The sequence below is a fragment of the Pristiophorus japonicus genome, chromosome 30 (assembly GCF_044704955.1).
Source record: "Pristiophorus japonicus isolate sPriJap1 chromosome 30, sPriJap1.hap1, whole genome shotgun sequence".
NCBI lineage: Eukaryota > Metazoa > Chordata > Chondrichthyes > Pristiophoridae > Pristiophorus > Pristiophorus japonicus.
Genome location: NC_092006.1, coordinates 8,724,973 through 8,869,151, shown reverse-complemented (window position 1 = coordinate 8,869,151; position 144,179 = coordinate 8,724,973). Strand labels below are relative to the sequence as shown.

Below are 144,179 nucleotides of genomic sequence, written 5' to 3'. Positions count from 1 at the left end.
TCACTAAAACAGACGATCCGGGTCATTATCACATCGCTGTGTGTGGGAGCTTGCTGTGCGCAAATTGAGCTGCCGCGTTTCCCACATTGCAACAGTGGCCAAAAAGTCCAAAAAGTACTTCATTGGCTGTGAAGCGCTTTGGGACGTCCGGTGGTCGTGAAAGGCGCTATATAAACGCAAGTTCTTTCCAAGGCAAGTTAGCACAATGTACGGTTCGATCGCACTGACTCTGAGCCTCTCGTTTCCGGCACGTTCTCACCTTTGGTGTCGGGAACGTGAAGGGGAAGTGCCGAGTCGAACAGGAAAGGTCGGGGCTGTGATATAAGAACGTAAGAAATAGGAGCAGGAGTCGGCCATTCGGCCCCTCGAGCCTGCTCCGCCATTTAATACGATCATGGCTGATCCGATCATGGACTCAGCTCCACTTCCCCGCCCGCTCCCCATAACCCTTCACTCCCTTATCGCTCAAAAATCTGTCTATCTCCACCTTAAATTTATTCAATGTCCCGGCCTCCACAGCTCTCTGGGGCAGAGAATTCCACAGATTTACAACCCTCTGAGAGAAGAAATTCCTCCACATCTCAGTTTTAAATGGGCGGCCCCTTATTCTAAGACCATGCCCCCTAGTTCTAGTCTCCCCCATCAGTGGAAACATCCTCTCTGCATCCACCTTGTCAAGCCCCCTCATAATCTGATACGTTTTGATAAGATCACCTCTCAATCTTCTGAATTCCAATGAGTAGAGGCCCAACCTCCTCAACCTTTCCTCATAAGTCAACCCCCTCATCCCCGGAATCAACCGAGTGAACCTTCTCTGAACTGCCTCCAAAGCAAGTATATCCTTTCGTACATTTGGAAACCAAAACTGCACGCAGTACTCCAGGTGTGGCCTCACCAATACCCTGTACAACTGTAGCAAGACTTCCCTGCTTTTATACTCCATCCCCTTTGCAATAAAGGCCAAGATTCCATTGGCCTTCCTGATCACTTGCTGTACCTTCATACTTTTGAGTTTCATGCACAAGTAACCCCAGGTCCCTCTGTACTGTGGCTCTTTGCAATCTCTCTCCATTTAAATTATAATTTGCTTTTCTATTTGTACTGTATGAATAAAGAGTCTGACCGGATACTGTGAGCTCAAAATAAAGTGTGACCGTAGTCTTTTATTGCAGGTCTCCAGAGTGCCACTCCAGCCTGTGAGGGCTCCTTAAGTACCAGGTGCTCCCAAGGGATTGTGGGATCCCTTGGGACTCCAGGGGATGAGCCCCCTGGTGGTTCAACAAGGTATTTACAGGTTTACATATATAACGCTATTATTTCCGCCAAAGTGGATAACCTCACCTGTTCCCACCTTATATTCTGCCGACTTCACTAACAGAGACACTGCACACGCGATGGCTCTCAGCTGCCGTCATGTGACCTTTTTCACGTGACCCCTGTGCGCTATTTACATCAGTAGTTGCATTACGCCGGTTGTCCAGTTGGGGGAGCAGCGGCCCACTGGGGGGAGCGGGGAGCGGGGGATGGGGGTCTATTCCCGCAGCCTTGGCTCTCTGTAGACGAAGTCATTAAATACTAGCGAGTGACGAAGGTTGCTGGAGGGACATAAAAGCAGATGGGCATTAAATGTACCGGAGATGAATTTATCGCGGAGTTTTACTGTTCATGCTGGGCTCCGTGATTTATTTCAAGTTTTAGTTCAAAATCCCGAGCGGGGGTGGAGCGCTGATCTCTGCCGCATTACAGCAACTGAGCAGGGATGGGTCTTAAGAACGGCAGCTGCCTTTGAATTTCTGCGTTCATTTTTACACAGAACGGCATCGTACTTACAGCACGCAAACAGGCCATTCAGCCCCACCACTCTGTGCCGGTGTTTATGCTCCACTCCAGCCTCGTCCCACCCCTCTTCAGTGTCAGCCGTGCCTCACTGGGTAGCTCCCTCGCGCTCTCTCGCCTCTGAGTCAGAAGGTCCTGGGTTCGAGTCCCACTCCAGGGACTGGAGCACAAAGATCCAGGCCGACACTCCCAGGGCGGTGCTGAGGGAGCGCCGTACTGCGCTGTGGGAGGGGCAGTACTGAGGGAGCGCCGCACTGTCGGAGGGGCGGTGCTGAGGGAGTGCCGCACTGTCGGAGGGGCGGTGCTGAGGGAGCGCCGCACTGTCGGAGGGGCGGTACTGAGGGAGCGCCGTACTGCGCTGTGGGAGGGGCAGTACTGAGGGAGCGTCGCACTGTCGGAGGGGCAGTACTGAGGGAGCGTCGCACTGTCGGAGGGGCAGTACTGAGGGAGTGCCGCACTGTCGGAGGGGCGGTGCTGAGGGAGCGCCACACTGTCGGAGGGGCAGTACTGAGGGAGCGCCGCACTGCGCTGTGGGAGGGGCAGTACTGAGGGAGCGCCGTACTGCGCTGTCTGGGGGGCGGTACTGAGGGAGCGCCGCACTGCGCTGTGGGAGGGGCGGTACTGAGGGAGCGCCGCACTGCGCTGTCGGAGGGGCAGTACTGAGGGAGCGCCGCACTGCGCTGTCGGAGGGGCAGTACTGGCGTCAAATGAAGTACTTTTGGAGTGCGGTCACTGTTGTATTGTGGGAAACGCGGCAGCTCAATTAGCGCACAGCAAGCTCCCACACACAGCGATGTGATAATGACCCGGATCATCTGTTTTAGTGATGTTGGTTGTGGGATAAATATTGGCCCCAGGACACCGGGGAGAACTCCCCCTGCTCTTCTTCCAATAGTGGCCCCGGGATCTTTTACATCCACCCGAGGGGGCAGGCGGGGCCTCGGTTTAACATCTCATCCGAAAGACGGCACCTCCGATAGTGCGGCGCTCCCTCAGTACCGCCCCTCCGACAGTGCGGCGCTCCCTCAGTACTGCCCCTCCGACAGTGTGGCGCTCCCTCAGTACTGCCCCTCCGACAGTGCGGGGCTCCCTCAGTACTGCCCCTCCGACAGCGCAGTACGGCGCTCCCTCAGTACTGCCACTCCGACAGCGCAGTACGGCGTTCCCTCAGTACTGCCACTCCGACAGTGCAGTATGGCACTCCCTCAGTACCGCCCCTCCGACAGCGCAGTACGGCACTCCCTCAGTACCGCCCCTCCGACAGTGCGGCGCTCCCTCAGCACCGCACTGGGAGTGTCAGCCTAGATTTATTTGTGCTCAAGTCCCTGGAGTGGGACTCGAGCCCACAACCTTCTGACTCGGAGGCGAGAGTGCTGCCCACTGAGCCATGGCTAACAGTTTCCTTCCCGTTCACTCAGACTCGCAAACCTGTCACGTGCATACAGAGTACACAGGTGTACGCACGCACATATTGCCTGCTCGGTAAGTATGCACAGGTATACGTGCAGGGGCGGAGTCGGGCGATGTCACGGAGGTGGCAGTAAGCGGTCACGCTACTGGGGTGCATATGTCTCCGGAGGAATTTCTCGGGTGAAATCCGACACGAAGGTGATAAACTCTCCGGTTCAGCCTCAGGCGGTTGCCAAGGAGAGCAATTAATATAAAACAACTTAAATAAAAGGATGTCGCGGCCTTAGAGAGGGTGGGGGGGAAGATTGACCAGAATGGTCCCGGGGGATGAGGGCCTTCAGTGACGGGGAGAGACTGGAGAAGTCGGGGTTGTTCTCCCTCGGAGCAGAGAAGGTTAAGGGGGAGATTTAATCGAGGGGTTCACTATCACGAGGGTTTTTGAGGAGTAAATCAGGAGCGACTGTTCCCGGGGGCAGGAGGGTGGGTAACCAGGGGGTCACAGATTGACGATAATCGGCGATGGAACCAGAGGGGGAGATGGGGAGAATGTGTTTTTGACGCAGCGAGTTGTTGTGATCGGGAACGCGCTGCCTGAAAGGGCGGTGGGAGCAGATTCAATCGGGACTTTCAAACGGGGGAATTGGGTAAACACTGGAAGGGGGGAAATGTGCCGGGCTGTGGGGAAAGAGCAGGGGGGGAGTGGGACTGATTGGATCGCTCTGTCACAGAGCCGGCACAGCACGGGCTCCATGGGCCCAATGGGATCCTCCTGTGCGACGAGATTTTATGATTCGAAATACATAGCTGTACACTGAACAAAAACACAGCCACTGTCCTTTTGCGCCTAATTAATAGTCACATAGATATCCTTTCGAAATTCTGTCTATATTTAACGGGAGCAATAATTAATATAATTAAAAGCCCAATCAAATTTTGATTTATTAAAAATATTTAACACTCTATTGAATGAAAGATTCTTCTAAATGATGTACGACGTCTCTTGCTGACTGTTCTATCTCTGCATTCTATCTCAGCAAAACCTGTGTGTTCAACTCTCACTCCAGGGACTGAGGGAGCGTCGCACGGTCGGAGGGGCAGTACTGAGGGAACGCCGTATTGCGCTGTCGGAGGGGCAGTACTGAGGGAGCACCGCACTGTCGGAGGGGCAGTACTGAGGGAGCGCCGCACTATCGGAGGGGAGTACTGAGGGAGCACCGCACTGTGGGAGGGGCAGTACTGAGGGAGCGCTGCACTGTCAGAGGGGCGGTACTGAGGGAGTGCCGCACTGTCTCGGAGGGGGCGGTAGTGAGGAAGTGCCGCACTGTCGGAGGGACAGTACTGAGGGAGTGCCGCACTGTCTCGGAGGGGGCGGTACTGAGGAAGTGCCGCACTGTCGGAGGGGCAGTACTGAGGGAGCGCCGCACTGTCGGAGGGGCAGTACTGAGGGAGCGCCGCACTGTCAGAGGGGCAGTACTGAGGGAGCGCCGCACTGTCGGAGGGGCAGTACTGAGGGAGTGCCGCACTGTAGGAGGGGCAGTACTGAGGGAGTGCCGCACTGTAGGAGGGGCGGTACTGAGGGAGCGCTGCACTGTCAGAGGGGCGATACTGAGGGAGTGCCGCACTGTCGGAGGGGCAGTACTGAGGGAGCGCCGCACTGTCGGAGGGGCAGTACTGAGGGAGCGCCGCACTGTCAGAGGGGCAGTACTGAGGGAGCGCTGCACTGTCGGAGGGGCAGTACTGAGGGAGTGCCGCACTGTAGGAGGGGCAGTACTGAGGGAGTGCCGCACTGTCGGAGGGGCAGTACTGAGGGAGCGCTGCACTGTCAGAGGGGCAGTACTGAGGGAGTGCCGCACTGTCAGAGGGGCAGTACTGAGGGAGCACCGCACTGTAGGAGGGGCAGTACTGAGGGAGCGCTGCACTGTCAGAGGGGCAGTACTGAGGGAGTGCCGCACTGTCGGAGGGGCAGTACTGAGGGAGTGCCGCACTGTCGGAGGGGCGGTACTGAGGGAGCACCGCAATGTCAGAAGGGCAGTACTGAGGGAGTGCACCACTGTCGGAGGGGCGGTACTGAGGGAGCACCGCATTGTCGGAGGGGCAGTACTGAGGGAGCGCCACACTGTCGGAGGGGCGGTACTGAGGGAGCGCCACACTGTTGGAGGGGCAGTACTGAGGGAGCGCCACACTGTCGGAGGGGCAGTACTGAGGGAGCGCCACACTGTCGGAGGGGCGGTACTGAGGGAGCGGCGCACTGTCGGAGGGTCAATACTGAGGGAGCGCCACACTGTCGGAGGGGCGGTACTGAGGGAGCGGCGCACTGTCGGAGGGGCAGTACTGAGGGAGTGCCGCACTGTCAGAGGGGCAGTACTGAGGGAGCGCCCCACTGTCGGAGGGGCGGTACTGAGGAAGCACCGCACTGTCGGAGGGGCGGTACTGAGGGAGCACCACACTGTCGGAGGGGCGGTACTGAGGGAGCACCGCACTGTCGGAGGGGCAGTACTGAGGGAGCGCCGCACTGTCGGAGGGGCGGTACTGAGGGAGCACCACACTGTCGGAGGGGCGGTACTGAGGGAGCACCACACTGTCGGAGGGGCGGTACTGAGGGAGCACCACACTGTCGGAGGGGCGGTACTGAGGGAGCACCGCAATGCTCCTAATTCTTTGGTACAGTTTTGGTCTCCTTTTCCCCAGCATATCTTAAAATAATTGAAGTTGCAAATTGACCTGCCTTATACAGAAGCGTTTGTGACATTTGTGTAGCGTTGAGGTTCAATGTTAATGTTCAGTTTTAGCCAGGTTAACCCAGATTGGAGTTGGTTCCACTGTCCCCAGTAGGAAGGCAAATGGAATGGAATGTTGGCCTTTATTGCAAAGAGGGATGGAGTATAAATGTAGGGAGGTTTTGCTACAACTGTGGAGGACGTGTGGGTGAAATCACACCTGGGGTAACTTCTTCACTCAGAGGGTGGTGAATCTTTGGGATTCTCTGCCCCAGAGGGCTGTGGAGGGCTCAGTCGTTGAGTATATCCAAGGCTGGGATCGATAGATTTTTGGATATTAAGGGAATCGAGGGATCGGGCGGGGAAGTGGAGTTGAGGTCGAAGATCAGCCGTGATCGTATTGAATGGCGGAGCAGGCTCGAGGGGCCGAATGGCCGACTCCTGCTCCTGATTCTTACATACAGTTTTGGTCTCCTGATTTAAGGAGGGATATAGTTGCTTTGGAGGCAGTTCAGAGAAGGTTCACCCGGTTGATTCCGGGGATGAGGGGGTTGACTTATGAGGCAAGGTTGAGCAGGTTAGGTCTGTACTCGCTGGGGTTCAGAAGAATGAGAGGTGATCTGATCGAAACGTATAAGATAATGAGGGGGCTCGACAAGGTGGATGCAGAGAGGATGTTTCCATTCGTGAAAGGAAAAACGTTGAGAGTCATGGAAGTGGAGAATGAATCAAACACGCTCAGGGGAACAAGTGGAAAGATTTAGCAAGAGACTATAATGGAAAATAACGTGGAGAAGTGTGAGGTTATCCACTTTGGTGGGAAAGATAGAAGAGCAGAGTACTTTATAAATGGTGAGAGATCAGGAAATGTCACTGTTCAGAGGGACCTGGGGGTCCTTGTACACGAAGCACTGAAAGTTAACTGCAGGTACAGCAAGCAGTTAGGAAAGCAAATGGTATGTTGGCCTTTATTACAGGAGGATTTGAGTATAAGAGTAAAGACATCTTACTGCAACTATATCGGGTCCTGGTGAGACCACACCTGGAGTATTGTGCACAGTTTGGGTCTCCTTACCTAAGGAAGGATATACTTGCCACAGAGGGAGTGCAGCGAAGGTTCACCAGACTGATTCCTGGGAGGGGTGTTTGCTAGTGCTGTTGGGGAGGAGTTAAACTAATATGGCAGGGGGATGGGAACCAATGCAGGGAGACAGAGGGAAACCAAATGGAGACAGAAGCAAAAGACAGAAAGGAGATGAGTAAAAGTGGAGGGCAGAGAAACCCAAGGCAAAAACCAAAAAGGGCCACTTTGCAGCAAAATTCTAAAGGAGCAAGGTGTGTTAAAAAGGCAAGCCTGAAGGCTCTGTGCCTCAATGCGAGGAGTATTCGGAATAAGGTGGATGAATTAACTGCGCAGATAGCAGTTAACGGATATGATGTAATTGGCATCATGGAGACATGGCTCCAGGGTGACCAAGGCTGAGAACTCAACATCCAGGGGTATTCAACATTTAGGAAGGATAGACAGAGAGGAAAAGGAGGCGGGGTGGCGTTGCTGGTTAAAGAGGTAATTAATGCAATAATAAGGAAAGACATTGGCTTGGATGATGTGGAATCGGTGTGGGTGGAGCTACGGAATACCAAGGGGCAGAAAACGCTAGTGGGAGTTGTGTACAGACCACCAAACAGTAGTAGTGAGGTTGGGGAGGGCATCAAACAGGAAATTAGGGGTGCATGCAATAAAGGTACAGCAGTTATCATGGGTGACTTTAATATACACATAGATTGGGCTAACCAAACTGGAAGCAATACGGTGGAGGAGGATTTCCTGGAGTGCATAAGGGATGGTTTTCTAGACCAATATGTCGAGGAACCAACTAGGGGGGAGGCCATCTTAGACTGGGTGTTGTGTAATGAGAGAGGATTAATTAGCAATCTCGTTGTGTGAGGCCCCTTGGGGAAGAGTGACCATAATATGGTGGAATTCTACATTAGGATGGAGAATGAAACAGTTAATTCAGAGACCATGGTCCAGAACTTAAAGATGGGTGACTTTGAAGGTATGAGGCGTGAATTGGCTAGGATAGATTGGCGAATGATACTTAAGGGGTTGACAGTGGATGGGCAATGGCAGACATTTAGAGACCGCATGGATGAACTACAACAATTGTACATCCCTGACTGGCATAAAAATAAAAAAGGGAAGTTGGCTCAACCGTGGCTATCAAGGGAAATCAGGGATAGTATTAAAGCCAAGGAAGTGGCATACAAATTGGCCAGAAATAGCAGCGAACCTGGGGCCTGGGAGAAATTTAGAACTCAGCAAAGGAGGACAAAGGGTTTGATTAGGGCAGGGAAAATAGAGTACGAGAAGAAGCTTGCAGGGAACATTAAAATGGACTGCAAAAGCTTCCATAGATATGTAAAGAGAAAAAGGTTAGTAAAGACAAACGTAGGTCCCCTGCAGTCAGAATCAGGGGAAGTCATAACGGGGAACAAAGAAATGGCTGACCAATTGAACAAGTACTTTGGTTCGGTATTCACTAAGGAGGACACAAACAACCTTCCGGATATAAAAGGGGTCAGAGGGTCTAGTAAGAAGGAGGAACTGAGGGAAATCCTTATTGGTCGGGAAATTGATGGGATTGAAGGCCGATAAATCCCCAGGGCCTGATGGTCTGCATCCCAGAGTACTTAAGGAGGTGGCCTTGGAAATAGCGGATGCATTGACAGTCATTTTCCAACATTCTGGATCAGTTCCTATGGAGTGGAGGGTAGCCAATGTAACCCCACTTTTTAAAAAAGGAGGGAGAGAGAAAACAGGGAATTATAGACCGGTCAGCCTGACATCGGTAGTGGGTAAAATGATGGAATCAATTATTAAGGATGTCATAGCACGCATTTGGAAAGAGGTGACATGATAGGTCCAAGTCAGCATGGATTTGTGAAAGGGAAATCATAATTGACAAATCTTCTGGAATTTTTTGAGGATGTTTCCAGTAGAGTGGACAAGGGAGAACCAGTTGATGTGGTGTATTTGGATTTTCAGAAGGCTTTCGACAAGGTCCCACACAAGAGATTAGTGTGCAAAGTTAAAGCACATGGGATTGGGGGTAGTGTGCTGACATGGATTGAGAACTGGTTGTCAGACAGGAAGCAAAGAGTAGGAGTAAATGGGTACTTTTCAGAATGGCAGGCAGTGACTAGTGGGGTACTGCAAGGTTCTGTGCTGAAGTTGCATGTTCAGCCATGAACTCATTGAATGGTGGTGCAGGCTCGAAGGGCCGAATGGCCTACTCCTGCACCTATTTTCTATGTTTCTATGTTTCGATGGCAGGACTGTCCTATGAGGAGAGATTGAGCAGACTAGGCCGATATTCTCTTGAGTTTAGAAGAATGAGAGGTGATCTCATTGAAACATACACAATTCTCACAGGGCTCGACAGGGTAGATGCAGGGAGGGTGTTTCCCCCCGGGCTGGGGAGTCTAGAACCAGGGGGTCACACAGTCTCAGGATAAGGGGTCGGCCGTTTAGGACTGAGATGAGGAGGAATTTCTTCACTCAGAGGGTGGTGAATCTTTGGGATTCTCTGCCCCAGAGGGCTGTGGAGGCTCAGTCGCTGAGTATATTCAAGGCTGAGAGCGATAGATTTTTGGATATTAAGAGAATCAAGGGATATGGGGACAGTGCAGGAAAGTGGAGTTGCGGTCAAAGATCAGCCATGATCTCATTGAATGGCGGAGCAGGCTCAAGGGGCTCACTCCCGCGTATCTGTTATTCTATATATAAACCCCCCAAACCCCTCGATTAGATTCCAGCCTGTAACTCACTCCCGGGTATCTGTTATTCTATATATAAACCCCCCGAACCCCTCGATTAGATTCCAGCCTGTCACTCACTCCCGGGTATCTGTTATTCTATATATAAACCCCCCAAACCCCTTGATTAGATTCCAGCCTGCAACTCACTCCCAGGTATCTGTTATTCTATATATAAACCCCCCGAACCCCTCGATTAGATTCCAGCCTGTAACTCACTCCCAGGTATCCGTTATTCTATATATAAACCCCCCGAACCCCTCGATTAGATTCCAGCCTGTAACTCACTCCCAGGTATCCGTTATTCTATATATAAACCCCCCCTGAACCCCTCGATTAGATTCCAGCCAGTAACTCACTCCCAGGTATCCGTTATTCTATATATAAACCCCCCGAACCCCTCGATTAGATTCCAGCCTGTAACTCACTCCCGCGTATCTGTTATTCTATATATAAACCCCCCGAATCCCTCGATTAGATTCCAGCCTGTAACTCACTCCCGGGTATCTGTTATTCTATATATAAACCCCCCCTGATCCCCTCGATTAGATTCCAGCCTGTAACTCACTCCCGGGTATCTGTTATTCTATATATAAACCCCCCAAACCCCTTGATTAGATTCCAGCCTGTAACTCACTCCCAGGTATCCGTTATTCTATATATAAACCCCCCGAACCCCTCGATTAGATTCCAGCCTGTAACTCACTCCCAGGTATCCGTTATTCTATATATAAACCCCCCCTGAACCCCTCGATTAGATTCCAGCCTGTAACTCACTCCCAGGTATCCGTTATTCTATATATAAACCCCCCGAAACCCTCGATTAGATTCCAGCCTGTAACTCACTCCCAGGTATCCGTTATTCTATATATAAACCCCCCCTGAACCCCTCGATTAGATTCCAGCCTGTAACTCACTCCCGGGTATCTGTTATTCTATATATAAACCCCCGGAAACCCTCGATTAGATTCCAGCCTGTAACTCACTCCCGGGTATCTGTTATTCTATATATAAACCCCCCCGAACCCCTCAATCAGATTCCAGCCTGTAACTCACTCCCGGGTATCTGTTATTCTATATATAAACCTCCCGAACCCCTCGATTAGATTCCAGCCTGTAACTCACTCCCGGGTATCTGTTATTCTATATATAAACCCCCCGAACCCCTCGATTAGATTCCAGCCTGTAACTCACTCCCGGGAGCTGGTTATTTTCCACGTGGGTTAGAGGTAATGTCAACTGAGGTTGTAGTTTATGGGGATTGTGGATGTGAGGAGCAGTGATTAAAATGGCATCTTTAATAACCGTTATTGATCGCGAAGTGGTTAAGCTGGTTGTGTACAGCCTTCAGCTTGATGATTCAATCGTCCAGAATGGGATGGAAACTTGGAATCGAATGCCGGCCAGACTGATCTGGAGCAAAGCTTCTTCCGTCTCCGACAATACTATTCTTTCAAAACGGTCGAATCCATTTCGATAACACCATTCACGGCCACCGGACGTTCCAAAGCACTTAACAGCCAATGAGGTACTGTATTGGAGTGCAGTCACTGTTGTAATGTGAGAAACACGGCAGCCAATTTGCGCACAGCAAGCTCCCACACACAGCAATGTGATAATGACCCGGATCATCTGTTTTAGTGATGTTGGTCGAGGGATAAATATTGGCCCCAGGACACCGGGGAGAACTCCCCCTGCTCTTCTTCCAATAGTGGCCCCGGGATCTTTTCCATCCACCCGAGGGGGCAGACGGGGCCTCGGTTTAACGTCTCATCCGAAAGACGGCACCTCCGACAGTGCGGCGCTCCCTCAGTACCGCCCCTCCGACAGTGCGGCGCTCCCTCAGCACCGCCCCTCCGACAGTGCGGCGCTCCCTCAGTACCGCCCCTCCGACAGTGCGGCGCTCCCTCAGTACCGCCCCTCCGACAGTGCGGCGCTCCCTCAGTACCGCCCCTCCGACAGTGCGGCGCTCCCTCAGCACCGCCCCTCCGACAGTGCGGCGCTCCCTCAGCACCGCCCCTCCGACAGTGCGGCGCTCCCTCAGCACCGCCCCTCCGACAGTGCGGCGCTCCCTCAGCACCGCCCCTCCGACAGTGCGGCGCTCCCTCAGCACCGCCCCTCCGACAGTGCGGCGCTCCCTCAGCACCGCCCCTCCGACAGTGCGGCGCTCCCTCAGCACCGCCCCTCCGACAGTGCGGCGCTCCCTCAGCACCGCCCCTCCGACAGTGCGGCGCTCCCTCAGCGCCGCCCCTCCGACAGTGCGGCGCTCCCTCAGCGCCGCCCCTCCGACAGTGCGGCGCTCCCTCAGCGCCGCCCCTCCGACAGTGCGGCGCTCCCTCAGCACCGCCCCTCCGACAGTGCGGCGCTCCCTCAGCACCGCCCCTCCGACAGTGCGGCGCTCCCTCAGCACCGCCCCTCCGACAGTGCGGCGCTCCCTCAGTACCGCCCCTCCGACAGTGCGGCGCTCCCTCAGTACTGCCCCTCCGACAGTGCGGCGCTCCCTCAGCACCGCCCCTCCGACAGTGCGGCGCTCCCTCAGTACCGCCCCTCCGACAGTGCGGCGCTCCCTCAGTACCGCCCCTCCGACAGTGCGGCGCTCCCTCAGTACTGCCCCTCCGACAGTGCGGCGCTCCCTCAGCACCGCCCCTCCGACAGTGCTGCGCTCCCTCAGCACCGCCCCTCCGACAGTGCGGCGCTCCCTCAGTACCGCCCCTCCGACAGTGCGGCGCTCCCTCAGTACCGCCCCTCCGACAGTGCGGCGCTCCCTCAGTACTGCCCCTCCGACAGTGCGGCGCTCCCTCAATACCGCCCCTCCGACAGCGCAGTGCGGCGCTCCCTCGGCACTGACAGGCAATATCCCACGGCACCGGCAATATCCCGTGCGAGGTGTGTCTAACGGCTGTGCTGACATTGTTAGTCAGTTATTCCAGCAGTCTCAACCTCACCAGCCTTGTCATTATCAGCCCTCTAATCGAATCAGCAGTGTCTTTCCAGTCTAATTCCTAAATTTACACCCTGTTATGCAGTGTCGAGATAACCGAATTTGAAATCATCTTCTGGCACAGTCTATCCTAAATGGTTTAGTGAGGCACCACTTGCACGCTTCCAATGGACCCTGCTCCAGCCTCCTCTCACCGAGTGATCAATCGAAACGTGATTAACCTGGCAGGAGTGCCAGTCCGACTCCATAATGAGGTGTGGAGGTGCAATGAGCAATCCGATTAAAGCGCTGCTTTAAGTGCATTAATATCATATTCTCAACGGGTAATATTTCGCTCCTCTCGTGCCTGAGAGTGCTCAACAACCCCGCAACAGATTCATCACATCACTTCCCCGCTCACATCGCTTCCTGATGAATACCTTCCAGTCAGTGTCAATTCAGCTTCCGCCTTTTACAGTATTTGACACGTCATTCATTGAAAGAGCTTGACTCTACCCTGTCGAATCCCGTGCTGTACCTGCCCTGGGTGTGTTTGATGGGACAGTGTAGAGGGAGCTTTACTCTGTATCTAACCCCGTGCTGTACCTGCCCTGGGAGTGTTTGATGGGACAGTGTAGTGGGAGCTTTACTCTGTATCTAACCCCGTGCTGTACCTGCCCTGGGAGTGTTTGATGGGACAGTGTAGAGGGAGCTTTACTCTGTATCTAACCCCCTGTACCTGCCCTGGGAGTGTTTGATGGGACAGTGTAGAGGGAGCTTTACTCTGTATCTAACCCCGTGCTGTACCTGCCCTGGGAGTGTTTGATGGGACAGTGTAGAGGGAGCTTTACTCTGTATCTAACCCCCTGTACCTGCCCTGGGAGTGTTTGATGGGACAGTGTAGAGGGAGCTTTACTCTGTATCTAACCCCGTGTACCTGCCCTGGGAGTGTTTGATGGGACAGTGTAGAGGGAGCTTTACTCTGTATCTAACCCCCTGTACCTGCCCTGGGAGTGTTTGATGGGACAGTGTAGAGGGAGCTTTACTCTGTATCTAACCCCGTGCTGTACCTGCCCTGGGAGTGTTTGATGGGACAGTGTAGAGGGAGCTTTACTCTGTATCTAACCCCGTGCTGTACCTGCCCTGGGAGTGTTTGATGGGACAGTGTAGAGGGAGCTTTACTCTGTATCTAACCCCGTGCTGTACCTGCCCTGGGAGTGTTTGATGGGACAGTGTAGAGGGAGCTTTACTCTGTATCTAACCCCCTGTACCTGCCCTGGGAGTGTTTGATGGGACAGTGTAGAGGGAGCTTTATCTTGTCTCCCTGACAGAACCAAGATGGGTAAATGGAGTTAAGATACAGATCTGATTCTGCCATGATCTAGCTGAATGGCAGTGCATGCTTGAGGGGACTGAATGGCCTCCTCCAGTTCCTACACTGCACCAGCATCCTGTCCCTGGGCAGTGTTGAGTCTGTGTTTTGCGATCTTACTGATTCTGTACTGCAGGAGCCCAAACGTCATATCTCTGGTGTAATGAAGCTCAGCAGTGCTCTCTTCGTAGAACGTTCGCTCGCTGTCCCAGGTCTATATACCGCTGATGTATTATTGATGACACTTGGCATAGTTCCTGGTCAAGGGCATTGATCGTCTGGCCAGTGCCGTTTAATGTGCCAAGGTTGCTGTGCGATTAATTGCCAATCGGGTGGTGCCCCTCTTTGCCAAGGCGGTGCCCCGCAGGGGGAGGGGGGAGTGGGTTTGTAAGAGGTGAATATTTCTGCGGTCTGGAGGAGTCCGTGTTTCACGTGTGTGTTCGGTGTGAGAGGGTTGCAGCCCCTCTTCCAATATTTGAAGGGGCTGCCCCCTCAAATTCTGGCTGCGCTTCAGTCCCACGCTCCTGATCTTTGGGCACCCTGTGCGGAGGGGAGCAGGCAGGTCCGAGGGCCTCCTCGTGGGCCTGCTCCTGGGCCTGGCCAAGGGGGCCATCAGCCGGTCCAGGCAGCGGGAGGTCGAGGGGAGTCGTTCAGCCCGACTGCCTGCCTCTCTTCCGCGGTTACATCCGAGCCAGGGTGTCCCTGGAGACGGAGCACACGCGGTGTCCACCGGTACGCTCGCGGCCTTCCGCGAGAGGTGGGCGCCGGAGGGACTGGGGTGCATCATCACCCCCGGCAACCAAATTTTAATTTGATCCATTTACTGCTAATAGTTTAATTTGTTTAATCTGTCGGTTTTAGTGCCCCTTTAGTCAAGGGGCACTTGACTATTGTTTCAACAACAAAATAGTTGTAGAGCTGTTGATTTCAGCTTTATCTGTTAACCAAAGTAGTTGTAAGAGGTGGGTAATGGTTGCTATAATGTATTTGCTTCATGGGGTCTTTGCTTAAGAATTCATAGCAACACATTGCAATTAAGAACTAGTTGGTTTATTAGCAAAAGGTTTAACAATCACACGACACATTACCGGTTCATCCACCAGGCTCACAACTGCATACCTCATCGTGTATGACCTGGACCCAACTGGCCGGGGTTTTATTGAGTCTTGCGAACATTACGTGACTGGCTAAGCCACTCTCACTCAACAGCTCCACAACTATTTTGGTAGAACATAAAATCAAGTGGCCCCTTTTGGCAAATTCACAAAGAAAACTTTTAACGGAAACTTTAAACAGTGAAGTTAGAATTTGGTTGCCGGGGGTGATGGTGTACTCCAGTCCCTCCGGCGCCCACCTCTCACGGAAGGCCGCGAGCGTACCGGTGGACACCGCTTGCTCCATCTCTAGGGACACCCCGGCTCGGATGTAACCGCAGAAGGGAGTCAGGCAGTCAGGCTGAACGACCCCCTCGACCGGGGGTTAATGGCCCCCTTGGCCAGGTCCAGGAGCGGTCCTACGAGGAGGCCTTCTGACCTGCCCGCTCCCCTCCGCACAGGGTGCCCAAAGATCGGGAGCGTGGGACTGAAGCGCAGCCAGAAATTGAGGAGCAGCCCCTTCGAATAGTGGAACAGCGCCACAAGCCTGTGAGCATGCGCGCAGGTGCAAACATTACAGTTGCCCCCGGTGGTTGCTGCGGGTTACAGTTGTCGGGGGCGACGGCAGAAGATTAACTATGATGTTCCCGCACCCCCTGTAGCGGAGGGAAGGGTTCTATTGCCACCTTCGATGTGGGTGAATCACTCCTTAAGCTCAATGCAACGGACATGACAACACTGTTAATTATCGCTCGCCCGTCTCCAAGTGAGCAACAGAAAGAGATGTGCGTCATCTTCAGCGGGAATTTGGATGAAATTATTTATCGCCTTTTCCTGTTGCAGCTCAGCACTGGAACTCAGCCGATTTCTGCCTGCCCTTGCTTCACTCCGTCCCCATTTCTCACTCTCGCCATCCCTCGGTCCCTCCTCGAGGTGTCGATTGTGGCTCAGCGGGTAGCTCTCTCTCTCTTGCCTCTGAGTCACAGCGCCATGATTTCCAGTCCCCACTCCAGGGAGTTGAGCACGTAATCCAGGCCGGCGCTCCCAGTGCCAGTGCTGAGGGAACGCCGCACCATCGGAGGGGGCGTACTGAGGGAGCGCCGTACTGTGCTGTCGGAGGGGCGGTACTGAGGGAGCGCCACACTGCGCTGGCGGAGGGGCGGTACTGAGGGAGCGCCGCACTGCGCTGTCGGAGGGGCGGTACTGAGGGAGACCCGTACTGCGCTGTCGGAGGGGCAGTACTGAGGGAGCGCCGCACTGTGCTGTCGGAGGGGCGGTACTGAGGGAGCGCCGCACTGCGCTGTCGGAGGGACAGTACTGAGGGAGACCCGTACTGTGCTGTCGGAGGAGCAGTACTGAGGGAGTGCCGCACTGCGCTGTCGGAGGGGGCGGTACTGAGGGAGCACCGCACTGCGCTGTCGGAGGGGCAGTACTGAGGGAGCGCCGCACTGTGCTGTCGGAGGGGCAGTACTGAGGGAGACCCGTAATGAGCTGTCGGAGGGGCAGTACTGAGGGAGACCCGTAATGAGCTGTCGGAGGGGCAGTACTGAGGGAGTGCTGCACTGTCGGAGATGCCATCTTTCAGATGAGACATTAAACCGAGGCCCCGTCTGCCCTCTTGGGTGGATGTAAAAGATCCCATGGTCACTACTGGAAGAAGAGCAGGGGGAGTTCTCCCCAGTGTCCTGGGCTAATATTTATCCCTCAACCAACATCACTAAAACAGATGATCATATTGCTGTTTGTGGGAGCTTGCTGTGCGCAAATTGGCTGCTGCGTTTTCCAGATTACAACAGTGACCGCACTTTAAAAGTATTTAACTGGCTTTGGAAAGTCATCAGTGAGAATATATAAACAGGGGCTGCTATTCTCTATAATATACACAGGGGCTGCTTTTCTCTATAATATACACAGTCTGCTATTCTCTATAATATACACATGGACTGCTGTTCTCTATAATATACACAGGGACTGCTATTCTCTATAATATACACAGGGACTGCTATTCTCTATAATATACACAGGGACTGCTATTCTCTATAATATACACAGGGACTGCTATTCTCTATAATATAAACAGGGGCTGCTATTCTCTATAATATACACAGGGACTGCTATTCTCTATAATATAAACAGGAACTGCTATTCTCTATAATATACACAGGGGCTGCTATTCTCTATAATATACACAGGGACTGCTATTCTCTATAATATACACAGGGGCTGCTATTCTCTATAATATACACAGGGACTGCTATTCTCTATAATATACACAGGGACTGCTATTCTCTATAATATACACAGGGACTGCTATTCTCTATAATATACACAGGGACTGCTATTCTCTATAATATAAACAGGGGCTGCTATTCGCTATAATATACACAGGGGCTGCTATTCTCTATAATATACACAGGGGCTGCTATTCGCTATAATATACACAGGGACTGCTATTCTCTATAATATACACAGGGACTGCTATTCTCTATAATATACACAGGGACTGCTATTCTCTATAATATACACAGGGGCTGCTATTCTCTATAATATACACAGGGACTGCTATTCTCTATAATATACACAGGGGCTGCTATTCTCTATAATATACACAGGGGCTGCTATTCTCTATAATATACACAGGGGCTGTTATTCTCTATAATATACACAGGGACTGCTATTCTCTATAATATACACAGGGGCTGCTATTCTCTATAATATACACAGGGGCTGCTATTCTCTATAATATACACAGGGGCTGCTATTCTCTATAATATACACAGGGGCTGCTATTCGCTATAATATACACAGGGACTGCTATTCTCTATAATATACACAGGGACTGCTATTCTCTACAATATACACAGGGGCTGCTATTCTCTATAATATACACGGGGTGCTATTCACTTTAATATACACAGGCTGTTATTCTCTATAACATACACAGGGGTTGCTATTCTCTATAATATACACAGGGACTGCTATTCTCTATAATATACACAGGGACTGCTATTCTCTATAATATACACAGAGGCTGCTACTCTCTATAATATACACAAGGGCTGCTATTCTCTATAATATACAATGAGGCTGCAATTATCTATAATATACACAGGCTGCTATTCTCTATAATATACACAGGGTCTGCTATTCTTTATAATATACACAGCGACTGCTATTCTTTATAATATACACAGTGGCTGCTATTCTCTAAAATATACACAGGGGCTGCTATTCTCCATAATATACACAGGGACTGCTACTCTCTATAATATACACAGAGGCTGCTATTCTCTATAATATACACAGGGGCAGCTACTCTCTGTAATATACAAAGGGGCTGCTATTCTCTATAACATACACAATCTGCTATTCTCCATAATATACACAGGGACTGTTATTCTCTATACTATACACAGGTGCTGCTATTCTCTACAATATACACAGGGGCTGCTATTCTCTATAATATACACAGGGGCTGCTATTCTCTATAATATACACAGGGACTGCTTTTCTCTATAATATACACAGGGGCTGCTATTCTCTATAATATACACAGAGGCTGCTATTCTCTCTAATATACACAGGCTATTCTCTATAATATACACAGGGACTGCTATTCTCTATAATATACACAGGGGCTGCTATTCTCTATAATATACACAGGGGCTGTTATTATCAATAATATACACACGGGCTGCTATTCTCTATAATATACACAGGGGCTGCTAATCTCTATAATATACACAGGGGCTGCTATTCTCTATTATATACACAGGGACTGCTATTCTCAATAATATTCAAGGGGACTGCTATTCTTTATAATATACACAGGGGCTGCTATTCTCTAAAATATACACAGGGGCTGCTATTCTCCACAATATATAAGGGGCTGCTATTCTCTACAATATACACAGGGGCTGTTATTATCAATAATATACACAGGGACTACTATTCTCTATAATATACACAAGGACTGCTATTCTCTATAATATGCAATGAGGTTGCAATTCTCTATAATATACACGGGCTGCTATTCTCTATAATATACACAGGGGCTGCTATTCTCTATAATATACACAGGGGCTGCTATTCTCTATAATATACACGGGCTGCTATTCACTATAATATACACAGGCTGCTATTCTCTATAATACACACAGGGACTGCTATTCTCTATAATATACACAGGGACTGCTATTCTCTTTAATAAACACAGGGGCTGCTATGCTCTATCGTATACACAGGGGCTGCTATTCTCTATAATATACAGAGGGATTGCTATTCTCTATAAAATACATAGGGACTGCCATTCTCTATAATATACACAGGGACTGCTATTCTCTATAATATACAATGAGGCTGCAATTATCTATAATATACACAGGCTGATATTCTCTGTAATATACACAGGGGTTGCTAATCTTTATAATATACACAGCGACTGCTATTCTTTATAATATACACAGTGGCTGCTATTCCCTAAAATATACACAGGGGCTGCAATTATCTACAATATACACAGGCTGCTATTCTCTACAATATACACAGGCTGATATTCTCTGTAATATACACAGGGTCTGCTATTCTCTATAATATACACAGTCTGCTATTCTCTATAATATACATAGGGACTGCCATTCTCTATAATATACACAGGGACTGCTATTCTCTATAATATACACAGTGGCTGCTATTCTCTATAATATAAACAGCGGCTGCTATTCTCTATAATATACAAAGGGGCTGCTATTCTCTATAATATAAACAGCGGCTGCTATTCTCTATAATATACAAAGGGGCTGCTATTCTCTATAATATACACAGTCTGCTATTCTCTATAATATACATAGGGACTGCTATTCGCTATAATATACACAGGGGCTGCTATTCTCTATAATATAAACAGGGACTAATATTCTCTATAATATACACAGGGACTGCTATTCTCTATAATATACAATGAGGCTGCAATTCTCGATACTATACACGGGCTGCTATTCACTATAATATACACAGGCTGCTATTCTCTATAATATACACAGGGACTGCTATTCTCTATAATGTAAACAGGGACTGCTATTCTCTATAATATACACAGGGACTGCTATTCTCTATAATATACAGAGGGATTGCTATTCTCTATAAAATACATAGGGACTGCCATTCTCTATAATATACACAGGGACTGCTATTCTCTATAATATACAATGAGGCTGCAATTATCTATAATATACACAGGCTGATATTCTCTGAAATATACACAGGGGTTGCTATTCTTTTTAATATACACAGCGACTGCTATTCTTTATAATATACACAGTGGCTGCTATTCTCTAAAATATACACAGGGGCTGCAATTATCTACAATATACACAGGCTGCTATTCTCTACAATATACACAGGCTGATATTCTCTGTAATATACACAGGGTCTGCTATTCTCTATAATATACACAGCGACTGCTATTCTTTATAATATATACAGTGGCTGCTATTCTCTATAATATACACAGTGACTGCTATTCTCTCTAATACACAAGGGGCTGCTATTCTCTATAATATATAGAGAGTGCTTTTTTCTATCATATACACAGTGGCTGCTATCCTCTATAATATAAACAGCGGCTACTATTCTCTATAATATACAAAGGGGCTGCTATTCTCTATAATATACACAGTCTGCTATTCTCTATAATATACATAGGGACTGCTATTCGCTATAATATACACAGGGGCTGCTATTTTCTATAACATACACAGGTGCTGCTATTCTCTATAATATACATAGGGACTGCTATTCTCTATAATATACACAGGGGCTGCTATTGTCTATAATATACAATGAGACTGTAATTCTCTATAATATATACGGGCTGCTATTTACTAGAATATACACAGGCTGCTATTCTCTATAATAAACATAGGGACTGCTATTCGCTATAATATACACAGGGGCTGCTATTTTCTATAACATACACAGGTGCTGCTATTCTCTATAATATACACAGGGGCTGCTATTCTCTATAATATACACAGGGACTGCTATTCTCTATAATATACACAGGGACTGCTATTCTATAATATACACAGGGACTGCTATTCTCTTTAATAAACACAGGGGCTGCTATGCTCTATCGTATAAACAGGGGCTGCTATTCTCTATAATATACAGAGGGATTGCTATTCTCTATAAAATACATAGGGACTGCCATTCTCTATAATATACACAGGGACTGCTATTCTCTATAATATACACAGGGGCTGCTATTCTCTATAATATACATAGGGACTACAATTCTCGAAAATATACACGAGGACTGCTATTCTTTATAATATACACAGGGACCAATATTCGCTATAATATACACAGTGACTGCTATTCTCTATAATATACACAGGGGCTGCTATTCTCGATAATATGCACAGGGGTTGCTATTCTCTAAAATATACACATGGACTGCTATTCTCTATGACATACACAGGGACTGCTATTCTCTATAATATACACAGGGTGCCATTCTCTATAATATACAAAGGGACTGCTATTCTCTATAATATACAATGAGGCTGCACATATCTATAACATACACAGGCTGCTATTCTCTATAATATACACAGGCTGCTATTCTCTATAATATACACAGGCTGATATTCTCTGTAATATACACAGGGTCTGCTATTCTCTATAATAATACACAGCGAGGGCTATTCTTTATAATATACTCAGTGGCTGCTGTGCTTTAAAATATACACAGGGACTGCCATTCTCCACAATATACAAGGGGCTGCTATTCTCTATAATATACAGAGGGTGCTTTTCTCTATAATATACACAGGGGCTACTACTCTATAATATATACAGGGGCTCCTATTCCCTATAATATACACAGGGACTGCTATTTTCTATAATATACACGGGGATGCTATTCTCTATAATATATACAGGGACTGCTATTCTCTATAATATACACAGAGGCTGCTACTCTCTATAATATACACAGGGCGCTATTCTCTATAATATACATAGGGACTGCTATTCTCTATAATATACACAGGGGCTGCTATTCTCTATAATATAGAATGAGGCTGCAATTCTCTATAATATATACGGGCTGCTATTCACTATAATATATACATGCTGCTATTCTCTATAATATACACAGGGGCAGCTACTCTCTATAATATACAAAGGGACTGCTATTCTCTATAATATACACAGGGACTGCTACTCTCTATAATATACACAGAGGCTGCTATTCTCTATAATATAAACAGGGGCTGCTATTCTCTATAATATACACAGGGGCTGCTATTCTCTATAACATACTCAGGTGCTGCTATGCTCTACAATATACACAGGGGCTGCTATTCTCTATAATGTACACAGTGACTGCTATTCTCTATAATATACACAGGGACTGCTATTCTCTATAATATACACAGGGGCTGCTATTCTCTATAATATACATAGGGACTACAATTCTCGAAAATATACACGAGGACTGCTATTCTTTATAATATACACAGGGACCAATATTCGCTATAATATACACAGTGACTGCTATTCTCTATAATATACACAGGGGCTGCTATTCTCGATAATATGCACAGGGGTTGCTATTCTCTAAAATATACACATGGACTGCTATTCTTTATGACATACACAGGGACTGCTATTCTCTATAATATACACAGGGTGCCATTCTCTATAATATACAAAGGGACTGCTATTCTCTATAATATACAATGAGGCTGCACATATCTATAACATACACAGGCTGCTATTCTCTATAATATACACAGGCTGCTATTCTCTATAATATACACAGGCTGATATTCTCTGTAATATACACAGGGTCTGCTATTCTCTATAATAATACACAGCGAGGGCTATTCTTTATAATATACTCAGTGGCTGCTGTGCTTTAAAATATACACAGGGACTGCCATTCTCCACAATATACAAGGGGCTGCTATTCTCTATAATATACAGAGGGTGCTTTTCTCTATAATATACACAGGGGCTACTACTCTATAATATATACAGGGGCTCCTATTCCCTATAATATACACAGGGACTGCTATTTTCTATAATATACACGGGGATGCTATTCTCTATAATATATACAGGGACTGCTATTCTCTATAATATACACAGAGGCTGCTACTCTCTATAATATACACAGGGCGCTATTCTCTATAATATACATAGGGACTGCTATTCTCTATAATATACACAGGGGCTGCTATTCTCTATAATATAGAATGAGGCTACAATTCTCTATAATATATACGGGCTGCTATTCACTATAATATATACATGCTGCTATTCTCTATAATATACACAGGGGCAGCTACTCTCTATAATATACAAAGGGACTGCTATTCTCTATAATATACACAGGGACTGCTACTCTCTATAATATACACAGAGGCTACTATTCTCTATAATATAAACAGGGGCTGCTATTCTCTATAATATACACAGGGGCTGCTATTCTCTATAACATACTCAGGTGCTGCTATGCTCTACAATATACACAGGGGCTGCTATTCTCTATAATGTACACAGTGACTGCTATTCTCTATAATATACACAGGGACTGCTATTCTCTATAATATACACAGGGGCTGCTATTCTCTATAATATACATAGGGACTACAATTCTCGAAAATATACACGAGGACTGCTATTCTTTATAATATACACAGGGACCAATATTCGCTATAATATACACAGTGACTGCTATTCTCTATAATATACACAGGGGCTGCTATTCTCGATAATATGCACAGGGGTTGCTATTCTCTAAAATATACACATGGACTGCTATTCTCTATGACATACACAGGGACTGCTATTCTCTATAATATACACAGGGTGCCATTCTCTATAATATACAAAGGGACTGCTATTCTCTATAATATACAATGAGGCTGCACATATCTATAACATACACAGGCTGCTATTCTCTATAATATACACAGGCTGCTATTCTCTATAATATACACAGGCTGATATTCTCTGTAATATACACAGGGTCTGCTATTCTCTATAATAATACACAGCGAGGGCTATTCTTTATAATATACTCAGTGGCTGCTGTGCTTTAAAATATACACAGGGACTGCCATTCTCCACAATATACAAGGGGCTGCTATTCTCTATAATATACAGAGGGTGCTTTTCTCTATAATATACACAGGGGCTACTACTCTATAATATATACAGGGGCTCCTATTCCCTATAATATACACAGGGACTGCTATTTTCTATAATATACACGGGGATGCTATTCTCTATAATATATACAGGGACTGCTATTCTCTATAATATACACAGAGGCTGCTACTCTCTATAATATACACAGGGCGCTATTCTCTATAATATACATAGGGACTGCTATTCTCTATAATATACACAGGGGCTGCTATTCTCTATAATATAGAATGAGGCTGCAATTCTCTATAATATATACGGGCTGCTATTCACTATAATATATACATGCTGCTATTCTCTATAATATACACAGGGGCAGCTACTCTCTATAATATACAAAGGGACTGCTATTCTCTATAATATACACAGGGACTGCTACTCTCTATAATATACACAGAGGCTGCTATTCTCTATAATATAAACAGGGGCTGCTATTCTCTATAATATACACAGGGGCTGCTATTCTCTATAACATACTCAGGTGCTGCTATGCTCTACAATATACACAGGGGCTGCTATTCTCTATAATGTACACAGTGACTGCTATTCTCTATAATATACACAGGGACTGCTATTCTCTATAATATACACAGGGGCTGCTATTCTCTATAATATACATAGGGACTACAATTCTCGAAAATATACACGAGGACTGCTATTCTTTATAATATACACAGGGACCAATATTCGCTATAATATACACAGTGACTGCTATTCTCTATAATATACACAGGGGCTGCTATTCTCGATAATATGCACAGGGGTTGCTATTCTCTAAAATATACACATGGACTGCTATTCTTTATGACATACACAGGGACTGCTATTCTCTATAATATACACAGGGTGCCATTCTCTATAATATACAAAGGGACTGCTATTCTCTATAATATACAATGAGGCTGCACATATCTATAACATACACAGGCTGCTATTCTCTATAATATACACAGGCTGCTATTCTCTATAATATACACAGGCTGATATTCTCTGTAATATACACAGGGTCTGCTATTCTCTATAATAATACACAGCGAGGGCTATTCTTTATAATATACTCAGTGGCTGCTGTGCTTTAAAATATACACAGGGACTGCCATTCTCCACAATATACAAGGGGCTGCTATTCTCTATAATATACAGAGGGTGCTTTTCTCTATAATATACACAGGGGCTACTACTCTATAATATATACAGGGGCTCCTATTCCCTATAATATACACAGGGACTGCTATTTTCTATAATATACACGGGGATGCTATTCTCTACAATATAGACAGGGACTGCTATTCTCTATAATATACACAGGGGCTGCTACTCCCTACAATATACACAGGGTGCTATTATCTATAATATACAGAGGGACTGCAATTCTGTATAATATACACAGGGGCTGCTATTCTCTATAATATACACAGTGGCTGCTATTCTTGCTAATATACACAGGGGCTGCTACTCTCTATAATATACACAGGAGCTGCTATTCTCTATAATATACACAGGGGCTGCTATTCTCTATAATATACACAGGGGCTGCTATTCTCTACAACATACTCAGGTGCTGCTATTCTCTACAATATACACAGGGATTGCTATTCTCTATAATATACACAGGGGCTGCTATTCTCTATAATATACATCGGGACTACAATTCTCGAATATATACACGGGGACTGCTATTCTTTATAATATACACAGGGACTAATATTCTCTATAATATACACATGGACTGCTATTCTCTATAATATACAATGAGGCTGCAATTCTCTATAATATACACGGGCTGCTATTCACTTATAATATACACAGGCTGCTATTCTCTATAATATACATAGGGACTGCTATTCTATAATATACACAGGGACTGCTATTCTCTTTAATGAACACAGGGGCTGCTATGCTCCATCGTATACACAGGGGCTGCTATTCTCTATAATATACAATGAGGCTGCAATTATCTATAATATACACAGGCTGATATTCTCTGTAATATACACAGGGGTTGCTATTCTTTTTAATATACACAGCGACTGCTATTCTTTATAATATACACAGTGGCTGCTATTCTCTAAAATATACACAGGGGCTGCAATTATCTACAATATACACAGGCTGCTATTCTCTACAATATACACAGGCTGCTATTCTCTACAATATACACAGGGCTGATATTCTCTGTAATATACACAGGGTCTGCTATTCTCTATAATATACACAGCGACTGCTATTCTCTCTAATACACAAGGTGCTGCTATTCTCTATAATATACAGAGGGTGCTTTTTTCTATAATATACACAGTGGCTGCTATCCTCTATAATATAAACAGCGTCTACTATTCTCTATAATATACAAAGGGGCTGCTATTCTCTATAATATACACAGTCTGCTATTCTCTATAATATACATAGGGACTGCTATTCGCTATAATATACACAGGGGCTGCTATTTTCTATAACATACACAGGTGCTGCTATTCTCTATAATATACATAGGGACTGCTATTCTCTATAATATACACAGGGGCTGCTATTGTCTATAATATACAATGAGACTGCAATTCTCTATAATATACACGGGCTGCTATTTACTAGAATATACACAGGCTGCTATTCTCTATAATATACATAGGGACTGCTATTCGCTATAATATACACAGGGGCTGCTATTTTCTATAACATACACAGGTGCTGCTATTCTCTATAATATACACAGGGGCTGCTATTCTCTATAATATACACAGGGACTGCTATTCTCTATAATATACACAGGGACTGCTATTCTATAATATACACAGGGACTGCTATTCTCTTTAATAAACACAGGGGCTACTATGCTCTATCGTATAAACAGGGGCTGCTATTCTCTATAATATACAGAGGGATTGCTATTCTCTATAAAATACATAGGGACTGCCATTCTCTATAATATACACAGGGACTGCTATTCTCTATAATATACACAGGGGCTGCTATTCTCTATAATATACATAGGGACTACAATTCTCGAAAATATACACGAGGACTGCTATTCTTTATAATATACACAGGGACCAATATTCGCTATAATATACACAGTGACTGCTATTCTCTATAATATACACAGGGGCTGCTATTCTCGATAATATGCACAGGGGTTGCTATTCTCTAAAATATACACATGGACTGCTATTCTCTATGACATACACAGGGACTGCTATTCTCTATAATATACACAGGGTGCCATTCTCTATAATATACAAAGGGACTGCTATTCTCTATAATATACAATGAGGCTGCACATATCTATAACATACACAGGCTGCTATTCTCTATAATATACACAGGCTGCTATTCTCTATAATATACACAGGCTGATATTCTCTGTAATATACACAGGGTCTGCTATTCTCTATAATAATACACAGCGAGGGCTATTCTTTATAATATACTCAGTGGCTGCTGTGCTTTAAAATATACACAGGGACTGCCATTCTCCACAATATACAAGGGGCTGCTATTCTCTATAATATACAGAGGGTGCTTTTCTCTATAATATACACAGGGGCTACTACTCTATAATATATACAGGGGCTCCTATTCCCTATAATATACACAGGGACTGCTATTTTCTATAATATACACGGGGATGCTATTCTCTACAATATACACAGGGACTGCTATTCTCTATAATATACACAGGGGCTGCTACTCCCTACAATATACACAGGGTGCTATTATCTATAATATACAGAGGGACTGCAATTCTGTATAATATACACAGGGGCTGCTATTCTCTATAATATACACAGGGGCTGCTATTCTCTATAATATACACAGGGGCTGCTATTCTCGCTAATATACACAGGGGCTGCTACTCTCTATAATATACACAGGAGCTGCTATTCTCTATAATATACACAGGGGCTGCTATTCTCTATAATATACACAGGGGCTGCTATTCTCTACAACATACTCAGGTGCTGCTATTCTCTACAATATACACAGGGACTGCTATTCTCTATAATATACACAGGGGCTGCTATTCTCTATAATATACATCGGGACTACAATTCTCGAATATATACACGGGGACTGCTATTCTTTATAATATACACAGGGACTAATATTCTCTATAATATACACATGGACTGCTATTCTCTATAATATACAATGAGGCTGCAATTCTCTATAATATACACGGGCTGCTATTCACTTATAATATACACAGGCTGCTATTCTCTATAATATACATAGGGACTGCTATTCTATAATATACACAGGGACTGCTATTCTCTTTAATGAACACAGGGGCTGCTATGCTCTATCGTATACACAGGGGCTGCTATTCTCTATAATATACAATGAGGCTGCAATTATCTATAATATACACAGGCTGATATTCTCTGTAATATACACAGGGGTTGCTATTCTTTTTAATATACACAGCGACTGCTATTCTTTATAATATACACAGTGGCTGCTATTCTCTAAAATATACACAGCGGCTACTATTCTCTATCATATACAAAGGGGCTGCTATTCTCTATAATATACATAGGGACTGCTATTCGCTATAATATACACAGGGGCTGCTATTTTCTATAACATACACAGGTGCTGCTATTCTCTATAATATACATAGGGACTGCTATTCTGTATAATATACACAGGGGCTGCTATTCTCTATAATATACAATGAGACTGCAATTCTCTATAATATACACGGGCTGCTATTTACTAGAATATACACAGGCTGCTATTCTCTATAATATACACAGGGGCTGCTATTCTCTATAATATACACAGGGACTGCTATTCTCTATAATATACACAGGGACTGCTATTCTCTATAATATACACAGAGGCTGCTACTCTCTATAATATGCACAGGGCGCTATTCTCTATAATATACATAGGGACTGCTATTCTCTATAATATACACAGGGGCTGCTATTCTCTATAATATACAATGAGGCTGCAATTCTCTATAATATACACGGGCTGCTATTCACTATAATATATACAGGCTGCTATTCTCTATAATATACACAGGGGCAGCTACTCTCTATAATATACAAAGGGGCTGCTATTCTCTATAATATACACAGGGGCTGCTATTCTCTACAATATACACAGGCTATTCTCTATAATATACACAGGGGCTGCTGTTCTCTATAATAAACACAGGTGCTGCTGTGCTCTATCGTATACACAGGGGCTGCTATTCTCTATAATATACAGAGGGATTGCCATTCTCTATAATATACATAGGGATTGCTATTCTCTATAATATACACAGGGGCTGCTATTCTCTAAAATATACATAGCGGCTGCTGTTCTCTATAATATGCATCGGGGGTTGCTATTCTCTAAAATATACACAGGGTGCCATTCTCTATAATATACACAGGGACTGCTATTCTCTATAATATACAATGAGGCTGCAATTATCTATAATATACACAGGCTGCTATTCCCTATAATATACACAGGCTGATATTCTCTGTAATATACACAGTGTCTGATATTCTCTATAATATACACAGGGACTGCTATTCTCTTTAATATACACAGAGGCTGCTACTCTCTATAATATACACAGGGGCTGCTATTCTCTATAATATACACAGGCTATTCTCTATAATATACACAGGGGCTGCTATTCTGTATTATATACACAGGGACTGCTATTCTCTATAATATACACAGAGGCTGCTACTCTCTATAATATACACAGGGGCTGCTATTCTCTATAATATACACAGGGGCTGCTGTTCTCTATAATATACATAGGGACTACAATTCTCGAAAATATACAAGGGGACTGCTATTCTTTATAATATACACAGGGGCTGCTATTCTCCAAAATATACACAGGGGCTGCTATTCTCCACAATATACAAGGGGCTGCTATTCTCTATAATATACACAGGGGCTGCTATTCTCTATAATATGCATAGGGGTTGCTATTCTCTATAATATACACAGGGGCTGCTATTCTCTATAATATACACAGGGGCTGCTATTCCTTATAACATACTCAGGTGCTGCTATTCTCGACAATATACACAGGGGCTGCTATTCTCTATAATGTACACAGTGACTGCTATTCTCTATAATATACACAGGGACTGCTATTCTCTATAATATACACAGGGGCTGCTATTCTCTATAATATACATAGGGACTACAATTCTTGAAAATATACACGGGGACTGCTATTCTTTATAATATACACAGGGACTAATATTCTCTATAATATACACGGGGACTGCTATTCTCTATAATATACAATGAGGCTGCAATTCTCGATAATATACACGGGCTGCTATTCACTATAATATACACAGGCTGCTATTCTCTATAATATACGCAGTGACTGCTATTCTTTATAATATACACAGTGGCTGCTATTCTCTAAAATATACACAGGGGCTGCTATTCTCCACAATATACAAGGGGCTGCAATTATCTATAATATACACAGGCTGCTATTCTCTACAATATACACAGGCTGATATTCTCTGTAATATACACAGTGACTGCTGTTCTCTATAATATACACAGAGGCTGCTATTCTCTATAATATACAATGAGGCTGCAATTCTCTATAATATACACGGGCTGCTATTCACTATAATATATACAGGCTGCTATTCTCTATAATATACATAGGGATTGCTATTCTCTATAATATACACAGGGGCTGTTATTCTCTAAAATATACACAGGGGCTGCTATTCCCTATAATATACACAGGGTGCCATTCTCTATAATATACACAGGGACTGCTATTCTCTATAATATACAATGAGGCTGCAATTATCTATAATATACACAGGCTGCTATTCCGTATAATATACACAGGCTGATATTCTCTGTAATATACACAGGGTCTGATATTCTCTATAATATACACAGCGACTGCTATTTTTATAATATACACAGTGGCTGCTATTCTCTAAAATATACACAGGGACTGCTATTCTCCACAATATACACGGGGCTGCTATTCTCTATAATATACAGAGGGTGCTTTTTTCTATAATATACACAGGGCACTATCCTCTATAATATAAACAGCGGCTGCTACTCTCTATAATATACAAAGGGGCTGCTATTCTCTATAATATACACAGGGGCTGCTATTCTCTATAATATACACAGGGTGCCATTCTCTATAATATACACAGGGACTGCTATTCTCTATAATATACAATGAGGCTGCAATTATCTATAATGTACACAGGCTGCTATTCCCTATAATATACACAGGCTGATATTCTCTGTAATATACACAGGGTCTGTTATTATCAATAATATACACAGGGACTGCTTTTCTCTATAATATACACAGGGCGCTATCCTCTATAATATAAACAGGGGCTGCTACTCTCTATATTATACAAAGGGGCTGTTTTCTCTATAATATACACAGTCTGCTATTCTCTATAATATACATAGGGACTGCTATTCTGTATAATATAAACAGGGGCTGCTATTCTCTATAATATACACAGGGGCTACTATTCCCTATAATATATACAGGGGCTCCTATTCCCTATAATATACACAGGGTCTGCTATTCTCTAAAATATGCACAGGGACTGCTATTCTCTAAAATATACACAGGGGCTGCTATTCTCCACAATATACAAGGGGCTGCTATTCTCTATAATATGCACAGGGGCTGTTATTATCAATAATATACACAGGGGCTGCTATTCTATATAATATACAGAGGGTGCTTTTCTCTATAATATACACAGGGCGTTATTCTCTATAATACAGGGGCTGCTATTCTCTAAAATATACACAGGGGCTGCTAGTCTCTAAAATATACACAGGGACTGCTATTCTCCACAATATACAAGGGCTGCTACTCTCTATAATATACACAGGGACTGCTATTCTCTATAATATACACAGGTGCCGCTATTCTCTACAATATACACAGGGGCTGCTATTCTCTATAACATATACAGGGACTGCTATTCTCTATAATATACACAGAGGCTGCTACTCTCTATAATATACACAATGGCTGCTACTCTCTATAATATACACAGGCTATTCTCTATAATATACACAGGGTCTGCTGTTCTCTAGAATAAACACAGGGGCTGCTATGCTCTATCGTATACACAGGGGCTGCTATTCTCTATAATATACAGAGCGACTGCTATTCTCTATAATAGACACAGGTTGCTTTTCTCGATAATATACACAGGGGCTGCTCTTCTCTATAATATACATAGGGACTGCTATTCTCTATAATATACAATGAGGCTGCAATTCTCTATAATATACACGGGCGGCTATTCACTGTAATATACACAGGGGCTGCTATTCTCGATAATATACACAGGGGCTGCTCTTCTCTATAATATACACGAGGCTGCTATTCTCTATAATATACAGAGAGACTGCTATTCTCCATGATATACACAGGGTGTTAATCTCTATAATATACACAGGGGCTGCTATTCTCTCTAATATACATAGGGACTACTATTTTCTATAATATACACAGGGACTTCTATTCTTTATAATATACACAGGGACTGCTATTCTCTATAATATTCACAGGGGCTGCTACTCCCTATAATATACACAGGATGCTATTATCTATAATATACAGAGGGACTGCTATTCTGTATAATATACAAGGGGCTGCTATTCTCTATAATATACACAGGGGCTGCTATTCTTCATAATATACATCGGTACCGCTAATCTCTATAATATACACAGGAGCTGCGATTCTCTATAATATACACAGGACGGTAATCTCTATAATATACACAGGCTGCTATTCTCTGCAATATACACAGGGACTGCTATTCTCTATCATGTACACAGGTGGCTGCTATTCTCTATAATATACACAGGGGCTGCTATTCTCTCTAATATACATATGGACTACTATTTTCTATAATATACACAGGGACTGCTATTCTTTAAAATATACACAGGGACTGCTCATCTCTATAATATACACAGAGGCTGCTATTCTCTATAATATACACGAGGCTGCTATTCTCTATAATATACAGAGGGACTGCTATTCTCCATGATATACACAGGGTGTTAATCTCTATAATATACACAGGGGCTGCTATTCTCTCTAATATACATTGGGACTACTATTTTCTATAATATACACAGGGTCTTCTATTCTTTATAATATACACAGGGACTGCTATTCTCTATAATATTCACAGGGGCTGCTACTCCCTACAATATACACAGGGTGCTATTATCTATAATATACAGAGGGACTGCAATTCTGTATAATATACAAGGGGCTGCTATTCTCTATAATATACACAGGGGCTGCTATTCTTCATAATATACATAGGTACCGCTAATCTCTATAATATACACAGGAGCTGCTATTCTCTATAATATACACAGGGGCTGCTATTCTCTATAATCTACACATTCTGCTATTCTCTATAATATACACAGGGGCTGCTATTCTCTACAATATACACAGGGACTGCTATTCTCTATAATGTACACAGGTGGCTGCTATTCTCTATAATATACACAGGGGCTGCTATTCTCTCTAATATACATATGGACTACTATTTTCTATAATATACACAGGGACTGCTATTATTTATAATATACACAGGGACTGCTATTCTTTATAATATACACAGGGACTGCTCATCTCTATAATATACAAGGGGCTGCTATTCTCTATAATATACACAGGGGCTGCTATTCTCCATAATATACACAGGGACTGCTATTCCCCATAATACAGACAGGGTCTGCTATTCTCCAAAATATTCACAGGGACTGCTATTCTCTATAATATGCACAGGATCTGCTACACCCGATAATATACACAGGGTGCTATTCTCTATAATATACAGAGGGACTGCTATTCTCTATAATATGCACAGGATCTGCTACTCCCAATAATATACACAGGGTGCTCTTCTCTATAATATACAGAGGGACTGCTATTCTGTATAATATATATAGGGACTGCTATTCTCTATAATATACACAGGTGCTGCTATTCTTCACAATATACACAGGGGCTGCTATTCCCCATAATATACAGAGGGACTGCTATTCAGTATAATATACATAGGGACTGCTATTCCCTATAATATACACAGGGGCTACTCTTCTCTATAATGTACATAGGGACTACAATTCTCGAAAATATACACGGGGTCTGCTATTCCTTATAATATACACAGGGGCTGCTATTCTCTATAATATACACAGGGGTTGCTATTCTCCATAATATACACAGGGACTGCTATTCCCCACAATACACACAGGGGCTGCTATTCTCTACAATATGCACAGGGGCTGCTATTCTCTATAATATTCACAGGGGCTGCTCGTCTGTATAATATACACAGGGGCTGCTAGTCTCTATAATATACACAGTCTGCTTTTCTTGATAATAGACACAAGGGCTGCTATTCTCTATAATATACACAGGGGCTGCTATTCTTCATAATATACATAGGTACCGCTAATCTCTATAATATACACAGGAGCTGCGATTCTCTATAATATACACAGGGTGGTAATCTCTATAATATGCACAGGCTGCTATTCGCTACAATATGCACAGGGACTGCTATTCTCTATAATGTACACCGGTGGCTGCTATTCTCTATAATATACACAGGGGCTGCTATTCTCTCTCATATACATATGGACTACTATTTTTTATAATATACACAGGGACTGCTCATCTCTATAATATACACAGGGGCTGCTATTCTTTATAATATACACGAGGCTGCTATTCTCTATAATATACAGAGGGACTGCTATTCTACACAATATACAAGGGGCTGCTATTCTCTATAATATACACAGGGGCTGCTATTCCCCATAATACAGACAGGGGCTGCTATTCTCTAAAATATACACAGGGACTGCTATTCTCTATAATATGCACAGGATCTGCTACTCCCGATAATATACACAGGGTGCTATTCTCTATAATATACAGAGGGACTGCTATTCTCTATAATATGCACAGGATCTGCTACTCCCGATAATATACACAGGGTGCTATTCTCTATAATATACAGAGGGACTGCTATTCTCTATAATATACACAGGTGCTGCTATTCTCTGTAATATACACGGGCTGCTATTCACTATAATATATACAGGCTGCTATTCTCTATAATATACACAGGGGCAGCTACTCTCTATAATATACAAAGGGGCTGCTATTCTCTATAATATACACAGGGGCTGCTATTCTCTACAATATACACAGGCTATTCTCTATAATATACACAGGGGCTGCTGTTCTCTATAATAAACACAGGTGCTGCTGTGCTCTATTGTATACACAGGGGCTGCTATTCTCTATAATATACAGAGGGATTGCCATTCTCTATAATATACATAGGGATTGCTATTCTCTATAATATACACAGGGGCTGCTATTCTCTAAAATATACATAGCGGCTGCTGTTCTCTATAATATGCATCGGGGGTTGCTATTCTCTAAAATATACACAGGGTGCCATTCTCTATAATATACACAGGGACTGTTATTCTCTATAATATACAATGAGGCTGCAATTATCTATAATATACACAGGCTGCTATTCCCTATAATATACACAGGCTGATATTCTCTCTAATATACACAGGGTCTGATATTCTCTATAATATACACAGGGACTGCTATTCTCTATAATATACACAGGGACTGCTATTCTCTTTAATATACACAGAGGCTGCTACTCTCTATAATATACACAGGGGCTGCTATTCTCTATAATATACACAGGCTATTCTCTATAATATACACAGGGGCTGCTATTCTGTATTATATACACAGGGACTGCTATTCTCTATAATATACACAGAGGCTGCTACTCTCTATAATATACACAGGGGCTGCTATTCTCTATAATATACACAGGGGCTGCTGTTCTCTATAATATACATAGGGACTACAATTCTCGAAAATATACAAGGGGACTGCTATTCTTTATAATATACACAGGAGCTGCTATTCTCCAAAATATACACAGGGGCTGCTATTCTCCAAAATATACACAGGGGCTGCTATTCTCCACAATATACAAGGGGCTGCTATTCTCTATAATATACACAGGGGCTGCTATTCTCTATAATATGCACAGGGGTTGCTATTCTCTAAAATATACACAGGGGCTGCTACTCTCTATAATATGCACAGGGGCTGCTATTCTCTATAATATACACAGGGGCTGCTATTCTCTATAATATACACAGGGGCTGCTATTCCTTATAACATACTCAGGTGCTGCTATTCTCGACAATATACACAGGGGCTGCTATTCTCTATAATGTACACAGTGACTGCTATTCTCTATAATATACACAGGGACTGCTATTCTCTATAATATACACAGGGGCTGCTATTCTCTATAATATACATAGGGACTACAATTCTTGAAAATATACACGGGGACTGCTATTCTTTATAATATACACAGGGACTAATATTCTCTATAATATACACGGGGACTGCTATTCTCTATAATATACAATGAGGCTGCAATTCTCGATAATATACACGGGCTGCTATTCACTATAATATACACAGGCTGCTATTCTCTATAATATACGCAGTGACTGCTATTCTTTATAATATACACAGGGGCTGCTATTCTCTAAAATATACACAGGGGCTGCTATTCTCCACAATATACAAGGGGCTGCTATTCTCTATAATATACACAGGGGTTGCTATTCTCCATAATATACACAGGGACTGCTATTCCCCACAATACACACAGGGGCTGCTATTCTCTACAATATGCACAGGGGCTGCTATTCTCTATAATATTCACAGGGGCTGCTCGTCTGTATAATATACACAGGGGCTGCTAGTCTCTATAATATACACAGTCTGCTTTTCTTGATAATAGACACAAGGGCTGCTATTCTCTATAATATACACAGGGGCTGCTATTCTTCATAATATACATAGGTACCGCTAATCTCTATAATATACACAGGAGCTGCGATTCTCTATAATATACACAGGGTGGTAATCTCTATAATATGCACAGGCTGCTATTCGCTACAATATGCACAGGGACTGCTATTCTCTATAATGTACACCGGTGGCTGCTATTCTCTATAATATATACAGGGGCTGCTATTCTCTCTCATATACATATGGACTACTATTTTTTATAATATACACAGGGACTGCTCATCTCTATAATATACACAGGGGCTGCTATTCTTTATAATATACACGAGGCTGCTATTCTCTATAATATACAGAGGGACTGCTATTCTACACAATATACAAGGGGCTGCTATTCTCTATAATATATACAGGGGCTGCTATTCCCCATAATACAGACAGGGGCTGCTATTCTCTAAAATATACACAGGGACTGCTATTCTCTATAATATGCACAGGATCTGCTACTCCCGATAATATACACAGGGTGCTATTCTCTATAATATACAGAGGGACTGCTATTCTCTATAATATGCACAGGATCTGCTACTCCCGATAATATACACAGGGTGCTATTCTCTATAATATACAGAGGGACTGCTATTCTGTATAATATACACAGGTGCTGCTATTCTTCACAATATACACAGGGGCTGCTATTCTCTATAATATACACAGGTGCTGCTATTCTCTATAATATACACAGGGGCTGCTATTCCCCATAATATACAGAGGGACTGCTATTCTGTATAATATACACAGGGGTTGCTATTCTCTATAATATCCACAGGGGCTGCTATTCTCTATAATATACACAGGTGCTGCTATTCTTCACAATATACACAGGGACTGCTATTCCCTATAATATACACAGGGGCTGCTATTCTCTATAATGTACATAGGGACTACAATTCTCGAAAATATACACGGGGACTGCTATTCTTTATAATATACACAGGGATTGCTATTCTTTATAATATACACAGGGGCTGCTATTCTCTAAAATATACACAGGAGATGCTATTCTCCACAATATACAAGGGGCTGCTATTCTCTATAATATACACAGGGGTTGCTATTCTCCATAATATACACAGGGACTGCTATTCCCGATAATACACACAGGGCTGCTATTCTCTATAATATACACAGGGGCTGCTATTCTCTAAAATATAAACAGGAGCTGCTATTCTCCATAATATACACAGGGACTGCTATTCCCCACAATACACACAGGGGCTGCTATTCTCTATAATATACACAGGGACTGCTATTCTCTATAATATACACAGGGGAAGCTATTCTCTATAGTCTACACAGGGCACCATTCTCTACAATATACACAGGGCCTCCTATTCCCTATAATATATACAGGGGCTCCTATTCCCTATAATATACAGGGGCTGCTATTCTCTATAATATACACAGGCTGCTATTCTCTATAATATACACAGGGCGCTAATCTGTATAATATACACAGGGGCTGCTAGTCTCTATAATATACACAGGGGCTGCTAGTCTCTATAATATACACAGTCTGCTTTTCTCGATAATAGACACAAGGGCTGCTATTCTCTATAATATAGACAGGATCCGCTATTCTCTATAAAATACACAGGGACAGCTATTCTCTATAATATACACAGGGGCTGCTACTCTCTATAATATACGCAGGGGCTGCTATTTTCTATAATATACACAGTCTGCTCTTCTCTATTCTATACAAAGTTCCTGCTATTCTCTATAATATACACAGGGGCTGCGATTCTCTATAATATACGCAGGGGCTGCTATTCTCTATAATATACACAGGGGCTGCTATTCTCTATAGTATACACATGCTCTATTCTCTGTAATATACACAGGCTGCTATTCTCTATGATATACACACGGACTGCTATTCTCTATAATATACACAGGTGCTATTCTCTGTAATATACACAGGCTGCTATTCTCTACAATATACAGAGGGACTGCTATTCTCTAAAATATACACAGGGGCTGCTATTCTCTATAATATACACAGGGGCTGCCATTCTCTCTAAAATACACAGGGGCAGCTATTCTCTATAATATACACAGGGGCTGCTATTCTCTAAAATATACACAGGGGCTGCTATTCTCTATAATATACACAGGCTGCTATTCTCTATAATATACACAGGGGCCGTTATTCTCTAGCATATACACAGGTATTGATGTTGTCTAGCATATATACACAGGCTGCTATTCTCTATAATATACACAAGGACTGCTATTCTCTATAATATACACAGGGGCTGCTATTCTCGAAAATATACACAGGGGCTGCGATTCTTTATAATATACACAGTCTGCTATTCTCTATAATATACACAGGGACAGCTATTCTCTATAATATATGCAGAGGCTGCTGTTCTCTATAATATACACAGAGGCTGCAATTCTCTGTAATATAAACAGGACTGCTATTCTCTATAATATACACAAGACGTTATTCTCTATAATATACACAGGGGCTGCTTTTTCTATAATATACACAGTCTGCTCTTCTCTATTCTATACAAAGTTCCTGCTATTGTCTATAATATACACAGGGGCTGCGATTCTCTATAATATACGCAGGGGCTGCTATTCTCTATAATATACACAGGGGCTGCTATTCTCTATAGTATACACATGCTCTATTCTCTGTAATATACACAGGCTGTTATTCTCTATGATATACACAGGGACTGCTATTCTCTATAATATACACAGGTGCTATTCTCTGTAATATACACCGGCTGCTATTCTCTACAATATACAGAGGGACTGCTATTCTCTATAAGATACACTGGCTGCTATTCTCTATAATATACACAGGGACTGCTATTCTCTATAATATACACAAGGACTGCTATTCTCTACAGTATACACATGCGCTATTCTCTGTAATATACACAGGCTGCTTTTCTCTATGATATACAGAGGGACTGCTGCTGCTATTCTCTATAATATACAGACGGGCTGCTATTCTCTATAATATACACAGGCTGCTATTCTCTGTGATATACAGAGAGAATGCTATTCTCTATAATATACACAGGTGCTATTCTCTGTAATATACACAGGCTGCTATTCACTATAATTTCCACAGGCTGCTATTCTCTAAAATATACACAGGGGCTGCTATTCTCTATAATATACACGGGGGCTGCTATTCTCGATAATATACACGGGGCTACTAGTCTCTATAATATACAGAGGAGTTGCTATTCTCAAAAATGTACACAGGGGCTGCTATTCTGTATAATATACACAGGGTCTGCTATTCTCTACAATATACACAGTCTGCTATTCTCTAAAATATAAACAGGGAGTGCTATTCCCTATAACATACACAGGGCTCTATTCTCTATAATACACACATGGACTGCTATTCTCTAAAGTATACACAGGGGCTGATATTCTCTATAATATACACAGGAGCTGCCATTCTCTCTAAAATACACAGGGGCAGCTATTCTCTATAATATACACAGGGGCTGCTATTCTCTAAAATATACACAGGGGCTGCTATTCTCTATAATATACACAGGCTGCTATTCTCTATAATATACACAGGGGCCGTTATTCTCTAGCATATACACAGGTATTGATGTTGTCTATCATATATACACAAACTGCTATTCTCTATAATATACACAAGGACTGCTATTCTCTATAATATACACAGGGGCTGCTATTCTCTATAATACACACAGGGGCTGTTATTCTCTATAATATACACAGTCTGCTATTCTCTATAATATACACAGGGACTGCTATTCTCTATGTTATACACAGGGACTGCTATTCTCTATTATATACACAGGGACTGCTATTCTCTATAATATACACAGGGACTGCTATTCTCTATAATATACACAGGGACTGCTATTCTCTATGTTATACACAGGGACTACTATTCTCTATAATATACACAGGGACTGTTATTCTCTATAATATACACAGGGGCTGCTATTCTCTATAATATACGCAGGGGCTGCTATTCTCTATAATATACACAGGGACTGCTATTCTCTATAATATACACAGGGACTGCTATTCTCTGTAATATACACAGTCTGCTATTCTCTATAATATACACAGGGGCTGCTATTCTCTATAATATACACAGGGGCTGCTATTCTCTATAATATACACAGGGACTGCTATTCTGTATGTTATACACAGGGACTGCTATTCTCTATAATATACACGGGGACTGCTATTCTCTATAATATACACAGGGGCTGCTATTCTCTATAATATACACAGGGGCTGCTATTCTCTATAATATACACAGGGACTGCTATTCTCTATAATATACACAGGGACTGCTATTCTCTGTAATATACACAGTCTGCTATTCTCTATAATATACACAGGGACTGCTATTCTCTATAATATACACAGGGGCTGCTATTCTCTATAATATACACAGGGACTGCTATTCTCTATAATATACACAGGGACTGCTATTCTCTATAATATACACAGGGACTGCTATTCTCTATAATATACACAGGGGTTGCTATTCTCTGTAATATACACAGTCTGCTATTCTCTATAATATACACAGGGACTGCTATTCTCTATAATATACACAGGGGCTGCTATTCTCTATAATATACACAGGGACTGCTATTCTCTATAATATACACAGGGACTGCTATTCTCTATAATATACACAGGGACTGCTATTCTCTATAATATACACAGGGGTTGCTATTCTCTATAATATACACAGTGGCTGCTATTCTCTATAATATACACAGGGGCTGCTATTCTCTATAATATACACAGGGACTGCTATTCTCTATAATATACACAGGGACTGCTATTCTCTATAATATACACAGGGACTGCTATTCTCTATAACTTCCACAGTGGCTGCTATTCTCTATAATATACACAGGGGTTGCTATTCTCCATAATATACACAGGGACTGCTATTCTCTATAATATTCACAGGGACTGCTATTCTCTATAATATACACAGGGACTGCTATTCTCTATAACTTCCACAGGGGCTGCTATTCTCTATAATATACACAGGGGCTGCTATTCTCTATAATATACACAGGGGCTGCTATTCTCTATAATATGCACAGGGGCTGCTATTCTCTATAATATACACAGGGGCTGCTATTCTCTATAATATACACAGGGGCATATTATATCCTGTGTGTTGTAGAGAATTGCAGACTCCGCGTCCACACAGTGCGTAGGCTAACAGAAAAAATATGGTCTCCCGAGAAGATATTGAGAGGCCGTACAGCACCAACAGACCCGCAGAGCCCAGCATGGGTCAACATTGTTCAGGCTTGTGAGGAGGAGAAAATCGGTGGAATAAGAAAAGGCAAAGGCAGTCTAAAAAGCAAAAAAGACTTGCATTTCTATAGTGCTTTCCATGTCCATTGGACGTCCCAAAGCGCTTTGAAGTACTTTTGGAGTGCGGTCACTGTTGTAATGTGGGAAACGCGGCAGCTAATTTGCGCACAGCAAGCTCCCACACACAGCGATGTGATAATGACCCGGATCATCTGTTTTAGTGATGTTGGTTGAGGGATAAATATTGGCCCCAGGACACCGGGGAGAACTCCCCCTGCTCTTCTTCCAATAGTGGCCCCGGGATCTTTTACATCCACCCGAGAGGGCAGACGGGGCCTCGGTTTATGGTTTCATCTGAAGCACTGCCCCTCCGACAGTGCGGCGCTCCCTCAGTACTGCCCCTCCGACAGTGCGGCACTCCCTCAGTACTGCCCCTCCGACAGTGCGGCGCTCCCTCAGTACTGCCCGTGACAGTGCGGCGCTCCCTCAGTACCGCCCCTCCGACAGTGCGGGGCTCCCTCAGTACTGGCACTGGGAGCATCGGGCTGGAATCTGGGGCTCAAGTCTCTGGATTGGGGCTTTGAACCCACGACCTTCTGATTCAGAGGCACTGCTGACATCTTATAAAAGCCTGTGTTTTTAAAGCAGCAAACGTTTAGATTTTTGAAATATATTCCCGAATTGCGGTAGCAGTTATGCACTGAGGGTATTAAGCGGGTTTGTCTGAACGAGAGGCATTGTCGCCCCAGTGACAGAGGAGGAACATCTGGCCTTGTCCCTCTCTCTCATTGTCACTGTCCCCTTTAACACGACCCTAATCACTCACTGGCCGAGGTGGCTATGTACTCCCACTGACCTTCAATCAGACAGTGGAACAATAGGCGCTCCAGAGCCCCCCCCGGCACTGAATAGACCGAGCTGACATATTGAGCTTACCAGCACGTGTCATCCGTGCCTCAGGAGGCAGCACTCTCGCCTCTGAGACAGAAGGTCGCGGGTTCGAGTCCCACTCCAGGGACTTGAGCACAAAAATCTCGGCTGACACTCCCAGTGCCAGTGCTGAGGGAGTGTCGCGCTGTCGGAGGGGCAGTGCTGAGGGAGCACTGCACTGCGCTGTCGGAGGGGCGGTACAGAGGGAGCGCCGCACTGTCGGAGGGGCAGTACTGAGGGAGCGCCGCACTGTCGGAGGGGCAGTACTGAGGGAGCGCCGCACTGTCGGAGGTGCTCTCTTTAGGATGAGACGTTAAACCCAGGCCCCGTCTGCCCTCTCGGGTGGATGTAAAAGATCCCGGGGCCACTATTGGAAGAAGAGCAGGGGGAGTTCTCCCCGGTGTCCTGGGGCCAATATTTATCCCTCAATCAACATCACTAAAACAGATTATCTGGGTCATTATCACATCGCTGTGTGTGGGAGCTTGCTGTGCGCAAATTGGCTGCCCCGTTTCCCACAATACAACAGTGACCGCACTCCAAAAGTACTTCATTGGCTGTAAAGTGCTTTGGGACATCCGGTGTTCGGGAAAGGCGCTATATAAATGCAACTCATTCTAAAAGGGTTAAATCCCAAGGGCAGGTCGCACAGACTGGACTTGTGTTCCCTCGAGTGTAGAAGATTGAGGGACGATCTGATCGAGGGTGTTTAAGATGATTGAAGGATTCGATCGAGTGGATAGAGAGAGGAACTGTTTCCTCTGGTGGGGGGAGTCCAGAACAAGGGGGCCTCACCTTAAAATTAGAGCCAGGCCGTTCAGGGGGGTGATGTCAGGGAGCACTTCTTCACACAAAGGGCGGTGGGAATCTGGAACTCGCTTCCCCCAGAAAGCTGTCGAGGCCGGGGATCAATTGGAGCTTTCAAAACTGGGATTGATAGATTTTTGCTGAATGGGCCTCCTCCTGTTCCTGTGTAACAGGCTCGAGGGGCTGAATGACCCTCCTCCTGTTCCTGTGTAACAGGCTCGAGGGGCTGAATGGGCCTCCTCCTGTTCCTGTGTAACAGGCTCGAGGGGCTGAATGGGCCTCCTCCTGTTCCTGTGTAACAGGCTCGAGGGGCTGAATGGGCCTCCTCCTGTTCCTGTGTAACAGGCTCGAGGGGCCGAATGGGCCTCCTCCTGTTCCTGTGTAACAGGCTCGAGGGGCCGAATGGGCCTCCTCCTGTTCCTGTGTAACAGGCTCGAGGGGCTGAATGGGCCTCCTCCTGTTCCTGTGTAACAGGCTCGAGGGGCTGAATGGGCCTCCTCCTGTTCCTGTGTAACAGGCTCGAGGGGCCGAATGGGTCTCCTCCTGTTCCTGTGTAACAGGCTCGAGGGGCTGAATGGCCTCCTCCTGTTCCTGTGTAACAGGCTCGAGGGGCTGAATGGGCCTCCTCCTGTTCCTGTGTAACAGGCTCGAGGGGCTGAATGGGCCTCCTCCTGTTCCTGTGTAACAGGCTCGAGGGGCCGAATGGGCCTCCTCCTGTTCCTGTGTAACAGGCTCGAGGGGCTGAATGGCCTCCTCCTGTTCCTGTGTAACAGGCTCGAGGGGCTGAATGGGCCTCCTCCTGTTCCTGTGTAACAGGCTCGAGGGGCTGAATGGGCCTCCTCCTGTTCCTGTGTAACAGGCTCGAGGGGCTGAATGGGCCTCCTCCTGTTCCTGTGTAACAGGCTCGAGGGGCCGAATGGGCCTCCTCCTGCTCCTGTGTAACAGGATCGAGGGGATGAATGGACCTCCTCCTGTTCCTGTGTAACAGGCCCGAGGGGCTGAATGGGCCTCCTCCTGTTCCTGTGTAACAGGCTCGAGGGGCTGAATGGGCCTCCTCCTGTTCCTGTGTAACAGGCTCGAGGGGCTGAATGGGCCTCCTCCTGTTCCTGTGTAACAGGCTCGAGGGGCCGAATGGGTCTCCTCCTGTTCCTGTGTAACAGGCTCGAGGGGCTGAATGGGCCTCCTCCTGTTCCTGTGTAACAGGCTCGAGGGGCTGAATGGGCCTCCTCCTGTTCCTGTGTAACAGGCTCGAGGGGCTGAATGGGCCTCCTCCTGTTCCTGTGTAACAGGCTCGAGGGGCTGAATGGGCCTCCTCCTGTTCCTGTGTAACAGGCTCGAGGGGCTGAATGGGCCTCCTCCTGTTCCTGTGTAACAGGCTCGAGGGGCTGAATGGGCCTCCTCCTGTTCCTGTGTAACAGGCTCTAGGGGCTGAATGACCCTCCTCCTGTTCCTGTGTAACAGACTCGAGGGGCTGAATGACCCTCCTCCTGTTCCTGTGTAACAGGCTCGAGGGGCTGAATGGGCCTCCTCCTGTTCCTGTGTAACAGGCTCAAGGGGCTGAATGACCCTCCTCCTGTTCCTGTGTAACAGGCTCGAGGGGCTGAATGGGCCTCCTCCTGTTCCTGTGTAACAGGCTCGAGGGGCTGAATGGGCCTCCTCCTGTTCCTGTGTAACAGGCTCGAGGGGCTGAATGGGCCTCCTCCTGTTCCTGTGTAACAGGCTCGAGGGGCCGAATGGGCCTCCTCCTGTTCCTGTGTAACAGGCTCGAGGGGCTGAATGGACCTCCTCCTGTTCCTGTGTAACAGGCTCGAGGGGCTGAATGGGCCTCCTCCTGTTCCTGTGTAACAGGCTCGAGGGGCTGAATGGGCCTCCTCCTGTTCCTGTGTAACAGGCTCGAGGGGCCGAATGGGCCTCCTCCTGTTCCTGTGTAACAGGCTCGAGGGGCTGAATGGGCCTCTTCGTGTACCTGTGTAACAGGCTCGAGGGGCTGAATGGGCCTCCTCCTGTACCTGTGTAACAGGCTGGAGGGGCTGAATGGCCTCCTCCTGTTCCTGTCTGATACTCCAGGAGAGTAGGATGTTGGAGGGATTTGGACAGTGGTGGGACTGTACCCCAGGAAGAGTTACATCTTCCAGCAGAATTGTGGGACTCGAAAAACTGGGTATAATTAGCTATGAGGAAAGATTGGATAGGCTGGGTTTGTTTTCTTTGGAACAGAGGAGGCTGAGGGGAGACCTGATTGAGGTGTATAAAATGATGAGGGGCCTGGATAGAGTGGATAGGACAGACCTGTTTCCCTTGGCAGAGGGGTCAACAACCAGGGGGCACAGATTTAAAGTCATTGGAGGGAGGTTTAGAGGGGATTTGAGGGGAAATGTCTTCACCCAGAGGGTGGTGGGGGTCTGGGGTGGAACTCACGGCCTGAAAGGGTGGTAGAGGCAGAACCCCTCACCACATTTAAAAAGTACCTGGATGTGCACTTGAAGTGCCGTAACCTACAGGGCTACGGACCGAGAGCGGGAAAGTGGGATTAGGCTGGGTGGCTCTTTGTCGGCCGGCGCGGACACGATAGGCCGAATGGCCTCCTTCCGTGCTGTAAACTTCTGTGATGAAGATACAGGAAAAGGCACTGACATTTTTTTAAAAGCATTGAACCCACTGCACAGGGAGAAATGGACCTGGCATATTACGTAGGATTACATTGGATATACGGCACAGAAACAGACCGTTCGGTCCAACCAATCCATGCCGGCGTTTATTCTCCACTTGAGCGTCCTCCTGTCTTTCCCCATCTAAATCTATCGGCGTTACCCTCTATTCCCTTCTCCCTCATATGCTTGCCTGTGTGAGGTTATCCACTTTGGCAGAAAAAAATAGAAAAGCAAATTATAATTTAAATGGAGAGAGATTGCAAAGTGCCGCAGTACAGCAGGACCTGGGGGTACTTGTGCATGAAACACAAAAGGATAGTATGCAGGTACAGCAAGTGATCAGGAAGGCCAATGGTATCTTGGCCTTTATTGCAAAGGGGATGGAGTATAAAAGCAGGGAAGTCTTGCTACAGCTATACAGGGTATCGGTGAGGCCACACCTGGAGTACTGCGTGCAGTTTTGGTTTCCATATTTACGAAAGGATATACTTGCTTTGGAGGCTGTTCAGAGAAGGTTCACTCGGTTGATTCCGGAGATGAGGGGGTTGACTTATGAGGAAAGGTTGAGTAGGTTGGGACTCTACACATTGGAGTTCAGAAGAATGAGAGGTGATCTTATCGAAACTTATAAGATAATGAGGGGGCTCGACAAGGTGGATGCAGAGAGGATGTCTCCACTCATAGGGGAAACTAAAACTAGGGGGCACATAGTCTCAGAATAAGGGGCCGCCCATTTAAAACTGAGATGAGGAGGAATTTCTTCTCTCAGAGGGTTGTAAATCTGTGGAATTCTCTGCCCCAGAGAGCTGTGGGGGCTGGGACATTGAATATATTTAAGGTGGAGATCGCCAGATTTTTGAACGATAAGGGAGTGAAGGGGCAGGCGGGGAAGTGGAGCTGAGTCCATGATCGGATCAGCCATGATCTTACTGAATGGCGGAGCAGGCTCGAGGGGCTGAATGGCCGATTCCTGCTCCTATTTCTTATGTTCTTATGTTCTCCCCTTAAATGCATCGATACTATTCACCTCAACCATTCCCTGTGGCAGTGAGTTCCATATTCTCACCGCTCTCTGGGTAAAGAAATTTCTCCTGAATTCCCCATTGGATTTCTTAGTAACATATTGATGATCTCTAGTTAGGCTCTTCCCCAAGAAATCTGAATATTGTCTGAATGGCGGCAGATTAGGAAAAGGGGAGGTGCAACAAGACCTGGGTGTCATGGTACATCAGTCATTGAAAGTTGGCATGCAGGTACAGCAGGCGGTGAAGAAGGCAAATGGTATGTTGGCCTTCATAGCGAGAAGATTTGAGTATAGGAGCAGGGAGGTCTTGCTGCAGTTGTACAGGGCCTTGGTGAGGCCTCACCTGTAATATTGTGTTCAGTTTTGGTCTCCTAATCTGAGGAAGCACGTTCTTGCTATTGAGGGAGTGCAGCGAAGGTTCACCAGACTGATTCCCGGGATGGCAGGACTGACATATGAAGAAAGATTGGATTGACTAGGCTTATATCCACTGGAATTTAGAAGAATGAGAGGGGATCTCATAGAAACATATAAAATTCTGACGGGACTGGACAGGTTAGATGCAGGAAGAATGTTCCCGATGTTGGGGAAGTCCAGAACCAGGGGTCACAGTCTAAGGATAAGGGGTAAGCCATTTAGGACTGAGATGAGGAGAAACTTCTTCACTCAGAGAATTGTGAACCTGTGGAATTCTCTACCACAGAAAGTTGTTGAGGCCAGTTCGTTAGATATATTCAAAAGGGAGTTAGATCCACAATTTGATTTAATTTTTCTTGTACAGCTGTCACTAAAGTAAATATCATCACCTTATGGCTAAAGGGATCAAGGGGTATGGAGAGAAAGCAGGAATGGGGTACTGAAGTTGCATGATCAGCCATGATCCTATTGAATGGTGGTGCAGGCTCGAAGGGCCGAATGGCCTGCTCCTGCACCTATTTTCTATGTTTCTAAGTTTCTATGAAACATTCTCTCTGTATCCACTCTGTCGAAACATTTCATCATTCTAAAGACCTCTATTAGGTCACCCCTCAAGAGAAAAGATTCCCGGCCTGTTGATCCTTTCCTGATATGTATACCCTCGCGTTTCTGGTATCGTCTTTGTCAATCTCTGCACCCTCTCCAGTGCCTCCACATCCTTTGCATAATATGGCAACCAGAGCTGTACGCAACGCTCCAAGTGTGGTCAAACCAAGGTTTGATACAGGTTTAGCATAGCTTCCCTACCAAGTCTACCATTAATGACTTGTCATTTTATCATTTGAAGTACTGGCCGAACTCTTTTCCCTCCAACCCCCCAGACGATGTATCCTTGGTAATGGGTCTGGGGGCTTGTGAGCAAATAATTCATACCCACCGCCACACCGAGTGTGTGGCCACAAACCAGGAAGATTACTGGAAATCCCTTCCTCCCCGACCGGGGAATACTAAAGGCACGCTCCCACAGCATCGGGACTGGAGGCATCGATTGTAATCGATTGCAAGCTGGACGAACGCAGGTCGAAACATATATATTTCTGGGCTGCATGCTCGAAGCAGCAACTGTAACGAGAATATCAGCCTGCAAATGCTGCTTTTTGGGAGAAAAAAGCCATTGGTGTTTAATTCTCAAGTTGGAGGGTGGCAATGGAATTAATTTATTGCTAGACATTTAAACTCACATTGCATCCCAAACTCTCTGGCATGTTTGATTTAGTAAAACACTGAAATAGCTCTCGTATTGCAATAGAAACCCATTATTGATACATTCGCCTTGATTCAGAGGTATTTCTAGCTGTGCAAGAATTCATTTGCAGTCTAATGAACCCCTCCCCAATGGTGAAATTGCGACAATATTTTTTAAGGGGGGGAGGGGGGTGAGGGGGTGTTAGGGGTGGTTTGAAGAACAGAAATGTGCTCCCCCTGAATTTCTCTGGTCAGTATCAGTTTCTGGGATTCCCCGCGCGGGATGTCAGTTTCAATGTTGGGTGGGATGAGCGGGGGGTTGTTGAGATTGACCGTCCAGTCACTTTTCCATCCTTGCTCAGGAAACCCCCAAAGACCAACAATTTAAAAAAAAAACATTTAAAGCAAATAAATTGTCAGCAGTTGCATTCTCAATGTCTGCAATTCTTGAGCACAAGGCGCGAGGGGGCAGATTTGTGAATCGAAATATGTTCTAATCCTAGAAATGGCGAGAACAACGAATTTTCGTATACTTACATAAAACACAAAATCTTTTTTTACAGTTTGATATGATGCATTGGAATTTGAAACGATTTGGTGTGATTTAATTGTGTGTGTGTATATATATATATATGTGTGTGTGTGTGTGTGTGTTATAGACACGTTCATATAATATATATATATATGTATGTTATAGATATTGTTTCATATATGTGTGTGTGTATATATATATATTATATATTTGTGTATATGTATATATATATGTGTGTGTGTGTTATAGACACTTTCATATAATATATATATATATGTATGTTATAGATATTGTTTCATATATGTGTGTGTGTGTGTATATATATATTATATATTTGTGTATATGTATATATATGTGTGTGTGTGTGTGTGTGTGTTATAGACACTTTCATATAATATATATATATGTATGTTATAGATATTGTTTCATATATGTGTGTGTGTGTATATATATATATATATAATATATTTGTGTATATGTATACAAATATATGTGTGTGTGTGTATATATATATATATATATTATATATTTGTGTATATGTATATATATATGTGTGTGTGTGTGTGTGCGGGTTATAGATATTGTTTCATACATAAAATATATATATATATGTATGTTTAAGATATTGTTTCATATATATGTGTGTTTATATATATATATATATATGTGTGTATATATATATATGTGTGTGTATGTTATAGATATCGTTTCATATATAATATATTCATTGTATTATAGAGTGCTGTGTATATATAGTTTGTTTGTAGGTAGTTTGTATACATATTTGTAAAAGGGAGACTTGCATTTCTATAGTGCCTTTCACGGCCACCAGACGTACCCAAAGTGCTTTACAGCGAATTACGAACTTAATTTGGGAGTGTAGTCACTGTTGTAATGTGGGAAACACGGCAGCTCAATTTGCGCACAGCAAGCTCCCACACACAGCAATGTGATAATGACCCAGATCATCTGTTTTAGTGATGTTGGTTGTAGGATAAATATTGGCCCCAGGACACCGGGGAGAACTCCCCCTGCTCTTCTTCCAATAGTGGCCCCGGGATCTTTTACATCCACCTGAGAGGGCAGACGGGGCCTCGGTTTAACGTCTCATCCGAAAGACAGCCCTTCCGACAGTGCGGTGCTCCCTCAGTACTGCCCCTCCGACAGTGCGGCGCTCCCTCAGTACCGCCCCTCCGACAGTGCGGCGCTCCCTCAGTACCGCCCCTCCGACAGTGCGGCACTCCCTCAGTACCGCCCCTCCGACAGTGCGGCACTCCCTCAGTACTGCCCCTCCGACAGTGCGGCGCTCCCTCAGTACTGTTCCTCCGACAGTACGGCGCTCCCTCAGTACTGCCCCTCCGAAAGTGCGGCACTCGCTCAGTACTGCCCCTCCGACAGTGCGTCGCTCCCTCAGTACTGCCCCTCCGACAGTGCGGCACTCCCTCAGTACTGCCCCTCCGACAGTGCGGTGCTCCCTCAGTACTGCCCCTCCGACAGTGCGTCGCTCCCTCAGTACTGCCCCTCCGACAGTGCGGCGCTCCCTCAGTACTGCCCCTCCGACAGTGCGGCGCTCCCTCAGTACTGCCCCTCCGACAGTCCGGTGCTCCCTCAGTACTGCCCCTCCGACAGTGCGGCATTCCCCAGCACTGCACTGAGAGTGTCGGCTTGGATATGGGCTCAAATCTCGGGAGTGGGACTCGAACCCACGAGCTTCTAACTGAGCCACGGCTGAATATATATATATACACATGTGTCATATATAGTGTTTTATATATAATATATTTATATATATAGTCTTTAAATAAATAATTGTGTATTTGTTGCTTTTGCATATCGTATACATGTATTGTTTTATATATAATATATGCATTGTTGTATGTTATTTTATATATATTATATCATACATCCAAATAGCCAAATAATTATCTCTCAAGTTTTGTTTTAGTTCTAAGAATTCCTCATTATTTTTTAATTTTCTTGCTTTGAATTAATTTTTTTTTGAAAACTTTATAAAATGTTTTAAAGACATCAAAATGCCCTTTCTGCAGCCTTTGTCGTTCTGTCTCTACATATCTTGTGCTCCTGGAAGAGTCAACCCCGTGGCTGTGTGTGGGGCCCGAGGACACACCGTGCCTGGTCTGTCCTCTTATTCTGTGGCTTTAACCCCGAGAGGGTGGGCTGGGGGTGCTGACACACGTAGACATCAGCTCCTCCCGGGGACCGCACAATGGGAGCGAGAGGGAGGGAGGGAGACAGAGGGAGGGAGACAGAGGGAGGGAGAGACAGAGGGAGGGAGGGAGAGGGAGGGAGACAGAGAGAGAGAGAGAGAGGGTGACAGAGAGAGAGAGAGGGGCAGAGAGAGAGGGAGAGAGAGAGGCAGAGAGAGAGACAGAGAGAGAGAGAGAGAGTGGATAATGGAGAACAATCTGGATTTGTTGACATTCAGCTGTGACTTGCAGTTTGCAAAACGGGAGGATCAAATAATTACATCAACTTTACTCTCAGCGGCAGTGGTGAAGGTTAACATTACTGACCCTCATCTTCTTTTAAAATCACTTCACCGCCTCGCCCCTCCCTATCTCTGTAACCTCCTCCAGCCCCTACACCCCTCCCTATCTCTGTAACCTCCTCCAGCCCCTACACCCCTCCCTATCTCTGTAACCTCCTCCAGCCCCTACACCCCTCCCTATCTCTGTAACCTCCTCCAGCCCCTACACCCCTCCCTATCTCTGTAACCTCCTCCAGCCCCTACACCCCTCCCCATCTCTGTAACCTCCTCCAGCCCCTACACCCCTCCCTATCTCTGTAACCTCCTCCAGTCCCTACACCCCTCCCTATCTCTGTAACCCCCTCCAGCCCCTACACCCCTCCCTATCTCTGTAACCTCATCCAGCCCCTACACCCCTCCCCATCTCTGTAACCTCCTCCAGTCCCTACACCCCTCCCTATCACTAACCTCCTCCAGCCCCTACACCCCTCCCTATCTCTGTAACCTCCTCCAGCCCCTACACCCCTCCCTATCTCTGTAACCTCCTCCAGCCCCTACACCCCTCCCTATCTCTGTAACCTCCTACAGCCCCTATACCCCTCCCTATCTCTGTAACCTCCTCCAGCCCCTATACCCCTCCCTATCTCTGTAACCTCCTCCAGCCCCTATACCCCTCCCTATCTCTGTAACCTCCTCCAGCCCCACAACCCACACAGAGATCTCTGCGCTCCTCCAATTCTCGTCTCTTGAGCATCTCCTGATTTCCATCGCTCCACCATCGGCGGCCGTGCTTTCAGCTGCCTGGGCCCCAAGCTCTGGAATTCCCTCCCTATTTACAGGGAGTCCCCGATAGTGTGTCAATATTTACAAGGGGTCCCCAGGAGTTCGTCAGTGTTTACAAGGGGTCCCCGGGAGTGTGTCAATATTTACAAGGGGTCCCCGGGAGTGTGTCAGTATTTACAGGGGGTCCCCGGGAATGTGTCAGAATTTACAGGGGGTCCCCGGAAGTGTGTCCGTATTTACAGGGAGTACCCGGGAGTGTGTCAGTATTTACAGGGAGTACCCGGGAGTGTGTCAGTATTTACAGGGGGTCCCCGGGAGTGTGTCAGTATTTACAAGGGGTCCCCGGGAATGTGTCAGAATTTACAGGGGGTCCCCGGAAGTGTGTCCGTATTTACAGGGGGTCCCCGGGAGTGTTTCAGTATTTACAGGGGGTCCCCAGGAGTGCGTCAGTGTTTACAGGGAGTACCCGGGAGTGTGTCAGTATTTACAGGGGGTCCCCGGGAGTGTGTCAGTATTTACAGGGGATCCCCGGAAGTGTGTCCGTATTTATAGGGGGTCCCCGGAAGTGTGTCCGTATTTACACGCGGTCCCCGGGAGTGTGTCAGTATTTACAGGGGGTCCCCGGGAGTGTGTCAGTATTTACAGGGGGTCCCCGGAAGTGTGTCCGTATTTACACGGGGTCCCCGGGAGTGTGTCAGTATTTACAGGGGGTCCCCGGGAGTGTGTCAGTATTTACAGGGGGTCCCAGGGAGTGTGTCAGTATTTACAGGGGGTCCCAGGGAGTGTGTCAGTATTTACAGGGGGTCCCCGGGAGTGTGTCAGTATGCACAGGGGGTCCCCGGGAGTGTGTCAGTATTTACAGGGGGTCCCCGGGAGTGTGTCAGTATGCACAGGGGGTCCCCGGGAGTATGTCAGTAAGCACAGGGAGATCACACAGTTAAGTATTAAGGTTACGAAGGAAAGTAGTATTTTTTTTTCGCTACGTGGACTGTTGGAGTTCTGATGACTGTGTGGAGGGAGGCTGCCTTGAGGAAATAAACCAGAATTGTCTCCTGAATGGTCAGATCTGCCACCTTATTTATCGCCATCCTCCTGCTATGTGTGACGGAAGGGTTAACGTACAGAGCGACACGTGGGGAATTAGTTCCAGTGGCCTAGCAGAGAAAATGAAGGTTAGATCGACTAGATAATTAAGAAGAAGCAGAGGTCACTGATTATTGGGAGGAGTTTTTCAGCCGCATTGTCCAGATGCTGGCTATTGTCCAGTGACTACTCTGATCGACTCTCTCTCTCGCTCACACACACTCTCCTCTCTCGCTCACACACACTCTCTCGCTCACACACATTCTCTCTCATTCACACACACTCTCTCTCGCTCACACACTCTCTCTCTCTCGCTCACACACACACACTCTCTCTCTCACACACACACACACTCTCTCGCTCACACACAGTCTCTCGCTCACACACATCTCTCTCGCTCACACACTCTCCTCTCTCGCTCACACACACACACACTCTCTCTCTCACATACACACACTCTCTCTCGCTCACACACTCTCTCTCGCTCACACACACACACTCTCTCACACACACACACTCTCTCACACACACACACTCTCTCGCTCACACACATTCTCTCTCGCTCACACACTCCTCTCTCGCTCACACACACACACACACACTCTCTCTCACATACACACACTCTCTCTCGCTCACACACTCTCTCTCGCTCACACACACACACTCTCTCGCTCACACACAGTCTCTCGCTCACACACATTCTCTCTCGCTCACACACTCTCCTCTCTCGCTCACACACACACACTCTCTCTCTCTCGCTCACACACACTCTCTCACACACACACACACTCTCACACACACTCTCGCTCGCTCACACACACTCTCTCTCTCGCTCACACACACTCTCTCTCGCTCACACACACACTCTCTCACACACTCTCTCTCATACACACACACACTCACACACACTCTCGCTCGCTCACACACACTCTCTCTCACACACACACACACACACTCACACACACTCACTCCCGCACACTCACGCTCACACATACATGCTCACACATACCCTCTCTCTCTCATACACACATCTCTCTCTCGCTCACACTCACTCACTCTCACTCTCATACTCTCACTTTCACACTTTCACTCTCACTCACTCTCACACACTCACTCTCACACACTCACTCACTCTCACACACTCACTCTCACACACACTCTCATACACACTCTCATACACACATCTCTCTCTCTCATACAAACACTCACACTCTCACACTTTCACTCTCACTCACTCTCACACACTCACTCACTCACTCTCACACACTCACTCACTCTCACATTCTCACTCTCACACATTCACTCTCACACACACTCTCATACACACATCTCTCTCTCTCATACAAACACTCACACTCTCACACTCCCTCTCTTTTTCTCTCACACACAACAATAACTTGCATTTATATAGCACCTTTAACATCGTAAAATGTCCCAAGGTGCTTCACAGGAGTGTTAGCAGACAAAATTCAACACCAAGCCCATAGGGGTACTGGAACAGGTGACCAAAAGCTGGGTCAAAGAGGTCGGTTTTAAGGAGCATCTTAAAGGAGGTGGAGAGGTTTAGGGAGGGAGTTCCAGAGCTTGGGGCCCAGGCAGCTGAAGGCATGGCCACCGATGGTGGAGCGATGGAAATCAGGGGATGGGCGAGAGGCCAGAATTGGAGGAGCGCAGAAATCTCGAGGGGTTGTGAGGCTGGAGGAGGTTACAGACATAGGGAGAGGTGCAGGGCTGGAGGAGGTTACAGAGATAGGGAGGGGTGTAGGGGCTGGAGGAGGTTACAGAGATAGGGAGGGGTGTAGGGGCTGGAGGAGGTTACAGAGATAGGGAGGGGTGTAGGGGCTGGAGGAGGTTACAGAGATAGGGAGGGGTGTGGGGCTGGAGGAGGTTACAGAGATAGGAAGGGGTGTATGGGCTGGAGGAGGTTACAGAGATAGGGAGGGATGTAGGGGCTGGAGGAGGTTACAGAGATAGGGAGAGGGGTGAGGCTGTGGAGGGAATTGAACATGAGAAATTTTAAATCGACCGGGGGCTAATTTAGGTCAGCGAGTACAGAGGGGTGATGGTTGAGTGGGACTCGGTGCGAGTTAGGACATGGGGGCAGTGAGCACAGGGGGTGATGGGTGAGCGGGACTCGGTGCGAGTTAGGACACGGGGGCAGTCGTGTTTTGGATGAGCGCAAGTTTAGGGAGGGTAGCCAGGAGTGCATTGGAATCGTCTCTCTCTCACACACGCACACTTGCACCATATACAGGCCTGTGCTAATGCACAGCTTGTTCCACCACTTCCACCCTTCCTACTGTGAACATATATAGACAGAGTGTCACAGATAGATGTCACTATAGACATCAACGGTCAGCCGTGGCTCAGTGGGTAGCACTCTCTTGCCTTTGAGCCAGAAGGTCGTGGGTTCAAGTCCCATTTCAGAGACTTGAGCACCAAATCCAGGCTGATTCTCACACTGTCGGAGGGGTGGTACTGAGGGATAGCCTTCTGTCGGAGGGGTGGTACTGAGGGAGTGCCACACTGTCGGAGGGTGGTACTGAGGGAGTGCCGCACTGTCGGACGGGCAGTACTGAGGGAGCGCCGCACTGTTGGAGGGGCAGTACTGAGGGAGCGCCGCACTGTGGAAGGGGCAGTACTGAGGGAGCGCCGCACTGTTGGAGGGGCAGTACTGAGGGAGCGCCGCACTGTCAGAGGGGCGGTACTGAGAGAGCGCCGTACTGCTTTGCAGCCAATGAAGTACATTTTTTGAAGTGTAGTCGCTGCCCTGGCAGCCAATTTGCGCACAGCAAGCTCCCACACACAGCGATGTGATAATGACCCAGATCATCTGTTTTAGTGATGTTGGTTGAGGGATAAATATTGGCCCCGGACACCGGGGAGAACTCCCCCTGCTCTTCTTCCAATAGTGGCCCCGGGATCTTTTACATCCACCTGAGGGGACAGACGGGGCCTCGGTTTAACGTCTCATCTGCTCTCTATCACTCTCTCCCCCTCTCCCTTTATCTATCTATCTATCTATCTGTCTGTCTGTCTGTCTGTCTGTCTATCTATCTATCTATCTATCTACCTACCTACCCCACATGTACCCAATATTATCTTTAAGTATTTAACAGTACTATAATGATATTTCTACTTTGGAACCCAGAGCCTGCAGTTCAATGTTGTCAAAGCCTCGCACTTCCATTGATCTCGACTCCTGCAATAGACAGGTTTCAGGATGAAACACACACACACACTGAACATTTAGCATATGGAGACAGAGCAGGGATGGGTCAGAGTTCTCTGTAGTCGGACATACACTCACAACCCTTGTCCAGTGAGATGCATACAACGTTATATTCCTGGCGCACTATGTGTTTTAAAAAAAAATAGGCATTGGAGAGAAATAGTCTTTCCAGTTTAAGTATCTATATATACATAAAAAGACCCATTCTCTCCATACCGAGCCTATCTAATTGTGTACTTGCTGGACAATATCTTCATTGTGTGAATATATGTGTGATTTTACATGCACAGAGATGGGGGGCATTCTATATAGTGTGATTATATATATATATGTGTGTGTGTATATATATGTATATATATGTGTATGTATGTATGTACATGTATATATATGTGTGTGTGTATGTGGATGTGTATGTGTGTGTATGCATATTTATATGTGTGTGTGTATGTGTGTATATGTATATATGTATATATATGTGTGTGTGTGTGTATGTATATGCATGTGTATATATGTGTGTATATATATATGTGTGTATGCATATGTACATGTGTATATGTATGTATATGTATGTATGTATATGCATGTGTATATGTATGTATATGTGTGTGTGTATATATATATATATATATGTGTGTGTGTGTGTATATGTATAGATGTATATATGGGTCTCTGTGAATATATATCTCCATTACAGAGGGGACCATCTCAACATAAAAAACGCACTGTGAATACTGATATAGAGAGATTGATATTATTCTTATTCTGTGGATATATATTTGAGTGCGGTTCTACAGTATGTGCGACACCGTATATTGTGAATTATGTATCTCTATACAAGTCTCTGTAAGTACATTCCTCATCTACAAGACACAAGTCAGGAGTGTGATGGAACACTCTCCACTTGCCTGGATGAGTTGCAGCTCCAAAAACACTCGAGAAGCTCGACACCATCCCGGACAAAGCAGCCCCGCTCGATCAGCATGCTACCCACCACCTTCAACACTCACTCCCTCCACCACCGGCGCACCGTGGCTGCAGTGTGCACCGTCTACAAGATGCACCGCGGCAACTCGCCAAGGCTTCTTCGGCAGCACCTCCCAAACCCGCGACCTCTACCGCCTAGAAGGACAAGGGCAGCAGGCGCATGGGAACACCACCCCCTCCACGTTCCCCTCCCAGTCACACACCATCCCGACTTGGAAATATATCGGCCGTTCCTTCATCGTCGCTGGGTCACAATCCTGGAACTCCCTCCCGAACAGCACTGTGGGAGCACCTTCACCACCCGGACTGCAGCGGTTCAAGAAGGCGGCTCACCACCACCTTCTCGAGGGGCAATTAGGGATGGGCAATAAATGCCGGGCCTTACCAGCGATGCCCACATCACGGGAAGGAATAAAAAATAAATGTATTATGAGTCTCATCATTATAAAATATTATCATCAATGTATGTGTACGATTTGTGCAGTTGTGTCTGTTAGCGTATAGGTGTGTGTCTGTATGTGTGTGTGTATTTATCTATCAATTTTTGTTTCTCTGTCTTTGTATGTGTCTGTCCCTGTATGCATATATTTATGTATCCGTGCTTGTGTGTGTGTCTGTAGGTATATGCATGTGTCTGTGTATATACCTGCCTCAGCTCATCCACTGCTGAAACCTCCATCCAGTCCTTTGTTACAATAGACTTGACTATTCCAATGCACACATGGCCGGCCTCCCACCTTCTACCCGACGTAAATTTCAGCTCATCCAAAACTCGGCTGCCCCCGTGTCCTAACTCGCACCGAGTCCCGCTCACCCATCACCCCCTGTGCTCGCTGCCCCCGTGTCCTAACTCGCACCGAGTCCCGCTCACCCATCACCCCCTGTGCTCGCTGTCCCCGTGCCCTAATTCGCACCGTGTCCCGCTCACCCATCACCCCCTGTGCTCGCTGCCCCCGTGCCCTAATTCGCACCGTGTCCCGCTCACCCATCACCCCCTGTGCTCGCTGCCCCCGTGTCCTAATTCGCACCGAGACCCGCTCACCCATCACCCCCTGTGCTCGCTGCCCCCGTGTCCTAATTCGCACCCAGTCCCGCTCACCCATCACCCACTGTGCTCGCTGACCCCGTGTCCTAACTCGCACCCAGTCCCGCTCACCCATCGACCCCTGTGCTCGCTGCCCCCGTGTCCTAACTCGCACCGAGTCCCGCTCACCCATCACCCCCTGTGCTTGCTGCCCCCGTGTCCTAACTCGCACCGAGTCCCGCTCACCCATCGCACTCTGTGCTCGCTGACCCGTGTCCTAACTCGCACCGAGTCCCGCTCACCCATCACCCCCTGTGCTCACTGCCCCGCGTCCTAACTCGCACCGAGTCCCGCTCACCCATCACCCCCTGTGCTCGCTGACCTACATTGGCTCCCAGTTAAGCCATGCCTCAATTTCAAAATTCTCATCCTTGTTTACAAATCCCTCCATGGCCCTCGCACCCTCCCTATCTCTGTAACCTCCTCCAGCCCCTACACCCCTCCCTATCTCTGTAACCTCCTCCAGCCCCTACACCCCTCCCTATCTCTGTAACCTCCTCCAGCCCCTACACCCCTCCCTATCTCTGTAACCTCCTCCAGCCCCTACACCCCTCCCTATCTCTGTAACCTCCTCCAGCCCATACACCCCTCCCTATCTCTATAACCTCCTGCAGCCCCACAACCCCCTAAGATCTCTGCGCTCCTCCAACTCTGACTTCTTGAGCATCCCTGATTATAATCGCTCCACCATCGGTGGCCGTGCCTTCAGCTGCCTGGGCCCCAAGCTCTAGAACTCTCTTCCTAAACCTCTCTCCTCCTTTAAGATGCTCCTCAAAACCTAGCTCTTTGACCCAAGCTTTTGGTCGCCTGTCCCAATTCTCCTTATGTGGCTCGGTGTTAAACTTGATTGATAATGCTAGGGACATTTTACTATATTAAAGATGCTAAATTAATGCAAGTTTGTTGTGTGTGTGTGTGTGTGTGTGTGTGTGTATATATGCATGTCTGTGTGTGTGTATGTAGGTCTGTATATGTGTGTGCCTCTGTGTGTGTATGTGTGTGTATGCAGTAGGTATATATGTGTGCCTCTGTGTGTGTGTGTGTATGCAGTAGTTATATATGTGTGCCTCTGTGTGTGTGTGTGTGTGTATGCAGGTCTGTATATGTGTGTGCCTGTGTGTATATGTGTGTATGTAGGTAGGTATATGTGTGTGTGTGTGCAGGTCTGTATATGTGTCTGTGTGTTTAGGCATAGGAGAGGCACACATTCTGTCGGTGCAACCCGCAGGGACAATTGAATGAAAGAGGGAGTCAGAGAGAGAGAGACTGATCTATGTGCACTGTCTGCCGGGGAGATATTATCGATCCGCATAATATTACATGCAATCTCCCGAATAAAACGCGCTGGAAGGGGAGGGAGGGAGAGGGGGCGCGGGTTAGATTCGGCATCAGTCCCACTGCTCAGTTCTTGGACCTAAATTCTACAAAGTGCAGAGAGGTGTGGAGATGTATTTATTTGGGGGAGAGGGGGATCTCCTATTTCATTTAAACATGAAATATGAAGTTGTTGTGCGTTACAGAGCTGTAGTGTGTGTGCGTGTGTGTGAGGCGTGTGGGCTGAATGGTGCGCATTAAGTGAATGGGTGCATATATTCCTGTGTGTGTGTGTAGGGTGCATATATTCCTGTGTGTGTGTGGGGTGCATATATTTCTGTGTGTGTGTGGGGTGCATACATTGCTGTATGTGTATGTAGGGTGCATATATTCCTGTGTGTGTGTGTGTGTAGGGTGCATATATTCCTGTGTGTGTGTGTTTAGGGTGCATATATTTCTGTGTGTGGGTGTGTAGGGTGCATATATTCCTGTGTGTGTGTGTGTGTAGGGTGCATATATTCCTGTGTGTGTGTGTGTGTGTAGGGTGCATATATTCCTGTGTGTGTGTAGGGTGCATATATTCCTGTGTGTGTGTAGGGTGCATATATTTCTGTGTGTGTGTGTAGGGTGCATATATTTCTGTGTGTGTGTGTAGGGTGCATATATTTCTGTGTGTAGGGTGCATATATTTCTGTGTGTGTGTAGGGTGCATATATTCCTGTGTGTGTGTGTGTAGGGTGCATATATTCCTGTGTGTGTGTAGGGTGCATATATTCCTGTGTGTGTGTGTGTGTAGGGTGCATATATTCCTGTGTGTGTGTAGGGTGCATATATTCCTGTGTGTGTGTGTGTGTGTGTGTGTGTAAGGTGCATATATTCCTTTGTGTATGTGTGTGTGTAGGGTGCATATATTCCTCTGTGTGTGTGTGTGTGTGTAAGGTGCATATATTCCTCTGTGTGTGTGTGTGAGGTGTGTGGACTGAATGTTGCGCATTAAGTGATGGGGGTGCATATATTTCCTGTGTGTGTGTGTGTGTATAGGGTGCATATATTCCTCTGTGTATGTGTGTGTGTGTGTGTGTGTGTGTAAGGTGCATGTATTTCTGTGTGTGTGTAAGGTGCATATATTCCTCTGTGTGTGTGTGTGTGTGTGAGGTGTGTTGGACTGAATGGTGCGCATTAAGTGATGGGGGTGCATATATTTCCTGTGTGTGTGTGTGTGTGTGTGTGTGTTAATCGGCTGAATATCCCACCTTCCTGTTGCCTGATGTCCAGATCGGTCAGGATTTTGGGGGCAGGCAGTGGAAACCCGGAAGTTAACCTACAAGCTGTGGAGGAATCGATACAAGTGTCTCAGACAACTGCGCAGTCTCCAGCAAGAGAGGGAGAAAGAGTCTGGAGAGAGAAGAGAGCGAAAGAGAGAGAGAGAGACAGAGAGACACACACACACACACTCATCACACGCGTAGGGACCATGAGGGACGCATCTGCTGGAGTATAGTAACTGAGGATTCTCCTTGTCCAGGATGCTGACGTCCACCTAGAATCCAGATGAACTCGCAGTTGGGGATGGAGTGCATCGAGGAGCTGGCGAACCAGGAGTTGATGAACAGCCAGGGTCGACTGCCTAGCTTTCACCGCCAGTCCTTGGTCTCGGGCGGTATGGCTTCGGTGCTGGACGCCTGTGACTACCGCCCGGTCGAGCTGTCCATGCTGCCTATGGGTTGCGAGTCACCCAGTGCCACCTATGCCACCCTGACCCCTCTGCAGCCCCTCAACGACAAGTTCCACCACCACCAGCGCCTGGCCCCGGGCAACGTGATCGGCAGCTTCGCCTTCATGAGAGACGACCGGGGTCTGTCGCCCCTCAACAGCTTCTACAACCCTTACCACAAGGAGCTGCCGGTGGGTCCCAGCCTGCCAGCCATGCCTGGCCAGAACCTGCCCCTCCACGGGGGCCAGACCGCCCTGGCCCCCTATGGCCACTGCTCCGGCCACTTGGCCACCGACAAGATGCTGTCTCCCGGCTCCTTCGAGGGGCCGCCGCCCATGTTCGTCCGCGGCGAGGCCCACCTGCCCCCACCCTCGCTCAATGGCCTCCGCCCAGCCCTCCACCGGGACCCCCCGTTGCCCTGCGGCCGCCCGCAACCTTCCCTGGCGGCGCTAGCAACGCCGCCGGCGCCGGCGCCGCCCCACGGCCAGCTGGAGGAGATCAACACCAAGGAGGTGGCCCAGCGCATCATGACCGAGTTGAAAAGGTACAGCATCCCCCAGGCCATCTTCGCCCAGCGGGTCCTGTGCAGATCCCAGGGCACCTTGTCCGACCTCTTGCGGAACCCCAAACCCTGGGCCAAACTGAAATCCGGGCGGGAGACCTTCCGGAGAATGTGGAAGTGGCTGCAAGAACCGGAATTTCAAAGAATGTCGTCGCTCAGGTTAGAAGGTGGGATTCCGGATTTCAGGGTGCACGCATTATTCCTTAAACCGCAAGGCCGCTGTGGCGGGTCCTTCCAATTTCCGTGTGTCGGTTACATGTCGGTTACTCTGCTTAAACTACCTCCCCGTGTGTGTGTGTGTGTGTGTGGGGGGGGGGTGCTATGTGGGACCCCCCCCCCCCATCCCTTCCCAGAACAAATCTGGACCTCCGCCATCGCCCCAGCATCTGTAGAATTAGATGGGCTGAACGGCATCCTTTCTGTGTCTTGATTTTCCGGCAAACTGGTCCACGCTCCACAGCCAGCTCAGTGGGTAGTTCTCTCTCTCTCTCTCTCCCTCCCTCGCCTCTGAGTCAGAAGCTTTCTGGGTTCGAGTCCCCACTCCAGAGACTTGAACACCAAAGCTCCCAGGCTGACACTCCCAAGGGCAGTGCCCAGGGAGCGCCGCACTGTCGGAGGTGCCGTCTTTCGAAGTTTCGAAAAAGGGTGGGTTGAGTTATTCCCCGGTGTCCAGTATTTATACCTCGGCCAACATCACTGAAACGGGTGATCTGGGTCATTGCCACATTGCTGTGTGTGGGAGCTTGCTGTGCACAATTTGGGCTTCCTACATTACAACAGCGAACACCCCCCCACAAAAAAAAGTACTTAATTGGTTGTGAAGCCTGAGGTTGTGCCAGTCTCTATGTAAACGCAAGTACCTCTTTATCTAACTCTACCAGTCTAACCTTCATGGCTTAAATGATGGGGGCTTCCAGGGGGGTTATAAGCATATTCTCAATCGCTGCTTGGTTCAAGGAACGACTTACAAGGGACTTTATCACACCCCAAATCCCTTTCACATGATTTATGGAAGTTATTTGAGGAAAACAAAAATCTTTCCTGTTTTAAAAAAAAATGTAATCTTGCAAATTCGCGCTATGGTTAAGTGTGGTGGTGTGGTTACAAGGCTTGATCCAGGGGGTCTGTGGAGGGGGGAAACACCGCCGAGAGTCTGGGGAAGGCAGAGATTGCAAAGGCATCTTGGCAAAATGGACACAGGTTACACAGAGACTAGCGGGGGCAGGTTTAAGGACATTGAAATGGCATTGTATTTTCATTATTGGGGTATAATGTGTCTCAGAATGATTGATCAGGAATACGGCAGCTCACAATAATCTCCATTCCTTATTCGGAATATTACCCCCCTCTTTTTTTTAAAGAAAACTTTGCTGAAATCCAGGGGAATCACTCGCCTTTCAATCTTTACTCTCCCCGCAGCTCCTACGGCGCCTTGGCTGTGGAGAGAGAGAGAGAGAGAAAGAGATTTCTTAATTCGTACAATCTCACAGACCAGCAGGAGGCCATTCAGCCCATCGTTCTTGTGCCTGCACAGTGAGAGAGCAGATCCCATCAGTCCCACCACCCCCCCCCCCCCCTTGCTCTTTTCCCCACAGCCCCTGCACATTTTAAAATCGAGATCCAATTGCCTATTTGAAAGTTAATATTGAATCTGCTACCAACGCCCTTTGAGGCAGCGCCTTTCCGATCACAACAACTCGCTGTGTTTTTTTTTAAATCGCACCTCCTCCCCCTCGCTCCGGTTCTTTTGCCAATTTTCTTAATTCTGGGATGTTCCGGAGAAGTTTTTTTTTAATTGCTTAAAGAAAAGCAAAGCACCCTTGTAGTGTGGGGTGTTTTATACACACACACACACATTCAGAGTGAAGAGAGTGTTCAGTAATCATGTCTGGCTATCCAACGGATTGCTAAATCAACGCTACAGATAGCCTGTATATGTGAGTGTGGGGTCTGTGGGAGTGTGTCCCTGTGTGTGTGCGTCTGTGTGTGATCCGTGTGTCTGTATGTGTGTATGTGTGTCTGTCTGTGTGTGCGTGCGTGTGTGTGTGTATGTCTGTATATGTGAGTGTGAGGTCTGTGGGATTGTGTTTGGAGTGTGTCCCTGTGTGTGTGTGTGTGTGTGTGTGTATGTGTGTCTGTATGTGTGTGTCTGTATGTTTCTGTATGATTGTGTGCGTGTGTGTGTCTGTATGAGTGTGTGTGTCTATATGTGCATGTGTGTGTCTGTATGTCTCTGTATGATTCTGTGCGTGTGTGTCTGTAGCTATGTCTCTGCATGAGTCTGTGTGTGTGTGTCTGTATGTGCATGTGTGTGTGCGTCTGTCTGTTTGTGTGTGTGTGTCTGTATGTTTCTGTATGATTGTGTGTGTGTGAGTGTATGTGTCAATATGTGCATGTGTGTGTCTGTATGTTTCTGTATGAGTCTGTGTGTTTGTGTGTCTGTATGTTTCTGTATGAGTCTGTGTGTGTGTGTGTGTCTGTATGAGTCTGTGTATGTGGCTGTATGTCTGTATGAGTCTGTCTGTGTGTGTGTATGTCTGTATGTTTCTGTATGAGTCTGTGTGTGTGTGTCTGTAAGTCTGTCTCTGTGTGTATCTGTATGTATGTGTCTCTCCTATTTTAAATGCTGCAATTTGACTGTTAGCTATTTATTACATAATGCAATTGTTATCTATTTACTAAAATGATACAATTGCAATTCCCCTTCCCTATTAGATATCATTTTTACTCGTTTTTTTCTATTGATAGAATTTCGTCCGTCTATCAATTATAAAATTAAAATGGGTACATCTAATGGGTATGTCTTTATGTCTGCGTGTGTGTGTGTCTGCGTGTGTGTCTGTGTGTCTGTATTTCTATGTCTGTGTGTGTATATGTCTCTGTCTGTGTGTGTGTGTCTGTGTATGTGTGTCTGTATTTCTATGTCTGTGTGTGTGTGTGTCTGTCTGTGTGTGCCTGTATTTCTATGTCTGTGTGCGTATGTGTGTGTGTGTGTATTTCTATGTCTGTGTGTGTGTATGTCTCTGTCTGTGTGTGTGTCTGTATTTCTATGTCTGTGTGTGTGTGTATGTCTCTGTCTGTGTGTGCGTATTTCTATGTCTGTATGTGTGTGTATGTCTCTATCTGTGTGTGTGTGTGTATTTCTATGTCTGTGTGTGTGTATGTCTCTCTATGTGTGTGTGTGCGTGTGTGTGTATTTCTATGTCTGTGTGTGTATAGGAGATAAGCGGCGGTGAGAGACCCGCACACCAAACATCTAAATACAGAATTGAGAGATAAGTCTGGGGTTCAAACGCCATTTATCAGGATGCAGTTCAGTGCTTCGGCAGTGAGTTCCACGCAGTTCAATTGACAAGATGGGAACTGTTGGAATTAACTTTTTAATACCTAGTACTTCTATGCATGTCATTTATTCTTCAACAGAGAATACTGTCCACCTTACAATTGCTTGTCTTGTCTACTGCAAGTCTTAAATATTGCTTTAGAGTCCCTTCAAATATTTGCCAGGAATTATTTATTTTAAAAGCATCTATTTTTTTTAAATAAACAATGCAATTTGTCACACTCCCCACCCAACCCCGAATATATTTTATTCCCTAAATAGGAAGGGGTGATGCATTCGATAAATGAATGTGTGCATTTGCTTTCCATAATCGGACAGTCGAAACCTTTTAATGTGCCCTGCTCTATCCGAATCGCAAGCAGAAATGGGGCCAGAATATATTTAGGATTTAGCAGTAAAAAATTTTGAACCATAATCGTGAAAGAACTCTTTAAATTTACACGAAAGGTACACAACAGATTAAACATAACAAATATATTTTCCTTCACATTTGTACAGCAGCAGTAATCCCGAATAGTCTTAGACCATGTTCATTTTAATTTTTATAATTGATAAATGAAGGAAAGTGTTTAATTTCATCAATGGAAACAATGTAACGCATATTATATTTAATAAGGAGGGGTAATTACAATTGTACAATTTTAGTAAATAGATAACAATTGTATTATGTCATAAATAGCTGACTGTAAAATTGCACCATTCAAAGTGCAATTATTTAATTGAATAATCGAAATGAGATTGTATTGAATACATGGGAGAATTTTAGTGTGTCATTTTAGTAAATTATATCTTAAGCAAAGGCCTGTTTCTGCGCTGTACATTCTATGTGATCACATCTGTAAAATAAAATTGTATTTTTTAAATTCACAATTATGCCATTTCAAGAGAAACTGATCAAATGGTATCATTTTAATAACCAGGGACAATTACAATTGTATTTTAATAAATAGGATTAATGAAACGTGTACTCCTATAATAGGAACCATTCAGTTTATATCATTTTAATAACTAGAAATAATCCAAACTGTATCATTTTAATAACTAGACAATTCAAACTATCATTTTAATAACTAGAAATAATTGAAATTGTATAATTTTAATACAATTCAAATTGTATCATTTCAATAACCAGACACAATTCAAACTGTATCATTTTAATAACTAGAAGTCATCCAAATTGTATCATTTTATAACTAGACAATTCAAACTATCATTTTAATAACTAGAAATAATTTAAATTGTATCATTTCTAATAACTAGACAATTGAAACTGTATCATTTTAATAACTAGACACAATTTAAACTGTATCATTTTAATAACTAGACACAATTTAAATTGTATCATTTTAATAACTAGAAATAATTCAAATTGTATAATTTTTAATAACTAGACAATTCAAACTGTATCATTTTAATAACTAGAAATAATTTAAATTATATAATTTTTAATACAATTCAAATTGTATCATTTCAATAACCAGACATAATTTAAATTGTATCATTTTAATAACTAGAAGTAATCCAAATTGTATCATTTTTAATAACTAGACAATTCATAGTGTATCCTTTTCATAACTGGACACAATTCAAATTGTAACATTTTCATAACTAGACACAATTCAAATTGTATTATTTTCATCACTGGGCACAATTCTCATTTTATTCAAAATACTGTACGTGAAAATCATTGCATTATATCCCCCTTAAAATAGCCTCGCAGCTGACAGTTAAGGTCTGAGAGTCTAAAACTTTCATTCGGATCTGCATTTCTGTCCTTGTAAATTGGTATTTGATGCGTCCTTTTTACTTGTCGAGGGCCAGTTATCGACCAAGTGGACTCATTGGAGAGTTCCCCTTAGTGTCTCGGGAAACCATTTTAGCCGCGTGTTTTTTTGTTGTTGAAGTTGAACAGGAGGAAAAAATAAACAATTCTGTGGAAATTTTCAACATTTTTAAAACAGCCAGACTCTCAGAGTACTTGTGGGAAATAAGCCTTGGGTACTTGAAATCATTATTGTTTGTTTCTGTCCTTTCTAAGAATTTAATGAAAGCACAATATTTATCTATTTGTCGCCTATTTAAAGAGTCCGTTTTATCATTATTTCTGTGTTTCACTGCATACTTAAATCCCCATAAATGCACACCTCCTTAGTGTCCTTCCTCAAACTTCCCAGAATTGCTGATTCTAAATAATGATTATTCGTCAGACCAGTTTGCAATCTGACACAGCTCCAACTATGCATTGGGGGGGGAAAAAAGCCCAAATGCATTCTTCTGAGCTAGAAATACAGGGATGTAATTTTATTTATAAACACGCATTTTAAAAATGTGCAGGTGATCTCGCAAAAAACAAATAGTTAAGCGTCCCATTGCAGAGGTAACCTGTGATCACATAGCTCGCCACTGTGCAGTTTTGAAACGATTAGAGGCTGTGCAAATTTTCGTTTTAGCAAGTGAGGCTGAATGAGATTCAATAATGGTAGGGAATTCGATCTTATGCTGCGAGGAATTCGTTTGCAACACACGGTATGGCATTTATTTTCGGCTTTTGGCGTGAAATAATCTTTTGAAAATTAAACCAAAACGCTCATTTACAGTTGCAGACTTGAAGAATTTTTTTTTGCTCTAAATCTGGATTTATTTCCACTGAGGTGCCCCACATCTCGCTTTTTTTTAAACGTAGAAACATGAAAATAGGTGCAGGAGTAGGCCATTCGGCCCTTCGAGCCTGCACCCACCATTCAATATGATCATGGCTGATCATGCAACTTCAGTACCCCATTCCTGCTTTCTCTCCATTGATCCCTTTAGCCATAATTGTGAGATGGTCGTCCTTAACGAGCTCGTCTCAAATGGTAAACTTCTCAATAACTGTTTGGGCGAACTGGGAAGTGGAGGGATACTTGGAACAGGAAATAATTTGTTGGGCTGTGGGGAAACAGCGAAAGGGGAGGAGAGTGGGGCGAAATGGATCATTCTTCAAAAGAGCTGGCACAGATTCGATGGGCCGAATGGGCCTCTTCCTCCTGTGCTACCAAGTTCTGAGTGAGGGGGCTCGAATGAAACATAGAAACATAGAAAATAGGTGCAGGAGTAGGCCATTCGGCCCTTCGAGCCTGCACCGCCATTCAATATGATCATGGCTGATCATGCAACTTCAGTACCCCATTCCTGCTTTCTCTCCATACCCCTTGATCCCTTTAGCCGTAAGGGCCACATCTAACTCCCTTTTGAATATATCCAACGAACTGGCCTCAACAACTTTCTGTGGTAGAGAATTCCACAGGTTCACAATTCTCTGAGTGAAGAAGTTTCTCCTCATCTCGGTCCTAAATGGCTTACCCCTTATCTTTAGACTGTGACCCCTGGTTCTGGACTTCCCCAACATCGGGAACATTCTTCCTGCATCTAACCTGTCCAATCCCGTCAGAATTTTATATGTTTCTATGAGATCCCCTCACATTCTTCTAAATTCCAGTGAATATAAGCCTAGTCGAGCCAGTCTTTCTTCATATGTCGGTCCTGCCATCCCGGGAATCAGTCTGGTGAACCTTCGCTGCACTCCCTCAATAGCAAGAACGCCCTTCCTCAGATTAGGAGACCAAAACTGAACACAATATTCCAGATGTTCTGTACAACTGCAGCAAGACCTCCCTCCTCCTATACTCAAATCCTCTCACTATGAAGGCTAAAGGGATCAAAGGGTATGGAAAGAAAGCAGGAATGGGGTACTGAAGTTGCATGATCAGCCATGATCATATTGAATGGTGGTGCAGGCTCGAAGGGCTGAATGGCCTACTCCTGCAACTATTTTCGATGTTTCGATGTAACATACCATTTGCCTTCTTCATCGCCTGCTGTACCTGCATACCAACTTACAATGACTGAACGTCGACTCAAGTGTACACAGAGGGGCCCCAGAATTCTGTTTGTAAATGGATAAAGGAGAGCGCCCTCTCGAAATTAATTCTCTTATCTGCTTGTTTAACTTATTAATGCCAGTTTTGGGCTTTTTGCACACTTGCAGATCGAGAAGTAGAGAATTAATTTTTGCTTTTAATCTGGATTTATTTCTGCTGAGGTGCCGACGTTTTTAAATTGTGTGTGCCTGGAGTGAGAAGGCTGCAGCCCCAACAGAGTTGTACCGTTACTTGAAGGGTTTAGTTGGGATTGGCATGTGTGTACACAGCGTGCAATGGTACAGGCTCTCTTTTTGTTTAACCATTTACGAGCCAGTGTCAGTTTTATGTTTGCACTCTGGCCGCTGTGTGTGGCAGACACCAAGTTCAGTGTTGGCATGGATTTGAGAATGTCGCCTTATAGCGCCTCTTCCAACAGGGGAGATGGAAAGATCATTTAATGTTGAATCCCCCTTGCATGTTGCCTTCTCAACCCCCCGACGCATCTCACGCAAAGAGCTACTGCGGATAAAACCCAATGCCCCAGATAATGGTGCAATGTGTTCAATACTTGCCATGTTCGGTTGATTTTTGCAACACTGAAAGCACCGAGGGAGCCAGCTGGGGCGTTTGGCAATAAAGTTTCAGAGCGCGGGCCACAGTTAGATTGCAGTGCGCGGGCTTGCCGATCGGGATGGGCGGGAGCGACGCCTCCTGCAGTCGAATAGCCGCCCCCCCCTGGGGCACGCCAGTGGGGGGGGGGGACTTGGGGCTGAAGCTGGAGGAGGCAGCGGCTGAGGTGGTGGGGTTGGATCCCCAAGCTCGAGTCAGCATCCTCAGGGGAGGGGGAGGGAAAGCCAGTAATGGTGGTGGATAAGATCCACTTTAGTCCTCTTGAGTGTCAGTTTGGCTCAGCTGCTGGTGCTCAGGCTGCGGGTTCACGTCCTGCTCCAGGTTCCTTCCAACACACGATTTCAGTTGCCATTATCAGTGCAGCATTGAGGGAGTGCAGTACTGTTGGAGGGACTGGTTTTCTGCCGAGATCTTAAATCAAGGTTTTATTCAAATGAATGTAAAAGATCCCACGGCACTACTCAAAAAGATGCATAGAATACAAGAGCAGGGAGGTTATGCTTGAACTGTATAAAACACTGGTTAGGCCACAGCTGGAGTACTGCGTGCAGTTCTGGTCACCACATTACAGGAAATATGTGATTGCACTAGAGAGGGTGCATGGGAGATTTACCAGGATGTTGCACTAGAGAGGGTACAGAGGAGATTTATCAGGATGTTGCACTGGAGAGGGTACAGAGGAGATTTATCAGGATGTTGCACTGGAGAGGGTGCAGAGGAGATTTACCAGGATGTTGCACTAGAGAGGGTACAGAGGAGATTTACCAGGATGTTGCATTGGAGGGGGTACAGAGGAGATTTACCAGGATGTTGCACTAGGGAGGGTACAGAGGAGATTTACCAGGATGTTGCACTAGAGAGGGTACAGAGGAGATTTACCAGGATGTTGCACTGGAGAGGGTACAGAGGAGATTTACCAGGATGTTGCACTAGAGAGGGTACAGAGGAGATTTACCAGGATGTTGCACTGGAGAGGGTACAGAGGAGATTTACCAGGATGTTGCACTAGAGAGGGTACAGAGGAGATTTACCAGGATGTTGCCAGGACTGGAGAATTTTAGCTAGGAGGTAAGATTGGATAGACTGGGGTTGTTTTCTTTGGAACAGAGGAGGCTGAGGGGAGACCTTTTTGAGGTGTATAAAATTATGAGGGGCCTGGATAGAGTGGATAGGACGGACCTGTTTCCCTTGGCAGAGGGGTCAATAACCAGGGGGCAGAGATTTAAAGTAATTGGGTGGAGGTTTAGAGGGGATTTGAGGGGAAATGTCTTCACCCAGAGGGCGGTGGGGGTCTGGGGTGGAACTCACTGCCTGAAAGGGTGGTAGAGGCAGAAACCCTCACCACATTTAAAAAGTACTTGGATGTGCGCTTGAAGTGCCGTAACCTACAGGGCTACGGACCGAGAGCGGGAAAGTGGGATTAGGCCGGGTGGCTCTTTGTCGGCCGGCGCAGGACACGATGGGCTGAATGGCCTCCTTCCGCGCTGTAAATTTCTATGATTCTGTGATGTGTGTACATGTACATGTGCCTATGCGATGTGTGTATGTGTGTTTGTATAAAACAAAGCTGAGGGAAGATCGCTGAAGGGCTTCGGCGACAGTCCAAATTCGCCTAGATTTGAGACGGGTTGTATAGATTGTTCAAGTCAGCCTGGGTCGGCATGTCTTTGCTGGCCTAGCGGTTGTATTCTCTGGAGTCTGCGTATTCGCGGCATAGGTGAGGCGGTGCCAGGTTTGCAAACACAGGGCAGCGAAGGTGTTGGTGTTGATAAAAGCATATCGGTGATAATTCTCAAAGGAGAATTCGGCTGGACATCCACGGATTTGACACACGCACTCGATAGCCATGCCGGAGAGCAGTACTCCGCTGCAGAGTACACCAGGGCGAGTGCTGCCGTACGTAGGGTTTGAAGGTCTGCTCCCCATGTGGATCTGGCCAGTTTCAGGATCACGTTGACCAGATTCTTTCGTTTCTTCCCAAGGTTCTGGAGACATTGACTGCATGACAGGGTGCGATCGAGCGTGACTCCTAAATAGGGTTTTTTTTTGGCATGTTACCGAGGACAGGTTCGGTGAGTGGGCAAATGCATGGCAGATGCAGCATAATGTGGATAAATGTGAGGTTATCCACTTTGGTGGCAAAAACAGGAAGGCAGAATATTATTTGAATGGCGGCAGATTAGGAAAAGGGGAGGTGCAACGAGACCTGGGTGTCATGGTACATCAGTCATTGAAAGTTGGCATGCAGGTACAGCAGGCGGTGAAGAAGGCAAATGGTATGTTGGCCTTCATAGCGAGAGGATTTGAGTATAGGAGCAGGGAGGTCTTACTGCAGTTGTACAGGGCCTTGGTGAGGCCACACCTTGAATATTGTGCTCAATTTTGGTCTCCTAATCTGAGGAAGGACGTTCTTGCTATTGAGGGAGTGCAGCGAAGGTTCATCAGACTGATTCCCGGGATGGCTGGACTGACATATGAGGAGAGACTGGATCGACTGGGCCTGTATTCACTGGAGTTTAGAAGAATGAGAGGGGATTTCATAGAAACATATAAAATTCTGACGGGACGGGACAGGTTAGATGCAGGAAGAATGTTCCCGATGTTGGGGGAGTCCAGTGATATGTCTTTACTATACAGTATAAATGCACACAAGGCCCATACTTGAGAGAAGGTCACTCTGTGACCTGTCCTTTATTACCAACACCTCAAGTGATGAAGGTGGGTGTAGCTTCCCCTTTTATACCTGAAAGTCCAGGTTAGGAGTGTCTCCCACAAGTTCACCCCTTGTGGTCAATGTTCTCGAGGTGTACAACTTAGGTCAGCTTATACATGGGTTACAATGATAGTTGAATACATGACATCACCTCCCCCCCAAAGTCTTATTGGGATCACAGGTTGAGTCTCTCTGGTCATTTACGCTCCCTTGTGGAGCGCCTGAGTTGGGGCTCCGGTTGTTGGGCGCTGGCCTGAGTGTCTGCTGTTTGCGGTGCCTCAGGCCTGTCCGGACTGCCCACAGTGACTGGACTCTCCTCCACTTGGTTCTGGTGTTCGGTCACCTGTGGTGGAGTAAACTCTTCATCGTGTTCTTCCTCTGCTTCTTCTATGGGGTTGCTGAACCTCCTTTTAGTTTGATCCACGTGTTTGCGGCAGATTTGTCCATTGATAAGTTTAACTACAAAAACCCTATTTCCCTCTTTAGCAATCACAGTGCCTGCGAGCCATTTGGGCCCTGCAGCGTAATTAAAGATAAAAACAGGATCATTGACATCAATACATCGCGCCCTCGCATTCCTGTCATGGTAGTCACATTGTGACTGATGCCTGCTCTCAACAATTTCTTTCATAGTGGGGTGTATAAGGGATAACCTGGTTTTGAGCGTCCTTTTCATTAGCAGCTCTGCGGGTGGAACCCCTGTGAGTGAGTGTGATCGGGATCTATTGGCCAACAGGAGGCGTGATAAGGGGCTTTGCAGGGAACCCCCTTGGAATCTGAGCATCCCCTGTTTGATTATCTGCACTGCTCGTTCTGCCTGGCCGTTTGAGGCCGGCTTGAACGGTACCGTTCTGACATGGTTGATTCCATTGCCTGCCATGAAGTCCTGGAATTCAGTGCTTGTGAAGCACGGGCCATTGTCGCTGACCAAGACATCCGGCAGACCATGGGCGGCGAACATTGCCCGTAGACTTTCTACTGTGGCAGAAGATGTGCTTGAATTTAAAATGGCACACTCAATCCATTTGGAGTAGGCGTCTACTACAACCAAAAACATTTTTCCCATGAAAGGACCTGCGTAGTCCACATGGATGCGTGACCAAGGCTTGGCGGGCCAGGATCAGGGGCTAAGGGGGGCTTCCCTGGGCGCATTGCCCAGCTGGGCACACGTGTTGCACCTGCGAACACAAAGTTCCAGATCTGCGTCTATCCCTGGCCACCAAACGTGTGATCTGGCAATTGCTTTCATCATGACAATGCCCGGGTGCCCATTGTGGAGTTCTCTGATGAACACCTCTCTGCCCATCTGGGGCATGACTACTCGGTTTCCCCACAGTAGGCAATCGGCCTGAATCGAGAGTTCATCCATGCGCCTATGAAATGGTTTAAATTCCTCAGGGCATGCCCCGTACGTGGCTGCCCAGTCCCCATTCAGGACACATTTCTTAACTAAAGACAGTAGCGGGTCTCTATTTGTCCAGACTTTAATCTGACGGGCGGTCACAGGTGAGCCTTCGCTTTCGAAAGCTTCAACAGCCATGACCATCTCAGCACCATGCTCGGTAGCCCCCTCAGTGGTGGCTAGTGGGAGCCTGCTGAGTGCATCGGCGCAGTTTTCGGTGCCCGGTCTGTGCCGAATTGTGTAGTAATAGGCAGCTAACGTAAGTGCCCACCTCTGTATTCGGGCCGATGCATTCGCATTTATGGTTAAAAGGGACGTTAGGAGTTTGTGACCTGTCTCCAGCTCAAATTTCCTGCCAAACAGGTACTGGTGCATTTTTTTTACTGCATATACACATGCGAGCGCTTCCTTTTCTACCATCCCGTAGCCCCTTTCTGCCTGGGACAGACTTCTGGAGGCATAAGCTACCGGCTGTAACTGACCCTTGGCATTGACATGCTGCAACACACACCCGACACCATAGGACGACGCATCGCACGTTAAAACAAGTTTCTTACACGGGTCATATAACATTAACAGTTTGTTGGAGCATAACAAATTGCGTGCTCTATCAAAAGCCCTTTCCTGGCTGTTCCCCCAAACCCAATCGCGACCTTTGCGTAGGAGCACGTGTAGCGGCTCTAGCAGCGTGCTCAATTTGGGAAGAACGTTACCAAAATGGTTCAGGAGCCCCAGGAACGAACGCAGCTCCGTCGTGTTACAGGGTCTGGGTGCTCTCTGGATCGCTTCCATTTTGGACGCAGTGTGTCTGATCCCTTCTGCTGCTACCCTCCTCCCCAGGAATTCTACCTCCGGAGCTAAGAAGACGCACTTCGCCTTTTTCAGTCGCAGCCCTACACGGTCCAGTCTGCGTAGCACCTCCTCCAGGTTGTGGAGGTGTTCTTCAGTATCGCGACCCGTGATGAGGATGTCGTCTTGAAAAACCACATGTCCTTACTATACAGTATAAATGCACACAAGGCCCATACTTGAGAGAAGGTCACTCTGTGACCAGTTACCTTTATTACCAAGACCTCAAGTGATGAAGGTGGGTGGAGCTTCCCCTTTTATACCGGAAAGTCCAGGTTAGGAGTGTCTCCCACAAGTTCGCCCCCTGTGGTCAATGTTCTCAAGGTGTACAACTTAGGTCAGTTTATACATGGGTTACAATAGTTGAATACAGGACATCCAGAACCAGGGGTCACAGTCTAAGGATAAGGGGTAAGCCATTTAGGACCGAGATGAGGAGAAACTTCTTCACTCAGATAGTTGTGAACCTGTGGAATTCTCTTCCGCAGAGAGTTGTTGAGGCCAGTTCGTTAGATATATTCAAAAGAGTTAGATGTGGCCCTTATGGCTAAAAGGATCAAGGGGTATGGAGAGAAAGCAGGAAATGAAGCAGGTGAATGATCAGCCATGATCATATTGAATGTTGGTGCAGGCTCGAAGGGCCGAATGGCCTACTCCTGCACCTATTTTCTATGTTTCTATGTAACCAGTTTAATAGCAGTAACATAAACTTGCATTAATATAGCGCCTTTAACATAGTAAAACCTCCCACAGGAGTGATTATAAAACACAATTTGACACCGAACCACATAAGGAGATATTGGGGACAGGTGACCAAAAGCTGGGTCAAAGAGGTCGGTTTGAAGGAGCGTCTTGAAGGAGGAGAGAGAGGCGGAGAGGTTTAGGGAGGGAGTTCCAGAGCTTGGGGCCCAGGCAGCTGAAGGCACGGCCACCGATGGTGGAGCGATGGAAATCAGGGATGCTCAGGAGGGCAGAATTGGAGGAGCGCAGAGATCTCGGGAGGGTTGTGGGGCTGGAGGAGGTTACAGAGATAGGGAGGGATTTGAGAAAAAAAGAAAAACTTGCATTTATATAGCGCCTTTCTCGACCACCAGACGTCCCATACAGCTTCAAAGCCAATGAAGTACTTTTGGAGTGTGGTCACTGATGTAATGTGGGAAACGCGGCAGCTCAATTTGCGCACAGCAAGCTCCCACACACAGCGATGTGATAATGAGCCAGATCATCTGTTTTAGTGATGTTGGTCGAGGGATAAATATCGTCCCCAGGTCACCGGGAAGAACTCCCCCTGCTCTTCTTCCAATAGTGGCCCCGGGATCTTTTACATCCACCCGAGGGGGCAGACGGGGCCTCGGTTTAACGTCTCATCCAAAAGACGGCACCTGCGACAGTGCGGCGCTCCCTCAGTACTGCCCCTCCGACAGTGCGGCATCCCTCAGTACTGCCCCTCTGACAGTGCAGAGCTCCCTCAGTACTGCCCCTCCGATAGTGCGGCGCTCCCTCAGTACTGCCACTCCGACAGTGCGGCACTCCCTCAGTACAACCCCTCCCTCCGGCAGTGCGGCGCTCCCTCAGTACTGCCCCTCCGACAGTGCGGCGCTCCCTCAGTACTGCCCCTCCGACAGTGCGGCGCTCCCTCAGTACTGCCCCTCCGACAGTTCGGCGCTCCCTCAGTACCGCCCCTCCGACAGTGCGGCGCTCCCTCAGTACTGCCCCTCCGACAGTGCGGCGCTCCCTCAGTACTGCCCCTCCGACAGTTCGGCGCTCCCTCAGTACTGCCCCTCCGACAGTGTGGCGTTCCCTCAGTACTGCCCCTCCGACATTGCAGCGCTCCCTCAGTACTGCCCCTCCGACAGTGCGGCGCTCCCTCAGTACTGCCCCTCCGACAGTGCGGCGCTCCCTCAGTACTGCCCCTCCGACAGTGCGGCGCTCCCTCAGTACTGCCCCTCCGACAGTGCGGCGCTCCCTCAGTACTACTCCCTCAGTGGGCGTGTTGGCCTGGACAATGGACTGAAGTCTCTGGAGCGGGGCTCGAACCCATGACCTTCTGACTCAGAGGTTAAGGGTGCTACCAACTGAAACACTAGCTGAAAACAAGAGTGGGAATTTTGAAATCGAGGCGTTGCTTAACCGGGAGCCAATGTAGGTCAGTGAGCATAGGGGGTGATGGGTGAGCGGGACTTGGTGGGAGTTAGGACACGGGGTCAGCGAGCACAGGGGGTGATGGGTGAGCAGGACTTGGTGGGAGTTAGGACACGGGGCAGTGAGCACAGGGGGTGATGGGTGAGCGGGACTTGGTGGGAGTTAGGACACAGGGCAGCGAGCACAGGGGGTGATGGGTGAGCAGGACTTGGTGGGAGTTAGGACACGGGGCAGTGAGCACAGGGGGTGATGAGTGAGCGGGACTCGGTGCGAGTGGGGGAGCGTGGGATGGATGTGCAAGGAGTCAAGTTGACAGGAGAAGCATGTCGGAGGGGTAAAGAGAAAGAAAAGTATAAATATGAGGCCTGGCAAATTATTAATTCATAGTATCAGAGAAATTTACAGCGTGGAAGGAGGCCATTCGGCCCATCATGTCCGCGCCGGCCAACCAAAAGCCACCCAGCCTAATCCCACTTTCCAGCTCTCGGTCCGTAGCCCTGAGGGTTACGGCACTTCAAGTGTTACATCCAGGTACTTTTTAAATGTGGTGAGGGTTTCTGCCTCTACCACCCTTTCAGGCAGTGAGTTCCACCCCAGACCCCCTCCACATGTCCCCTCAAATCCCCTCTAAACCTCCCCACAATTACTTTAAATCTGTGCCCCCTGGTTGTTGACCCCTCTGCCAAGGGAAACAGGTCCGTCCTATCCACTCTATCCAGGCCCCTCATAGTTTTATACACCTCAATCAGGTCTCCCCTCAGCCTCCTCTGTTGCAAAGAAAACAACCCCAGCCTATCCAATCTTTCCTCATCGCTAAAATTCTCCAGTCGAGGCAACATCCTGGTAAATCTCCTCTGTACCCTCTCTAGTGCAACATCCTGGTAAATCTCCTCTGCACCCTCTCCAGTGCAACATCCTGGTAAATCTCCTCTGTACCCTCTCCAGTGCAACATCCTGGTAAATCTCCTCTGTACCCTCTCCAGTTCAACATCCTGGTAAATCTCCTCTGTACCCTCTCCAGTGCAACATCCTGGTAAATCTCCTCTGTACCCTCTCCAGTACAACATCCTGGTTAATCTCCTCTGGACCCACATCTTTCCTGAAATGTGGTGACCAGAACTGCACGCAGTACTCCAGCTGTGGTCTAACCAGTGTTTTATACAGTTCAAGCATAACCTCCCTGCTCTTGTATGCTATGCCTCGACTAATAAAGGCAAGTATTCCGTATTCCTTCTTAACCACCTTATACACCTGGCCTGCGACCTTCAGGGATCTGTGGACCTGCACTCCAGGGTCCCTCTGTTCCTCTACACTTCTCAGTGTCCTACTGTTTAATGTGTATTCCCTTTCCTTGTTAGCCCTCCCCAAATGCATCATGCACACTTCTCCAGATTGAATTAATTGACGCCAATGGCAAGTTAACCGGAAACCATCTCCTTATACAGGGCGGTGCAGTTTGCTGCGTTACAGCCAGTGACACTAGAAGGGTATAGATACAATCGCAAATTTCAATTGGTTTAACCGCAGCACCAGGTGTATTGCGCGCTTATTGTAAGCGTCAGCTATTCAAGGCTGCCTTCTATTTTCTCTTGGTTGTGCAGGTCCTGGAGTCTGCCGTGACTCAGTGGGTGGCACTCTCGCCTAAGTCAGAAGCTTGTGGGTCTGCATCCCATTCCAGAGACTAGAGCAAAAAATCCGAGCCAACACTCCAGTGCAGTACCGAGGGAACGCCACACTGTCGGAGGGGCAGTACTGAGGGAGTGCTGCACTGTCGGAGGGGCAGTACTGAGGGAGCGCCGCACTGTCGGAGAGGCGGTACTGAGGGAGTGCTGCACTGTCGGAGGGGCGGTGCTGAGGGAGCGGCGCACTGTCGGAGGGGCAGTACTGAGGGAGCGCCGCACTGTCGGAGGGGCAGTACTGAGGGAGCGCCGCACTGTCGGAGGGGCAGTACTGAGGGAGTGCAGCACTGTCGGAGGGGCAGTACTGAGGGAGCGCCACACTGTCGGAGGGGCAGTACTGAGGGAGTGCTGCACTGTCGGAGGGGCAGTACTGAGGGAGCGCCACACTGTCGGAGGGGCGGTACTGAGGGAGTGCTGCACTGTCGGAGGGGCAGTACTGAGGGAGAGGCACAATGTCGGAGGGGCAGTACTGAGGGAGTGCTGCACTGTCGGAGGGGCAGTACTGAGGGAGCGGCGCACTGTCGGAGGGGCAGTACTGAAGGAGCGCCACACTGTCGGAGGGCCAGTACTGAGGGAGTGCTGCACTGTCGGAGGGGCGGTACCGAGGGAGCGCCACACTGTTGGAGGGGCAGTACTGAGGGAGTGCTGCACTGTCGGAGGGGCGGTACTGAGGGAGAGGCACACTGTCGGAGGGGCGGTACCGAGGGAGCGCCACACTGTCGGAGGGGCAGTACTGAGGGAGTGCTGCACTGTCGGAGGGGCAGTACCAAGGGAGCGCCACACTGTCGGAGGGGCAGTACTGAGGGAGAGGCACAATGTCGGAGGGGCGGTACTGAGGGAGTGCTGCACTGTCGGAGGGGCAGTACTGAGGGAGAGGCACAATGTCGGAGGGGCGGTACCGAGGGAGCGCCACACTGTCGGAGGGGCAGTACTGAGGGAGTGCTGCACTGTCGGAGGGGCAGTACCAAGGGAGCGCCGCACTGTCGGAGGGGCAGTGCCGAGGGAGCGGCGCACTGTCGGAGGGGCAGTGCTGAGGGAGCGCCGCACTGTCGGAGGGGCAGTACTGAGGGAGCGCCGCACTGTCGGAGGGGCAGTACTGAGGGAGCGCCGCACTGTCGAAGGGGCAGTACTGAGGGAGCGGCGCACTGTCGGAGGGCCAGTACTGAGGGAGCGCCGCACTGTCGGAGGGGCAGTACTGAGGGAGCGCCGCACTGTCGGAGGGGCAGTACTGAGGGAGCGGCGCATTGTCGGAGGGACAGTACTGAGGGAGCGCCGCACTGTCGGAGGGGCAGTACTGAGGGAGCGCCGCACTGTCGGAGGGGCAGTACTGAGGGAGCGCCGCACTGTCGGAGGGGCAGTACTGAGGGAGTGCCGCACTGTCGGAGGGGCAGTACTGAGGGAGCGCTGCGCTGTCGGAGGGGCAGTACTGAGGGAACGCCGCATTGTTGGAGGGGCAGTACTGAGGGAGCGCCGCACTGTCGGAGGGGCAGTACTGAGGGAGCGCCGCATTGTCAGAGGGGCAGTACCGAGGGAGAGCCGCACTGTCGGAGAGGCAGTACCAAGGGAGCATCGCACTGTCGGATGGGCAGTACCGAGGGAGTGCCGCACTGTCGGAGGGGCAGTACCGAGGGAGCACCGCACTGTTGGAGGGCAGTACCGAGGGAGCGCCGCACTGTCGCAGGGGCGGTACTGAGGAAATGCCATGCTGTCGGAGGGGCGGTACTGAGAGAGTGCTGCACTGTCGGAGGGGCAGTACTGAAGGAGCGCCACACTGTCGGAGGGCCAGTACTGAGGGAGTGCTGCACTGTCGGAGGGGCGGTACCGAGGGAGCGCCACACTGTCGGAGGGGCAGTACTGAGGGAGTGCTGCACTGTTGGAGGGGCAGTACTGAGGGAGTGCTGCACTGTCGGAGGGGCGGTACTGAGGGAGAGGCACACTGTCGGAGGGGCGGTACCGAGGGAGCGCCACACTGTCGGAGGGGCAGTACTGAGGGAGTGCTGCACTGTCGGAGGGGCAGTACCAAGGGAGCGCCACACTGTCGGAGGGGCAGTACTGAGGGAGAGGCACAATGTCGGAGGGGCGGTACTGAGGGAGTGCTGCACTGTCGGAGGGGCAGTACTGAGGGAGAGGCACAATGTCGGAGGGGCGGTACCGAGGGAGCGCCACACTGTCGGAGGGGCAGTACTGAGGGAGTGCTGCACTGTCGGAGGGGCAGTACCAAGGGAGCGCCGCACTGTCGGAGGGGTAGTGCCGAGGGAGCGGCGCACTGTCGGAGGGGCAGTGCTGAGGGAGCGCCGCACTGTCGGAGGGGCAGTACTGAGGGAGCGCCGCACTGTCGGAGGGGCAGTACTGAGGGAGCGCCGCACTGTCGGAGGGGCAGTACTGAGGGAGCGGCGCACTGTCGGAGGGCCAGTACTGAGGGAGCGCCGCACTGTCGGAGGGGCAGTACTGAGGGAGCGCCGCACTGTCGGAGGGGCAGTACTGAGGGAGCGGCGCATTGTCGGAGGGACAGTACTGAGGGAGCGCCGCACTGTCGGAGGGGCAGTACTGAGGGAGCGCCGCACTGTCGGAGGGGCAGTACTGAGGGAGCGCCGCACTGTCGGAGGGGCGGTACTGAGGGAGCGGCGCACCGTCGGAGGGGCGGTACTGAGGGAGCGTCGCACTGTCGGAGGGGCAGTACTGAGGGAGTGCCGCACTGTCGGAGGGGCAGTACTGAGGGAGCGCTGCGCTGTCGGAGGGGCAGTACTGAGGGAACGCCGCATTGTTGGAGGGGCAGTACTGAGGGAGCGCCGCACTGTCGGAGGGGCAGTACTGAGGGAGCGCCGCATTGTCAGAGGGGCAGTACCGAGGGAGAGCCGCACTGTCGGAGAGGCAGTACCAAGGGAGCATCGCACTGTCGGATGGGCAGTACCGAGGGAGTGCCGCACTGTCGGAGGGGCAGTACCGAGGGAGCACCGCACTGTTGGAGGGCAGTACCGAGGGAGCGCCGCACTGTCGCAGGGGCGGTACTGAGGAAATGCCATGCTGTCGGAGGGGCGGTACTGAGAGAGTGCTGCACTGTCGGAGGGGCGGTACTGAGAGAGCGCCGCACTGTCGGAGGGGCAGTACTGAGAGAGTGCCGCACTGTCGGAGGGGCGGTACAGAGAGAGCGCCGCACTGTCGGAGGGGCGGTACTGAGGGAGCGCCGCACTGTCGGAGGGGCGGTACTGAGAGAGTGCTGCACTGTCGGAGGGGCGGTACTGAGGGAACGCCGCACTGTCGGAGGGACGGTACTGAGAGAGTGCTGCACTGTCGGAGGTGTTGTCTTTATCGTTCTTCAAAAGGATATTAGACCACAGCTGGAGTATTATGGCCAATTCTGGGCACCGTACTTTAGAGAGGATAAGAAGGCCTTGGGGAGGGTGGGGAGGAGGTTGACTAGAATGGTCCTGGGGATGAGGGACTTCCGTGACGTGGGGAGACTGGAGAAGCCGGGGTTATACTCCTCGGAGCAGAGAAGGTGAAGGGGGAGATTTAATCGAGGGGTTCACTATCACGAGGGGTTTTGAGGAGTAAATCAGGAGAGACTGTTCCCAGGTCAGGAGGGTGGGTAACCAGTGGGACACAGATTGACGATAATCGGCGATGGAACCAGAGGGGGAGATGGGGAGAATTTATTTCACACAGATAAGATTTGAACTCTGGATTGCAAGTTGTACATTCTCACCACAACACTACTGAACCTGGCATTCAGTGTTCAATGCTGTCAAAGTGATACATGCATTCCAAAGCACTGCACAGCCAATGAGGAACTTTCTTGAAGTGTGGCCACTGTTGTAATGTGGGAACAGCGGAAGGCAATTTGCGCACAGCAAGCTCCCACACACAGCAACGTGATAATGACCCAGATCATCTGTTTTTAGTGATGTCAGTCGAGGGATATTGGGTCCCGGGACACCGGGGAGAAAGCTTCTTCGATACAATGAGCCATGGGATCTTGTACTTCGACCTGAGAGGGCAGGCGGGGCTTCGGTTTCCTTCTCAATACTGCCGGGTGTCTCGCGGAAAGCTCACGATGAGTCGTAAGGCAGAAGCGTTGCACTAACTGTTATTGTGCTGCCAGCGGGCAGCTGTGTGTCCCTTGCCTTTGAACGCCACAAGGTTCCACTGCTGGACCTTTCTGGGTCAGCTAGAGGCTAATTGTTCTTGGGGATAATCCTCGGGGTCACTCAGAGATCAGCCTGGCTTTCTGGCTCTTCTGTACATGTGCAATTCCGGTTTGTCCATTTTTAGTGGCTGCTATTGCTGGGGTACACCAGCAATTTCCAATCTGCAAAATTCCCTGACCAAACAATTCAACTCTAACTGACCTCAGCCTGTGTTTACTCAACAACAATTAAGCTCTGTGGTTTTAATGGACATTCTTTTAGCAGCAGAATAATATTGTGCAGTACAGTACTGTCTCGTAACACAGAACAGACACTAATTGACACACAACAAAGGTGACAGGACTGCTGGGGTGAAAAATATGCATGCAAAAATGTCACAGTGGATGGTCTCCAAGGTACATTGCTGGGACAGTGTAGAGGGAGCTTTACTCTGTATCTAACCCCCTGTACCTGCCCTGGGAGTGTTTGATGGGACAGTGCAGAGGGAGCTTTACTCTGTATCTAACCCCCTGTACCTGCCCTGGGAGTGTTTGATGGGACAGTGTAGAGGGAGCTTCACTCTGTATCTAACCCCCTGTACCTGCCCTGGGAGTGTTTGATGGGACAGTGTAGAGGGAGCTTTACTCTGTATCGAACCCCCTGTACCTGCCCTGGGAGTGTTTGATGGGACAATGTAGAGGGAGCTTTACTCTGTATCTAACCTTGTGCTGTACCTGCCCTGGGAGTGTTTGATGGGGCAGTGCAGAGGGAGCTTTACTCTGTATCTAACCCTGTGCTATACCTGCCCTGGGAGTGTTTGATGGGGACAGTGCAGAGGGAGCTTTACTCTGTATCTAACCCCCTGTACCTGCCCTGGGAGTGTTTGATGGGACAGTGTAGAGAGAGCTTTACTCTGTATCTAACCCTGTGCTGTACCTGCCCTGGGAGTGTTTGATGGGACAGTGTAGAGAGAGCTTTACTCTGTATCTAACCCCCTGTACCTGCCCTGGGAGTGTTTGATGGGACAGTGTAGAGAGAGCTTTACTCTGTATCTAACCCCGTGCTGTACCTGCCCTGGGAGTGTTTGATGGGGACAGTGCAGAGGGAGCTTTACTCTGTATCTAACCCCCTGTACCTGCCCTGGGAGTGTTTGATGGGACAGTGTAGAGAGAGCTTTACTCTGTATCTAACCTTGTGCTGTACCTGCCCTGGGAGTGTTTGATGGGACAGTGCAGAGGGAGCTTTACTCTGTATCTAACCCTGTGCTATACCTGCCCTGGGAGTGTTTGAGGGGACAGTGTCGAGGGAGCTTTACTCTGTATCTAACCCCGTGCTGTACCTGCCCTGGGAGTGTTTGATGGGACAGTGTAGAGGGAGCTTTACTCTGTATCTAACCCCGTGCTGTACCTGCCCTGGGAGTGTGTGATGGGACAGTGTAGAGGGAGCTTTACTCTGTATCTAACCCCCTGTACCTGCCCTGGGAGTGTGTGATGGGACAGTGTCGAGGGAGCTTTACACTGTATCTAACCCCCTGTACCTGTCCTGGGAGTGTTTGATGGGACAGTGTAGAGGGAGCTTCACTCTGTATCTAACCCCCTGTACCTGCCCTGGGAGTGTTTGATGGGACAGTGTAGAGGGAGCTTTACTCTGTATCGAACCCCCTGTACCTGCCCTGGGAGTGTTTGATGGGACAATGTAGAGGGAGCTTTACTCTGTATCTAACCTTGTGCTGTACCTGCCCTGGGAGTGTTTGATGGGGCAGTGCAGAGGGAGCTTTACTCTGTATCTAACCCTGTGCTATACCTGCCCTGGGAGTGTTTGATGGGGACAGTGCAGAGGGAGCTTTACTCTGTATCTAACCCCCTGTACCTGCCCTGGGAGTGTTTGATGGGACAGTGTAGAGAGAGCTTTACTCTGTATCTAACCCTGTGCTGTACCTGCCCTGGGAGTGTTTGATGGGACAGTGTAGAGAGAGCTTTACTCTGTATCTAACCCCCTGTACCTGCCCTGGGAGTGTTTGATGGGACAGTGTAGAGAGAGCTTTACTCTGTATCTAACCCCGTGCTGTACCTGCCCTGGGAGTGTTTGATGGGGACAGTGCAGAGGGAGCTTTACTCTGTATCTAACCCCCTGTACCTGCCCTGGGAGTGTTTGATGGGACAATGTAGAGGGAGCTTTGCTCTGTATCTAACCCCGTGCTGTACCTGTACTGGGAGTGTTTGATGCGACAGTGTAGAGAGAGCTTTACTCTGTATCTAACCCCGTGCTGTACCTGCCCTGGGGGTGTTTGTTGGGACAGTGTAGAGGGAGCTTTGCTCTGTATCTAACCCCGTGCTGTACCTGCCCTGGGAGTGTTTGATGGAGACAGTGTGGAGGGAGCTTTACTCTGTATCTAACCCCGTGCTGTACCTGCCCTGGGAGTGTGTGATGGGACAGTGTAGAGGGAGCTTTACTCTGTATCTAACCCCCTGTACCTGCCCTGGGAGTGTGTGATGGGACAGTGTCGAGGGAGCTTTACACTGTATCTAACCCCCTGTACCTGTCCTGGGAGTGTTTGATGGGACAGTGTAGAGGGAGCTTTACTCTGTATCTAACTCGTGCTGTACCTGCACTGGGAGTGTTTGATGGGACAGTGTAGAGGGAGCTTTACTCTGTATCTAACCCCGTGCTGTACCTGCCCTGGGAGTGTTTAATGGGACAATGTAGAGGGAGCTTTACTCTGTATCTAACCCCCTGTACCTGCCCTGGGAGTGTTTGATGGGACAGTGTAGCGAGAGCTTTACTCTGTATCTAACCCCGTGCTGTACCTGCCCTGGGAGTGTTTGATGGGGACAGTGCAGAGGGAGCTTTACTCTGTATCTAACCCCCTGTACCTGCCCTGGGAGTGTTTGATGGGACAGTGTAGAGAGAGCTTTACTCTGTATCTAACCTTGTGCTGTACCTGCCCTGGGAGTGTTTGATGGGACAGTGCAGAGGGAGCTTTACTCTGTATCTAACCCTGTGCTATACCTGCCCTGGGAGTGTTTGAGGGGACAGTGTCGAGGGAGCTTTACTCTGTATCTAACCCCGTGCTGTACCTGCCCTGGGAGTGTTTGATGGGACAGTGTAGAGGGAGCTTTACTCTGTATCTAACCCCGTGCTGTACCTGCCCTGGGAGTGTTTGATGGGACAATGTAGAGGGAGCTTTGCTCTGTATCTAACCCCGTGCTGTACCTGTACTGGGAGTGTTTGATGCGACAGTGTAGAGAGAGCTTTACTCTGTATCTAACCCCGTGCTGTACCTGCCCTGGGGGTGTTTGTTGGGACAGTGTAGAGGGAGCTTTGCTCTGTATCTAACCCCGTGCTGTACCTGCCCTGGGAGTGTTTGATGGAGACAGTGTGGAGGGAGCTTTACTCTGTATCTAACCCCGTGCTGTACCTGCCCTGGGAGTGTGTGATGGGACAGTGTAGAGGGAGCTTTACTCTGTATCTAACCCCCTGTACCTGCCCTGGGAGTGTGTGATGGGACAGTGTCGAGGGAGCTTTACACTGTATCTAACCCCCTGTACCTGTCCTGGGAGTGTTTGATGGGACAGTGTAGAGGGAGCTTTACTCTGTATCTAACTCGTGCTGTACCTGCACTGGGAGTGTTTGATGGGACAGTGTAGAGGGAGCTTTACTCTGTATCTAACCCCGTGCTGTACCTGCCCTGGGAGTGTTTAATGGGACAATGTAGAGGGAGCTTTACTCTGTATCTAACCCCCTGTACCTGGCCTGGGAGTGTTTGATGGGGCAGTGTAGAGGTAGCTTTACTCTGTATCTAACCCCGTGCTGTACCTGCCCTGGGAGTGTTTGATGGGACAGTGTAGAGGGAGCTTTACTCTGTATCTAACCCCCTGTACCTGCCCTGGGAGTGTTTGATGGGACAGTGTAGAGGGAGCTTTACTCTGTATCTAACCCTGTGCTGTACCTGCCCTGGGAGTGTGTGATGGGACAGTGTAGAGGGAGCTTTACTCTGTATCTAACCCCCTGTACCTGCCCTGGGAGTGTTTGATGGGACAGTGTAGAGGGAGCTTTACTCTGTATCTAACCCCCTGTACCTGCCCTGGGAGTGTTTGATGGGGCAGTGTAGAGGGAGCTTTACTCTGTATCTAACCCCCTGTACCTGCCCTGGGAGTGTTTGATGGGACAGTGTAGAGGAAGCTTTACCCTATATCTAACCCGTGCTGTACCTGCCCTGGGAGTGTTTGATGGGGACAGTGTAGAGGGAGCTTTACTCTGTATCTAACCCCGTGCTGTACCTGCCCTGGGAGTGTTTAATGGGACAATGTAGAGGGAGCTTTACTCTGTATCTAACCCCCTGTACCTGCCCTGGGAGTGTTTGATGGGACAGTTAGAGGGAGCTTTACTCTGTATCTAACCCCGTGCTGTACCTGCCCTGGGAGTGTTTGATGGGACAGTGTAGAGGGAGCTTTACTCTGTATCTAACTCCCTGTACCTGCCCTGGGAGTGTTTGATGGGACAGTGTAGAAGGAGCTTTACTCTGTATCTAACCCCCTGTACCTGCCCTGGGAGTGTTTGTTGGGACAGTGTAGAAGGAGCTTTACTCTGTATCTAACTCCCTGTACCTGCCCTGGGAGTGTGTGATGGGACAGTGTAGAGGGGCATAACAGAGATAAAAGCTTGCATTTTTATAGCGCCTTTCATGACCACGGATGTCTCAAAGCGCTTTACAGCCAATGAAGTACTTTTGAAGCGTGGTCACTGTTGTAATGTACGAAAAGCGGTAGCCAATTTGTGCACAGCAAGCTCCCACAAACAGCAATGTGATAATGACCCAGAACTTTTGTTTTTAATGATGTGGTTTGAGAGATAAATATTGGCCCCAGGACACAGGGGAGAACTCCCCCTGTTCTTCTTCCAATCGTGGCCCCGGGATCTTTTACATTCACCTGAGGGGGCAGACGGGGCCTCGGTTTAACGTCTCACCCGAAAGACGGCACCTCCGACAGTGTGGCGCTCCCTCAGTACTGCCCCTTGGACAGTGTGGCGCTCCCTCAGTACTGCCCCTTGGACAGTGTGGCGCTCCCTCAGTACTGCCCCTCCGACAGTGTGGCGCTCCCTCAGTACTGCCCCTTGGACAGTGCAGCGCTCCTTCAGTATTGCCCCTCCAACAGTGCGCCGCTCCCTCAGTACTGCCCCTCCGACAGTGCGCCGCTCCCTCAGTACTGCCCCTCCGACAGTGCGGTGCTCCCTCAGTACTGCCCCTCCGACAGTGCGGCGCTCCCTCAGTACTGCCCCTCCGACAGTACGGCGCTCCCTCAATACTGCCCCTCTGATAGCGCAGTATGGCGCTCCCTCAGTACTGTCCCTCTGACAGCGCAGTACGGCGCTCCCTCAGTACTGCCCCTCCGATACTGCGGCGCTCCCTCAGCACTGCCCCTCCGCCAGCACAGTACGGCGCTCCCTCAGCACTGCCCCTCCGCCAGCACAGTACGGCGCTCCCTCAGCACTGCCCCTCCGCCAGCGCACCCTCAGTAGCACCCCTCCGCCAGCGCAGTACGGCGCTCCCTCAGCACTGCCCCTCCGCCAGCGCACCCTCAGTAGCACCCCTCCGCCAGCGCAGTACGGCGCTCCCTCAGCACTGCCCCTCCGCCAGCGCACCCTCAGTAGCACCCCTCCGCCAGCGCAGTACGGCGCTCCCTCAGCACTGCCCCTCCGCCAGCGCACCCTCAGCAGCACCCCTCCGCCAGCGCAGTACGGCGCTCCCTCAGCACTGCACTGGGAGTATCGGCCTGGATTTTTGTGCTCAAGCCCCTGGAATGGGACTCAAACCCACAACCTCCTGACTCTGGGGTGAGGGTGCCACCCACTGAGTCATGACTGACCCACCTGTCAGTGCCTGTCCTTGAGCACTGGAAGGTGATACGTGGGAGTGTGTTACATTTCCCAGAATTAGTCTCCGCGCCTGGTTTCCAGCAAAATAAACGATCAAAATGGAGGCGGTGTGGGGCGGAATGAAAGACGCATTTTCAGACTGCCGGAGCCAGATATCGATCAGTCGGCTATGGTCCTCTGTCTCAAGTATGGATCTGTTGCATTGCAGGGCTCTTGTCGTTCGATTAGATTTTTTTTCAACAATTTCAAATGCTCAAATGCAGAGTGCATTCTTAATGGTTCCCACTAGCCCCAAGACCGACCCCCATTCCCCCCAATCACACCTTAATCAGGATGGGATGCTTGCTGGAAATTCTCTTTGTCTGGAACCTGCTCATGAAATTAATGATTTAGACGAGGGGATTAAATGTAGTATCTCCAAATTTGTGGATGACACTAAGTTGGGTGGCAGTGTGAGCTGCGAGGAGGATGCTATGAGGCTGCAGAGTGACTTGGATAGGTTAGGTGAGTGGGCAAATGCGTGGCAGATGAAGTATAATGTGGATAAATGTGAGGTTATCCACTTTGGTGGTAAAAACAGAGAGACAGACTATTATCTGAATGGTGACAGATTAGGAAAAGGGGAGGTGCAACGAGACCTGGGTGTCATGGTACATCAGTCATTGAAAGTTGGCATGCAGATACAGCAGGCGGTTAAGAAAGCAAATGGCATGTTGGCCTTCATAGCGAGGGGATTTGAGTACAGGGGCAGGGAGGTGTTGCTACAGTTGTACAGGGCCTTGGTGAAGCCACACCTGGAGTATTGTGTACAGTTTTGGTCTCCTAACTTGAGGAAGGACATTCTTGCTATTGAGGGAGTGCAGCGAAGGTTCACCAGACTGATTCCCGGGATGGCGGGACTGACATATCAAGAAAGACTGGATCAACTGGGCTTGTATTCACTGAAGTTCAGAAGGATGAGAGGGGATCTCACAGAAACGTTTCAAATTCTGACGGGTTTAGACAGGTTAGATGCAGGAAGAATGTTCCCAATGTTGGGGAAGTCCAGAACCAGGGGTCACAGTCTAAGGATAAGGGGTAAGCCATTTAGGACCGAGATGAGGAGAAACTTCTTCACCCAGAGAGTGGTGAACCTGTGGAATTCTCTACCACAGAAAGTTGTTGAGGCCAGTTCGTTGGATATATCCAAAAGGGAGTTAGATGTGGCCCTTACGGCTAAAGGGATCAAGGGGTATGGCGAGAAAGCAGGAATGGGGTACTGAAGTTGCATGTTCAGCCATGAACTCATTGAATGGCGGTGCAGGCTAGAAGGGCTGAATGGCCTGCTCCTGCACCTTTTTTCTATGTTTCTATCTCTCATGTTCTCATGTTCTATATCGCGCCTTTCATGCCATCAGGATATCCCAAAGCAATTGACAGGTGATGAAGTGCTTTTCGAAGTGTCGTCACAGTTGTACAAGAGCAGGGGGAGTTCCCCCCGGTGTCCTGGGGCCAATATTTATCCCTTTATCAACATCACCCAAAAAACAGGTTATCCGGTCATTATCACATTGCTGTGTGCGGGAGCTTGCTGTGCGCAAATTGAGCTGCCGCGTTTCCCGCATTGCAACGGCGACCACACTCCAAACATCATCATCATGATAGGCAGTCCCTCGGAATCGAGGAAGACTTGCTTCCACTCCTGAGGTGAGTCCTTGGGTGGCTGAACAGTCCAATATGACAGCCACAGTCCCTGTCACAGGTGGGACAGACAGTGGTTGAGGGAAGGGGAGGGTGGGACTGGTTTGCCGCACGCTCCTTCCGCTGCCTGCGCTTGGTTTCTGCACGCTCTCGGCGACGAGACTCGAGGTGCTCAGCGCCCTCCCGGATGCACTTCCTCCACTTAGGGCGGACTGGTCTTTGGGCCCAGGGACTCCCAGGTGTCGGTGGGGATGTTGCACTTTATCAGGGAGGCTTTGAGGGTGGTCCCTTGTAACGTTTCCTCTGCCCACCTTTGGCTCGTTTGCCGTGAAGGAGTTCTGAGTAGAGCGCTTGCTTTGGGAGTCTCGTGTTGGGCATGAGGACAATGTGGCCCTGCCCAGCGGAGCTGGTCGAGTGCGGTCAGTGCTTCGATGCTGGGGATGTTGGCCTGAATGAGGACGCTAACGTTGGTGCGCCTGTCCTCCTAGGATAGGCGCACCTTAAATATATTCAATGACCCAGCCTCCAAACAGTACTTCATTGGCTGTCAAGTACTTTGGGCCGTCATGATAGGCTCTATAGAAATGAAACTTCCTTTGCAAGGAGCTAAGGTGGGGAAGGCTTATCTCTGGAACTTTTGTAGACAGCTTCGAACGTTTGGACTCAGACAAGCATCAGAGAGTGGGGTTAGTGGGTGTTGGAGTGAATGGAGGGTGGAATGGGGCGAATTAGAGAAAAATAACGTAAAATGGGGAACTATCAGCCCGCAGTGATGAAAAACAAAATTGATTTGAAGTCTACATCGAGCACTATGGTTATGTGTCCTAACTCGCACCCAGTCCCGTTACATAAGAACATAAGAAATAGGAGCAGGAGTAGGCCATTCGGCCCCTCGAGCCTGCTCCGCCATTTAATACGATCATGGCTGATCCGATCATGGACTCAGCTCCACTTCCCCGCCCGCTCCCCATAACCCTTCACTCCCTTATCGCTCAAAAATCTGTCAATCTCCACCTTAAATATATTCAATGTCCCAGCCTCTACAGCTCTCTGGGGCAGAGAATTCAATAGATTTACAACCCTCTGAGAGAAGAAATTCCTCCTCATCTCAGTTTTAAATGGGTGGCCCCTTATTCTGAGACTGTGTGCCCCCTAGTTTTACTTTCCCCCACGAGGGGAAACATCCTCTCTGCATCCACCCTCTCCAGCCCCCTTATTATCTTATACGTTTCGATAAGATCACCTCTCATTCTTCTGAAATCCAATGAGTAGAGGCCCGACCTACTCAACCTATCTTCATAAGTCAACCCCCTCATCTCTGGAATCAACCGAGTGAACCTTCGCTGAACTGCCTCCAAAGCAAGTATATACTTTCGTAAATATGGAAACCAAAACTGCACGCAGTACTCCAGGTGTGGCCTCACCAATACCCTGTATAACTGTAGCAAGACTGCCCTGCTTTTATGGGCCCAATCTACTCCATCTCTGCTCACAGGACAGCCCTCTCATCCCACGGATCAATAAGAACATAAGAAATAGGAGCAGGAGTCGGCCATTCGGCCCCTGGAGCCTGCTCCGCCATTTAATACGATCATGGCTGATCCAATCATGGACTCAGCTCCACTTCCCTGCCCGCCCCCTTATCGGTTAAGAAACTGTCTATCTCTGTCTTAAATTTATTCAATGTCCCGGCTTCCACAGCTCTCTGAGGCAGCGAATTCCACAGATTTACAACCCTCTGAGAGAAGAAATTCCTCCTCATCTCAGTTTTAAATGGGCGGCCCCTTATTCTAAGACCATGCCCCCTAGTTCTAGTCTCCCCCATCAGTGGAAACATCCTCTCTGCATCCACCTTGTCGAGCCCCCTCATAATCTGATACGTTTTGATAAGATCACCTCTCATTCTTCTGAACTCCAATGAGTAGAGGCCCAACCTCCTCAACCTTTCCTCATAAGTCAACCCCCTCATCCCCGGAATCAACCGAGTGAACCTTCTCTGAACTGCCTCCAAAGCAAGTGTATCCTTTCGTAAATATGGAAACCAAAACTGCACGCAGTACTCCAGGTGTGGCCTCACCAATACCCTGTATAACTGGAGCAAGACTTCCCTGCTTTTATACTCCATCCCCTTTGCAATAAAGGCCAAGATTCCATTGGCCTTCCTGATCACTTGCTGTACCTGCATACTATCCTTTTGTGTTTCATACACAAGTACCCCCAGGTCCCGCTGTACTGCGGCACTTTGCTATTTTTCTCCATTTAAATTATAATTTGCTCTTCTATTTTTTCTGCCAAAGTGGATAACCTCACATTTTCCTAAATTATACTCCATCTGCCAAATTTTTGCCCACTCACTTAGCCTGTCTATATCCCTCTGCAGATTTTTCGTGTCCTCCTCACAATTTGCTTTTCCTCCCATCTTTGTGTCATCAGCAAACTTGTCTACGTTACACTCAGTCCCTTCTTCCAAGTCGTTAATATAGATTGTAAATAGTTGGGGTCCCAGCACTGATCCTTGCGGCACCCCACTAGTTACTGTTTGCCAACCAGAGAATGACCCATTTATCCCGACTCTCTGTTCTCTGTTAGTTAGCCAATCCTCTATCCATGCTAATATATTACCCCCAACCCCGTGAACTTTTATCTTGTGCAGTAACCTTTTATGTGGCACCTTGTCAAATGCCTTCTGGAAAGTGTGCACTCTCACCTACACTGGCTCCCACTTAAGCAACACCTCGTTTTCAAAATTCTCACCCTCGTGTTCAAATCCCCTCCATGGCCTCCTCACCCCTCCCTATCTCTGTAACCTCCTCCAGCCCCTACACCCCTCCCTATCTCTGTAACCTCCTCCAGCCCCTACACCCCTCCCTATCTCTGTAACCTCCTCCAGCCCCTACACCCCTCCCTATCTCTGTAACCTCCTCCAGCCCCTACACCCCTCCCTATCTCTGTAACCTCCTCCAGCCCCTACACCCCTCCCTATCTCTGTAACCTCCTCCAGCCCCTACACCCCTCCCTATCTCTGTAACCTCCTCCAGGCCCTACACCCCTCCCTATCTCTGTAACCTCCTCCAGCCCCTACACCCCTCCCTATCTCTGTAACCTCCTCCAGCCCCTACACCCCTCCCTACCTCTGTAACCTCCTCCAGCCCCTACACCCCTCCCTATCTCTGTAACCTCCTCCAGCCCCTACACCCCTCCCTACCTCTGTAACCTCCTCCAGCCGCTACACCCCTCCCTATCTCTGTAACCTCCTCCAGCCCCTACACCCCTCCCTATCTCTGTAACCTCCTCCAGCCCCTACACCCCTCCCTATCTCTGTAACCTCCTCCAGCCTTGACATCCCTCCCTATCTCTGTAACCTCCTCCAGCCTTGACATCCCTCCCTATCTCTGTAACCTCCTCCAGCCTTGACATCCCTCCCTATCTCTGTAACCTCCCCCAACCCTACACCCCTCCCTATCTCTGTAACCTCCTCCAGCCTTGACATCCCTCCCTATCTCTGTAACCTCCCCCAACCCTACACCCCTCCCTATCTCTGTAACCTCCTCCAGCCTTGACATCCCTCCCTATCTCTGTAACCTCCCCCAACCCTACACCCCTCCCTATCTCTGTAACCTCCTCCAGCCTTGACATCCCTCCCTATCTCTGTAACCTCCCCCAACCCTACACCCCTCCCTATCTCTGTAACCTCCTCCAGCCCCTACACCCCTCCCTATCTCTGTAAACTCCTCCAGCCCCTACATCCTTCCCTATCTCTGTAACCTCCTCCAGCCCCTACACCCCTCCCTATCTCTGTAACCTCCTCCAGCCCCTACACCCCTCCCTATCTCTGTAAACTCCTCCAGCCCCTACACCCCTCCCTATCTCTGTAACCTCCTCCAGCCTTGACATCCCTCCCTATCTCTGTAACCTCCCCCAACCCTACACCCTTCCCTATCTCTGTAACCTCCTCCAGCCTTGACATCCCTCCCTATCTCTGTAACCTCCCCCAACCCTACACCCCTCCCTATCTCTGTAAACTCCTCCAGCCTTGACATCCCTCCCTATCTCTGTAACCTCCTCCAGCCCCTACACCCTTCCCTATCTCTGTAACCTCCTCCAGCACCTACACCCCTCCCTATCTCTGTAACCTCCTCCAGCCTTGACACCCCTCCCTATCTCTGTAACCTCCCCCAACCCTACACCCCTCCCTATCTCTGTAAACTCCTCCAGCCCCTACACCCCTCCCTATCTCTGTAAACTCCTCCAGCCCCTACACCCCTCCCTATCTCTGTAACCTCCTCCAGCCTTGACATCCCTCCCTATCTCTGTAACCTCCTCCAGCCCCTACACCCCTCCCTATCTCTGTAACCTTCTCCAGCCCCTACACCCCTCCCTATCTCTGTAACCTCCTCCAGCCCCTACACCTCTCCCTATCTCTTTAACCTCCTCCAGCACCTACACCCCTCCCTATCTCTGTAACCTCCTCCAGCCCCTACACCCCTCCCTATCTCTGTAACCTCCAGCCCCTACACCCCTCCCTATCTCTGTAACCTCCTCCAGCACCTACACCCCTCTCTATCTCTGTAACCTCCTCCAGCCCCTACACCCCTCCCTATCTCTGTAACCTCCAGCCCCTACACCCCTCCCTATCTCTGTAACCTCCTCCAGCCCCTACACCCCTCCCTATCTCTGTAATCTCCTCCAGCCACCTACACCCCTCCCTATCTCTGTAACCTCCTCCAGCCCCTACACCTCTCCCTATCTCTGTAAACTCCTCCAGCCCCTACACCCCTCCCTATTTGTGCAACCTCCTCCAGCCCTACCGCCCTCTGAGATCTCTGCGCTCCTCCAATTCTGCCCTCTTGCCCATCCCCCGATTTCCATCGCTCCACCATCGGTGGCCGTGCCTTCAGCTGCCTGGGCCCCAAGCTCTGGAACTCCCTCCCTAAACCTCTCCGCCTCTCTCTCTCTTCCTTTAAAATGCTCCTTAAAACCGACCTCTTTGACCAGGCTTTTGGTCACCTGTCCTAATATCTCATTATGGAGCTCAGTGTTAATTTTTTGTTTGATAATCTCTCTTGTGAAGCAGGTTGGGACATTTTACTACATTCAAGATGATCACTCTTTGTGTGATCAACCCTAAAATTTACCTTTAAAGAGAACACCCACTCCATGTGCCCTGTCCAATATTTATCCCTCAATCAGCATATCAGAAACAGATGATCTGGGTCATTACCAAATTGCTGTTTGTGGGAGCTTGCTGTGCGCAAATTAGCTGCTGCGTTTTCCACATTACAACAGTGACTACACTCCAAAAAAGGACTTCATCGGCTGTAAAGTGCCTTGGGGCATCCGGTGGTCGTGAAAGGCGCTATATAAATGCAATGATTTAGACGAAGGAACTGAGTGTAATATCTCCAAGTTTGCAGATGACACTAAGCTGGGTGGCAGTGTGAGCTGTGAGGAGGATGCTAAGAGGCTGCAGGGTGACTTGGACAGGTTAGGTGAGTGGGCAAATGCATGGCAGATGCAGTATAATGTGGATAAATGTGAGGTTATTCACTTTGGTGGCATAAGCAGGAAGGCAGAATATTATCTGAATGGTGACAGATTAGGAAAAGGGAAGGTGCAACGAGACCTGGGTGTCATGGTACATCAGTCATTGAAAGTTGGCATGCTGGTACAGCAGGCGGTGAAGAAGGCAAATGGTATGTTGGCCTTCATAGCGAGGGGATTTGAGTATAGGAGCAGGGAGGTCTTACTGCAGTTGTACAGGGCCTTGGTGAGGCCTCACCTGGAATATTGTGTTCAGTTTTGGTCTCCTAATCTGAGGAAGGACATTCTTGCTATTGAGGGAGTGCAGCAAAGGTTCACCAGACTGATTCCCGGGATGGCAGGACTGACATATGAGGAAAGACTGGATCGACTAGGCTTATATTCACTGGAATTTACAAGCATGCGAGAGGATCTCATAGAAACATATAAAATTCTGACGGGACTGGACAGGTTAGATGCAGGAAGAATGTTCCCGATGTTGGGGAAGTCCAGAACCAGGGGTCACAGTCTAAGGATAAGGCGTAAGCCATTTAGGACCGAGATGAGGAGAAACATCTTCACTCAGAGAATTGTGAGCCTGTGGAATTCTCCACCACAGAAAGTTGTTGAGGCCAGTTCGTTGGATATATTCAAAAGGGAGTTAGATGTGGCCCTTACGGCTAAAGGGATCAAGGGGTATGGAGAGAAAGCAGGAATGGGGTACTGAAGTTGCATGATCAGCCATGATCATATTGAATGGTGGTACAGGCTCGAAGGGCCGAATGGCCTGCTCCTGCACCTATTTTCGATGTTTCTATCACATTGCTGTTTGTGGGAGCTTGCCATGCGCAAATTAGCCGCCGTGTTTCCCACATCACAACAGTGACTACACTTATAAAAAAGGGCTTAATTGGGTGTAATTGGGACGTCCGGTGGTCGTGAAAGGCGCTATATAAATGCAAGTCTTTCTCTTACCTCTACACCGTGGTAAATTTACAGAGCCGGATCAGGTCTCCCCTTTTGGAGAGAATGCAGCCCCAGCCAGTTCGATGGTTCTGGGGAGGAGGCCAGCGAGCTGAGACGGGCATTTCGGGGAGGAGAGGCGTGGGACATTTTGGGGAGGACCAGTTTAAGGAGGTCAGAGTACGGAGGCGGGAAGCCTTACAGGTTTGGCCAGTGGTTCGGTAATCTTGATCGATTGCAGAGGGGGAGAAAGTGCACCTTCAAAAAGTAATGTAAATGCTTGCAATTTGATTAAAAGACAAAGGAAGAAAATGCGTAGCTCCTGATTAATTTTGCGGTTTAAATGCTTCCTTCTGGGTGAGCAGCGTGGCAGGAATAGCTGATTTATCACCTTCTTAATGTACGAAAGCTCTCAGCAGCTTCCGGACCGGCTAAGCACTTCCCCGGAGGAGAGCTGAGGTGCTTCTTGTGACATTAAAGGGAAAAAAGCCTTTCAAATAAGACGCAACACTTGAGTAGTGCAGTCCAGGTGTCTGTCGAAAGACAGATAATGTTTTAATGGCTGTCTCAGTGGGCAGCACACATGTCTCTGAGTCAGAAGGTTGTGAGTTCAAGTCCCACTCCAGAAACTCGAGCACAAAAATCTAGGCTCACACTCCCAGTGCAGTGCTGAGGGAACGCCGCACTGTCAGAGGGGCAGTACTAAGGGAGCGCCGCACTGTCAGAGGGGCAGTACTGAGGGAGCGCCGCACTGTCAGAGGGGCAGTACTGAGGGAGCGCCGCACTGTCGGAGGGGCAGTGCTGAGGGAACGCCGCACTGTCAGAGGGGCAGTACTGAGGGAGCGCCGCACTGTCGGAGGGGCAGTGCTGAGGGAACGCCGCACTGTCAGAGGGGCAGTACTGAGGGAGCGCCGCACTGTCAGAGGGGCAGTACTGAGGTAGCGCCGCACTGTCAGAGGGGCAGTGCTGAGGGAACGCCGCACTGTCAGAGGGGCAGTACTGAGGGAGCGCCGCACTGTCAGAGGGGCAGTACTGAGGGAGCGCCGCACTGTCGGAGGGGCAGTACTGAGGGAGCGCCGTACTGTCGGAGGGGCAGTACTGAGGGAGCGCCGCACTGTCGAAGGGGCAGTGCTGAGGGAGCGCCGCACTGTCGGAGGGGCAGTGCTGAGGGAGTGCCGCACTGTCGGAGGGGCAGTACTGAGGGAGCGTCTCACTGTCGGAAGGGCAGTACTGAGGGAGCGCCGCACTGTCGGAGGTGCCGTCTTTCGGATGAGACGTCAAACCGAGGCCCCGTCTGCCCTCTCAGGTGGATGTCAAAGATCCCGGGGCCACTATTGGAAGAAGAGCAGGGGGAGTTCTCCCCGGTGTCCTGGGGCCAATATTTATCCCTCAACCAACATCACTAAAACAGATGATCCGGATCATTATCACATTGCTGTGTGTGGGAGCTTGCTGTGCCCAAATTGGCTGCCGCGTTTCCCACATTACAACAGTGACCGCACTCCAAAAGTACTTCATTGGCTGTAAAGCACTTTGGGACAACCGGGGATCATGAAAGGTGCTATATAAATGCAAGTCTTATGTGGGAAAAACTGGCAAGAAGTTCAGAGTGAGAAAACTGACACCCAATTAACTTGCATTTATATAGCACCGTTCTGTTTTAATCTGTTTTAGTGATGTTGGTTGAGGGATAAATATTGGCCCCAGGACACCGGGGAGAACTCCCCCTGCTCTTCTTCCAATAGTGGCCCCGGGATCTTTTACATCCACCCGAGAGGGCAGACGGGGCCTCGGTTTAATGTCTCATCCGAAAGACGGCTCCTCCAACACTGCGGCGCTCCCTCAGTACTGCCCCTCCGACAGTGCGGCGCTCCCTCAGTACTGCCCCTCCGACAGTGCGGCGCTCCTTCAGTACTGCCCCTCCGACAGTGCGGCGCTCCCTCAGTACCGCCCCTCCAACAGTGCGGCGCTCCTTCAGTACCGCCCCTCCGACAGTGCGGCGCTCCTTCAGTACTGCCCCTCCGACAGTGCGGCGCTCCCTCAGTACCGCCCCTCCGACAGTGCGGCGCTCCTTCAGTACCGCCCCTCCGACAGTGCGGCGCTCCCTCAGTACTGCCCCTCCGACAGTGCGGCACTCCCTCAGTACTGCCCCTCCGACAGTGCGGCACTCCCTCAGTACCGTCCCTCCGACAGTGCGACGCTCCCTCAGTACTGCCCCTCCGACAGTGCGGCACTCCCTCAGTACCGTCCCTCCGACAGTGCGACGCTCCCTCAGTACTGCCCCTCCGACAGTGCGGCGCTCCCTCAGTACTGCCCCTCCGACAGTGCGGCACTCCCTCAGTACCGTCCCTCCGACAGTGCGACGCTCCCTCAGTACCCCCCCTCCGACAGTGCAGCGCTCCCTCAGTACCACCCTTCCAATAGTGCGGCGCTCCCTCAGTACCGCCCCTCCGACAGTGCGACGCTCCCTCAGTACCCCCCCTCCGACAGTGCGACGCTCCCTCAGTACCGCCCCTCCGACATTGCGGGGCTCACTGCGCACTGGCACTGGGAGTGCCGGCCTGGATTTTGGTGCTCAAGTCTCTGGAGTGGGACTCGAACCTATGACCTTGTGACTCAGCGGCGAGAGAGAGCACGCCACTGAGCCACGGCTGGGAGCAAAGAACGGGAACGGTGATATTAGAGGGACTGAAGTGGGATACGAGGACTTAAGGAAGGAGAAACGCAGCCAGCATGTGCGAGAAAGTACAGGTGGGTCTTGAGAGCGAGAAGGAATGTCGGTTGTGACAGGAAATGGCCTCTCAGTCTCCCTGTGCCTTCAGTGGAAGTTTGCCAATTCAGGGTGTTGCCGTACGACTTGGTACCAGGGACCAAGTTGTGGGGACCTGCTACAGGGTCGAGACTCCGAGAATTTCCTTGTGTGCTGTCCTTGAGAAATGTGTCTGATCTGTGCCAGGCGCCGCGAGTGTCGGTGTTGTGAGCTGCCTTGCTTAATGGCGATTAAGTCCCATCTTGGGCGATTGTGTCAGCTTTGAAAAGATACAGGCCGCAACTCCAATGTGATGTCCCCGTTAGGAAATGCACTGGCTCTTGCGAAGCTGAACCGTGGGGACATATCAGAACAGGAGGAGGCCCATTCAGCCCCTCGAGCCTGTTACACAGGAACAGGAGGAGGCCCATTCAGCCCCTCGAGCCTGTTACACAGGAACAGGAGGAGGCCCATTCAGCCCCTGGAGCCTGTTACACAGGAACAGGAGGAGGCCCATTCAGCCCCTCGAGCCTGTTACATTAGGAACAGGAGGAGGCCCAGTCAGCCCCTCGAGCCTGTTACATTAGGAACAGGAGGCCCATTCAGCCCCTCGAGCCTGTTACACAGGAACAGGAGGAGGCCCATTCAGCCCCTGGAGCCTGTTACACAGGAACAGGAGGAGGCCCATTCAGCCCCTCGAGCCTGTTACATTAGGAACAGGAGGAGGCCCAGTCAGCCCCTCGAGCCTGTTACATTAGGAACAGGAGGCCCATTCAGCCCCTCGAGCCTGTTACACAGGAACAGGAGGAGGCCCATTCAGCCCCTGGAGCCTGTTACACAGGAACAGGAGGAGGCCCATTCAGCCCCTCGAGCCTGTTACATTAGGAACAGGAGGAGGCCCAGTCAGCCCCTCGAGCCTGTTACATTAGGAACAGGAGGCCCATTCAGCCCCTCGAGCCTGTTACATTAGGAACAGGAGGAGGCCCATTCAGCCCCTCCAGACTGTTACACAGGAACAGGAGGAGGCCCATTCAGACCCTCGAGCCTGTTACACAGGAACATACGGAGGCCCATTCAGCCCCTCGAGCCTGTTACACAGGAACAGGAGGAGGCCCATTCAGACCCTCGAGCCTGTTACACAGGAACAGGAGGAGGCCCATTCAGCCCCTCGAGCCTGTTAAACAGGAACAGGAGGAGGCCATTCAGCGCCTCGAGCCTGTTACATTAGGAACAGGAGGAGGCCCATTCAGCCCCTCGAGCCAGTTACACAGGAACAGGAGGAGGCCCATTCAGCCCCTCGAGCCTGTTACACAGGAACAGGAGGAGGCCCATTCAGCCCCTCGAGCCTGTTACACAGGAACAGGAGGGGGCCCATTCAGCCCCTCGAGCCTGTTACACAGGAACAGGAGGGGGCCCATTCAGCCCCTCGGGCCTGTTACATTAGGAACAGGAGGAGGCCCATTCAGCCCCTCGAGCCTGTTACACAGGAACAGGAGGAGGCCCATTCAGCCCCTCGAGCCTGTTACACAGGAACAGGAGGAGGTCCATTCAGCCCCTCGAGCCTGTTACACAGGAACAGGAGGAGGCCCAGTCAGCCCCTCGAGCCTGTTACATTAGGAACAGGAGGAGGCCCATTCAGCCCCTCGAGCCTGTTACACAGGAACAGGAGGAGGCCATTCAGCCTCTCGAGCCTGTTACATTAGGAACAGGAGGAGGCCCATTCAGCCCCTCGAGCCTGTTACACAGGAACAGGAGGAGGCCCATTCAGCCCCTCGAGCCTGTTACATTAGGAACAGGAGGAGGCCCATTCAGCCCCTCGAGCCTGTTACACAGGAACAGGAGGAGGCCCATTCAGCCCCTCAAGCCTGTTACACAGGAACAGGAGGAGGCCCATTCAGCCCCTCGAGCCTGTTACACAGGAACAGGAGGAGGCCCATTCAGCCCCTGGAGCCTGTTACACAGGAACAGGAGGAGGCCCATTCAGCCCCTCGAGCCTGTTACATTAGGAACAGGAGGAGGCCCAGTCAGCCCCTCGAGCCTGTTACATTACGAACAGGAGGCCCATTCAGCCCCTCGAGCCTGTTACACAGGAACAGGAGTAGGCCCATTCAGCCCCTCCAGACTGTTACACAGGAACAGGAGGAGGCCCATTCAGACCCTCGAGCCTGTTACACAGGAACAGGAGGAGGCCCATTCAGCCCCTCGAGCCTGTTACACAGGAACAGGAGGAGGCCCATTCAGACCCTCGAGCCTGTTACACAGGAACAGGAGGAGGCCCATTCAGCCCCTCGAGCCTGATAAACAGGAACAGGAGGAGGCCATTCAGCGCCTCGAGCCTGTTACATTAGGAACGGGAGGAGGCCCATTCAGCCCCTCGAGCCAGTTACACAGGAACAGGAGGAGGCCCATTCAGCCCCTCGAGCCTGTTACACAGGAACAGGAGGAGGCCCATTCAGCCCCTCGAGCCTGTTACACAGGAACAGGAGGGGGCCCATTCAGCCCCTCGAGCCTGTTACACAGGAACAGGAGGGGGCCCATTCAGCCCCTCGGGCCTGTTACATTAGGAACAGGAGGAGGCCCATTCAGCCCCTCGAGCCTGTTACACAGGAACAGGAGGAGGCCCATTCAGCCCCTCGAGCCTGTTACACAGGAACAGGAGGAGGCCCATTCAGCCCCTCGAGCCTGTTACACAGGAACAGGAGGAGGCCCAGTCAGCCCCTCGAGCCTGTTACATTAGGAACAGGAGGAGGCCCATTCAGCCCCTCGAGCCTGTTACACAGGAACAGGAGGAGGCCATTCAGCCTCTCGAGCCTGTTACATTAGGAACAGGAGGAGGCCCATTCAGCCCCTCGAGCCTGTTACACAGGAACAGGAGGAGGCCCATTCAGCCCCTCGAGCCTGTTACATTAGGAACAGGAGGAGGCCCATTCAGCCCCTCGAGCCTGTTACACAGGAACAGGAGGAGGCCCATTCAGCCCCTCAAGCCTGTTACACAGGAACATACGGAGGCCCATTCAGCCCCTCGAGCCTGTTACACAGGAACAGGAGGAGGCCCATTCAGCCCCTCAAGCCTGTTACACAGGAACAGGAGGAGGCCCATTCAGCCCCTCGAGCCTGTTACACAGGAACAGGAGGAGGCCCATTCAGCCCCTCGAGCCTGTTACACAGGAACAGGAGGAGGCCATTCAGCCCCTCGAGCCTGTTACACAGGAACAGGAGTAGGCCCATTCAGCCCCTCCAGACTGTTACACAGGAACAGGAGGAGGCCCATTCAGCTCCTCGAGCCTGTTACACAGGAACAGGAGGAGGCCCATTCAGCCCCTCGAGCCTGTTACACAGGAACAGGAGGAGGCCCATTCAGCCTCTCGAGCCTGTTACATTAGGAACAGGAGGAGGCCCATTCAGCCCCTGGAGCCGGTTACACAGGAACAAGAGGGGGCCCATTCAGCCCCTCGGGCCTGTTACATTAGGAACAGGAGGAGGCCCATTCAGCCCCTCGAGCCTGTTACACAGGAACAGGAGGAGGCCATTCAGCCCCTCGAGCCTGTTACACAGGAACAGGAGTAGGCCCATTCAGCCCCTCCAGACTGTTACACAGGAACAGGAGGAGGCCCATTCAGACCCTCGAGCCTGTTACACAGGAACAGGAGGAGGCCCATTCAGCCCCTCGAGCCTGTTACACAGGAACAGGAAGAGGCCCATTCAGCCCCTCGGGCCTGTTACACAGGAACAGGAGGAGGCCGTTCAGCCCCTCGAGCCTGTTATATTAGGAACAGGAGGAGGCCCATTCAGACCCTCGAGCCTGTTACACAGGAACAGGAGGAGGCCCATTCAGCCCCTCGGGCCTGTTATATTAGGAACAGGAGGAGGCCCATTCAGCCCCTCGAGCCTGTTATATTAGGAACAGGAGGAGGCCCATTCAGCCCCTCGAGCCTGTTACACAGGAACAGGAGGAGGCCCATTCAGCCCCTCGGGCCTGTTACACAGGAACAGGAGGAGGCCCATTCAGCCCCTCGGGCCTGTTACACAGGAACAGGAGGAGGCCCATTCAGCCCCTCGGGCCTGTTACACAGGAACAGGAGGAGGCCCATTCAGCCCCTCGAGCCCATTCCGCCATTCAGTTAGATCATGGGTGATCTGCACCTTCCCCCACCCCATATCCCTTGATACCCTCTCCCAACAAAAATCTATCAATCCCAGTTTTGAAAGCTCCAATTGACCTCCGGCCTCGACAGCTTTCTGGGGGGAGCGAGTTCCAGATTCCCACGGCCCTTTGTGTGAAGAAGTGCTCCCTGACATCACCCCGTGAACGGCCTGGCTCGAATTGTAAGGTGACGCCCCCCTTGTTCTGCACTCCCCCCCACCAGAGGAAACAGTTCCTCCCTCGAACCACCCGATCGAATCCTTCAATCATCGTAAACACCCTCGATCAGACCGTCCCCCTCAATCTTCTACACTCGAGGGAACACAAGCCCGGTCTGTGCCTCGGGATTTAACCCTTTCAGCCCCCGGGTATCATTCTGGGGAATCTGCCCCGCTCCCCCCTCCGAGGCCGATATATCCTCCCTGAGGGGTCGGGGCCCGGAACTGGACGCAGTGACTGCAGACGGGGCCTGACCAGAGCTCTGTACAACTGAGACATCCCTTCCTCCCCTCTGTATTCCAGCCCCCTCGCGGTAAAGGCCAACGCTCCATTAGTCTTTCTGATTACTGTCTGATTTGCAATTTTTAAATTGGTTCCGGGATGTGGGCATCGCTGGCAAGGCCCATTTATTGCCCCTTGAGAAGGTGGTGGTGAACCTCCTTCTTGAACCGCTGCAGTCCGTGTGGTGAAGGTGCTCCCACAGTGCTGTTAGGGAGGGAGTTCCAGGATTGTGACCCAGCGACGATGAAGGAACGGCCGATATATTTCCAAGTCGGGATGGTGTGTGACTGGGAGGGGAACGTGGAGGGGGTGGTGTTCCCATGCGCCTGCTGCCCTTGACCTTCTAGGCGGGTAGAGGTCGCGGGTTTGGGAGGTGCTGCCGAAGAAGCCTTGGCGAGTGGCTGCAGTGCATCTTGTAGACGGTGCACACTGCAGCCAGGGGGCGCCGGTGGTGGAGGGAGTGAGTGTTGAAGGTGGTGGGTCGCGTGTCGATCGAGCGGGGCTGCTTTGTCCTGGATGGTGTCCAGCTTCTCGAGTGTTGTTGGAGCCGCAACTCATCCAGGCAAGTGGAGAGTGTTCCATCACACTCCTGACTTGTGCCTTGCAGATGGTGGGAGAGGCTTTGGGGAGTCAGGAGGTGAGACACTCGCCGCAGAATACCCAGCCTCTGACCCGCTCTTGTGGCCACAGTATTTATGTGGCTGGTCCAGTTAAGTTTCTGGTCAATGGTGACCCCCGGGATGTTGATGGATTTGTGCTTCCCTTCTGCTCCTCCACAATTCAGAGTTTCACATCTTTAAGAAACTATTCCAATTTGTCCCTCTGAGATCCAAAGTGAATGACCTCATGTAATGTATTTGCTTCAAGCGTTCTTTGCTTAAGAATTCATAGTCACACATTGGCTATTAAGAATTAGTTGGTTTTGTCATGTCTGTAATGCCCTTATGAATGACTCCACGAGGCAATGTGTTGTACTCAAACTGGAGTGACCTTGGTCCTTTATTCGTAACTCCAGAGTGAGGTACAAGCACGGTGGGGCAGCCTTTTATACTGGGCCCTGCACACCTATGCAGGTGCCCCTCAGGTCTCCCACCGCAGTGCCCTCTGGTGGACAGCCTCTGCCACACAAGGGCAGGAAACCCCTGTCTCCACCAGTTGCGCCCTCTAGTAGTGCCAGCACAGTATATGCACGGTGTAAACCTTATTGATCATACATCAGGTAACAAGTCTCCATCTTATGCAACTATACAGTGGCTACACAAAGAGTATAACTGTAGTCCGCATATATAACAGGTTTATTAGCGAAGGTTTAACAATCGCACGACACATTATCAGTTCATCCACCAGGCTCACAACCACCTGCCCCATCGTGGATCCCCCGAACCCAACTGGCCGGGGTTTTATTGAGTGTTGTGAACAAAACGTGACTGGTTAAGCCACTCACAATGCAACTATTTTTTGTAAAACTTTTAAATCAAGTGCCTCCTTATTAAAGGGACACTAGAACCAACATATTAACAAATAAAACGTTTTGAAACTTTAAACAGTCAAATTAAAATTTTGTTCCCGGGGGTGCTGATGCACTCCAGTCCCTCCGGTGCCCACCTCGCGCGGAAGGCCGCGAGCGTACCGGTGGACACCGCGTGCTCCATCTCCAGGGACACCCTGGCTCGGATGTAACCGCGGAAGAGAGGCAGGCAGTCGGGCTGAACAACCCCCTCGACCGCCCGCTGCCTGGACCGGCTGATGACCCCCTTGTGTATTCAGCAGGGTAAGGGTCACTCACTGTGTAACAGTACAGAGTCACTGTTTATTCAGGGTAAGGGTCACTCACTAACTGTACAGAGTCAGTGTTTATTCAGGGTAAGGGTCACTCACTGTAACTGTACAGAGTCACTGTTTATTCAGGGTAAGGGTCATTCACTGTAACTGTACAGAGTCACTGTTTATTCAGGGTAAGGGTCATTCACTGTAACTGTACAGAGTCGCTGTTTATTCAGGGTAAGGGTCACTCACTGTGTAACTGTACAGAGTCACTGTTTATTCAGGGTAAGGGTCACTCACTGTGTAACTGTACAGAGTCACTGTTTATTCAGGGTAAGGGTCACTCACTGTGTAACTGTACAGAGTCACTGTTTATTCAGAGTAAGGGTCACTCACTGTAACTGTACAGAGTCACTGTTTATTCAGGGTAAGGGTCACTCACTGTGTAACTGTACAGAGTCACTGTTTATTCAGGGTAAGGGTCACTCACTGTGTAACTGTACAGAGTCACTGTTTATTCAGGGTAAGGGTCACTCACTGTGTAACTGTACAGAGTCACTGTTTATTCAGGGTAAGGGTCACTCACTGTAACTGTACAGAGTCACTGTTTATTCAGAGTAAGGGTCACTCACTGTAACTGTACAGAGTCAGTGTTTATTCAGGGTAAGGGTCATTCACTGTAACTGTACAGAGTCACTGTTTATTCAGGGTGAGGGTCACTCACTGTGTAACTGTACAGAGTCACTGTTTATTCAGAATAAGGGTCACTCACTGTAACTGTACAGAGTCAGTGTTTATTCAGGGTAAGGGTCACTCACTGTGTAACTGTACAGAGTCACTGTTTATTCAGGGTAAGGGTCATTCACTGTAACTGTACAGAGTCACTGTTTATTCAGGGTAAGGGTCACTCACTGTGTAACTGTACAGAGTCACTGTTTATTCAGGGTAAGGGTCATTCACTGTAACTGTACAGAGTCACTGTTTATTCAGGGTGAGGGTCACTCACTGTGTAACTGTACAGAGTCACTGTTTATTCAGGGTAAGGGTCACTCACTGTGTAGAAGGAACTTAGCTCCATCTTGTGGCTACTGTGTGATATTTGTCAGATCGTTTTTACGTTTGATTTTGTAAGATAGAACTTGCCCGTTGGACGACATACCACCACCTTCTCAAGGGGCAATTATGGATGGGCAATAAATGCCGGCCTTGCCAGCGAAGCCCACATCCCGTGATCAAATTTTTAAAAGATTCTGTAGATGTACAGACACTTGCGACGTTTCATGTGTGACTTGGGTACAGGCGCTTCCGGAACTAACCTAGCTCGTGAGTGGGTAGCTCGCTCTCTCGTCTCTAAGTGAGAAGGTCGTGGGTTCGAGCCCCACTTCAGAGACTTGAGCCCGTAATCCAGACCGAGACTCCCACTGTCAGTGGGGCAGCACGGAGGGAGCGCTGCACTGTCGGAGGGGCAGAACTGAGGGAACGCCGCACTGTCGGAGGGGTGGTACTGAGGGAACGCCGCACTGTCGGAGGGGCAGTACTGAGGGAACGCCGCACTGTCGGAGGGGCAGTGCTGAGGGAGCGCCGCACTGTCGGAGGGGCGGTGCTGAGGGAGCACAGTACTGTCGGAGGGGCGGTACTTAGGGAGCACCGCACTGTCGGAGGGGCAGTACTGAGGGAGCGCCACACTGTCGGAGGGGCAGTACTGAGGGAGCTCCGCACTGTCGGAGGGGCAGTACTGAGGGAGCGCCGCACTGTCGGAGGGGCAGTACTGAGGGAGCACCGCACTGTCGGAGGGGCAGTACTGAGGGAGCACCACACTGTCGGAGGGGCAGTGCTGAGGGAGCACCACACTGTCGGAGGGGCGGTACTGAGGGAGCACAGCACTGTCGGAGGGGCGGTGCTGAGGGAGCGCCGCATTGTTGGAGGGGCAGTACTGAGGGAGCGCCGCACTGCCGGAGGGGCAGTGCTGAGGGAGCGCCGCACTGCCAGAGGGGCAGTGCTGAGGGAGCGCCGCACTGTCGGAGGGGCAGTGCTGAGGGAGCGCCGCACTGTCGGAGGGGCGGTGCTGAGGGAGCACAGTACTGTCGGAGGGGCGGTACTGAGGGAGCACCGCACTGTCGGAGGGGCAGTACTGAGGGAGCGCCGCACTGCCGGAGGGGCAGTACTGAGGGAGCGCGGCACTGTCGGAGGGGTAGTATCGAGGGAGCGCCGCACTGTCGGAGGGGCAGTACTGAGGGAGCGCTGCACTGTCGGAGGGGCGGTGCTGAGGGAGCGCCGCACTGTCGGAGGGGTGGTACCGAGGGAGCGCCGCACTGTGCTGTCGTAGGGACAATACTGAGGGAACGCGTACTGTCGGAGGGGCTGTACTGAGGGAGCGCTGCACTGTCGGAGGGGCGTTACTGAGGGAGCGCCGTACTGTCAGAGGTGCTGTCTTTCAGATCTGATGTCTGTATGAGGTGGATGTAAAAGATCCCGGGGCCACTATTGGAAGAAGAGCAGGGGGAGTTCTCCCCGGTGTCCTGGGGCCAATATTTATCCCTCAACCAACAGGTGATCTGGGTCATTACCACGTTGCTGCTTGCGAGAGCTTGCTGTGCGTACCTCAGACAGTGCCGCGCGCTCTCGGCACGGGCACTGGGAGTATTTGGGTTTGAATTTTGCGCTCCAGTCTCTGGAGCAGAACCTTCTTATGTCTATAGTGTACTTATGAATGACTCCACAAGGCAATGTGTTGTACTTCAACTGTAGTGACCTTAGTCCTTTATTCCAAACTCGAGTGAGGCACAATCATGGTGTGCAGTCTTTTATACAGGACCCTGCCACCAGGGCAGGAAACCCTGGTCTCCACCAGTTGCACCCTCTAGTGGTGCCAGCATGTATACACACAGTGTAAACCTTATTGATAGTACATCAGGTAACAAGTCTCCATCTTATACAATCTCACAGTGACTACAGAGTATCTCTATAGTCTGCATATATAACATCACTCTCCCCCAAGTCCTTTGTGCCAATTATCTTTGCACTATGTGCTCTGGCGTAGCTCTCCCCAGACTTAAGTGCCAATAGCCCTTGCACCTTGGCTGTGCTTTGGCTTGGCTCTCTCCCTGTTAACCCCCAAGTCCTTTCGTCACAACGTTGGGTCGTGGTTATCAGATTGGTTGGTTCGATCCTGTGGCGGAGGTTCCAGTGGGTTCTGGGTGTGATCCATGTGTGTGTCCATGGCTACATACATCCATTCTCCCCCCCCCCCCCCACCCCACAGCGAGATCATGCAACAGGCCCGTTACATTAACATACAGGATCAGACACAGTGCAAGTACAAAGAAAGGAAGAAAAAAAACCAATCGTTTTTCAGTTTGTATCGTGGCACCCGGGTTCCGTGACGTACATTCGTTATGTCTTACGGTCGTGTGCCAGGATTGGGTGGATTGCATTCATGGTTCAGTCATGGTCATAGAAACATAGAAAATAGGTGCAGGAGTAGGCCATTCAGCCCTTCTAGCCTGCACCGCCATTCAATGAGTTCATGGCTGAACATGCAACTTCAGTACCCCCTTCCTGCTTTCTCGCCATACCCCTTGATCCCCCGAGTAGTAAGGACTTCATCTAACTCCTTTTTGAATATATTTAGTGAATTGGCCTCAACAACTTTCTGTGGTAGAGAATTCCACAGGTTCACCACTCTCTGGGTGAAGAAATTCCTCCTCATCTCGGTCCTAAATGGCTTACCCCTTATCCTTAGACTGTGTCCCCTGGTTCTGGACTTCCCCAACATTGGGAACATTCTTCCTGCATCTAACCTGTCTAACCCCGTCAGAATTTTAAACGTTTCTATGAGGTCCCCTCTCATTCTTCTGAACTCCAGTGAATACAAGCCCAGTTGATCCAGTCTTTCTTGATAGGTCAGTCCCGCCATCCCGGGAATCAGTCTGGTGAACCTTCGCTGCACTCCCTCAATAGCAAGAATGTCCTTCCTCAGGTTAGGAGACCAAAACTGTACACAATACTCCAGGTGTGGCCTCACCAAGGCCCTGTACAACTGTAGCAACACCTCCCTGCCCCTGTACTCAAATCCCCTCGCTATGAAGGCCAACATGCCATTTGCTTTCTTAACCGCCTGCTGTACCTGCATGCCAACCTTCAATGACTGATGTACCATGACACCCAGGTCTCGTTACACCTCCCCTTTTCCTAATCTGTCACCATTCAGATAATAGTCTGTCTCTCTGTTTTTACCACCAAAGTGGATAACCTCACATTTATCCACATTATACTTCATCTGCCATGCATTTTCCCACTCACCTAACCTATCCAAGTCCTACTGCAGCCTCATAGCATCCTCCTCGCAGCTCACACTGTCACCCAACTTTGTGTCATCCGCAAATTTGGAGATACTACATTTAATCCCCTCGTCTAAATCATTAATATACAGTGTAAACAGCTGGGGCCCCAGCACAGAACCTTGCGGTACCCCACTAGTCACCGCCTGCCATTCTAAAAAGTACCCATTTACTCCTACTCTTTGCTTCCTGTCTGACAACCAGTTCTCAATCCATGTCAGCACACTACCCCCAATCCCATGTGCTTTAACTTTGCACATTAATCTCTTGTGTGGGACCTTGTCGAAAACCTTCTGAAAGTCCAAATATACCACATCAACTGGTTCTCCCTTGTCCACTCTACTGGAAACATCCTCAAAAAATTCCAGAAGATTTGTCAAGCATGATTTCCCTTTCACAAATCCATGCTGACTTGGACCTATCATATCACCTCTTTCCAAATGCACTGCTATGACATCCTTAATAATTGATTCCATCATTTTACCCACTACCGATGTCAGGCTGACCGGTCTATAATTCCGTTTTCTCTCTCCCTCCTTTTTTAAAAAGTGGAGTTACATTGGCTACCCTCCACTCCATAGGAACTGATCCAGAGTCAATGGAATGTTGGAAAATGACTGTCAATGCATCCACTATTTCCAAGGCCACCTCCTTAAGTACTCTGGGATGCAGTCCATCAGGCCCTGGGGATTTATCGGCCTTCAATCCCATCAATTTCCCCAACACAATTTCCCGACTAATAAGGATTTCCCTCAGTTCTTCCTCCTTACTAGACCCTCCGACCCCTTTTATATGGTCAGTACTGAGGTAGCAGTACAGGTATGCGAGGACGCTGGTTCCAGAGCAACTGGACGGGGTCCTAGTCGTCTGATGGCGGCACTGTGCCCCCTGCTAGCGGGGCGGGCTTAGTTCCCTCACCGAGCCAGGACTCAGGGCCTTTGCCGTTGCCTAGTGTTGGGCAGAGCCACCGATGTGTGTGGCCTCCCTGTCCTCCTTTGAGGGCTGCAGAGTCTTCTGCCTGCTCTCTAACGGTGTCGGGAACCCGGCTGTTCCGGGTCCCGTTTGGGGAACTCGTTGGTATCTGACCTATCGCTCCCGGACATGGCCGAGGGCGCGACTGGGTCTGGGGGCTGCCCGGATGGCGGGCAATGGCGGCCGACTGCGCCGTTTTCGTTTCCGGGTCTGTGGCGAATGGTGCCATCGGGTGCCTGCAGCGTGGGATAGACCTGGGGCAGGGTATCAGGCTCCGTGCCTTTACCCTCCCGAATTTGCTTGCTTGCTGCTCTAGGGGACACTCTATTCCCGACATCTCGCAACAACATTTTCTTCACAAACTTAATCGGTTCGTTACATTGATTGCCATGCATACAATGTCTCTTTAAGTTCAGTTGGTTGCAGGTCTCCTTTAAGAGAACCCTGCTGGCTTTACCCCAATCAAATCCTTTGTTAGACACCACGTGTTGGTCCCTCAGCGTTGCAGCCATCTTTTTTTTCAGCCACGCTGCCCCTCGCTCCAGCAGGAATGCCATCTTGCCTCTGTCCTCGAGGTCGACTGCCTTGATCCTTCTCTCCCACGCTTCTGCTGGAAGGGTACCTGTGAATTCGATCTTCCTCCCCAGGAGTCCTGCCACTAGAGCCGGGAAGGTACTTTTAGGTCATCCCGGTCGGATCATTGCCACGCAGTCGTGATGGGCGGTCTGTGCCTCAGGTGCTGCGCTGGTCTGTTCTCTGGTGCCTGGCCCAAGCGAAGGTGAGGTTTTGCTCTGCCTCTGAGCACGGGGGACATCGATTGCTGGAGTGAAGAGGTCTTCCCATTTCCACTGGATCTTCCCCATCCACCTTTGTCCAAGTAGCGTTGGACCATCACCTGCAACAATCCACAGAGGTAACTTGTGCACCGCGCCATTATGGATTACACTTACATCCGCACTACCAGGGACTAGGATCAGCTCCTTGGTGTTGGTGCACAACTTTCCCTGTACTGGGACCAGCTCGGGTCATTTTTCGTTCCATAGCCTCTCGAAGGCATCCTGGCTCATCACTGACTGGCTCGCTCCCGTGCCCACTTCCATGAAGACTGGAACGCCGTTTATCTCGACTTCCACATTCACTGGAGGACAATCGGTGGTGCACGTGTACACTCCATACACTTCTTCTTGGGGCTGAGCTGCCTCTCTGGCCAAATCATCATACTGCTTGCGCAAAACATAAAAACAGATAGTAAAAGCTTTTACAGATATATAAAACGGAAAAGAGTGACTAAAGTAAATGTTGGGCCCTTAGAAGATGAAAAGGGGGATTTAATAATGGGAAATGTGGAAATGGCTGAGACCTTAAACAATTATTTTGCTTCCGTCTTCACAGTGGAAGACACAAAAACCATGCCAAAATTTGCAGGCCACAGGAATGTGGGAAGGGAGGACCTTGAGACAATCACTATCACTAGGGGGGTAGTGCTGGACAGGCTAATGGGACTGAAGGTAGACAAGTCCCCTGGTCCTGATGAAATGCATCCCAGGGTATTAAAAGAGATGCGGAAGTTATAGCAGATGCATTCGTTATAATCTACCAAAATTCTCTGGACTCTGGGGAGGTACCAGCGGATTGGAAAGCAGCTAATGTAACGCCTCTGTTTAAAAAAGGGGGCAGCCAAAAGGCAGGTAACTATAGGCCGGTTAGTTTAACATCTGTAGTGGGGAAAATGCTTGAAACTATCATTAAGGAAGGAATAGCGGGACATCTGGATAGGAATAGTGCAATCAAGCAGACGCAGCATGGATTCATGAAAGGGAAATCATGTTTAACTAACTTACTGGAATTCTTTGAGGATATAACGAGCATGGTGGATAGAGGTGTACCGATGGATGTGGTGTATTTAGATTTCCAAAAGGCATTCGATAAGGTGCCACACAAAAGATTACTGCAGAAGATAAAGGTACGCGGAATCAGAGGAAATGTATTAGCATGGATAGAGAATTTGCTGGCGAACAGAAAGCAGAGAGTCGGGATAAATGGATCCTTTTCCGGTTGGAAATCAGTGGTTAGTGGTGTGCCACAGGGATCGGTGCTGGGACCACAACTGTTTACAATATACATAGATGACCTAGAAGAGGGGACAGAGTGTAGTGCAACAAAATTTGCAGATGACACTAAGATTAGTGGGAAAGTGGGATGTGTAGAGGACTCAGAGAGGCTGCAAGGAGATTTGGATAGGTTAAGCGAATGGGCTAAGGTTTGGCAGATGGAATACAATGTCGGAAAGTGTGAGGTCATCCACCTTGGGAAAAAAACAGTAAAAGGGAAAATTATTTGAATGGGAAGAAATTACAACATGCTGCGGTGCAGAGGGACCTGGGGGTCCTTGTGCATGAATCCCAAAATGTTAGTTTGCAGGTGCAGCAGGTAATCAGGAAGGCGAATGGAATGTTGGCCTTCATTGCGAGAGGGATGGAGTACAAAAGCAGGGAGGTCCTGCTGCAACTGTACAGGGTATTGGTGAGGCCGCACCTGGAGTACTGCGTGCAGTTTTGGTCACCTTACTTAAGGAAGGATATACTAGCTTTGGAGGGGGTACAGAGACGATTCACTGGGCTGATTCCAGAAATGAGGGGGTTACCTTATGATGATAGATTGAATAGACGGGGTCTTTACTCGTTGGAGTTCAGAAGGGTGAGGGGTGATCTTATAGAAACATTTAAAATCATGAAAGGGATAGACAAGACAGAGGCAGAGAGGTTGTTTCCATTGGTCGGGGAGACTAGAACTAGGGGTCACAGCCTCAAAATACGGGGAGCCAATTTAAAACCGAGTTGAGAAGGAATTTCTTCTCCCAGAGGGTTGTGAATCTGTGGAATTCTCTGCCCAAGGAAGCAGTTGAGGCTGGCTCATTGAATGTTTTCAAGTCACAGATAGATAGATTTTTAACCAATAAGGGAATTAAGGGTTACGGAGAGCGGGCGGGTAAGTGGAGCTGAGTCCACGGCCAGATCAGCCATGATCTTGTTGAATGGCGGAGCAGGCTCGAGGGGCTAGATGGCCTACTCCTGTTCCTAATTCTTATGTTCTTATTCAAAGTCATCTGCCAACTCCTCTGCTAGACGGTGAGTTGTGTTTCTTTTACACATACGCTGGAGGTGGCCCTTCATGTTACAGGCTTTGCATACGTACTCCGCAAACTGACACTGGTGAGCCCTATGGTTTCCTCCGCAACACCAGCATGGTGCTACTCGATTAGCACCCCTCGGCGGACTCTGAGTTCTGGAACCCTGAGGTCTGTGCTCTCTGCCCTGGGCAGAGCCTCGTTCTACAGTCTTGCCTGTGAAAGGCACCATTCTGTGTACAGTACTGGCCGGGTTTGAGTCCACAGGATGAATGATTTGCTGGGTGCTGCAGGTCGAGGTCATGAACGCCTGACTGATGCCGATGGCCTTCTGCAGGTTGACTGTGGTGTCGGCAGATAGTAGCTTGTGAAGGAGGCCCTCGTGGCCAATTCCTATAATGAAGATGTCTCGCAGTGCTTCATTGAGGTGCGTGCTGAAATCACACGGTGCCGCAAGTCTCCTGAGGTCGGCAGCACATTTTGAAATCTCCTGGCCCTCAGGTCTGCGGTGAGTGCAGAATCTGTGCCTGGCCGTGGGGATGCTCTGTTTTGGTTTAAGTTGGTTCAGTCAGCTCATCGTATGTCTTATCCTTGGCCGTTGTGGGTGCCAGCAAGTCCCTGACGAGGCGGTAGACCTCGGGCCCACAACAGGTCAGCAGTATAGCCTTGCGCTTCTCCGCCAATGTGTCCGTCTCCCCTGCCAGGTCGTTTGCCACAAAATATTGCTCAAGCCTTTCCGTGAAGGCATCCCAATCATCACCCTCTGCGAAGTCTTTTAGTGTGCCAAAGGTAGCCATGATCGCCTTAGTCCTTATTCTCGTCGCCAGTTGTTATGTTCATAGTGTACTTATGAATGACAATATGTTGTACTTGAACTGTAGTGACCGTGGTCCTTTGTTCCAAACTCCAGTGTCCTTTTATACAGTGCCCTGCCACCAGGGCAGGAAACCCCCGGTCTCCACCAGTTGCACCCTCCAGTGGTGCCGGCATGTACGTACATGATGTGAACCTTATTGATAGCACATCAGGTAAACAAGTCTCCATCTTATACACTCTCACAGTGACTACACATAGTACATCCACAGTCAATGCTTCTGATTCCAGGTCGAGAGAGAGTTCTACCCACCGAGCTACGGCTGACGAGGTAGGGGGCTGAAATTGCCCACCACTGTAAACGTGGCGTGCCAACCCTGCTTCAGTTGAGTTACCGGCGTGGTGAATGCGGTGGCCTCCTCTGAGCAAAATTCCGCTCTTTGATTTTTTTTCCTGGCGTACCGGATGTCGGTCGTAATGGGGGCGGAAGTGGGGGCAGGCGGAGTGTCCGCCCGCTGTCACTCATTAGCATAGCGCCGATGACATCATCACGCACCGCGTCACCACGGCTCTCCCCTTCACTTAAAGGGAGAGGGCGCCACAAGCTCTGCAATTCTTGACGTTCGGACCACTGGGCCACCCGGGGGGGGGGGGGTTCCGGCCGGGCCAGCGGCCTAGCACCCAAGAGGGATTGGCGGGGTTACCTGTTGGGCAGACCCCGGGGCTATAATTGTCGGGCCCCACACGGCAGTCGGCCGACAACATAAAACATGGCAGCAGCGGCAATGTGCCTTCCCCTTTAACGGGAGCCACACCGCCACTGCAGAAGGCTGCAGCCTCACCGGAACAGGAAGAAGATTTTCCCAGGGGGATGAGGCCGTCGGGGGGTGGCAGGGGGGGGCGGGGGAGATCGACGGTAATGACGCGCTCTCCCTCAGCACCGCCCCTCCGACAGTGCGGCGCTCCCTCAGTACCGCCCCTCCGACAGTGCGGCGCTCCCTCAGTACCGCCCCTCCGACAGTGCGGTGCTCCCTCAGTACCGCCCCTCCGACAGTGCGGCACTCCCTCAGTACCGCCCCTCCGACAGTGCGGCGCTCCCTCGGTACCGCCCCTCCGACAGTGCGGCGCTCCCTCAGTACCGCCCCTCCGACAGTGCGGCGCTCCCTCAGCACCGCCCCTCCGACAGTGCGGCGCTCCCTCAGCACCGCCCCTCCGATAGTGCGGCGCTCCCTCAGTACCGCCCCTCCGACAGTGCGGCGCTCCCTCAGTACCGCCTCTCCGACAGTGCGGCGCTCCCTCAGTACTGCCCGTCCGACAGTGCGGCGCTCCCTCAGTACTGCCCCTCCGACAGTGCGGCGCTCCCTCAGTACCGCCTCTCCGACAGTGCGGCGCTCCCTCAGTACTGCCCCTCCGACAGTGCGGCGCTCCCTCAGTACTGCCCCTCCGACAGTGCGGCGCGACAGTGCGGCGCTCCCTCAGTACCGCCCCTCCGACAGTGCGGCGCTCCCTCAGTACCGCCCCTCCGACAGTGCGTCGCTCCCTCAGCACCGCCCCTCCGACAGTGCGGCGCTCCCTCAGTACCGCCCCTCCGACAGTGCGGCGCTCCCTCAGCACCGCCCCTCCGACAGTGCGGCGCTCCCTCAGTACTGCCCCTCCGACAGCAACGGAGCGGTAAGGTGGGGTAGGGGGCTGGGCGGAATCGAGAAACCTTGGGAGGGGATTAGGTCATTCCACCAAAAGCCGGCGGCTACTCCACTCCGCAGCGTGGCCACCGATTTGTGGTGATGACCGGCCTTTAAGAGAGGGGCAATTTCGGCGGGACCTGGGGGTACTTGTGCATGAAACACAAAAGGATAGTATGCAGGTACAGCAAGTGATCAGGAAGGCCAATGGTATCTTGGCCTTTATTGCAAAAGGGATGGAGTATAAAAGCTGCAACTGTACAGCTATACAAAAATAAAACGAGGAAGATGGCTCAACCGTGGCTAACAAGGGAAATCAAGGATAGTGTTAAATCCAAGGAACCGGTGTATAAATTGGCCAGAAAAAGCAGCAAACCTGAGGACTGGGAGAAATTAGAGTACGAGAGGAAGCTTGCCGGGAACATAAAAACTGACTGCAAAAGCTTCTGTCGATATGTGAAGAGAAAAAGATTAGTGAAGATAAACGTAGGTCCCTTGCAGTCGGATTCAGGTGAATTTATAATGGGGAACAAAGAAATGGCAGACCAATTGAACAAATACTTTGCCTTCTGTCTTCACGAACGAAGACACAAATAATCTTCCAGATGTACTAGGGGTCCGAGGGTCTCGTGAGAAGGAGGAACTGAAGGATATCCTTATTAGGTGGGAAATTGTGTTAGGGAAATTGATGGGATTGAAGGCAGATAAATCCCCGGGGCCTGATAGTCTGCATCCCACAGTACTTAAGGAAGTGGCCCTAGAAATAGTGGATGCATTGGTGATCATTTTCCAGCAGTCTATCGACTCTGGATCATTTCCTATGGAGTGGAGGGTAGCTAATGTAACACCACTTTTTAAAAAAGGAGGGAGAGAGAAAACGGGGAATTATAGACCGGTTAGCCTGACATCAGTAGTGGGGAAAATGTTGGAATCAATTATTAAAGATGAAATAGTAGCGCATTTGGAAAGCAGTGACAGGATCGGTCCAAGTCAGCATGGATTTATGAAAGGGAAATTATGCTTGACAAATCTTCTGGAATTTTTTGATGATGTAACTAGTAGAGTGGACAAGGGAGAACCAGTGGATGTGGTGTGTTTGGACTTTCAAAGGGCTTTTGACAATGTCCCACACAAGAGATTGGTGTGCAAAATCAAAGCACATGGTATTGGGGATAATGTACTGACGTGGACAGAGAACTGGTTGGCAGACAGGAAGCAGAGAGTTGGGATAAACGGGTCTTTTTCAGAATGGCAGGCAGTAATTAGTGGACTGCCGCAGGACTCAGTGCTGGGACCCCAGCTCTTTACAATATACATTAATAAGAACATAAGAATTAGGAACAGGAGTAGGCCATCTAGCCCCTCGAGCCTGCTCCGCCATTCAATAAGATCATGGCTGATCTGGCCGTGGACTCAGCTCCACTTACCCGCCCACTCCCCGTAACCCTTAATTCCCTTATTGGTTAAAAATCTATCTATCTGTGACTTGAAAACATTCAATGAGCTAGCCTCAACTGCTTCCTTGGGCAGAAAATTCCACAGATTCACAACCCTCCGGGAGAAGAAATTCCTTCTCAACTCGGTTTTAAATTGGCTCCTCCGTATTTTGAGGCTGTGCCCCCTAGTTCTAGTCTCCCCGACCAGTGGAAACAACCTCTCTGCCTCTATCTTGTCTATCCCTTTCATGATTTTAAATGTTTCTATAAGATCACCCCTCATCCTTCTGAACTCCAAGGAGTAAAGACCCAGTCTACTCAATCTATCATCATAAGGTAACCCCCTCATTTCTCGAATCAGCCTAGTGAATCGTCTCTGTACCCCCTCCAAAGCTAGTATATCCTTCCTTAAGTAAGGTGACCAAAACTGCACGCAGTACTCCAGGTGCGGCCTCACCAATACCTTATACAGTTGCAGCAGGACCTCCCTGCTTTTGTACTCCATCCCTCTCGCAATGAAGGCCAACATTCCATTCGCCTTCCTGATTACCTGCTGCACCTGCAAACTAACTTTTTGGGATTCATGCACAAGGATCCCCAGGTCCCTCTGCACCTCAGCATGTTGTAATTTCTCCCCATTCAAATAATATTCCCTTTTACTGTTTTTTTTCCCAAGGTGGATGACCTCACACTTTCCGACATTGTATTCCATCTGCCAAACCTTAGCCCATTCGCTTAACCTATCCAAATCTCTTTGCAGCCTCTCTGAGTCCTCTACACAATACGCTTTCCCACTAATCTTAGTGTCATCTGCAAATTTTGTTGCACTACACTCTGTCCCCTCCTCTAGGTCATCTATGTATATTGTAAACAGTTGTGGTCCCAGCACTGATCCCTGTGGCACACCACTAACCACCGATTTCCAACCCGAAAAGGATCCATTTATCCCGACTCTCTGCTTTCTGTTCGCCAGCCAATTCTCTATCCATGCTAATACATTTCCTCTGACTCCGCGTACCTTTATCTTCTGCAGTAACCTTTTGTGTGGCACCTTATCGAATGCCTTTTGGAAATCTAAATACACCACATCCATCGGTACACCTCTATCCACCATGCTCGTTATATCCTCAAAGAATTCCAGTAAGTTAGTTAAACATGATTTCCCTTTCATGAATCCATGCTGCGTCTGCTTGATTGCACTATTCCTATCTAGATGTCCCGCTATTTCTTCCTTAATGATAGTTTCAAGCATTTTCCCCACTACAGATGTTAAACTAATGATTTAGATGAAGGAATTGAGTGTAATATCTCCAAGTTTGCAGATGACATTAAACTGGGTGGCGGTGTGAGCTGTGAGGGGGATGCTAAGAGGCTGCAGGGTGACTTGGACAGGTTAGGTGAGTGGGCAAATGCATGGCAGATGCAGTATAACGTGGATAAATGTGAGGTTATCCACTTTGGGGGCAAAAACACGAAGACAGAATATTATCTGAATGGTGACAGATTAGGAAAAGGGGAGGTGCAACGAGACCTGGGTGTCATGGTACATCAGTCATTGAAAGTTGCCATGCAGGTACAGCAGGCGGTGAAGTCGGCAAATGACATGCTGGCCTTCATAGCTAGGGGATGAGTATAGGAGCAGGGAGGTCTTACTGCAGTTGTACAGGGCCTTGGTGAGACCTCACCTGGAATACTGTGTTTAGTTTTGGTCTCCTAATCTGAGAAAGGACATTCTTGCTATTGAGGGAGTGCAGCGAAGGTTCACCAGACTGATTCCCGGGATGGCAGGACACTCATATGAGGAGAGACTGGATCAACTGGGCCTTTAGAAGGATGAGAGGGGGTCTCATAGAAACATATAAGATTCTGATGGGACTGGACAGGTTAGATGCAGGAAGAATGTTCCCGATGTTGGGAAAGTCCAGAACCAGGGGACACAGTCTTAGAATAAGGGATAGGCCATTTAGGACTGAGATGAGGAGAAACTTCTTCACTCAGAAAGTTGTTAACCTGTGGAATTCCCTGCCACAGAGAGTTATTGATGCCAGTCCATTGGATATATTCAAGAGGAAGTTAGATGTGGCCCTTACGGCTAAAGGGATCAAGGGGTATGGAGAGAAAGCAGGAAAGGGGTACTGAGGGAATGATCAGCCATGATCTTATTGAATGGTGGTGCAGGCTCGAAGGGCCGAATGGCCTACTCCTGCACCTATTTTCTATGTTTCTATGGTGAGGCCACACCTGGAGTACTGCGTGCAGTTTTGGTTTCCATATTTAAGAAAAGATATACTTGCTTTGGAGGCAGTTCAGAGAAGGTTCACTCGGTTGATTCCGGGGATGAGGGGGTTGACTTGTGTGGAAAGGTTGAGTAGGTTGGGCCTCTACTCATTGAACTCAGAAGAATGAGAGGTGATCTTATTGAAACGTATAAGATTATGAGGGGGGCTTGACAAGGTGGATGCAAAGAGGATGTTTCCACTGATGGGGGAGACTAGAACTAGGGGGCATGATCTTATAATAAGGGGCCACCCATTTAAAACTGAGATGAGGAGGAATTTCTTCTCTCAGAGGGTTGTAAATCTGTGGAATTCGCTGCCTCAGAGAGCTGTGGAAGCTGGAACATTGAATATATTTAAGACAGAGATAGACAGTTTCTTAACCGATAAGGGGGCGGGCGGGGAAGTGGAGCTGAGTCCATGATCGGATCAGCCATGATCGTATTAAATGGCGGAGCAGGCTCGAGGGGCCGAATGGCCGACTCCTGCTCCTATTTCTTATGTTCTTACGTTATGATCACAAAAAAAAGAGTTCTACACCGAGTGTGTAAAGTCCTGTCCCCTCAGTACAGATTCACACGAGGCATGTAGTGAAGTCAAGGTCACTCTGGACCTGCACCTTTATTTCACAGCTCTGGAATGCTGCACTTGCCTGAGACCTGTCCTTATATACCTGTCTCTTGCAAGTGCAGCCCTGGTGGTAAGGTATGCTGGTGGTTACAGGTCATATCTTATTACAGTCATGTATCGCATGTTATATATAATAATGTAAGATACATGACAGAGTGTCCTCTGCGCGAGCCCAACGATGGTGACTGCCACAACTCAGTCGTTGAGTATATTTAAAGACAGAGATCGCTAAATTTTTGGATATTATCAGAATCGAGGGATAGGGGGACAGCGCAGGAAAGTGGAGGTGAGGTCTAATGTCGTGTCTAGTTGGCGGGGAGTAGGTGGAGGAAGGGGGGAATGGTCGGAATGTCTTGTTGGAAACTGCAATTCCTTGCTCAATGTGCTTTTGTCTTCATTTCTCTCTCTCTCTCTCTCCCTTTCGCCCTTCCCTCCTTCTCTCCTCGCAGCCTGCAGAAGAAAAGAACACGAGCAATCCCGGAATGACCGCCACCACCTGCCCAAGAAACACCGGCTGGTCTTCACCGACGTGCAGCGCAGGACGCTCCTCGCCATCTTCAAGGAGAGCCCCCGCCCCAACAAGGAGCTGCAGGTCACCATCGCCCGGCAGCTGGGCCTGGAGCTCTCCACCGTCGGCAACTTCTTCATGAACGCCCGACGGCGCAGCCTGGACAAGTGGCTGGAGGAGGGCGGGCCTTGCTCCACAGGCTCCACCGTGTCCACCTCCTCGTTGGCGAGCGCCTGTGCCAACTCGTGAGACGGGGGGAGGGGAGCGGAGGGCGGGGAGGGGTGAAGGGTCGTTGGGGGGGGGCGGGGGGTAGGGAGAGAGAGAAAAAAAACATTTGAGAGAAAAAAAAAGCAACAATGTTGAGAATGAACACCAAAGATATCCTTTTTCTGTACTTCCAGCAAGATGGCCGTCCTCTTTGTCTCTCTGCCTTTTATTGAGGGGGTTGGGTGGGGGTTGGGAAGGGTGGGGTAAAGGGAAACCTTCGTGAGCAAAATTATTCATCTCCAACGATGTGTTCACCTCCGAAGGTCAGGCGAGGAGTGCCTCTGCTGCCCGGTGCGGGAAGTGGCCCTGGGCTCTGGCGTTGGCCGAGTTTGTCCATTCCGGTTTCCGATCCTGCCGTGTTTGGGAGGCAAAATGTGTGCATTGGGAGGGCAGCCATTTTGTGAGCTCGGCCGGTGGCCATTTTGTGACCTGGGGTGGAGGCAGCCATTTTGTGAACTTTGGCGGGCAGCCATTTTGTGACCTGCGGCAGACAGTCATTTTGTGACCATGGCGGGCAGCCATTTTGTGACCTGCGGCGGACAGCCATTTTGTGACCTGCGGCAGACAGTCATTTTGTGACCATGGCGGGCAGCCATTTTGTGACCTGTGGCGGCCAGCCATTTTGTGATCTGCGGGAGGCAGCTACTTAGCGACCTGCGGGAAGCAGCCACCTTGTGACCGCGTGGCTGTTGAAAAGAAGAATGGGCCCCTGCCCGTCGTTCAACGAGAGAGCGAGAAAGGAAAAGATTTACGTCGCTGTGGCGCCTTACGGGACCGTGGGATAATTTGGGGCGCCGCGGCTGCGTGTTTGCGCGCGAAAAAAACGTCTCCATAACGGGATTTGTGTCGGGTCACGTTGGCGGGGGAGCTCTGCACAAAATGGCCGTCTCTCGGGCTGTACCCCGTTCCACAGGTACCGTCCGCTGTCACAAGGAGGCGCGGGGGAAACAGCCAATAGTCTGCGCCTTAACCGCTGGGGTTACGCAATGGGCTTGACGCGCGCGCTTGGCCGCTGAGAGGAAAGGGCGGGTTCTGCTTCTGCTGTCGGGATGCGGCAAGCAATGAGAGTCCGCCATTCGGTGGCCACTGATCGTTGACGGTTGTTCTTGGCGCCGGTGGCAGCTGGCTCGAGTCTGGGGAAGGGGACCGGGGCGGGGGGTACTGGGGGCACAGAGTGCGACAATCGACTAGCTTTCCCACCCCAATTATGGTTCAGTGGACTCCGGCCGGTTGTATGTGCGCGTGTGTGACTGTGCGAATGTGCATGTGAGTTTGTGCATGTGGATTTGTGGTTAAATGCGACTGTGTGTGTGTGTGTGACTGTGCGAACGTGTGGATGCGAGTTTGTGCCTGTGGATTTGTGGGTGACTGCACAAATAAGAACATAAGAACAGAACATAAGAAATAGGAGCAGGAGTCGGCCATTCGGCCCCTCGAGCCTGCTCCGCCATTTAATACGATCATGGCTGATCTGATCATGGACTCAGCTCCATTTCCCTGCCCGCTCCCTTATCCCCTTATCGGTTAAGAAATTGTCGATCTCTGTCTTAAATTTATTCAATGTCCCGGCTTCCACAGCTCTCTAAGGCAGCGAATTCCACAGATTTACAACCCTCTGAGAGAAGAAATTCCTCCTCATCTCTTAAATGGGCGGCCCCTTATTCTAAGACCGTGCCCCCTAGTTCTAGTCTCCCCCATCAGTGGAAACATCCTCTCTGCATCCACCTTGTCGAGCCCCCCTCATAATCTGATACGTTTCGATAAGATCACCTCTCATTCTTCTGAATTCCAATGAGTAGAGGCCCAACCTCCTCAACCTTTCCTCATACGTCAACCCCCTACGTAATCAACCTAATACGCGCGTGTGTGTGTGTGACTGGGGAATTGTGCGTGCGCGTGGATGTGTGCGCGAGCGTGCGTGTGGGCGAGGGGATTGGATCCTCCGCTATATTTGGCGAGCCTGCCGGAATTCCACTGTCTGGGCTTCAGGGCTGAAGCACGGGCACTTTGAGCAAGGTAGAGGAAAGGGGGGGGTGGGTAGGGGCGGGGAGAGTTGGTACCCCTGGAACCATGGGCCCATCAGCAGCCAGCAACCTTGAGGGGAGCAGCGGGTATGTCTGGGGAGCTTCAAAGCAAAGTGCAAATAACACTGGGGATGTGTGCAGTTCGGGGAGTCTCGCATAGCTGAACCTCGCGAAGGCCTGCCGTCCATGACACCGCCTCGAGTCAAGAGAATCAAGGGTTGTAACGTTTCCTCTGTCCACCTTTGGCTCGGTTGCCGTGAAGGAGTTCCGAGTAGAGCGCTCGCTTTGGGAGTCTCGTGTCGGGGCATGCGGACAATGTGGCCCTGCCCAGCGGAGCTGGTCGAGTGTGGTCAGTGCTTCGATGCTGGGGATGTTGGCCTGGTCGAGGACACTAACGTTGGTGCGTCTGTCCAGGGGATTTGCAGGATCTTGCGGAGACATCGTTGGTGGCATTTCTCCAGCGACTTGAGGTGTCCTCTGTACATGGTCCATGTCTCTGAGCCATACAGGAGGGCGGGTATTACTACAGCCTTGTAGACTAGGAGGGATGCGGAGGTCAAAAAGGGTGCAAAGGTTAGGTGCCACAGAGTTCGTGCAGTGATAGTTGATTGGCCCAACACATCTCGAATGCCCCCTCGCTGTTCTCCTCCAATGCACTCCTGGCTGGCCTCCCACATTCTACCCGACGTAAACTTGAGTTGATCCAAAACTCGGCTGCCCCGTGTTCTAACTCGCACCGAGTCCCGCTCACCCATCACCCCCTGTGCTCACTCCCTCATGTCCTAACTCGCACTGAGTCCCGCTCACCCATCACCCACTGTGCTCGCTGCTCCCGTGTTCTAACTCGCACCGAGTCCCGCTCACCTATCACCCCCTGTGCTCGCTGCCCCCGTGTCCTAACTCGCACCGAGTCCCGCTCACCCATCACCCCCTGTGCTCGCTGCCCCCGTGTCCTAACTCGCACCGAGTCCCGCTCACCCATCACCCCCTGTGCTCGCTGACCTGCATTGGCTCCCAGTTAAGCAACGCCTCGATTTCAATATCCTCATCCTTGTTTACAAATCCCACCATGGCCCTCACCCCCTCCCTATCTCTGTAACCTCCTCCAGCCGCACAACCCCCCGAGATCTCTGCACTCCTCTAATTCTGTCCTCCTGAGCATCCCTGATTATAATCGCTCCACCATCGGTGGCCGTGCCTTCAGCTGCCTGGGCCCCAAGCTCTGGAACTCCCTCCCTTAACCTCTCCGCCTCTCTCTCCTCCTTTAAGACGCTCCTTAAAACCAACCTCTTTAAACAAGCTTTTGATCATCTGCCTTAATTTCTTCTCGCTGTCAAATTTATCTGTTCGACTGTAACACTGCTGTGAAGCACCTTGAGATGTTTTACCTCTCACTCACTCGCTCACCCCCTCACACTCACTCACCCCTTCACTCTCCCTCACCCATTCACTCTCCCTCACCCATTCACTCTCCCTCACCTACTCACCCCTTCACTCTCACTCACCCGCTCACTTCCCACCCACTCACCTACTCACCCCCCCACACACTCACTCACCCTCTCACTCACCCCCTCACACTCACTCACCCCTTCACTCTCCCTCACCCATTCACTCTCCCTCACTCACTCACCTCTTCACACTCACTCACCCTCTCCCAATCAACCCACTCACTCACTCTCTCTCACTCAACCCACTCACTTCCCCTCTCACCCACTCATACTCTCACCTACTCACCCACCTCCCTTCACTCACACCTTCTCTCTCACACTCACACCCACCCTCTCACACTCATACCCACCCTCTCTCTCACTCATCTTCTCACTAAAGGCGCTATATAAATACAAGTTATTATTATGATTAAATGGGTGACCCCTTATTCTCAAACGATGTCCCCTATTCCATGTATTTATCCAATTCCCGTTTGAAAGTTACTGTTGAATCTGATTCCGTCGGCCTTTCAGGCAGCTAACAACTTGCTGCGTAAGAACAATTTTCCTCGTCTCACACTGCCCCCCCACCACTCCATTGTGGCTTCTGTTTGCCAATTATCTGTGTTGTCCGATGACCAGCCCTCCTGCCAGTGGTACAACAAACGTATTATCTGTTCTCTGGATGTGCCGTGTCTCCTCTTGCTGCCCCTCCCTGATTGTCCCGTGGGCTCTATGAGTCAGCTACGCAGAGCGGGTCTGGAGTCACGTGGAGGCCCCATTGGGCAGGATTGGACGCCTCCCTTTCCCTGAAGGACGTCAGCGAACCAGTTTGCATTCTCACGTCACTCTGGCATCTTTCCATGGTCATGTTATTCGAGGCGTCGGCCTGCTTTATGGCTGATCGATTTGCCAGGGGGAGTTGGGATTTAAACTCCCGGCCCCTAGGCTTGCTGACTCCACACTAGAACCACCTCACCACGCGACCCCACTAAATGCAGTTGACGTTACTTCTGCCAGAGGAAATTATGGGTTCGGTTGCCGTGACCCGATTATGTTGCTGGGGTAACCAAAGGGAACTTTCATCTCTGGTACAAGGGGTCAAACTGAGCTTTGTCAGACGAGTTAATCATCTCCTGCTCCCTTCCCGCTGTATCAGAGAACGGTTACAGCACAGAAGGAGGCCATTCGGCCCGTCGAGCCCGGGCCGGCTCTCTGCAAGAGCACTTCAGCCAGTCCCACTCCCCCCGCCCTTTCCCCGGAGCCCTGCACATATTTACCCTTCAGATACTTATCCAACTCCCTTTTGAAAGCCACGATTGAGTCTGCCTTCACCACCCTCTCCGTCAGCGCGTTCCAGATCCTAACCACTCGCTGCGTAAAAACGTTTTCCCTCGTGTCGCCTTTCTGCCGATCGCCTTAAATCCGTGTCCTCTGGTTCCCGACCCTTCCACCAATGGGAACAGTTTCTCTCCCTCTCTCGCCCTGTCCAGACCCCTCGTGATTTTGAACACTGCGATCAAAACTCCTCTCGGGCTTCTCTGCTCGAAGCATTAACGTAGGGGGCCCTCCTGATGGGTCCTAGCGGGCGCTATCACAAAACAACATCTACCAGAACACAATCTGCTTGTCAGGATGTCAAGGTGGCTTGGGTGTGACTTGGCAATGTCACACGGGTACAGTAGGGTGTCAGCTGTGGCTCGGTGAGTGGCACGCTCTCGTGTCTTAGTCAGAAGGTCGTGGGTTCAAGTCCCCGCCCCGTGAGCACAAGATCCAGGCCGACACTCCCTGTGCAGTGCGCTGTCGGAGGGGCAGTACTGAGGGGAGCGCCGTACTGCGCTGTCGGAGGGGCGGTACCGAGGGAGCGCCGTACTGCGCTGTCGGAGGGGCGGTACCGAGGGAGCGCCGCACTGTCGGAGGGGCAGTACTGAGGGAGCGCCGTACTGCGCTGTCGGAGGGGCGGTACCGAGGGAGCGCCGCACTGTCGGAGGGGCAGTACTGAGGGAGCGCCGTACTGCGCTGTCGGAGGGGCAGTACTGAGGGAGCGCCGCACTGTCGGAGGGGCAGTACCGAGGGAGCGCCGTACTGCGCTGTCGGAGGGGCGGTACCGAGGGAGCGCCGCACTGTCAGAGGGGCGGTACCGAGGGAGCGCCACACTGTCAGAGGGGCGGTACCGAGGGAGCGCCGCACTGACAGTGTGGCAGTACTGAGGGAGTGCTGCACTGTTGGAGGTGCCGTCTTTCGGATGAGACGTTAAACTGAGGCCCCATCTGCCCTCTCGGGTGAATGTAAAAGATCCGGGGCCACTATTGGAAGAAGAGCAGGGGGAGTTCTCTCCGGTGTCCTGGGGCCAATATTTATCCCTCAACCAACATCGCTAAAAACAGGTGATCTGGGTCATTATCGCATTGTTGTTTGTGGGAGCTTGCTGTGCGCAGATTGGCTGGGAGTAAGGAGCTTTCGCTGCATCAGCCGTGGCTCAGTGGGTAGCACTTTCCTCTCCGAGGCAGGAGGATTGTGGGTTCGAGACCCGCCCAGCCCCATAATCTAGGCCCCAGGCACACATTGTCCAAAGGCGCTGTCCCTTAGGAGGTGACGTTAAATCGAGGCCCGGTCGGCCGGATGTTAAAGAACCCTCATTGGAAGGCGGGCGGGCAGGGGGGAGTACACTCCAGTGTCCCCGGGGCCAACACCCTTCGCTCAACCACCACCACCACCACCAAGCGGGGTTCAACGTGCCCATTTCATCGCGTTCGCCGCCTGTGGGATCTTACTGTACGCAAACCGGCTGCTCGACATGTGCCCGCATGGGAACAGTGACTCCGGAAAGTGACTTAAGTCGGCCGCCGAGGGCTTCTGGGGGACGGTCCGGGGGCCGGAGAAATGCAAAAAAAAAAAAATCCCCAGCTCTTCCTTTCCGTTAATCCGCCTCCTCGGCCATTTGTGTCGGACGCCCTCGCTTGCCCAGTTAGGGGTCTGTCACGGTTACCTTGCTTTGGGAGGTTGTGGGTGGGAGGGGGTTTTGTCGCGTTCCCTTTGGGATAGCGTTTCAGCTTTTTGAAGAAAAAAAGTTTCATGAAAAAGGAAAAAAAAAATTTGTTGCTCTTGTCCGCTGAGGGATCTGATGCTTACGTCAATTCTGGTCACAGTGTGAAAGGAAGACACTACCTCACTCTATTCTCTTGTCATTCCCAACACACACACGACAAAATACCAAAGAGGTTTTACTGTATGTTTTAATGTCTGTGCGCCATTTTGTGTTCAGTGGACGTTCCGAGTGCCGTTCTTAACAAGGGGGTGGGGCTACCCCGTGCATTTCTTCCACGCGAGCTAGAAAGTGACGCCCGACGGGGAAAAATAGGTCCCGACACCTGTGGCCGGGGCGGGAGAGTATTTGGGCAGACGCCGCGGGCCAGTCAAAGGTCAAAGCCAACCAGATTGGCGAGCCTGGCACGCGGCTGGCCGTTCAACTACTCCGGACTCCCGCTACGGCTCCCCCTAATGGTCCGATGGGGGGGGGGGGGGGGGCGGGCGGGAAGAGAACACGTCAGCTAGTCTGCTGCGGGGACCAGGCAGAGTTGTCGGGAGGTCCGCTCTTTGGTCGCTGGGCAGGCTGGGTGGTGGATAATCTTCAATTGGTCGCGGCCCTCCCTGGGCCATGGGGGAGGGCGGGTTTGGTCGGACAATCGAACCAGGGATGCCCCCCCCCACACCCCCGGACCAGGGGGGCCCCCCGGAAAGAGCGCCTCCTGCAGCAGGTGGGCGACTTTGCACGTGCGCCGCCTCCCCCAGCCGATAAGCCCGCCGAATCCCGGCAGGTAAACCGGGAGGGCCAAACGGCACCTTCGGTACGGCGCACGCAACATCTTGGCCACAGGTGACCCTGGGAGCCTTTCTGGCCATCCCATAACCCAACCAAAGAGAGAGAAAGAACAGTCAATACCAAAGAGATTTTTATTTTGTACGGGGGTGGAGGGAGGGGGGGTGTTTATTTGATTCTGATTGTTGAAAACAGTGCCATTGGTACCTGAACAGATTTTGAACGCAAATTGTGTGTGTGTGTGCGTGCGTGCGTGTGTGTGCGTGCGTTATTATGTGTTCTCCAATCAGATCCGTGTATTACCTCATGGCTGTATCTGTTTGTGGTGACGTCATGCCAAAAAACAATAAATGTGATTCAAGATTCAAGCTGTCGGTTCCTCACTAAACCTTCTTCCCTTCAGGTCGCCCCTCGGAGCGTCAGACTGGCACTCCTGTAGTTGTAGTCAGGGACTTGTAGACCGAAAGGTTTTGAGCACGCTGACGGAGGTGGGTGGGGGAAACGAGGGGGGCCAGGGAACACAGTGCGTGCACCTGAAGGGAGGCCCCCTTACCCCGACATTCAGCCTCACATCCAGCTGCCAAGAACAACTGTTAGCTTGCAAGTGCGGTGCTATTGAAGGTCTGGTATCCCAGCGGCCCTCAGGGAAGTGATGAAGGTAGGGGTTCGATACAGAGTAAAGCTCCTTCTACACTGTCCCATCAAACACTCCCAGGGCAGGTACAGCACGGGGTTAGATACAGAGTAAAGCTCCCTCTACACTGTCCCATCAAACACTCCCAGGGCAGGTACAGGGGGTTAGATACAGAGTAAAGCTCCCTCTACACTGTCCCATCAAACACTCCCGGGGCAGGTACAGCACGGGGTTAGATACAGAGTAAAGCTCCCTCTACACTGTCCCATCGAATGGGGTGGGTTCTATAGAGGTCGGGCGATGTACTCTGCCAGTGTATCATCCAGGCAGTAAAGACAAAAACTCACCCCATTGCGTCCACCTTTGCAATATGGTGGGGCAATGCATTTGGGCAGCAATGCAGTAGAGGGGGAAGGTCCTGCCTCCATCTCCCAATAGGCTGTAGTGAACTGGGGAGGTGGTGAATGCAGGTCTGGTGTGGGGAGGAGGGAGTGAGGGAGGGAGGCTGGTTCATATTTTGGTTTCCATATTTACGAAAGGATATACTTGCTTTGGAGGCAGTTCAGAGAAGGTTCACTCGGTTGATTCCGGAGATGAGGGGGGTTGACTTATGAGGAAAGGTTGAGCAGGTTGGGCCTCTACTCATTGGAATTCAGAAGAATGAGAGGTGATCCTATCAAAACGTACAAGATTATGAGGGGGCTTGACAAGGTGGATGCAGAGAGGATGTTTCCACCGATGGGGGGTGACTAGAACTAGGGGCCATGGTCTTAGAATAAGGGGCCGCCCATTTAAAACTGAGATGAGGAGGAATTTCTTCTCTCAGAGGGTTGTAAATCTGTGGAATTCTCTGCCCCAGAGAGCTGTGGAGGCTGGGACATTGAATATATTTAAGGTGGAGATAGACAGATTTTTGAGCGATAAGGGAGTGACGGGTCATGGGGGGCGGGCAGGGAAGTGGAGCTGAGTCCATGATCGGAACAGCCATGATCGTATTATATGGGGGAGCAGGCTCGAGGGGCCAAATGGCCGACTCCTGCTCCTATTTCTTATGTTCTTTTGTTCTTAAGTACCTCTGGCCAACTGGCTCAGGGTGGGCACTCCGCCTGCCAATGTTCCCCCATGCTGTTACGCCTATTGGGAGGCAAGCACGAAGCCTAAGGTGAAGGCCAAAGATCCATCGTGCAGGACGTCACCAAGCATGGGCCCTCTGCCATCGACCACCCATTGGACCACTCTCCACATGTGTGCCTCGACAAGGAGAACGGGCTATGCAACCTTGGGGGGGGGGGGGGGGGGGGGCACCCAATTCCAACGCTGTCCTCCCCTGAAGATTCCTGCGATTCATTCTGGCAATGTGGGCTTCGCTGGCCAGGCCCAGCATTTATTGCCCGTCCCTAATTGCCCCTTGAGAAGGTGGTGGTGAGCCTCCTTGAACCGCTGCAGTCCGTGTGGTGAAGGTGCTCCCACAGTGCTGTTAGGGAGGGAGTTCCAGGATTGTGATCCGGCGACGATGAAGAAACGGCCGATATATTTCCAAGTCGGGATGGTGTGTGACTGGGAGGGGAACGTGGAGGGGGTGGTGTTCCCATGCGCCTGCCGCCCTTGTCCTTCTAGGCGGGAGAGGTCGCAGGTTTGGGTTCTGCACACAATCAAAAGATAGCAAACAGTGACTAGTGGCGTGCCGCAGGGATCGGTGCTGGGTCCTCAACTATTTACAATCTATATGGCCTACTCCTGCTCCCATTTCTTAGGTTCTTATGATCACAAAAAAGAATACTAGACCGAGTGTCTTCTCTGCTAGCGTAACGATGCTGACTGCAACAACTCAGTCGTTAAGTATATTTAAGACAGAGATCGATAGATTTTTGGACCCTCGGGGAATCAAGGGATATGGGGATCGGGCGGGAAAGTGGAGTTGAGGTCGAAGATCGGCTATGATCTCATTGAATGGCGGAGCAGGCTCGAGGGGCCGAATGGCCGACTCCTGCTCCTATTCCTTGTGTTCTTTATGCCCGTGCGCTCTGGCGGAGACCTACGAGCACGCTGAAGACTCGGGATCGAGACACTGAGAATGCCCACAATTCACCTACTAATCCAAGAGCAGTTGTATGTGAAAGTTGTACAGAACCTTGGTTAGACCACACTTGGAGTATTGTGCACAGTTCTGGTCTCCATTTTATTTTTTAAAAAAGGGTATATAGGCACTGGAGAAGATGCAAAAAAGATTTCCTCAAATGACGGCGGTCATGTCTGTACATGCTGTTTGTAGCCACCAGATGACGTCATTGCTGGAGGCCACTGAGCTGCACGCACATGGTGCTGCTCTGGTATAAAAGGCCAGCCATTTTGAGAGTCAGGCACTTTGGGCCTAAATAAAGCAGAGCCAAGGTTGTACCTTGCTTAGTTAAACAGTACTCAGTTTACAATACATAACAATGCCAGAACTGAGAGGCTATAACTATCAGGAAAGATTGAACGGGCTGGGTCTCTTTTCTCTGGGAAAAAAAGGCTGAGGCGAGACCTGATAGAGCTATTTTTAAATTAGGAAAGGGTTCGATAGGGTAGATGTACAGATATTTCCACTTGTGGGAGGGGAGGGGAGGGGAGGGGGGGGGGGGGGGGAAGACCAGAACTAGAGGCCATCAATATAAGAAGGCCACTAATAAATCCAACGGGGAATTCAGGAGAAACTTCTTTACCCAGAGAGCGGTGAGAATGTGGAACTCGCTGCCACAGGGAGGGGTTGAGGCGAATAGTATCGATGCATTTAAGGGGGAGGCTGGATAAACACATGAGGGGGGGAAAGGAATAGAAGGATATGGGGGATGGGGGTGGGGTGGGAGGGGGCTGGTGTGGAGCATAAACCCCGGCACGGAGCGGTGGGGCCCAACGGCTTTCTGTGCTTGAATTACGATGTAATACTATACAATGGTGAGCTGACGGTGAATAGGGTATGCAGCCCTATCGCAGTCTACAGCATCAATGGTCGGGGGAAATGTATTCGCTGGTGGGTGCAAGACCAGGCCTTCAAGAACTGTGTCTTGCTTTGGCCAACATCATTGGAGCCACCTGACCTGGAAGTGACCTCACCCAAGGATCCCAGAACCCGGAAGTGGCTGTCCCGGTGTCGCTAATCATTCCCATAAAAGTGAGAGCATGAGATACTGGAATGAATCTGAAGAGGATAAGGAACTGGCTAGGGGCAGGGGGGGCAACCGTTGAACTTCAACAGACAAAATGAGCTTAACCTCCAGAATGAGACCAGGGCTGAAATTAGGAGACTGGGCTTGTATCGCGAGTGGGTTGATCTGATCGAGGGTGTTTACGATTGAAGGATTCGATCGGGTGGATCGAGAGAGGAACTGTTTCCTCTGGTGGGGGGGAAGTCCAGAACAAGGGGGCCTCACCTTACAATTCGAGCCAGGCCGTTCAGGGGGTGATGTCAGGGAGCACTTCTTCACACAAAGGGCTGTGGGAATCTGCAGCTCTCTCCCCCAAAAAGCTGTCGAGGCCGGAGGGGCTCAATTGGAGATTTTAAAACAGCAATTGATAGATTTTCGTTGGGTATTAAAGGTTGCTGAACCAAGGCGGGTGGATGGAGTTAAGACACAGATCAGCCGCGATCTGATTGAATGGGCCTCCTCCTATTCCTATTAAACAGGCTGAAGGGGCTGAATGGGCCTCCTCCTGTTCCTGTGTAATAGGCTCGAGGGACTGAATGGGTCTCCGCCTGTTCCTGTGTAACAGGCTCAAGGGGCTGAATGGGCCTCCTCCTGTTCCTGTGTAACAGGCTCGAGGGGCTGAATGGACCTCCTCCTGTTCCTGTGTAATAGGCCCGAGGGGCTGAATGGACCTCCTCCTGTTCCTGTGTAACAGGCCCGAGGGGCTGAATGGGCCTCCTCCTGTTCCTGTGCAATAGGCCCGAGGGGCTGAATGGGCCTCCTCCTGTTCCTGTGTAACAGGCTTGAGGGGCTGAATGACCTACTCCTGCCCCTGAAGAGGAAATTTCTGAGTGCAGGCAACAGATCAATGTATGGAAGGTAGGCAGGGTATTGGGGGAAGTGTCATTACGGGTTCATTAAACTTGTTTGATGCCCTTTGTGAATCCGAGTATTTTTTTCCCCACAGTCCCAAAACGGCAGGTTTGTTTCCCCGCTGGTTTCCTGTCTCTCCTGGGAGATTGCACGGTGGCGTGAGGTGGGAGGGGGTGTGTAATGGAGGGGGCCACAGGGCCCATCGTTTATCAATATGGCATAAGCTCGATGAACCAACTGTGTCCGGTGGGTAACGCGCTCACCTCGGAGACAGAAGGTCGTGTGTTCGAGCCCCCGCTCCAGAGACTGGAGCACATAATTCAGGCCGCCGCTCCCAGTGCCAGTGCTGAGGGAGCGCCGTACTGTCGGAGGGGCGGTACTGAGGGAGCGCCGCACTGTCGGAGGGGCGGTACTGAGGGAGAGCCGCACTGTCGGAGGGGCGGTACTGAGGGAGCGCCGCACTGCCGGAGGGGCGGTACTGAGGGAGCGCCGCACTGCCGGAGGGGCGGTACTGAGGGAGCGCCGTACTGTCGGAGGGGTGCACAGCAGGATCCCACAAACAATGGTGCGACAATGAGCAGATCATCTTTGTTTTCGTATGTTCGTGGCTATCTCCCCTCTCTGCACTCCGGGGCCTGGTTCCACAGGCACCAGATCATAGAATCACAGAAACTTACAGCATGGAAGGAGGCCATTCGGCCCATTGTGTCCGCGCCGGCCGACAAAGAGCCACCCAGCCTAATCCCATTTTCCCGCTCTCGGTCTGTAGCCCTGTAGGTTACGGCACTTCAAGTGTTACATCCAGGTACTTTTTAAATGTGGTGAGGGTTTCTGCCTCTACCACCCTTTCAGGCAGCGAGTTCCGCCCCAGACCCCCACCACCCTCTGGGTGAAGACATATCCCCTCAAATCCCCTCTAAACCCCCCCCCAATTACTTTCAATCTCTGCCCCCTGGTCGTTGACCCCTCTAAGAACATAAGAAATAGGAGCAGGAGTCGGCCATTCGGCCCCTCGAGCCTGCTCCACCATTTAATACGATCATGGCTGATCCGATCATGGACTCAGCTCCACTTCCCTGCCCGCCCCCTTATTCCCTTATCGGTTAAGAAACTGTCTATCTCTGTCTTAAATTTATTCAATGTCCCGGCTTCCACAGCTCTCTGAGGCAGCGAATTCCACAGATTTACAACCCTGAGAGAAGAAATCCCTTCTCATCTCAGTTTTAAATGGGCGGCCCCTTATTCTAAGATCGTGCCCCCTAGTTCTAGTCTCCCCCATCAGTGGAAACATCCTCTCTGCATCCACCTTGTCGAGCCCCCTATATAATCTTATACCTTTCGATAAGATCACCTCTCATGCTTCTGAATTCCAGTGAGTAGAGGCCCAACCTCCTCAACCTTTCCTCATACGGGAAATAGGTCCTTCCTATCCAGATCTACCTCGAGTGCCCCGTGATTCTCGCGTGACCCCGCGCTATGGGCATCAGCCGGCTATTCCTCTGTGGGAAGTGTCGCGTGGGAGCCACACTCACTTCCTGGCAGGTGTCACTGGGGAGAAAAATCGGGGCCAGCAACCCTGGCTGACTCCCCCGCCCACCCTAGCCATGGGGCACAGAGGATAATTGTAGCACTGCTCCCACCTCAGCGATCAGCTCGGTTCGCATACTCCTGGGGGGGGGGGGGTCTTCCTGATCGAAATGGCTCCGGCCTGCAACATGACCGACACACAGAGGCACCAGAGAGCCAATTAGTTGTTCGGGGTGATTTAATTGCATTTTTTACTCAATTAAATTTGATTAATGAGCAGCGAGATTAAAATAACAGCAGGTTCTTCCCCTTGGGAATGTCAGAATTGGAGCTTACGACTTGGAATTTTGACTTTTCCTCCGTGGTTTTTCTTCTCATCAGGCGATGATCGTTACCGCGAGCTCTGCAGCTGGCAGGCCTTCGGTGCTTTGCCTGGACGCCCAGTGTGTCAGAGTGGGCTATTTGGCTGGGTGGGGCCTCGCAGCGCTGGCCCCAATCCTGTCTGTGTGTCGGCGTGCACTTTTCAGCGGTGGGCTATTTGACCAAGTGGGCCTTTACGGCGCGGCGCCTGATCCTGCCTGCGTCCCTGGCCTTCACAAAGGCGCACTTTTCAACGGGGGTGCAGACTGTTAATTCTCTCCCTGGCTCGGAGCCAACTGTAGGCCGACCCAACCCACTCCAAACGGCCAGTTCCCCACCCCGGGCTGTGCCGGTTCAGATCAGCTAACAGCACAGACTGGGGGATACGATCTGCATCCTGCCGTGGCTCAGTGCGTAGCACTCTTTTTTTTTTTCTCTCTCTCTCTCTCTCTCTCTCTCCTCCAAGTCAGAAGGTTGTGGGTTCGAGTCTCCACTCCAGAGACTTGAGCACATAATCCAGGCCGGCACTCCCAATGTAGTGCGGAGGGAGTGCCGTACTGCGCTGTCGGAGGGGCCGCCTTCCGGATGAGACGTTAAACCGAGGCCCCGTCTGCCCCCTCAGGTGGATGTAAAAGATCCCGGGGCCACTATTGGAAGAAGAGCAGGGGGAGTTCTCCCCGGTGTCCTGGGGCTAATATTTATCCCTCAACCAACATCACTAAAACAGATGATCCGGGTCATTATCACATTGCTGTGTGTGGGAGCTTGCTGTGCGCAAATTGAGCTGCCGCGTTTCCCACAATACAACAGTGACTACACTCCAAAAGTACTTCATTGGCTGGAATGCGTTTGGGACGTCCGATGGTCGTGAAAGGCGCTATAGAAATGCAAGTCTTTCTTTTAAGACGTTCCCTAAAACCTACCTCTTTGACCAAGCCTTTGGTCACCTACCGTGACATCTCTTTATGGGGCTCGGTGTCAAATTTTATTTGATAATTGCGCCTGTGAAGCGCCTTGGGATATTTTAACTGTGTTTTAAAAGCGCTATATAAATGCACGTTGCTATTGTTGTTACCACAGTGGTCCATATAAAAATAGAACCATAGAAAATAGGAGCAGGAGTAGGCCATTCGAGTCTGTACCGCCATTCAATATGATCATGGCTGATCCTCTATCTCAACACCAGATTCCCGCTTTCTCCCCATACCCCTTGATGCCTTTCGTGTCTAGAAATCTATCTATCTCCCTCTTAAATATATTCAGTGACGGCCTCCACAGGTAGAAAATTCCACAGGTTCACCACCATCTGAGTGAAAACATTTCTCCTCATCTCGGTCCTAAATTTCCTACCCCGTATCCCGAGACTGTGTGAGCCCTTGTTCTAGACTTCCCAGCCCCGGGGAAACACCCTCCCCGCATCCCACAAATTGTCCTAATTAACGGCTTCCTGCTCTCTCTATTCTGTAGATCAGTGTAGCCGGTCGATCCCGGTCACTCTGTGCATTGTATATTTCAGTATCAAATCGTGCATTGTACAGTTTCTTGGCTCGATGTGTGCTGCGTAACACCAGCACCTGGCACCGTTGCAAGTGTTCAAGGGTTCAAAAGGTGCAGGCTCTTATCTAAAACTTTATCAGCAACTTTTCCTGACTTGCTGATAAGTTTATAGAACATTCGTGGGCCCGATGACCCGTGAAGAGAGGCTTTATGTAAACGGAACAAGCTCGCTGTTCAAAGCTACGCAGTTTTCTCCCGAATATTTGTTTAATCTTGCTCTCTCCTCTGCATTGGAGGGTAATGATTGCCACACCAACACCTCGATTGTAACCTTCTCACCCTCGTGTTCAAATCCCTCCATGGTCTCGCCCTTCACTGTCTCTGTAACATGTTTGCTTTCCTTTATAACGCTCCTGTGAAGCGTCTTGGGACGTTTTACAATGTTAAAGGCGCTATATAAATACAAGTTGCTGTTGTTGTGATATCTGCGCTCCTCCAATTCTGGCCCCCGATTTCCATCGCTCCACTATCGCCGGCCGTGCCTTCAGCTGCCTGGGCCCCAAGCTCTGGAACTCCCTCCCTAAACCTCTCCGCCTCTCTCTCCTCCTTTAAGACACTCCTTAAAACCGACCTCTTTGACCCAGCTTTTAGTCATAAGCCCTAAAATCTCCTTCTTAGGCTCAATGTCAATTTTGGTCTGGTTAAGTGCCTTGGGGTGGTTTAATACATTTGCTGTAAAGCTCCCTCTACACTGTCCCATCAAACACTCCCAGGGCAGGTACAGCACGGGGTTAGATACAGAGTAAAGCTCCCTCTACACTGTCCCATCAAACACTCCCAGGGCAGGTACAGCACGGGGTTAGATACAGAGTAAAGCTCCCTCTACACTGTCCCATCAAACACACCCAGGGCAGGTACAGCACGGGGTTGGATACAGAGTAAAGCTCCCTCTACACTGTCCCATCAAACACACCCAGGGCAGGTACAGCACGGGGTTAGACACAGAGTAAAGCTCCCTCTACACTGTCCCATCAAACACTCCCAGGACAGGTACAGGGGGTTAGATACAGAGTAAAGCTCCCTCTACACTGTCCCATCAAACACACCCAGGGCAGGTACAGCACGGGGTTAGATACAGAGTAAAGCTCCCTCTACACTGTCCCATCAAACACACCCAGGGCAGGTACAGCACGGGGTTAGATACAGAGTAAAGCTCCCTCTACACTGTCCCATCAAACACACCCAGGGCAGGTACAGCACGGGGTTAGATACAGAGTAAAGCTCCCTCTACACTGTCCCATCAAACACACCCAGGGCAGGTACAGCACGGGGTTAGATACAGAGTAAAGCTCCCTCTACACTGTCCCATCAAACACTCCCAGGGCAGGTACAGCACGGGGTTAGATACAGAGTAAAGCTCCCTCTACACTGTCCCATCAAACACTCCCAGGACAGGTACAGGGGGTTAGATACAGAGTAAAGCTCCCTCTACACTGTCCCATCAAACACTCCCAGGACAGGTACAGGGGGTTAGATACAGAGTGAGCATCTCTCAAATTTGTCCCTCTCCTGTTCGCTCAAGACCTCAGAATATTACCTTACTGCACCCTGTGACTTATATCTTTTACCCGAAGCTGCCATCTTGTGGCCTTCTTCCTCGGAGACTGCTGCCCAAATCAAATTATGGGCTGTTCAGTACTGTCGGGGGGGGGGGGGCCCTCCCTCTCGGCACTGAGCTGAGACAATCCCAAGCTCAACACAGCTACAAGAACAGAGGAGTCTTTCATGCTGGCTGTGCGAGCTGGATTCAAGTCACCGAGAGGTGAAAGGGCAGTGTGCTAACTGGCGACGTCACCCGTCCACCGCCGGGAGGTGCCAGGGTACCAGCTCGATCTGCCCGTCAGTTATTAACTTCTCAACAATCTTTGACCCTTCCGTCGAGCCAGACGGATGGAGCTCACGAGCAACTCTCATTGTCTTCGTGGGAGTCGAAATCAATGAGAGCAACTTTAAAACGTTGACAATGGTCCATTGCCAAGGAATTAGTCAAACCGGCTTGACAACGCTATCAGAGAGACAGATAAGGGGATATTTCCGACTCAAATCGTGCCTTGTGTTCGGGAGGTTGCGAATGTATTTCGTGCGCCGAAAGCCACAGAAATCGCTTAATGTCCCGCCGGTTGTTCAGAAATAGGAGCAGGAGTCGGCCATTGAGCCCCTCGAGCCTGCTCCACCATTCTATAAGATCATGGCTGATCCGATCATGGACTCAGCTCCACTTCCCCGCCCGCTCCCCATAACCCTCGACTCCCCGATCGTTCAAAGATCTGTCTATCTCCACCTTAAATATATTCAATGACCCAGCCTCCACAGCTCTCTGGGGCAGAGAATTCCACAAATTCCTCCTCATCTCAGTTTTAAATGGGCGGCCCCTTATTCTGAAATTGTGCCCCCTAGTTCGAGAGTCCCCCGCGAGGGGAAACATCCTCTCTGCATCCACCTTGTCGAGCCCCCTCAGAATCTTATAGGTTTCAATAAGATCACCTCTCATTCTTCTAAACTCAATGAATACAGGCCCAACCTGAGGAAGAGAGTGTTCGAAGATCAGGCCCTCAACTCTGGCACCAAGCTCATGGTCTACAGGCTGTAGTGATACCCGCCCTCCTGTATGGCTCAGAGACATGGACCATGTACAGAAGACACCTCAAGTCGCTGGAGAAATACCACCAACGATGTCTCCGCAAGATCCTGCAAATCCCCTGGGAGGACAGACGCACCAACGTTAGCGTCCTCGACCAGGCCAACATCCCCAGCATCGAAGCACTGACCACACACTCGACCAGCTCCGCTGGGCAGGGCCACATTGTCCGCATGCCCCCGACACGAGACTCCCAAAGCAAGCACTCTACTCGGAACTCCTTCACGGCAAACGAGCCAAAGGTGGGCAGAGGAAACGTTACAAGGGGATCACCCTCAAAGCCTCCCTGATAAAGTGCAACATCCCCACCGACACCTGGGAGTCCCTGGGCCCAAAGACCAGTCCGCCCTAAGTGGAGGAAGTGCATCCGGGAGGGCGCTGAGCACCTCGAGTCTCGTCGCCGAGAGCGTGCAGAAACCAAGCGCAGGCAGCGGAAGGAGCGTGCGGCAAACCAGTCCCACCCTCCCTTTCCCTCAACCACTGTCTGTCCCACCTGTGACAGGGACTGTGGCTCTCGTATTGGACTGTTCAGTCACCTGAGAACTCACTTTTAGAGTGGAAGCAAGTCTTCCTCGATTCCGAGGGACTGTCTATGATGACCCCAGGGGATGCATTTAATTGGACTATTGAGTGCGTCATAGATAATACAAAAATCGGCTGTGTGGTTGATAATGAAGAAGAATATGCTGTTGTAGGAGGATATCAATGAACTGGTCAGGTGGGCAGAACAGTGGCAAATGGAATTGATTGCAGAGAAGTGTGACGATATGCATTTGGGGAGGGCTAACAAGGCAAGGGAATACACATTAAATAATAGGACACTGAGAAGTGTAGAGGAACAAAGGGACATTGGAGTGCATGTCCACAGATCCCTGAAGGTTGCAGGCCAGGTAGCTAAAGTGGTTAAGAAGGTATATGGAATACTTGCCTTTATTAGCCGAAGCATAGAATACAAGAGCAGGGAGGTTATGCTTGAACTGTATAAAACACTGGTTAGGCTGCAGCTGGAGTACTGCGTGCAGTTCTGGTCACCACATTACAGGAAAGATGTGATTGCACTAGAGAGAGTAGAGAGGAGATTTACCAGGATGTTGCACTAGAGAGGGTGCAGAGGAGATTTACCAGGATGTTGCACTAGAGAGGGTGCAGAGGAGATTTACCAGGATGTTGCACTAGAGAGGGTACAGAGGAGATTTACCAGGATGTTGCACTGGAGAGGGTACAGAGGAGATTTACCAGGATGTTGCACTAGAGAGGGTACAGAGGAGATTTATCAGGATGTTGCACTAGAGAGGGTACAGAGGAGATTTACCAGGATGTTGCACTGGAGAGGGTACAGAGGAGATTTACCAGGATGTTGCACTGGAGAGGGTACAGAGGAGATTTACCAGGATGTTGCACTGGAGAGGGTACAGAGGAGATTTACCAGGATGTTGCACTGGAGAGGGGACAGAGGAGATTTACCAGGATGTTGCACTGGAGAGGGTACAGAGGAGATTTACCAGGATGTTGCACTGGAGAGGGTACAGAGGAGTTTTACCAGGATGTTGCACTGGAGAGGGTACAGAGGAGATTTACCAGGATGTTGCACTGGAGAGGGTACAGAGGAGATTTACCAGGATGTAGCACTAGAGAGGGTACAGAGGAGATTTACCAGGATGTTGCAATGGAGAGGGTGCAGAGGAGATTTACCAGGATGTTGCAGTGGAGAGGGTGCAGAGGAGATTTACCAGGATGTTGCAGTGGAGAGGGTGCAGAGGAGATTTACCAGGATGTTGCAGTGGAGAGGGTACAGAGGAGATTTACCAGGATGTTGCAGTGGAGAGGGTGCAGAGGAGATTTACCAGGATGTTGCACTGGAGAGTGTGCAGAGGAGATTTACCAGGATGTTGCACTAGAGAGGGTACAGAGGAGATTTACCAGGATGTTGCAGTGGAGAGGGTACAGAGGAGATTTACCAGGATGTTGCAGTGGAGAGGGTACAGAGGAGATTTACCAGGATGTTGCACTAGAGAGGGTACAGAGGAGATTTACCAGGATGTTGCACTGGAGAGGGTACAGAGGAGATTTACCAGGATGTTGCAATGGAGAGGGTGCAGAGGAGATTTACCAGGATGTTGCAGTGGAGAGGGTGCAGAGGAGATTTACCAGGATGTTGCAGTGGAGAGGGTGCAGAGGAGATTTACCCGGATGTTGCACTAGAGAGGGTACAGAGGAGATTTACCAGGATGTTGCACTGGAGAGGGTACAGAGGAGATTTACCAGGATGTTGCACTGGAGAGGGTACAGAGGAGATTTACCAGGATGTTGCACTAGAGAGGGTACAGAGGAGATTTACCAGGATGTTGCAGTGGAGAGGGTACAGAGGAGATTTACCAGGATGTTGCCTGGACTGGGGAATTTTAGCGATGAGGAAAGATTGGAGGGACTGGGGTTTGTTTTCTTTGGAACAGGTCACACGCGGTGTAAATAACCGACAGCTCACCGCTGCGCCAACAGCGGAGGCCCCTGGCTTCGAGCGTCTCGCAGAGACAGTGGACAGCGCTCAACCCGATCCGCACAGGCCACCGACGATACAGTCATACCCAAAGTGTGG

The 144,179-nt window shown here is 49.5% G+C and overlaps 1 protein-coding gene across 1 annotated transcript; it reads left to right on the top strand.

Moving 5' to 3' along the window:
• The first annotated feature begins 62,798 nt into the window (after window positions 1-62,798).
• On the top strand, window positions 62,799-123,541 carry LOC139240109 (hepatocyte nuclear factor 6-like). Its single transcript, XM_070868484.1, has 2 exons — window positions 62,799-63,690; window positions 123,234-123,541. Exons 1-2 carry the CDS (start codon window positions 62,799-62,801, stop codon window positions 123,539-123,541), a joined length of 1,200 nt encoding a protein of 399 aa, XP_070724585.1.
• The last annotated feature ends 20,638 nt before the right edge of the window (window positions 123,542-144,179 follow it).

Coding starts and splice junctions, on each gene's coding strand:
- LOC139240109 (XM_070868484.1), top strand. CDS start 62,799: ATGAACTCGCAGTTGGGGATGGAGTGCATCGAGGAGCTGGCGAACCAG. Junction 63,691..123,233: donor GTCGTCGCTCAGGTTAGAAG/GTGGGATTCCGG, acceptor CTCTCCTCGCAG/CCTGCAGAAGAAAAGAACAC.